This window comes from Pleurodeles waltl, chromosome 7 (genome assembly GCF_031143425.1).
Source record: "Pleurodeles waltl isolate 20211129_DDA chromosome 7, aPleWal1.hap1.20221129, whole genome shotgun sequence".
NCBI classification, from domain to species: domain Eukaryota; kingdom Metazoa; phylum Chordata; class Amphibia; order Caudata; family Salamandridae; genus Pleurodeles; species Pleurodeles waltl.
In genome coordinates this window covers 1405189339-1405333517 of record NC_090446.1, presented here as the reverse complement: position 1 = coordinate 1405333517, position 144179 = coordinate 1405189339, and the positions used below count along the sequence as shown (strand labels likewise).

Below are 144179 nucleotides of genomic sequence, written 5' to 3'. Positions count from 1 at the left end.
TGTGAAGAACTATCAAACCAGCATGACAAAACATCCGATTGGATTGCGGGGGCGATAAATGATAAATGTTTTCTAGACCACTATTTTCTAGATCCTGATAACATTGGGGTTAACTTGTTGTTGTGGAACAATGTGGGTTTGAAAAGGAATCATGACTCTTTGCCGGTAGTTAGTATAGCGAGAAATGCTATGGTTATTACATTGCAAAAGACTTGTGAAGTGAATAATGTTGAGATGAGAGATTATAGAGTTTCTAGCATTAAAGCAGATAAGGGGAAATTTGGTCAGCCTGCGGGAGGCCTAGTCGTAATACTAGGTATAAAATATGAAAATGAGGGGCACATCGTATTTCAGGAATTTACACATTTTGGGCTTGTCAGAGAAAAAGCAGGGTGAAGGGTGTACAAAAGGCTACCCAGATGTGATTTCAATCAGTACCTATTTCCCACCGAATAAAAGGCTGGATAATCAGTTAAAGGAGCTGACATTCTTGATGGATAAGGTGAACTTGTGTTTTGCCAAGGTGTCCATTTTGCTGACGGTGCCTTTAATGCTAAGATTCCCTATAACCCAGTGAAGGACAAATTCCAAAGGGGAGATATAGGCCCTCATCACAACCCTGGCGGTCGGTGTTAAAGTGGTGGTAATACCACTAACAGGCCGGCGGTTAAAAAAATGGAATCACGACCATGGCGGAAACCGCCAACACAGACTTTAACACTCCGACCACCCCAGCGATAGCAACAAACACCGTGGCAGTAACCGCCAACAGACAGGCGGAAGACAATGTACCGCCCACACTATTACAAGACACTAATCTGCCAGCTTTCCCGGTGCGGCACCAACACCATCAAAAGCACGGCGGAAACAGTACACAGAAGAGAAACCACTCACTTCTCGACAATCAAGGAAGAACTAGGACGCCATGGAGCCCGCATTGCAGATCCTACCCATGTTGCTGTATCTGTTAATACACCACGAGGTGGAAAGAAGGCGGCGGCGATGACGGTGAGTACTGCACCTAGCACACAGGAGAGAGGAGGGAAAAGAGAGTGACACACACGCGCAAAATGCAACACTGCCACCCCCCACCCACAACAACACACACACACACATATCGAATAACATCACACATACACCCCGTCACCCCTTGGAAGAACGCTAGGACAAAACGAAATGAGTTTAACTAGTGTAATATTTGAACAATCAGGTAGCCCAAAAGAACAGCAAATAATCAGTATACACAAATATTCACAGCAAGTACACAAGTCCGTACACTGTCCCATGAAATGTCCGTGGACCAGTGGTCCCAAAAAGCATGGGCGAAGCCCACACATGACACCTGCCTCAAAACGGAGAGAACACTGCAGGGGCATCAGGTCGAAAAAAAAACAGGCACCTCAGGGGGAAGGGGAGGGGGGGCACCTCAGCCGGATGATGGTACGGCGCCACTGCTCCTCAAGGGGGCTCTATGCCCACTGCTTGGTCCTGGGGAGTGCAAAGCCACAGTCTCTCAGTATCTCAAGTGGGTGGGCTGCCCACTGCTTGCTCCTGGGGACTGCAAAGCCACAGTCTCTCAAGTCTCTCAAGTGGGGGTTTGCCCACTGCTTGCTCCTGGGGAGTGCAAAGCCACAGTCTCTCTAGTGGATGGCTTCTCCGCTGGTTCTGGAGGGGGCTTTGTGCCCAGTCTGCTTCATCCTGCCAAGGACTGGGTTAGTGGATGCTTTTCTCCACTGGTTCTGGAGGGGGCTTTGTGCCCAGAGTGCTTTATCCTGCCACGGACTGGGTTAGTGGATGCCTTTCTCCACTGGTTCTGGAGGGGCCTTTGTGCCCAGTGATGCTGCACCTGGGGTGTGGCAGTTGACTTCGTCTCACCTGGGTGTCTCAGCCACGCGATGTACCTGGAACAGGTAGCATGATAGTCCATGGAGGCAGACCCACACTCCATCCTGTGGCCACTTAGGCTGCCAATTGCTGGTTCATGTCAGTGCTGGAGGAGGTGTCTCAAGTGGCGTGTCCAGGGTCCAGGACGTCACCTGCATACTCTGATAGCTGCACACTGGGGATGGGGCTGACGTCCGACAGAGTGGCATCAGCTGTGCACATGGCGGTGCTGATGGTAGTGCAGGTGCCGGTGACTGCGGCGGAGATGGTGCCAGTGCTGGCCGTGGTGCAAGTGACTGTTGCGGTGGATGGAGTCATCATACCGTCGGATGGCTGATCCTTGGGGAGGATGCTGCAGACTGACGTTGTGGCAGCGGCGGTGCAGGTGGCGGTCGGAGCGGCGGTGGTGACTGTGGTGCATGTGGCTGCCATTCCTGATGATTTTGTGGTCACCAGCCCCTCACCAGGAGACATCGTGCCCAGAGGTGATGTGCCCTTTGGCTTGTGGTCCTTCCCCATCTTGACAGTCACTGCAGGGACCTTGGCACTGTCCACTCGGTGTTTGGGCGAGGCCTTGCTGGGTGGGGGGTGTGACTGTCCCTATTGGAAGCCGGCCCCTTTTTGAGCTTTGCAGGTGGTGGAATAGGGTGGTCCTTCTTTTCTGTCGGTGGCACACTTGCAGCTCTGACTGGTGCCCCCTTAGACCGTACTGGAGTAGCAGGGACCACAATGGATGCAGATTTTGGTGGCTGAGGTGCTGAGCTGGGATCTAGACATCCTGGCCTTAGGGGAAGGACAGGTGGGGGGAGGTGTAGGGAAAAGGTCAAAGTTAGCTAGGAAAACTTTTTTTGACACACTGGGACGGGAAGTTGTAGGGGGGTGTGGGAGTGGAGGAAGAGGTAGTGGTTGTAGGAGGTGTACGTCTGCTGAGTTTGGGTGAAGGTGCATGGGTTGGAGGCTGTTGTGAGGTGGATGGCTGTTGGGTGGGTGTGTGCCTGGGTTTGTGTACTTTGGGAGGAGGGCTCACAGACACATTGGGAGAGGACACAGGGGACGTGTGAATGGTAGTGGGGGTGGTGATTGCACGTGAGCGGTGTGTAGTGATGGGCGTGCTGGTGATGGAGGTAGTGGCTGAGGATGTAGTGCATGCAGGTGTGAGTGGATTCGAGACTGGGAGAGAGGTGGAGGACGCGGAGGATGGGGACACAGTGGAGGCAGTGGATGTTGGTGTGTCTGCATGGGTATGGTGCTTGTGTGAGTGCCTGTAGAATGTGTGGTGCTTATGTTTGCCTGAACCACTTTTGTGTGTTGATGTGTGTGCGTGCTGCTCTGATGGTGTGCTTGGGATAGGCTGAGTTAGAGGCGATTGGGTCTGGGTAGTGGAAGTTGGAGGGGGGAGGCTGCACACAGGGACAACGGTTGCCATCAGTGCTAAGACCAGAGCCTGAAATGCTCTCTGTTGGGCCGCCACGCCAGAATGAATGCCCTCCAGGAATGCATTTGTTTGCTGCAAATTCCTCACAACACCCTGGATAGCATTCAGAATGGTTGACTGCCCAACAGTGAGGGATCTCAGGAGGTCAATAGCCTCTTCACTGAGGGCAACAGGGCTGACTGGGGCAGGGCCTGAGGTGCTTGGGGCGAAGGAGATGCCCACTCTCCTGGGTGAGCGGGCACGGGAAACACGCTGAGGGGCTGCTGGGAGGGCGGTGCTGGTAGGGGGGTGGTGGCTGTACCTGTTGTTGCGGTGGGCACAGAGGTGACCGCCACCCCTAAGGGAGATTCCATCAGAGGAGGAGTCGCTGTCACTGGTGTCCCCTCCTGTCCGCATCGCGGAGCTCCCCTCGCCCTCCGTCCCACTGGTGCCTTCCGCAGATTCACCCTCCAGGGCCATGTGGGATGCAGCTCCGTCCATCGCCGGTGCATCTGCTCCCCCGCCAGATGATGCTAATGCACACAAGGACAGGGTGACAAAACAAGAAGGGGGGGGAAGACAGATGACACACATGGTCAATGCCAGCAACACCACTACCGTTGGCAGACACAACACACAGGGAGCAGCCCTATGCAGTAGGCCATGCACTAGCAGTTAGTAGGAAAATCACCTGCCCATGGGGTACTATGCCTAACACCATTTGCTGCACACCTGGAACCCACAGGAGCCTGCCCAGTTGTAGATGCCCACTAACACTATTGAGGTTGGAGTGCCTCAGAGTCTGCCCAACAAGGGACCTACCCTACCAAGTTCGCCCTGGCCTATGGGAACCCACAGCCCACATCCCCCACCCAGACACTTCATAAAGCGCGCAGTCAGCCTAATGACACTGTACTCACCCCCTTGTGGCTGCTGTGATGGCCTCAAGCGCCCATCCAACTCTGGATATGCCACTGCCAGGATGCGGAACATCAGGGGGGCCATGGTGCGACGGGCACCCCTTCCACGTTGGGAGGCCAGCCCCAGCTGGGCCTCTGCTGTCTTCTTGCTCCAGCAGCGCAGGTCTTCCCATCTCTTGCGGCAGTGGGTGCTCCGTCTATGATAGACCCCCAGGGTCCGCACTTCCTTGGCGATAGCACGCCAAATACCCTTCTTCTGGTGGGCGCTGACCTAGAGAAAAGGTACAGGATGAAAGGAAATGACTCTCCCGTCCGGACAGTCATACTCATTGCCCACCAGTTCCCACCCATGCCCTGACGCACATACACCCACCATCCTCACATGCAGGCCTCAGCCCCCCCACCACATGTATCTTCCATCCACACCACTCAAAACTGGCATTTCCCACGCATCATACTCACAGTGTACTCACCTGTTTGTCTGGAGGACCGTAGAGTAGCGTGTACTGGGGGAGGACCCCATCCACCAGTTTGTCCAACTCCTCCGCGGTGAAGGCAGGGGCCCTTTCCCCAGACACTGTAGCCATTGTCACTTCCAGGCTGAGGTCACAGCAGCACTTGCAGTGTAGGTCCTCTCCTGTTGAAGGTCAAGTATCAAGTGAGTGAACAGATAGAAAATGGCGGTCACGTCTGCGGCGGTGCGTACCGTCACCGCCAGCGTACATCGTCATTGGCTCCTGGAACCCATAGGGCCCAATGATAACCAATGCTAAATTGCGCCGCGGTCTACGACTGCCTACCGCGACGCTGCACAACGCCAGCGCAGTTACCTCATTTCCCCTTGTCCCTCCTTACAGGTCAGGCTGCCGCCATTTCAGGGGGGCACATGGCATGGCACCTAACTGCGTCACAGCACAATTTGGCAGATATACGGACAAACTACGCCACAAACGGATTTACTCACATTCATGAAAACATACTTGTGCAAACTATGTGGTACATGACTCTCTGCTCACCATTCTCCTCTATAGGGCACATCCGCTGGGGCAGATGATGAGATGGCGTCATCCTCCGGTGTACAGACCCCTGGTGGACCGGTCGACAATGGAAGACAGACACATCATTATCACCTACAGACTTGATCGTTCCACAATCCAAGACCTGTGTGCCCAATTGGAGCCAGACCTGATGTCCGCTATCAGCCATCCCACAGGAATACCCCCTCTAGTGCAGGTCCTGTCAGTGCTCCATTTCCTGGCAAGTGGCGACTTTGAAACTACAGTGGCCATGGCATCTGGGATGTCTCAGTCAATGTTTTCTAACGTGTTGACCAGAGTGTTGTCAGCGCTCCTGAAACACATGCGCAGCTACATCGTGTTCCCCCAGGTGGAGGATTTGCCCACAGTGAAAGCTGACTTTTATGCCCTGGGACATATCCCCAACATCATTGGTGCCATTGATGGTATACATGTGGAATTTGTCCCTCCCCCCGCAGAAATGAACAAGTGTACAGAAATCGAAAAAGCTACCATTCTATGAATGTGCAGATGGTGTGTTTGGCGGACCAGTACATCTCTCATGTGAATGCCAAGTATCCAGGCGCTGTGCATGACGCTTACATTTTGAGGAATAGCAGTATCCCTTATGTGATGGGCCAACTCCAGAGGCACTGAGTGTGGCTAATAGGTGAGCCCAAGGTCCCCACACAGTATGAATAGGTGTCTGGGTATGGGGTTGTCCCTAAGGGTTAGTGTGTGTCTAACAGATATCCCTCGACATTTGCAGGTGACTCTGGTTACCCCAACCTCTCATGGCTACTGACCCCAGTTAGGAATGCCAGGACAAGGGCAGAGGAATGCTACAATGAGGCACATGGGTGAACTAGGCGTATTATTGAGAGGGCGTTCGGCCTCCTAAAGGCCAGATTCCGGTGCCTCCATCTAACTGGTGGCTCCCTATACTACTCACCGAAGAAGGTGTGCCAGATAATAGTGGCATGCTGCATGTTGCACAACCTGGCATTGCGACGCCAGGTGCCTTTTCTGCAGGATGATGGGCCTGATGATGGTCTTGTGGCAGTGGTGGAGCCTGTGGACAGTGAGGAAGAGGAGGCAGAGGAAGAAGCTATTGACAACCGAACTAACATCATCATGCAGTACTTCCAGTGAGACACAGGTAAGAGACTGGCACTGCTCCTCTCATATCTGACTACTGTAGGACATTGTAGAAGTCAGCCTCTTAACCTCTATCTATGGAAACTGACAGTTCACTTTGGCTTTCCATTTCACAGATCTGGATACTTCATGCTGCCTTCTGCTATATTTACTGCTGCCCAACAACTGTCATACATTGGTTTGAGCAAATTAACATTTACATAGATATTTGTGGATGATGTTGTAATTATAAATTTGTGAAAGAACAGACTGACTCCAGATTGGTTTGTGATTCAAGGGTGTTTATTTATGGGCTAATGTGTATAGGGGTATGTGGAAGGGCCTGGGGTGATGGTGGAGGAAGGTCTATAGAAGAGTCCAGTCTCTTGGTATCACAGGTGCATTTTCCAAGGGGGCATAGGAAGTGGAGCAATGGCAGTTCAGGGTGGACAGGGTGACAGAGTGGGACACAAGGGTGACATTCAGGAGAGTCTTATTTCCTGGCAGGGGTCTTGGCAGTGTTGTCTGGCTTCTGCCTGGATCGCAGGGACCGTTTGCGGGGTGGTTCTCCTTCTGCAGGGGGTGGGGTGCTGGTGGCCTTTTGTTCCTGTGGCGGGGCCTCCTGTCACTAGCGCCGGCGGAGGTGGAAGGCTGTTCATCGGTTGGGCTAGTGGCATGGGCCCGGTGGTATGCCACTGTCTCCCTAATGGTGTTGGCCATGTCTGCCAGCACCCCTGCAATGGTGACCAGGGTGGTGTTAATGGACTTCAAGTCCTCCCGGATCCCCAGGTACTGTCCCCCCCCTGCAGCCACTGGGTCTCCTGAAACTTGGGCAGTACCGTGCCCATGGTTTCCTGGGAATGGTGGTATGCTCCCATGATGTTTGAGAGTGCCTTGTGGAGAGTGGGTTCCCTTGGCCTGTCCTCCCCCTGTCACACAGCAGTCCTCCCAGCTTCCCTGTTGTCCTGTGCCTCCGTCCCCTGAACCGTGTGCCCACTGCCACTGACCCCAGGTCCCTGATTTTGTTGGGTTAGTGGGTTTGCCTGGGGTCCCTGTAGTGGTGGACACACTGCTGATTGAAGTGTCCTGGGGACAGTGTCCTGGGCCCGCTGGGTGGGTGCTGTGGTGGTGTTTCCTGAGGGGGGAGGTTCTGTGGTGGGTTGGGACTGTGGCAGGGGAACCAACTGTCCAGAGGTCCCTGATGGGCCGGGCTGGTCACCTTGATCCAGGCGTGCAGATCTGCTGTTATCACTGTGGGCCTCTTCTGTGGGGGGACTGGATATGGCCGGCACCTCCTGTCCGGTGACGTTGGGTAGGGGTCCTGCTGGGGTGTAAATGCATTGTTATTTTATCTGTGTGTGCCATCTTGTGCAATGGGTGTGTTTCCCTCTATTACTGTGCTTGCAATATCGCCTTGGCCCTTGTGTGAGTGGTGACTGTGTGCCCTGGGTGAGTCTCTCTCTTGGACATGCTTTGGTGATGGGTGTCCATGCATGTCTGTGATGGGTGTCCATGCATTGTTGTTGCATGCAGGGCTTGGTTTTGGGATGGGTGGGTTGTGATAGTGGGGTATATGTGAGGTGGTGGAGTGATGGGGGTGAGGGTAGGAGTTTGTGATGGCATGCAGGTAGGGTGGGTGATATATTAGTAAAGATTAAACTTACCAGAGTCCAGTCCTCCTGCGAGGCGCTCAGGATGCATAATTGCCAAGACTTGCTCCTCCCATGTTGTTAGTTGTGGAGGAGGAGGTGGGAGTCCACCACCAGTCCTCTGTACGGCTACCTGGTGTCTGGATACCATGGAAGGTACCACCCCCGTAGGTCGTTCCACCTCTTCCTGATGTCATCCTGTGTTCTTGGATGCTGTCCCACTGCGTTGACTCTGTCGACAATTCTTAGCCATAGCTCCATCTTCCTAGCAATGGATGTCTGCTGCACCTGTGATCCGAATAGCTGTGGCTCTACCTGGATGATTTCCTCCACCATGACCCTGAGCTCCTCTTCAGAAAACCTGGGGTGTCTTTGAGGTGCCATGATGTGGTGTGAGTGATGTGTGAGGTGATGTTAGATGTGATGTGTTGGGGTGTGTGGTGTTTTGTGCATGGATGGTGTATGAGTGATGGTGTTCTGTGCCTCTGGATGCTGGTGTGGTCTTTGCTTTTCTCTCTCTCTCTCTGCTTCTTCAAAAATTTTCTTTGTAAGGGGTTGTGGGTAATGTGGGTGTGTGTTTTATATTGGAGTGAGTGTGTGGGTGTAGTGTGTGTATGTGTGTCAGGTGTGTGTATTTTGAATTGTCCAATGTGGTTGTGTTTTGTAAGTGTGTGTGTATTTTGAGCGCGGCGGTGTGTACCGCCAATGGTTTACCACGGCTGAAAGCCTGCCGCGTTGATTCATGGGTCGTGATAGTGTGGGCGTATTCCTGTTGACGTGACGGTGTGGTTTTTGCTATCGCCAGTTTATCACTGACCTTTGGTGTGGTGGACTTGTGTGGGTGTCTGTATTGTGGAGGATTTCTCAATGTGGGTCATAATACCCGTTGCGGATTTCTGCCGTGGACACGGTATGTTGGCGGCCGTCGGCACGGCGGTCAGTGGGATTTAGCACCAGGGTTGTAATGAGGGCGGAATGTTTTGGGTATTCCGTGACAGCTTCTGGAGTGCCATCGGGGGAATTTGAAAGGAACACAACTGGCTTTGTTGCTTGAACTTGACTATTATTAACGGTAGATGCGTAGGGGATAAGCTTGCTCAGTATACCTTTGATAATGGAAGGGTGTCTACATTGATAGATTATGTAATGATCTCTACAGAACATTTTGGCATAGTTAGGGATTTAGCAGTGGGAGATCTAGTAGGCAGTGATCACAAGCCCCTAACTCTCATGCTGCATAAGGTTGCACATTTAAGAGATCTATGGAAAAATAGTTTGCCCATCCACTGCTTGAATGAGCGTCAACTGGTATGGACCGGTAAATTAAACCTTTATACCCAAAATAAAATTATGGAATTATTGATAGATCAGTCTACCTTACCAATTCAGCGCATTGTGCGTGAGTATGAAAATGTAATTGCCTCCATAAGTAATACGGCGACTACAGGCTTAAAGTGTGGGTGGGGCAGGAGGTTACATCTGGCTTTGCTAAAGCACAGGCCAAGGCTGCGCTAAAAAAGAACATAAAGGAGGCCTATAAAAGTGGTGGGGATAATAAGGAACGCCTAATTAAATGTCATAGGAAAAACTATAGGAAAGAGCTCAGAAGAATAGCTTGGGAAGATAGGGAGGGCATATAGGCAAAAACAATTGTTTCTTTGAGATGGGGCAATATTAGGGTTTTTTGGAATAAAGTAAATAGAGTGCTGGGGGTGGTCAAAAATACTGATGCAGTGCCGTTTCCAGAGGAAACATGGGTGAGTTATATATCGAATCGTATATTGGGTTGCGATTGATGTTTTTTATGGAATAGGTGTCAAGAATTTGTGTTCAAGCTGGAATTATGAGTGGGGCGGTCCCTCCATGATTTCTTTTTTTAAGTTTATTAAAATTGGGACTACGCCGAAATGCAAAGTGATTCTTTGGCTTCCCTCTAGTTACAATTGCACTGGTTGCACAAATATAATTATATGTTGCACTGTTACAGTTCTATCCTATACAACTGGTATGGTATTTTGCAAAATATCATTGTCTATCTAGCCCAGTTCCATTTTGCACAAATAAAATTGCATTTTGCACTACTGTGGCTCTATTGTGTACAAAAGGAACAGTATTTTGTACAATGACATTGTTTATCTTATTTTAATATATGATTAATTATATATTAATGTGAAATTGGTTTTAGGATGACTGTGTTCCAGCTTGAATTGGGAGCTGGATGTACCCTATTGTTTTTCTCTTACTGGTTTATTGTTGAGGCTTTATTTTGAATCAAAGGTATTGTAATGTGAGTGACAGTAACTATAGCCTGTTGAAATGTGTGATTTATTACATTTTTAGGTAAGAAATAGGTGATACTGTAGAGAAAAATTAGGGGCATATTTAAAAGCCCCTTGCGCCACAGGGCGGTTACTTTTTGTGACGCTCGTGGCGCCGTGCCCTACTCCATATTTACACTTTTTGTGGCTTAACACTGCCTTGTAAATATGGGCCGCCCCAACACAGTTTTCTGCGGCAAAGGGGTGTGCAATGGGTGTTGCTGTGGGGGTAAGCATGCAATACCCATTGCTTTTTGACACTTCCTCAGATTTACAAGGAAACGTAAATCTGAGGCAGCACCAAAAACTAACACCACACCAGGAGTGGCCTTAGAGTGGTGCAACCAGGAGAAATACTTTCTTTTCTCCTCGTTTTTTGCTCTTTCTATGTGTGCTGCATTCTGTAGCACACAGAGAATGAGCAAATCACCATTACTAATTGTTTTTAACCAGGAAGGGACACCTTCCTGCACAAAAACAATCACCACCACAACGCAGGCACCTTTGTGCCATGGCACAAGGGTGCCTGCATTGGCGCTATGCAGCTGATTTAGTGCCAGCGCAGGGGAGAACACAGGGATGCTCCGTATTCTTATTAATACAGCACATCCCTGCGTTCTGGAAATGACGCAGCTTGGCACAGCAAGATTGCTTGCGGCACCACGCGGCGCCATTTCCTTGTAAATAGGAGCCTTAGTTTCTTGGAGTTTAAAATATCTTTTTATGAGTAGTGGGTGGTGTTCAGATGATGAAACAGTTATTTAATGTAAAAATGCATATGCTTAAAGGATGATTGGATGTTTTTTTTGTTTTTCTTTTTTTAAGCAGCATGCTGTATTATAATCCTATGATCTGTATGTATATGAAATGTTTGTATTGCCTTATTGGCAAGCTATCAAACTGTAAATAAAGTCACTGAAGAAGGTTGGGTTTTTACCAGTAATACCATCTCCAGTCACAAACTAAGCAACAGTATACACAGGTCAAAAAAATTCCAAAAGGTGTGTGCTCAGCTTAAAGACCAGCCTATCCTGCCAATTTTCTGCAAGGAAGGTGTTTTCCGTATTGTAGCTGAAATCTTTATGAGTAATCCAGTAGAATTTGATAATCTGTATCCAATGATGGGCATTTTCCCATGACAAAAGTTGTGTTGCGGTGTGCAGGATGTTATCTCAGTGGATGTGGCATAGATGATGCACTAACTGAGGCTGAAATCTTTGGAAGCAAAACTGTCCAGTCAGTATTGAGAAGAACTCATTATGTTAGTTTGCTACAAGGTATGCTCATCGTATCAAAGGGTACAAAAACATTACATTGGGATGCTTTCTGGAAGAAGCATGACCAATCTGCCTTTGCATATCTTATCTCAGAAGTGAACAAGGCACAGGGTGTACTTTATTCAAAAGCCAGGCAATGTTCAATACACTCAGTTCAAAATCAGAAAACCTGAAAACCAAGTCTGTAAAGTTTGTCAAAGAATGTGAATTAAAATCAGAACTTTGCAAGTACCGGTGAAATGTTTTACACATGATAGCTCTAATGAAAAACTTGACACATGCTGATTAGGAAGGTGATTGGGAGCTGCAAGTGAACACTGTGGAGTCACTGATTACTATGTTTCACGAATTTCAGTGCATAAACTATCTGGGTTACGGGTCCTCATATTTAGAAAGAGTGAAGAAGCTGGAGGTGGAAAAACCATGGCTCTATAGAAAATTCACCCAAAGATGTTTTGTAGTGAAAGACAGAGAGGGAAGGTTCACTGATATGGCTCTAGATGTGAAACTGGAACAGAAAATCCAAAGATCACAGAAAAGCTCCAAGGAAATTGTTGGTCAGACATGTACAGGCAGAGATTTGTATTGAAAGAGAAAAAGCTGTTTGACATAATCACTAAAGCTAAACTTCCACACTTTTAATGCCATAGTAAGCATCATTTCATCCAACCAGTCACTACAAAACAGGTTAAAAAAAAAAAAAACTTTCGCAAGCACATAGAGAAATGGATGTAGCAAAAGAAAGGGGTGAATTTATCAAGGACATTCTGTTGTATGATCTTCTTCCAACAAACGCATTATTTGATGGAGATGCTGCAACCAAACCAGTGAAGCACAAACTCGTACAAGAGCTTGAAAAAAACATTCACCTGAAGAATTTCAATTTGAAAAGGTGTCCTCATTGAAAGCTGCTGTTGTTGTGGGCTATATGTCATATTTGAAAATGGTCAAGATTTCATCCATACAAATCTTCGGAGATGTCGCTCAGACTGTTCTACAGATATCAAAATAAGTGTGCACCTTGCAAGAACTGCACATTGTCTTTGACAGTTATCCTGAACTATCTGTCAAAGAATGTGAGCGAATCAGATGAATGTCTACAATGGACCTTGCCTGCATCAAAAATTTTACACCTTTACCAGAATTTCCAATTATTGCAAGTGTAATGATTGTAAATAAGGAGTTGGTGCCTGCAGAGATATATTCAAAAGGTACAGGCCATATTGTTCAAGAACTTAATGGCAAACTGTAGGAATCTGACTTTTGTGTTGTGCCACATGCTGGGTGAGCTGTTCTAAATGGTTCCAATCGAGTCATTGTACTGTCAAATCACACAGATGTTATTATCGTGCTATTTAGATTTGTTGCAAAGTTAATAAGTCAAGGATTATCAGAGTTACGAATACGTTATAGAACAGGTGAGAAAAAACACTTAATCCTGCTTCATATTCTGTACAAGAAACTTGACCCAGAGATGCTCAGTGTTCTTATCCAGGCCCATATTTTTGAGGGTGATGACAATATGAGCAAAATTGGGAGCTTTAACTCCTGAAGCTGTGAAGTTTCTAATATAATTTGCTGAGACAGAAGAAGAATGTGACTTTAAAGATATAGAAAAATATGTTGTGTGTGTGTGGAAAACATGTTCTGACTGTCGCACATTTGACCATCTTCAGTACACGAGTGCATGAGACCAGTTTAGCTAAGTGACCTTCCCCCGATGTCATATTCTGTGTGTGGACACATTAAAGGGTGTTCCACTTGATCAGAAGATGTGTAAATGTTTTGAATAATCCATATGGAGAGAAAGATCCATATGAATTTGGTTGGGAAGATATTGATGAGGTGCTAAAACCTATGAACATTTCTAAAGCCTCTACCCACAGAACTACACATACATGTACTTGCAAGACCTATGCTACAAAAAGATGCTGTTGTTGATATGCTCTTCTCAAATGTTAACCTTTCTGCAAATGTGCCACAAGCGATTGCTGACACAAATAAATAAAGTGAACTAAGAAAATGTGTCTAAAACAGGAGTGATAAACATTATTTATTTTCATATTCAGACCATAACATTGTTTGGTGTATACATACAAAGATTAAAAACATTATTATTTGTTTCATTTCTATATATGTCTCTTCTTCCTCTATTATAACCACCATTTTGGAAAAAGGAGGAAGGGTTGCTCTGAGGAGTTATTTTCTGCCTCTATAAGACGACTTGACCCTCAAAACATATGTTTGGACACCAAACTGAAGTATATAGTTCTCATGGTTTCTGAAATATTACATCACTGCAATACATCCACCATTTTTAGAAATGTCGTCCAGAAAAACTCGGCCCGGATCAGCAGTGTCTACCTCAGCTAAATTACTTCTCTAATGATCCAAAAACATAAATCAAAAATGAAAATCTATGGACAACAATTTATTTATAGACCTATATCGGGGGCCGGGAGTAATACATGGTTCATAACGAATTATGCTTTTCTAAAAGAGAGTATATCAGATAACGGCAATTCATCAATTAAGAATTGAAGAGTTTATGTTAGGAATTTCTCAGTTATTGAGTTTAATTTTGCTTAAATGGATTCAGCCTTCGGGCTCATCTGAAACAGTGCATTCTGGGTCTGGCTAGCAGATTTCTGCTATCAGTATAGATACAGTCACAGTTCAAGCAAAATACTACAAATACTAGCCACAGGGTGATGAATAACTGTAATATCCCAACACTCCTTCCCCAAATTGCATGATCAGCCTTTGTACAGCAATGCGTTGACCCTATCATCTGGAGCTTCTGTAGCAAATAGTTGTCATCACCATGGAGATTAGTTATACAAACAAAAATGACTGCTATATTAATTCAAGTGTGTTAACACAATTACGCTAAATCCAGGTCACAAGAAGCAAAGACGTACAAGTGCCTTTATTTGCCTGTGAGTCACAGAGTGCACAGGCTGAATGACACCCTCACACAACCAGGCATCGCTCTGCCAGCAATGGTGAGTTCTGCATGCACCACTCTGATATTGTTCTAACTGATAAGATTGAGCCAGGCAAACTGTTACCTTGGTCTACTCACAGCTTTGCCTCAATGCAACCACGCTGTGCAATCCTGAAAAAATACACAGCCACCACTCCCACTATTTCTGTAGATCAACATCATCAGAGAAAAAGGGGAGATTAACGGCCCAAACACATTGTAGCTCTGAACTATAGCAATGTTGGTGGTCCCTCAATTTCTCAATCCTATCCTCGTTGCTATAGTACATTGCAGTTGCTCCAATAATCAGGATAAGGCACTTCATTGATGGTTCACAGATAAGAGTTACATTTTATTGGATAAAACACGCCCATGACATCACTTCACAGACTGGTGATCCTGATTGAGACCAAATAACCAAAAACTACATTTTTTGTTGGAATCTGATCAAATTGGCCAAAGGGAGCTTTGAGTTTAGGTGAAGTATGGGCAAAATTTCAATTTTTGTTTTGTTTATGCCTTGAATGTGTAAACTCAGGTATGATGAGGAAAACCTTTGTCAAAGGAAGTCAGTGGGCATGCCCTGACCGCCATACAACTGAGTGTCTATGACTAAGGGCCTGATTAAGATCTTGGTGGATAGGGTTACTCTGCTACAAATGTGACGAATATCCCGTCCTCCGTTTTACAATTCCTTTATATCACATGGAAATTATAATACGGCGGATGAAATAACTGTCACGTTTGTGACAGAGTAACCCATCCTTCAAGATAAATCAGGCCCTAAATGTCTTGCGTGCATAAATGTTGAATGGTTTCATTGTGAGCATTGGTGGTAGGGCCTCATGTTCGAGGAGTTCACATCTCATGCTTGTCTTGGACCGTTGTGCAATGGTTGCAACAACCTAGTTGTCTTGTTTCTTTAGCTGTTATGAGGTGTGGGAAGCCTCCTATTTTGACTTGATGCAGAGCATGGGTCAAGAGAGAAGTGCTGGTGCTTGCTGGGTTATTACTAAGATATTAAAAGATGAGGATTCAATAAAATTAATTACCATGGGTATGTGTAAGAAAATGCCTCCTTGGCATGGTTACCCCCTGACCTTTTGCTTTTTGTGGATGCCAGTTATGATTGAAAGTGTGCTGGGACCCTGCTAACCAGGCCCCAGCACCAGTGTTCTTTCAGTAACTGTACCTTTGTTCCCACAATTGGCACAGCCGTGGCACACAGATAAGTCCCTTGTAAATGGTACTCCTGGTACCAAGGCCCCTGTTGCCAGGGAAGGTATCTAAGGGCTGCAGCATATCTTATGCCACCCTGGGGACCGCTCACTCAGCACATGCACACTGCCTCACAGCTTGTGTGTGCTGGTGGGGAGAAAATGACTAAGTCGACATGGCACTCCCCTCAGAGTGCCAAGCCCAACTCACACTGCCTGTGGCATAGGTAAGTCACCCCTCTAGCAGGCCTTACAGCCTTAAGGCAGGGTGCACTATACCACAGGTGAGGGCATATGTGCATGAGCACTATGCCCCTGCAGTGTCTAAGCAAAACCTTAGACATCGTACGTGCAGGGTAGCCATAAAGAGTATATGGTCTGGGAGTTTGTCAAACACAAACTCCACAGTTCCATAATGGCTACACTGAAATCTGGGAAGTTTGGTATCAAACTTCTCAGAACAATAAATGCACACTTATGCCAGTGTGGAATTTATTGTAAAATGCACCCAGAGGGCATCTTAGAGATGCCCCCTGAATACCAATCCGACTTCTAGTGTTAGGCTTACCAGTTCTTGCCAGCCTGCCACAAACAGACAGGTAAGTAAGGAACTTTGAATTAAAGCAGTAGTACACACAGTATAGGTTAAAATGGCAATAAGCTATTTTAAAAGTGGACACAGTGCAATAATAAACAGTTCCTGGGGGAGGTAAGTAAGGTTAAATTTCTGAGGTAAGTAAGGCACTCACAAGTTCAGTTTCCTGGGCATAGACAGCCCACCGTTGGGGGTTCAAGGCAACCCCAAAGTCACTGCACCATCAACACAGGGCCGGTCAGGTGCAGAGGTCAAAGAAGGGCCCAAAACACATAGGCGCCTGTGGAGAACAGGGGTGCTCCGGTTCCAGTCTGCCAACAGGTAAGTACCTGCGGCTTCGGAGGGCAGACCGGGGGGGGGTTTGTAGAGCACTGGGGGGGACACAAACAGGCACACAAAACACACCCTCAGCGGCACAGGGGCGGCGGGTGCAGTGTGCTTAGTAGGTGTCGGGTTTTCTGTAGAGATCAATGGAGGGACCCGGGGGTCACTCTAGCTGTGCAGGCAGGGCACAGGGGGGCTTCTCGGGCCAGCCACCAACTGGGCTAGGCAGAGGGTCGCCTGATGGTCACTCCTGCACTGGAGTTCGGTTCCTGTCGGTCCTGGGGGCTGCGGGTGCAGTGCTTGGTCCAGGCATCGGGTTCTTTGTTCCAGGCAGACGCGGTCAGGGGAGCCTCTGGATCCTCTCTGCATGCGTTGCTGTGGGGGTGCAGGGGGTCGTCTCAGGTTACTCACGAGGTCGCAGTCACCTGGGAGTCCTCTCTGCAACGTTGGTTCTCTGGAGCTTGAGCCGGGGGCGTCGGGTGCAGAGTGTGAAGTCTCATGCTTCCGGCGGAAAGAGTGAGTTCTTTAACAGTTGCTTCAAAGTTGCAAAAATGTTGCTGTAGGTAAACAGTGCCGCAGTTCTCAGGAGTTTGTTGGTCCTGCAGTTCAGGGCAGTCCTCTGAGGCTTCAGAGGTCGCTGGTCCCTGTCGGATGCGTCGCTGTGCAGGTTCTTTGAGTCTGGAGACTGTCCGGTAGGGCTGGGGCCAAGTCAATTGTCGTCTCCGTCGTCACTGCAGGGCTTTCAGGTCAGCAGTCCTTCTTTGTGTAGGTTGCAGGAATCTGATTTCCTGGGTTCTGGGTCGCCCCTAAATACTGAATTTAGGGGTGTGTTTAGGTCAGGAGGGCAGTAGCCAATGCCTATTGTCCTGGAGGGTGGCTACACCCTCTTTGTGTCTCCTACCCTGAGGGGAGGGGGGCACATCCCTAATCCTATTGGGGGAATCCTCCAATCTCAAGGTAGAGGATTTCTAAAGGCAGGGGTCACCTCAGCACACTTTGGGGTCTGTCCTGACTGGTGGGTGACTCCTCCTTGTGTCCTTGTTTTTCTCATCATTCTCATCATTTCCTCCAGCCTTGCCGCCAAAATCTCCACTAGCTGGGATGCCCTGGGGTGCTGTAACAAAAGGCATGAGCCTTTGAGGAGTGTGTGGAGTACCGTGCATTCTATGTATTTACTTCAAATCCTGAATCTTGTGGTTCTAAAATAAATTAAGATAAGATATTTTCTATTTATTGGCCTGGAGTTAGTCTTTGAGTGTGTGTTCCTCATTTATTGCCTGTGTGTGTACAACAAATGCTTAACACTAACTTCTGATAAGCCTACTGCTCGACCACACTACCACAAAATAAAGCATTAGAATTATCTAATTTTGCCACTATCAACCTCTAAGGGCAACCCTTGGACTCTGTGCACACTATCTCTCACTTTGAGATAGTATATACGGAGCCAACTTCCTACAGTATGAGTAAGGAGAAAATGACTATTCAGAAGTGAGTGGGTAAATGATTAACAATCAGTAAATATAAGGGTGATATGAAATCCAAGACAGTGTGAAGGTCACAAGGAAAAGACTCTGATTGGATGGTAGATAGTCACAATGTGAACTTCAAAGAAATTCAACTTGGCTATGACCTAGATGCAGATTCACTTCAGTGCAAAAGTTTACTCTGGTTCACATCCAGCATACTTGTTATTGAGTCGACTGTGAGCGTATTTTTTATATATGTATACCTAGCTGTCAGTAATAACACTTGAATTTGTTCTTACACCTACTTACAAGACTGTTCTAGCCTTGGCATTATTGTACCTGTCCTGAGCACCACAAGTCATCCTTCAATCGTGGTGCCTTCCTGCCTCGAACACTCCATGATTCCCCTCTCAAGAGGCTTGAACCATTAACCCTCCTGTTCTGTTGCTAAGCAATTGCAGTCTGTTTTGCACATGCAGGTTATCACATCTTTTAGGATATGTTACGCTATCCACTGTGACCCACTGACTTGTACCATCATGCACTTAGGGTTCCATTATACTTGTTTCAAATCACTGTTTGCACTTGCCACCTGCAAGGCCTCATATCTGTTGTATGTAACATGCAGGGTCCACTGGAACATTCCTTACTTCCATGCGGATCATCTGCCTTCTGGAACACTCTTTTCTTCCAGCATAAATACCCCCTCAGAACCTGCATCAGGGCTTAGCCTTGTTCCAGTCCTGCGCTAGCATCTTTCCTTCAGGTACCTCCTGAATCGCCTGGAAACTTCCACCGCTTTAGTTTTCAACAGATAAAGTTCCTCAGGTGATTCCCTTGGCTTCAACTCCATCAATGCCTTTTTCATCTCCTCCTCCTGCACAGCTTCTTGTTCCCCAGTGACTTCACTAGTTAAATCCTAGAGACCTTCTTCGAACTTCGGACAATTTGTAGAACTTGGCTAAGTACTAAATATCATGTTAGTGCGCACTTATCCTCTTATAGTAGTAAGCAGGCCTGAGTATGAGCATCTTCAAGACTATAGACTTGTCTCCAGTCCCTTCTTCTGGGTTTTTCTTCAGTGCTCCCTGCTTGTTCGTACCGCGGACCCTCTCAGCAACTTCGGAGCTTGAACAGCTAGTACACAAGGACTAGAGACTTAATTCTGTGTTTCTCTTATGAACAGAAGTGCCAAGAAGAATGTTTTTTAAGAACGACTGATATTTGTATGAACCTTGTAAACTACAACTTGTGTTTGTAGCATACCTTGAAAGTGTCCCCAACGCCTACCTATGTTCCGAGTGTAACCTTTGAAGTGCCAGTAACTCCAACCTATGTTCCGAGTGTAATTTTGAAAGTGCCAGTAAGTCCAACCTATGTTCAGAGTGCAACCTTGGGATTGCCAGTAACTCCAACTTATGTTCCAGGTATAACCTTGAGTGTGCCTATAACTCCTACCCATGTTCTGAGTGTCAGCTTGGGAATGTCCTTAACTCCAACCCATGTTTTGAGTGTAACCTTGGGAGTGCAAGTAACTCCAACCTATGTTCCGAGTATAACCTTGGGAGTGCCAGTAACTCCATCTTATGTTCTGAGTATTACGTTCGGGGTGCTGGTAACTCCAACCCATCTTCTGAGTATAACCTTGGGAGTGTCCTTAACTCCAACCTATGTTCCAAGTGTAACCTGGGGAGTGCCAGTAACTTCAACCTATGTTCCGAGTGTACACTGGGATTGTCAGAAGCTCCAATCAGTATTTTGAGTTTTCCCTCAAGAGTCTCAAAGATTCAAGAAATTGGTTATCCTACTCTCATACCGTGAATCTGAAGAAATCTCTAAGTGTTTGTCACTGACGTTAATGCATTGTTATTGTATGTAGAGGCTCGCTAGTGTATTGATGGTAATTGTCTCTTCCTCTTGTTCCCAGTGTATTAGGTCTTCAAGAAATCAGAGGTTCTGGTCCAGTAAATGTCCACCTTCACAAACACAGAAGGTCTCAGAGCAACACAACCCGTTATGCAGTGTTGTGCCATTGCTGACCAGATCCAGTACCGCTAGCCTCTCTTTTTTTATTTTGCCCCAACCTCCTTTCCCTACCCAGACAGTGCATGATCTAGGAGTTCCGTCCCTGGATCTTGCACCATCATGAGACGGATAGGAGGTCCAGCATTGGCTCCAGTGTTGTCTTCATGGTTGGGACCAGGTGAGTGTGTGACACAGAGTATATTTGTCCGGACCACTGAGATGCATTTTAAATTGCACCTGGTTAAGTATGGCAGCATATAGTAGATGCATACAGCTTTCCCAATAAGTGAAAATGTATTCCTTCAATTCATATGGTTGGGACGGATGGGACCCAAAGACTGAAGTGAAGAGGCTGAGGCAGGGCTACCAGATAGGGTTACCCTTAGAAATTCAATGAGGACCTTTTAGCAATGGATTGCTGATATGAGCACTTCCATTTGGTGGATGGTAGGGTAGAGGGGGTTGATACAGTAGTTTCAGTTGTTAAAGGCAAAGATGTTTCTAGGCTGCCCCTTTATCTGACTGCAACTGGCAATCAGCAGCCTTCCAGAAGCAGCAGTCTTCACACTTCATATTGCGTCCCTGTTTTAGATACTCATTCCTGGAGCCAGCATCATCACTACCTGCTGTGTGAACCACTGCTTTGCAAAATAGCAGGTGTCTCCACTACAGCTAGAAAATTACATTTGAAAGGGAACAGTTCCAAACCTGCTCCAGGACATTAGACGGTAGGACATTAGACAGTGGATCAACATGTTCAAAAAATTAATATTAAAGTGGGAGCTAACAACCCCACTTTGCTCCAACTCCAAGGTCTTTTTGACCAAAGAAAGGAGAACTCTACAGAATACTAGGACTGCTTTGATACCAGGACTGATGGGTGCATTATAGCCAGTCTCTCTGAGATGAGGGTACATGACCTGATGCTTGCGCAACTTGCTGAAGCCTGCCTAATGCCCAGAAGCCTGCCTGCCCGATCCGAGAGGGCAAGAAAGTAACTGAACCAGCAGGAGGACAGACTGCCTAGGAGAAAAAGCCTGGACACCCAGAAGAAGCTGAATGTATGCCAGGATCGACCTGCGTCATGAAAGGGTCAACTAGGTCTTGTGATCAACTGCATACAGAAACCTTTAACCAAGCAATATGCCATTCAGCACCTTAGAAACCCAAGGCACTGGTACTGCCACTGCTGATGTGTGGCGTAATCTCTGATTAAAGCAGGAGTGCTGCCCCAGAGTGGAGGCCACAACTGCTGAAGATGAGCAACCACCAGAATGGCTTGGAGGCTGCTACTGCTGAAGATGAGCGTCCACCAGTCAGGCTTAATATTTGATGATACCTACAGGCCTGTGTGACACGAAAGGGCGAAACACGTTTCAGCTGTCCGTTTAAGCAATAAAGATTCTCAGAACACAAAAAGAGTTGTGAAGTTTATAAAGAAGAAGGCACATGTGCTAATTAGGAAGAAAACAAAAATCATATTCTATAGATTGATACCATATGGACTACCTATATTATCTATGGGATCTGTGTGGCCTATTAAAAGCAGAATAAGCAGGCAGTAGAGGGTGTGGGTTTACTCACCACAAAAGACCCTCGTACAAACTCTCATGAAGGCCTTGATAGAAGGCTGCTCCCACAGACTCATATGTCCAGGTTATCCCAGGGATAAGCTGTTAGAATCAGCTAATATATAACAAAAGGTCCTCCTCCCCTTGCTGAAGAGAAAGAAAGGCAGCATTGGCAGCTACCTTTGTTTGCCTCCAACCAAAAAGCGACAACGACCACTGGCAGACAGTGGTATCGCACTACTGATACGGATGTGTGCCTGGTTGTGCTGGTTCTTTAATGGCTGCATTATGTATGTGAGTCTGGGAAATATGATATTTCAAGCTTGAATTAATATTCTCTATTGTCCACTGTGCCATCTTCTTCAAGTTACCTGTCTCTTGTGACCACATGTGTCTTGCGACCAGACAACACATTCAGGAATGGAGCACAAAATGCATAGGCTCACTAATATCCATTTTTGTTGTTCTCATCAGCATTAACCCCTTCTGTACAAACTAAGCTTACTTATGAGATCTCTTGTTGGAAATCTCCAGACTTTTTGCCTCCCTCTTCCCCTTTTTTTGCTGAATTCAATTTTGTTGGCCTTAGGGCTCTGTGCACCTTACCACTGCTAACCAGTGCTAAAGTGCTTGTGCTCTCTCCTTAAAACATGGTACCATCAGCATATACCCAATTGACATATTTAATTTACTTATAAGTCCCTATTGAAGTGCACTACTTGTGCCCCAGGCCTGTAAATTAAATGCTAGCGGGCTTGCTGTACTGATTGTCCCACCCACCTGCGTAGCCCTTTAAGTATCTCAGGCCTGCTATTGTAGAGACTCTGTGCAGTTTTGAACTGCCATTTCAACCTGGCAAAAAAACCTTTTGCCAGGCCAAGGTCATCCTTTTTAATACGTAAAAGGCACCCAAGAGGGTAGGCCCTGGACATCCCAGAGTCAGGTGACTCTGGAATATAAAATCCTAACTTATGATTAAGTCGGATTTTAAACTGCAATGCTGAAAATGCCACTCTTTTAAAGTTGACATTGTCTTGTCTTAACCATTTAGTGCCTGCATCCTGTCTCTGGTCACATAAGTAGATGTAGTTGGCAGCTGGGCTTTGTGTATTCCTCCTAGCCTCCTAGACAGACACAGACAACAGGAGCTTAGGTGTGATTGAAGAGAGGAGCTGGGTACAGCCTCATTTACACCGGAATAGACTTTGTCCTGTCCACACATAAAGGGCTTAACAGCTCTATATTGTCACTGCAGCCAGCTTGGCGACAGGGTCAGGGATGCAGGCATTCCCTTGCACTTCCTGCCTTCCAGAGTCAGAATACCAAAGTATAAATACTGCACCTCAGACACCACCACTTCAGTACATTTCTGGACCAGTGAAAACTCTTGACAGGAAGAAGGACTGCAATGCTGCTACAAGGACTGCCACTGTGCTGGACTGCTGCTCTACATGGAACTGCTGTGCTCACCTGCTGCCCTCTTGTCTGGAGAAGATGAACTGGACCTGCACCTCTATCTTGAACCCAGGACCCCAGAGTGACTAGTTTGCTGGCCTCCTGATCTGAGCCTCAGAACATAATAGGCTCCCTACAGCTCCTGAACCCGTCTTCAATTAGCTCCTGACCCCCAAGAGGCACCTTTTAAGCTCTTAAAGTCAAGCTTTTGTGCTCCTCACAAAGGCGAATGGGCCTGTTCACTCTCTAACTTCATTGCTCATCCAGAAAGCCAGTGCGGGCAGCCGCAAGTTTGTCTTTTTGCACAGCAAGCATCACCGCTCGCATGGATTGCTTCTGCAAGGCTCCTGGCGGCGCGCCAACAATTACCAGTAACACAGTCTCCTTGATTCTGGTGAACATCTTCCTCTCAAACTGGACTCTCGGCACAATTCTTGAGAAGGTAAAAATTCAGCAGGACTAATCAGGGGCTGTATCAGATCCGCAATCCATCGTGGTCCGCTTGAACTTTTGACTTTGACCCGGTCCAGCATGACTAGATAGCCACTTTATGCTTTTAGGAGCTGTATTGCAATTTATTCTTTAAAAATCCATAACTTTGGTTCTACTGATTAGAGTTTTGTTGTTTTGGTCTTGTTTTATTTATTAAATTAAGTTCTATTCCTAATCTGGTGTGAAATCCTTTTTGTGAGGTGTAGTCTGACTGCTCTATGCCAAGCTACCAGAAAGTGGGCTCAAATTAATTTGGGGACTGCTTGTGCCTTACCCTGACAAGAACTGTGGTTGCTGCTTGACTAGGACTCACACTTCAGTCAACTATCAACCCAATGTCTCACACCTCTACACTGCAATTCAGTTGAAGCACAATTTGTGTATCATCGGCACACAAAGAGAATAAGATACACAAAGAGCAAACATGTTACAGAGAAGTAGTGAGGCACTAAACATGTTAATGGAAGTGTTTCTGATGTGAAATAACAATATTCCAAGAACACGCTCAGAGAGTTAAGAATTTAGCCAGTGAGAAAGCCCAGTCCTAGACAGCAAGTGATTAAGCAGCTGCCTGTTTTTATGTTAATTACCTTCACTTCCCAGGACTTTTCCATCTTTACTGTCCTACCTTTACAACTCCTGCATGTTCATAACAGTGAAAAAAACCTGATGTTCCCCCCTCTAAATTATTCTACTTTCACTTCCTACCACCCCAAGACCTTACCTTAATGATAACCATAACTCTACAGTATTCTTATTTTCAATGTATCTAATTACATTAACATTGATTAAAAGATCCCCTAAATTGCACTTTTGATAAATTAAGTTACGTTTTTCTAAATCAATCTATTCTATTGAAAAGAAACATTACTGCAATTATTGTGCTTACACAACGCAAATTAATGTAACCTTGATTGTATTACATTAATTCTTTACATCACACTAAAACTGAAATTCCTATGAGCCAAATTCTAAATTGCATGACAACCTTGACTATATAATTTATTAAATATATTGGTCTTCCTCTTCCATGCAGTAGAAATCTTGTCTCATATTTTTGTAGAAATCTCGCAAAGAAACCGTATTTGCCCTGGAGGATTTGTTCTGGGGAGAATGATTCTACCATATATCTATACGTTTTCTGGCACAACTGCCTACTAAGATGGAAACCACAATCAATAACATAGCAATGTCAACAGATTATATCATGCCAAAATAATGAACTCTTAAACAAAAGTATTTTGGATGAATATTTTTGTCATGTAGACAAAAAAGTGATAGTGGAGGCCACATCACATGGTAAATTGTGGCATAGTTAAAACACAGAATAAGATGTGGCCTAAGACAGCTTTAAAGCATAGCTGAGGACTGCCTCCCAACCAAGCCAAAAGTCTTAGGGCCAGATGTAGGTAGGCAAATAATTGGGACTCGGAAATAGCGACTCCGTGCGAATCGCTATTTCCGACTCGCAAAACCAAATGCCAGAAAGACTCGCCATTCCAAATAGTGAGTCGCAGAGGTGTTGAACCGCATTTTGCGACTTCTGTTTTTAGCAAGGTCGCAATTTGCGATCACGCTAAAAGCGAGGTCGCAAATTGCACGGAGGGTGTGGTCCGGTGTCGCAAATTGCGACTGACTCGCTAATTGCCTGCAGGTGGAACAAAACAGTAGGAATACTCCCTTTCTGGCTCTCGGTGATGACATCAGAACCAGGAAGTAACCAAATAGAACTGAAAGGAGGGAGGAGCCCACCCAGCCCAAACTGCAGAGCCACACCCAGGTGAGAGAAACTGCAGCAACAATGGAGAAGGAGACACCCAGTGCTGGCAGGAAGAGAAAAATCAAGTTCTCTGACAAGGAGTTGGAGGTGCTAACTTTGGAGTGCTGCCTGCACCATGAACAACTTGTTGGCAAGGCAGCAATGAGTGTCCCTGACACACACAAAAAAAAAAAAGATATGGCAAGACATCCAGGACAAAATCAATGCCATTGGGGTAAGCCACTGCACCCTGGATGAAATAAGGAAAAGGTGATCTGACCTTCTCTCCAGGACCAAGGAGAGGGTTGCGAGCGCATGAGGGAGATGCAGGGCACTGGAGGAGACCCATCCACTGTTCTACCACCTGCAGCAATTGAAACCATGGTGGAGACAACACTGGAGCCGGAGGCTGTACTGGGCATTGGAGATGTGGACAGTTCGGCACCTGGAACATCAAAAAGTAAGTACCAAAATATATGCTTTCACACCCACAAATGCACTATACACACAATCCCAGTACACAGCAGCAGGCACCTCCAGACTAGCTCCATTCCATTCTAGCAACCTCTAGAACAATGCATTATGGGCAATGTAGTACAGTAGTCCAAATATAGGCAAATGTTTATTGTGAGGCAAAAAACATATGTGCGACACTGACAGTGTATCCCCTATGTCCCACAAGTCTCCCACAAGGCCCCCCCATCAGCGCCAACTTGCAGGGAGAGGAACACGGCACAGACCCACAGGAGGAGGCTGCCACTGACACAGCAGGGGAGTGCAGGACAACACAACCCATGGAATTGGCACCGAGTCCATGGACGATTCTGCGCTGGATATGGAGGCAGCAGTGGTAACACCAGGGCCAATGCCTACGGAAAGGCCCACACAGCCATCATCAGGTGCAGTGTGTAGACGCCGCCGCAGATTGCAGTCTGTGCACAGTGAGGATGTTGCAGATGTCGAGTTTGCGGGACTTGAGGCATCCTTATGGCAGGGTCGGCGCCTGCATAATAGACAGTTGAGGTTATTGAACCGGAACCTCACAAGACTGCAGACCACTGTGACCCATGGGCTGGCTAATGTGGACAGTCAGTTCACAACAATGAACACGCATCTGGGGAACCTGACACACTCCATTGTCTTTTTGGTCAGGGAACTGGTGCCGGACAGGGCACAGGCACGGCACAGGGAGCGCAACACTGCAGTCCGTTTAGACAGACTTGCTGCATCCATGGGGCGCCTGGCAACTAACATTACCTGCCTGTCAAGGCGCACTGTCAGCCTCCAAATAGAACTGGGGCATTTTGCTGGAGATGTGGCACGGGGACTTGGCCGCATCAGCCATGTGGTTGATATCCTGATGTCAACACCAGAGCAGTACGCGCTCTATTGGTGACAAAAATCCAGCACTCTCAAAACAACGTAATTTATGCATTGTGCTGCTATGTTGTGGTTTAACCTTTTGCATTGCAGAGTTCAATCCTGAAAACTTATTTTTAATATGCTTACAAATACTGTTCCTTTGCAATGTATTGCTGCAGGTTTTCAGAGTGTGTTAGGGTGTGGCCCCTTTCCAGGGCCTTCCAGAGACTTTCCCTGCAACATGCCTGGGCGTATTTCTGGGCTGGGCCAAGACCCTATAAAAGAGAGCCAGCCCAACTCCCAGTGCTCACTATTCAGAGGTCCCGGTGCAGAGCAGCAGCTTCTTCCTGAGCTCCTGTCCCGGCGGCCTATTTGGATCTTCTAGTCTTCTGCCCTTCATCCTTCATTGGTGATCATTGTTCCAGGCAGTAAGACGGTGGTTGGACTGTCCCGACACCGTTATTGAGAATTTTCATATTCTTGGTTTCATTCTTAAATGAGTAACAGATTACTTGCACTACCATTTCTTGACATTTATATGGTAGTTTACAAATAGGCAAGACGCGCAATTTGTTTCATAAAGGTTTGACTTTGTTATTCATTGCGTGCTACCATTTTTTGACATTGGCATGGTGGCTTAAGAATCTGCAAGACGCGCGATTCGTTTTATGGTGTTTAAACATTGTTGTCCATTGCGCGCTACTATTTCTTGACATTTACATGATGTTTTACGAATTGGCAAGACGCGCAACTCGTTTCATGAGGATTTAACTTTGTTGTTCATTACGCGCTACCATTTCTTGACATTTACATGGTGGCTTAAGAATCGGCAAAAGAAGCGCGATTCGTTTCATTGTACTTTGATCTTGTTATTTATTGTGAGCTGTTATTTCTTGACATTTATATCGTGTTTTACGAATCGGCAAGACGCGCAATTCGATTAATGATGATTTGACTTTGATATTCATTGCGTGCTACCATTTCTTGGTATTTTACATGGTGACACTCGAATCGGCAAGACGCACGATTCTCTCCTCGAGTTTAATTCATGTTGTTTATTGTATGCCACTATTCTAAAATATTTATTATGTAATATTCGAGTTGACAAGTTATGCGATTTGTTTCCTGAATCCATATTGTGTTATTCATGGTGCACAATCCTTTTATGGTGTTTACTATATATATATATATATATATATATATATATATATATATATATATCTGCAATATGCGCAATTTATGTTGAAATATTTTAAGAGTACACAGAAGGCCAGAGTTTCTAGATGCAATATTGTATGGTCCTAGTATATTTTCTCAAAACATGATTTATATGACTGGTTTAAAATTTAGTCAGAATGTTTTTCTGATTCTCATCTAAAGGAAAGTACTTGAATAAGAAAGTTTTCATTTAATTCATCTTGATTCCCCTACAGGTATCCTGCCATCTTGAAACTCAGTCATTTTAAACTTAACTCTTATATTGTTCATGTTTTCAGAGTGACTAGGCTTAGAATCATAGTCTAGTATTGATTTCAGGAGATATAATTTTCATATTGAGTGTTCTAACCTTTTTCTTACTACAGGTCTCCTTCCCAGCTGTTCCCTTCCTAATCCCCTCTTCCCCTCTTGAACTCTCTCAGTCTCTGTGATTTATCTATCAGAGTCTTGGAGCTGTTCAGTGGTGGACGTGTTGGGTACGTGCACAGACCCCGAGGATCTGGTGACTCTGACACCTGGAGACCAGACAGGCTGCAAGGGGCACAGGGGATACCCTGCAGGACAGTGAGGAGGGCTCAACAGTCAGCTGTGTGTCTGCCACTGATGCTCGTGTGCTGCGGAGTAGCAGTGGACGGCAGGGCTCAGGGGACCAAGCTGGAGTGAGCCATGGTGGCCGCAGTCGTAGGAGGCTGTGAGCCACTGACATGTACTGGTACTGAGGCACATGAAAATAATGTGTCTGATTTGACTGTTTCCATACCAGACTGTTGCATACTGCACATTTATATCAACATTATAGTTTAGCAATAAAAAGGTTTTGTTTGTTTGACTACACAACTGGGCTATGTGTGTCTGACATTAGTGAGTGTGGTCACGGTTGCCACATACCTGCCAAAGTATTGGGTTGCAATGTGGTTCCGTCTCTGTCTGCCCTCATTTGCGATGCTTCTATCCCCAGGCTGTCGGTGTGGTAGCTCTTGCTCCTCACCCTCCGTGTCTGTATCTTCAGGGATGAGATGTAGCCCACGTCTGGTGGCAATGTTGTGTAGGATGGCACAGGTGGCAACTATCTTGCATGCTGTTTCTGGGGCATACTGGAGTGCTCCTCCACTTTTGTGGAGGCATCAGAATCTTGCCTTTAACAAGCCAAAGGTCCTCTCCACTACAGTTCCGGTCTGCCGATGTACAATGTTGTATCGCCTCTCGTCCTGATTGCCAGGTGTTAGGTATGGGGTGAGTATCCATGGTCTCGGGGCATATGCACTGTCACCTGTTTGACAAAAGAGGCAAATTTAGCAGGGCATCACAGGGTTACACAGTGACCTGTATGTAAGGCTTCAGAGTGTAGTCACCAATACCTAATAAATATCCTTCTCCAAACTCCCCACGTGCTAGGCGTTGGTGTATCCCACTGTGCCTGAATATGTATGAGTCATGTGTACTCCCTGGATATTTAGCTACAATGTCAGTAATGACACTATGGGCGTCACATACCACCTGGATGTTTAGTGAGTGGGTACATTTCCTATTGCGGAACACATATTCCAGATTTGCAGGTGGGCAAATGTGTACATGTGTCCTGTCCACACACACTATTACATGGGGGAAGTTGGCAATTCTGTAGAAGTCCAACTTGGTGCTGTTCATTTCTGCCTCGTTTCTGGGTAGGTATATATATATATATCTGGACATGTGTGAGTATGGCATCTAGGAAACATCTGAAGAATCGTGAGAGTACACTTTGAGATACCCCACCTGCCACTGCAATCACCCCTTGATAGCTACCCGAAGCCAAGAGGTGCAGTGAGCATAGCACTTGCACATGTGTGGGGATGGCGCTGCCGTGCATTGTCTGTCGTTCAAGCCGAGGTTTCAGCAGTTCAATAATCTCTAAGATTACAGCACTGGTCAGTCTGTATTTGTCATAAATCTCCTCCTCAGTTTGTTGAAATAGTGTCTGCCTGGTTCGGTATATCCTCTCCTGTCTCTGCCTCCTCCTCCTCTGCTGGGCAGCCTGGACTCTCCTCCTCCATGCAATCACGTACAGTGCAGCCATTTTGAGTAGCCCAGATGCCCTCTGGGTCTCCTTTTATACATTGGTACTGGTTACCACCTGCTCTGAATCAGTGGTAATCTGGGTGTGCAAAACGGGCTTTTTGCAACTAGTCGCAATTTGCGAATGGCTTTTGCATATGGTTTGCGACTCGCAATTTGCGGCTTCCTGTTTGCTGGTCGCAAAATCAGGTCGCAATTTTTACAAATCGGTGATGGGTCGCATCGCTATTTGGTGATCGGAAATGGGATTTTTACATCCCATTTCGGATTTTGCGGGGTCACAAATAGAGATGCGAGCCATTTGCGACTCGCAAAACTATCCTACATCTGGCCCTTAATGAGTATCCTCACTGCAGATAGGATACAAGAATGCACAATGTTCATGTCAGTGGTCCAGTCTTATAGTACCTCCAGAGAGAAAACCTAATAACCAAAATTTGTTTCAACCAGAAGAATTTGGCTAAGCCATCATAGCAAGCAAGACAATACCACTTCAGACGTAGTTGTTGGAGGCAGGACACTCATAATTAGCACCCTGGCAAAATCCTGTCCAGGCAGTACACATCAAATACCCTGCACCTGCAATCTTCCCTAACTCCAACATCTTGCTACATTGTCACCTCCAGTATGCTGCTGCTTCTTCCTTTCATTCAGTGACTCACCAACTGACAAGCATTTTCTGCAGCAGTGTTCCCTGCCCTTTTTTAGGCCTGAAAACTGTGTGTGGAACACACAGTGAAGTAGGAGATAGCCGACTAAGAGTGAGACCCACAACAGAGTGAAACGAGGCTCAGGGACCATTCTAGACTGTGGGAATGATCCCCAACCTCAAGTCTGTTAAGTTTAAATATATGGCAAACTGAGGAAAAGCAGAATGAAATGGTTACCTACCAGTACATTTTTGGCTTGAAAATTGTTTTCGCTGTGGGTGTCGTTCATCATTTGGTGTTATTTTCCTCCTTGCAAAACATCAGGCACAGACCCCAAACCCTTTGGTATGGTCTGAATCTTCAGATTCCTTTTTTCCCTTTGGAAGACACCCTTAATTTTCATGGCTTCCTCTGCTCCTATTTATTTTCATTTTACCTTACTCCTTTGCAACATTTTACCTGTGAGTTGTGAGGTTAATGTGTATACAGAAAATTCTTCAAGCTGAAAAGATACTACAGATAAGTAACCATTTTGTTTTGCTGCATGACTGTTTTTTGGATTTGCATGCTGAGCATTGGTTGTGTTGCAGTATCCTCCTCGGGAGGCTCGATTGAGAGCATATATTTGCAAATAGGTGTTTTAGTACCCATTGTCCAACCTGTGCCTCCTTATTAGTTGAAATGCCCAAGCAGTCTTGTGAAGATGTGCACAGAAGACCAGGTGGACGCGATTCACATTTGTTAGACCTATCAGCTTTTGGGTGGTCTTCCCCAAACTTTTTTCCTTCTCCACTTCTATTCTGCTGAATTAGTTTCTGTTGGCCTTAGATCTGTGTGCACTTTCACACTGGTTAGCAGTGGTAAAGTTCTTGTGCTAACTCCCTAAACACATGGATGGTAAAATTGTCTTACACCCGAGAGACCTATTTAATATACTTATAAGTCCCCAGAAAAGTGATATACTATATTCCCAGGGCCAATAGGTTAAAGGCTACTAATGGGACTGCAGCACTTATTGTGCCACCCACTTAAGTAGCCCTTTAAAACATGTCTCAGGGCTGCCATTACTTCCTGTGTGCAATTTTAAACTGCCAATTCGATTTGGTAAACTAAACCCTTGTCAAGCCTAGAACTCCTTTTGTAATACATATAATTCACCCCCACAGCAGGCCCTAAATATCTCTTAGGGCAGGGTGCATTTTATTTAAAACATTGGACTTGTACTTTTAAGGTTTTTGTCAACACCAGGACAGTGCGCGCTCTACGGGCATCTAGAATCCAAAAACCCAACACTCGCAAGATAATGTAATTTATGCATTGTGATGATATGTTATTGTTTAACCTTTTGCATTGCAGAATTCCATCCAAAAGATTCATTTTTAAGGTGCTTGTAAATACTGTACATTTGCAATGTATTGCTGCAGACATTCAGAGTGTGTTAGGGTGTGGTCCCTTTCCAGGGCCTTCTAGAGACTTTCTCTGCAACATGCCTGGGCGTGGTTCTAGGCTGGGCCAAGACTCTATAAAAGAGAGTCAGCCCAACTTCCAGTGCTCACTATTCAGAGGTCCCGGTGCAGAGCAGCAGCTTCTTCCTAAGCTCCTGTCCTGGCGGCCTATTTGGATTTTACAGTCTTCTGCACTCATCTCTCATTGGTGATCACTGTTTCCGAGCGGTAAGACAGTGTTTGGACATTTCCCAACACCGTAATTGAGAATTTTCATATTCTTGATTTTAATTCTTAAACGAATAACAGATTACTTGTGCGCTGCCATTTTTTGACATTTGTATGGTGGTTTGCAAATAGGGAGGACGCGCAATTTATTCCAAAAAGATTTGACTTCGTTATTACATGGTTGTTCATTGCGCGCTGATATTTCTTGACATTTACATGATGTTTTACGAATTGGCAAGACGTGCAACTCGTTTCATGAGCATTTAACTTTGTTGTTCATTGCGCGATACCTTTTCTTGACATTTACATGGTGGCATTCGAATCGGCGAAACGCGCGATTCACTTCTCGTGTGCAATTCATGCTGTTCATTGTGCGCTACCATTTTCTGGCATTTACATGGTGGCATTCGAATCGGCGACACATGCGATTCTTTCCTTGAGTGTTTTTTCATGTTATTCATTGTGCGCTACCATTTCTTGGCATTTGCATGGTGGCATTTGAATCGACAAGACGCGCGATTCTTTCCCTGAGTGCTTTTCATGTTGTTCGTTGTGCGCTACCATTTCTTGATATTTGTATGGTGGCATTTGAATCGGCAAGACGCGCAATTCTTTCCTCGTGTATAAATAATGTAAATTACTGTGCGCTACTATTCTAAGACATTTTCTTGGTAGCATTTCAAGTTGACACGTTGCGTGATTTATTCCTTGAATCTACGTTGTGTGATTTCATGGTGCACAATCCTTTATGGTGTTTAATACTCATATAAAAATCTGCAATGTGCGCAATTCACTTTCCAATGTTTTTTCTGAGATGAACACAACAATACCAGAGTTCTAGATGTAATGCTGTGTGTTCCTGATATGTATTCTTAAAAGGAGATTCATATGGTTGTTTAGAAATTGCTCTGAGTGTTTCCTGATTCTCATGCTAAAGAAAGTACTCGAATCTGAAAGTCCTATTTAACTTTTCCTGTTTCCTCCTCAGGTATTCGGTCATCTAAAGCCTAGTCAGTTTTAGGACTATTCTAGGGTTGTACATGTTTTTCGGAAAAGACGAAGCTTAGAGTTGTAGCATGGTACTGAATTCATGAGATGTAATTTTGATGTTGTGTTTTAACCTTTTGCTTCCTACAGGTCTCCTTCCCAGCTGTTCCCGTCCTAATCCCCTTTTCCCCACTTGGACTCTCTTAGACTCTGTGATAAATCTAATCAGAGTATTGGAGCTGTCTTGTGGTGGAAGTGTTGGGAACGTGCACGGACCCCGAGGATCTGGTGACTCTGACAGTTTTGATGTCCTAGTAGTGAAAAACTCACAGTCTTTTTTCACTACTATGAGGCCTACCTCTCCCATACAATAACATTGGGTTACCTTATTATATGTAAGAAGTGATAACGTTTGTTTGGGAACGGGGGAAATGTCATATTTGGGGTCTAAAGAATTGTAATTTAAAATCCTCTTTAATGGTGAAGTTGGATTTTAAGTTACAATTTTGAAAATGTCACTTTAGAAAGTTGCCATTTTCTTGTCTTAAATATCTGGTGCCCTGGTCACATGACTACATGCCACTGGCCTTTGTGTATTCTTCCCCAGACAGTAACATAAAGGGGGACTAGGTGTTTGCAGGATGGGAGGGGCAGAGCTGTGCACAGCCCCACTTACATTTCAAAGGTGCTGCCTCAGCACACACAAAGAATTTCACGCCATCCTTTTGTCAGCCCAGACAAGGAGGAAGGGAATTCCAAAACCTTCTGTGCGGGGGGACAAATCCAGACGTTTGTACTACTTCAAAGTTGGCCCCAGGGATAAAAATAGGACCCTCAAACCCACACTTCAGTTCACTGTGGAGGGCTTTCAGAGGACTGCTCTGCTGTCTGAGGCTTGATGTGTACTTCAGAGGACTCCTTAGTACCAAACCACCTAAATTCCAAAATTTGTGACTTAAAACTTTTTCTGCCAAAAAGTGCTTTGAGACCCGAGAGGAGACCGGGACCTACCTGCTCACCAATCCACCCAAGGTGCATCACTGGAGCCCTGACTTTGCAGGAGCTCCTGCTATGTTCTTCTTTGCAGCAGCAATCCCTATTCAGCAACTCCTCTCTGGAAGGGCATCCAGCCTCCTGAAGCCCTTGTCGGATATAGCCTAAAGCTTCTTCCCGCTGGAGAGTTTTGGCTTCCAAAAAGAGACTAAGGGGCATTTTTACAAGGAACTAGCACATCTCCTCTGATGCGCCTTTGCGGCCCCCTAGCGACACCATGGTAGCGCTTTATTTACAATACAGTGCACCATGGCGAATGTTAGCACAGCAGCGTCAGCATTTATTTTGCTATTGTGGCGCTTTGCTGGACTAGCGCCCAAAATTCTGACGCTAGTCCAGCAAAGCTCGGGGAAAATAGCCTAGCTACACTTTAACACCTGCCCTGGGCAGGCGTTAAAAAATTATGCTAGAATAGCGCAGTGAAATGTTGTAAATTTCACCACGCCATTTCTTTGGGCCTCCCTGCGGGGGAACGCCCCCTTGCACGCCTTGCGCAGGTATAATGTGGTAGAAGGGTGTACAAAGTGGCACAATGCTGGCATTGTGCCACTTTGTAAATATGGCAGAGGGTGAGGGCCTGTTTAGCGCTGCTGTAGCAAAAAAAATGACGCTAAGAGGCACAAAGGGCTTGTAAATATGCCCCTAAGTCTGAACAAGGAAATCTTCACCACAACATCATCTAGATGCTTCTTGACGCTGCCTAGTCCTCCTGGACACTGTTGGCTGCCTTGTCTTGCTGAACTTTACCTTCTCAGACATTTTTCTTTGAATTTTCTTTTAAGTCCAAACGTAAGCAGAGCCAGGGATCAATCCACTTCTTGTATCTGACCAGCACTCCATCGCTGTTGACCATAACTTTTGACTTTGCCCCAATTTTGCACGACTAGATGGCCATGGTTTGGAGCTTTGATCTTTTATGACCTAAAAAGTTTAAAATTAATCATTCTGATTGTACTGAAGTTTTGGTGTCAAATGATGTTTTAAATTTTACTCTATGTTTCTAAATTAGTGTGAGGTTTTTCGTGTTGAGTTTACACTTTATTACTGTTTGAGTGCTAGTAAATACTTTACACATTTCCTCTAAGTTAAGCTTCTCTGCTGTTGTGCTAAGCTACCAAAGGGTTAAGCACAAGTTAATTTAGTGACTTTTGTGATTTACCCTGACACAGAATGTAGTTGTTGCTTGAGAAGGCCTCACCCCCCCCCCTCAACCAACAACCATCACAACATGTCATTTAAGGACATGTCAGCAATGGAAGTAAATGTTGCTCCCTTTATGCTGGCAGTGTGCCCTTAGGCTTTCTCACAGTAGTACACCTGCTGTCTTGGAGCACGTCTGGATTGTCTGGACTATTCATTTATCAATAGCTTATTTAGTCACTGGAGAACCCCTGCTTGTTGTGGCAAAACAAATTAAGAATTTGTTGCCTTTCTTGATTGGCTTTGTTTTCTGTAAATAGCACATAACTGTCAAACTGAGATCCAATGAATGCACAGCACTTTCACCTGTAATTTAGGCTGTTGGCAGAATGCATGTAAGTGTATGGCTTGGTTGACATGATAGTGTGGTATCGCTTTTGGGAGAAACACTAGGTTGTTCTCATTACCACTCTGTTATTGTGTATTAGTAAGTAAGGTTCCTGTGTAGAGAGGGCCTGCAATTCAATTCTCTGTAGTGATGAAACAGCAAAAGGAAAGCTTTTTCATTACGCATTGGCTTGAAGGGTGGTTTTATGAGTTGATTTGGCACTAGGTACAGGTTCCACGTAGGTGTTGGAGCTGCCTTGGGGGTACTATTCTCTTTTCTTCCTCCAGAGAATCTCTTGATGACTAGTGTGTTTTGAAAACCTTTTTCCTTTTACAGTCCTTGTATATGCCAGTATAGCTGACAGATATACCTTACATAAGGCATAGCAAAGACTCTCATCGAGCAAGTGTATGACGTACTGGACTACTGCAATGTCCTGTGTCCAGCTTTTAGTAAGCCAATTCCTGTTACACCAGTGAATTAATCTGTTCCAACTGCTATGTAGGACTCCTTGTGGTGGGTTTTTTGGCTTCTTTGAGCACCAACCTGGTCCTTAAAGGTAGGCGCAGGTGTCCAAACTCTATGTCCTTAGGAACCAGAGGCTGAGTAGTTGGCTCCAGATGGTACACCTGACTCCCTTGTATTATCAACAAGTTTAGAAGAACTAGCAGTCTCATAACACATAAGACTGCCAGCTGATGAGCTGGGAGTCTCATAAACCATATTTGCCTGGCCACTGGGGTGCTATCAAGACTAAAGCCATTCGTGCTTGCTTGCTTTTCTCTAGCACGAGCGTTATCAAAGGAAAAAGGGAGAAAGCATAATAAAATGTATTTCCCTATTCTATAGACAAGGCATTCCCTTACCACTGGTGTGGATACCTGGATGCAAAGCTTTGGCATTTTGCATTCTCTTGAGTTGTGAATAGGTTTGTGTGCAGTATGCCCTACCTCCCAAGGGTTTCCTCCAACAGTAGTTGCTTTAGCTCCCACCCATGTGAGGCGTTTGCCTGTCTGCTATGTTCTGTGCCCATGTTAGGCGTATCATCACTAGTGTTTTCTTACTTTGAACAGCCCACTTGCAAATGTACTGTGCTAGTCTGAAGAGCATATGTGGCCTTGTCCATGCCAGCCGTTTGCTGCAGTAGAACATGGTGGTCATGTTGTTTGTCTGGATCTGAACCATTCTTTCCCCGACATTTGTCTAGAAGGCTTAGAGGGCTAACATGACAGGTTATAGTTCTTACACATTTATGCTTTTCACCACCACCTCGGTGCTCCACAAGCTCCTGATGTTCAGCTTGCCCATGTGAGATCCCCACCCAATGAGGCATGCGTCCTTTGTGATGATTATAGAAAGAGTGGGCTATTTGAATAGTTTATGTAATGCTGTATATAGTCCACCAATGTATGTCCTTGTGTACTCTGTGGCAACCACTATATCCTCCCATCTACTAGTAGCTGCAACCGATGCTGTTCTAGCCAGTCTTAAAGAGGTCTCATGTGGAGTATGGCATGGGGCAGTAGGAGGTATGCAAGATGCCTTCATGCCCATCATTTCCCACACCGGTCTCACTGTCAAACTTTTCTGGTAGATGGTGGGAGTCTCTGTCAGTGTCTGGGCTGTCTTTGCTATATGAATGAACTGGTTTTCAAGGAATTTTGTCTCACTCCTAGGAATATCTTCTCCCTTTCTGGAATTGGTAATGATTTGTCTAAGCTGAGGGAAGAGGTGACTTGTGGAGTGTCCTTATCACAGTCTGTATGTTGTCCCGGCCCTGCTTCAGCAATTTTGTCTTTACCAGCAAATCATCCAAGTACAGGTATACATGCATTAACTGCCTCTGCAGGTGTGCCACTACTAGTCCAAGGCATCCTTGAGGTCTACAGTGGCCATATAGTCCACTATTCCAAGTGAAGAACAGCCTCCTACAGTGTTGTCGTTTTGAATCTTTAAGTCTTTACAAGCATATTCAGCTCCCTTCGGTCTAGTATGGATCCAAGTGCCTTCCTTCATTTTGGCGTGAGAAACTAAACACCGTAAACTCCATGGCTCTTTTCCTTTGATGGTACCTGCTCCATTGCCTTCTTGAGAAAGAAGTTGTTCACTTCTTGCCATAGAAAAAGCTGTTCTTTGCTGCACCTATTTGGCCTTGGTTTCACTTCTGGAGCTTTGCTTATTGGTTCTCTGCAGTAACCACAGAGGATTACATTCAATATCCATTTGTCAGAGGAAATTTTCTTCCACTCCTGGGTGAAACCTCAGGTACTGCCTATAGGAGGGTTTCTGTAGGAGGGTTCTGTTTTTACATCACTTGCTAGAGGTCATGACCCTTGCAGGGCAGTTTCTCTTCCCCTGGGCTGCCCTGCAAGGAAACGTATAGTGCCACTGTGATGGTGCACCTGGTGTGCTCCTTGGTGGTGTGAAGGCAGAGTGCAATGTGGAAGGTTGTGGTCCTCCCCTTGTGGGCATTCTCTTCCTGCGTTTAACTACCCCTAAAAAGCATCTATGAACTACAATGCAGTCTTGTTATCTTTCTTCTTGCATTGTAACACATCATTGAATGCATTATTGAAGAGGCTCTTTCCAGTGAAAATCATATTTATGATTGAGACATGAACCTCCTGAGTGAACCCTCTTAGTCAGGTGTGTCTTCTCAGAATGGTGGCTAAACAAAGCTAACTGCTGGCTGTGTCCGCCTAATTGAATGAGTTCTTTTAGGCAGGTGTTCACAAAGTTGTTGGCTTCTTCAGTGACAGTGTTAGTCCTCTAACTATATTTCTGAGGAAGATGCTGCATCAGGACCTCAGTTCTATCCTATTGTTCATGGGTATACCTGGTCAGCATCAGCAGCACGTAAGAGCCTGCACGGTGCCACCGCTGATCTTTCCATCTTGCAGCCCATGTCCACTTACTTGTTCTTTGTAAGGAGGAGGGCCTGTGGTGATTGGTGCCTGTGATATTTTCCGTGCCGTTTTGGCTATGAGGGAGTCCGCAATCGCCTCGTCCTTCATATAAGGAGTGTCCTAGGTAGAGTGCTTGTATTTCTTTTCTACCTCCGTGCCACCACCTTTGCTGCAGCTGGGACTCTGATGGCCTCTCATCCTTCGTCCAGGATGCTGGGGGCATGGGGAGACAGCTTTTTCTTCAGTAAGGGCAAAAGTGTTTCTAGAAGTAAGCATGAATCAGTCTGTTCTTCCTCTAGTTGCACCCAATAAGTGTTTGCTGCCCTCTTTATTAAGGCAACATATACCACAATGCCATCTTCTGGTTAAGACTTGGATTCCTACTCAGTTTTGGCCATCCTGTTTCATATTTGCACTCAAAGAATTCCTGCTTAGCCTCCTCACAGGGCTTTGGCATGGTGGAGGGCTCCAGCTCAGTGGGGTTTTCTTCACTGGCCTTTTCCATCCATGACTTTAGAGGGATATGGAATGTTTTCAAAGAAGTGTAGGGCTGACTGATTTCGCAGGTATAAGGTTGGGAGTTCAGTGGATTGCCTAGTGGATGAACAAATGCAGTTGTTGCCAAGTTGCAAAGAAGGGATGGGAGAGAGAAGGGTGGGTCAGGTATGGATGCACTCTCTATTTAGGTTATACTTTTTGGACTGGACCTAAACAACCTGGCACGCCTGACTGCGGGTAGCTTAATGACAATTCTGCAACTAAATAGATGACATGTTTCACATTGCTCTCTCCATTTGGGAGAGATGAGGCCACCAGTTTCTTTGGGGGATCTGGGAGGTCATGGGACCGTAGTGTCTCAGGCTTTTATTGAGTGGGTGACAGCATGATGACTGGGGTGTGAAAACTGTACCCTGATGGAAACAAAATATTTCTTGTGTGGAGACAGTGGAGCCTCTTGTAGCTGATGTTCGCCTTACAGAAGATGAAATACGGAGTCTCATTTTTACCTCTTAATCCCAGAGAAGAAGGACAGCCCTGGAGATGGTAAAAAACAAACAAAAAAACAGTGCGTTACTACCATGTGCAGAACACATACAAGTTATCAGTCATGAACATCTCATCAGTAAGACCCTTAATTACTCCTCTAGTCCTCTTCTCCGAGGAGATAAATGTATTCTGTAGGCAATATCTAGTAAGACTGGGCCCAGTCTGAACAACCCACAGGGGTATAGCCTTAACTTCAAGTATAACTTTAGTATCTTCAGACATCTTTTCCCATACATGTTGCAAAAACTGAAGTGGCTACTGGTGTTGATATCTACTTGTGGCCCTCCCCAATGACCTATATGAACCCTGAGCTGGCAGCACCCCCTGCTATACGTACAGGAGTGGTTGGATGTGACGTACAACAATATGGGTTGCAATACACAATGGCTGGGGAAAGAGCGCAGCAAAAGAAAAATGTTTTTATAACTTTTTATCCGCCTCCTGAATAGAAACCAGTTGCAATTGTTTTCCTGCACTCAGTTGCAGCATATGTGTTTTAGGGCAGTGCGATTAGTATGCTAAAAGAGAAAAAAAAGGAACATGTATTAAAAAATAAACAACGGAATACAATAAAAACATTAAAAACCGATAATCTATCCAAGACCCAACAGTGACCAACTCCAATTTTCTACTCTTTTCTCTACTTCTGTGGATGTCAAAAGCCTAAATGCCAGTAACAACCATCAGCAAATGGTTACTAGAAGTTTGATTCAGGAAAGAATGCTAAATGTGCGACCTTAATGGGAAACCTGTTTGTGAAAATAAGCTAACAATTTTCTTTTGTGAGATTTGTCTTCAATAGACAAGGCGGCTGTGGTAAAAAGGAGAAACTATCCTAAACCAGGCTTAGAAGCAAAATAAAATACATGTAGTTACTAAAGTGTCCAAACACTACAAGTAGAAAAAAAGAAAAAAAAAAACTTTTTCAGTGCAATGCTCTGTGGCAACAAAGTACTTCAACTAGAACTAGAAGATAAAAGTAACACATCTTTAGGAGAACGTTCCAAAGTCCAGTTCTAAACGCTTTAAAAACAGTGAAAGGAAAGAAGGCATTTGGTTGCTAGAGGCCATCTGGTAAGGCTTCCAATAATTCAACATTAGACGTACATATGAAGAATATGATGAATGAAAAGTTTCTGTTTGCCTGCCATGATGATCTGGAATTTCTTCTTTATACTTTGTTAAACAAACCTGTGGCAACCTTAGTGGTCAACATATTACAATCATGTTTCCAGTCAGCAAGAAGGACCAGAAATGTATGTTAAATGCAGTGGACAGCAACCAGTTAAAGAAATATGCTATACAAATGGTGATCACAGTGCATTTCTAATCTTCTGATTAATCTCCTGGCACTTGATTGTCCTGTGCTATCATATGAATGAATGAAGTGAAAGGGTGCAAAGTTACTTCCTAGGAGTGTCACAATGCTAAGAACTGACAGAAAAAAATCATCATAATTTCAGATGTAAATAACCAGGTTTTCAACTTATTTCTAGAAGATGACAGAACTGCAACTGAGCAAGCAAGTGTGGAAAGGAAAAACCTCTTGAAAGTAAGGTGAGCCGAAGAGGGACCATGTGTCAGATGTCTGGGTTAAATTTATTACCTTAAAATGGCCACTCATCTGCTTCTTATGTTACATGCTGAAGTAATATATACTTTTAAGCACATGCTAAAATTGTTTTTATAATATTTATAAAAAAAACACATGATTCCAAATGTATGGATGCAAGCATCTGTTACTGAATGTCTCTTTTGAGTGACTTTAGCTGTGCTAAGTGTAAAATGTTGATATTCAAGTGTGTATCACTGATGGCAGGCAACATATCCTTTTTCGTTGATGTGCTATCATGTTGAACGATTGGGTAAATCTTTGACCACAAATGCTACAAGCATATTTTTTCTCACGGTCTGTGTGTCTCAGTTGGTGTCTTGTCAGCTGGGATGGCCGCTTAAAACTCTTTCCACACTGACTGCATACATGAGGTTTAGCATCAGAGTGTACTTGCTGATGTCTGACCAAATTAGACGCTTGGTTGAAAGTTTTTCCACATTCACAACATGTGAAGGGTTTCTCTCCAGTGTGTTTTCGGTGATGAATTGACAAGTGTAGCCGCCGATTAAAGCCCTTCCCACATTCACCGCATACAAAGAGGTTGTTCCCCTTTTTAATTTCCTGCTGTAAGATTTGCTCCGACGAGGAAATAGGAGACAGAGACAACTTTTTCTCACATTCATTACATGTATATTTTTTTTCTCCTGAGCAGTTTTTCAAGCGGTCAAGTTCACTCGCATTTGCTCTGTAAACATTTCCACAATGTGAACACAAACACGTCCTTCCTTCTGGTTGCATTTTCTTGTCATTGGAGTACATTGCTTTGTTGTCCACCACTGTAGATGGTTGATGTCCTTTAACGCGGATCTGCTTTTTCTGAGTCATTTTTTGTTTTGTGAATATTACTGTTTGCTCAGAACACTGGAGAAATATGTCTGTTGCTTGATCCAAAATAGTTTTTTGGTGTTCCATTTTCTCGGTATATCCTCCACGCACCCTCTCCACAGGAATGTTATGTGATTCCAACTCTGCTGGGTAGGAAAGAAGTTAAATTGTTAATAGGTTTAATGACGGAAACCCTCATTAGCTCTGAAGCTCAAATGGTATCTTAATGTACTTCTCTACAGTATTACATAGGTCTTTGGTCATTTCAGCACAATGTACAGCAGAGCCTGTGACTCACATTAAAAAGCAAGTGTCTAAAAGACTATGGTTGAAACATTATCAGGCATGTCTCTAGCATTACTGGAACAAGAACAAGTGATTGAAAGAAGGACTTAAGCCACCACTTTGTAAGTAATAATAGTCCCACCAGCAGAATTCATTTGATTAGCTCCTGAGTGGCCCGCACAGGAAGGCCAGATTCATCCATAATTTTCATGTTATCACATAAAATAAATTAACACACAATGAATCTAAACGAAAACCATTTACATTGGCACTGATTTACACGGAAACTGGCATGGATCCTCCCCTCTTGGGCTTGCACCGGACACCTGGGTTAAGTAAGCCTTCTTCATTAATGAAAGGTGACTAGTTATATGAAAATAAGTCTTGGTGCTTCCATAGATGGGCAATTCAGTCAAAACCTTTCTACCACACTGGAATACAATATAAGGAACCTCTTGTATGTTTACAGCCATTTTGAATGCTTTCGGCCATTCAGGCCCTTGCAGTAATGTGTCTTGAAATCTTAGGTACACTGAGTTTAAGCAACAGGTCTGATCCTATCAATCGTGTTTAGTAAGAGTAACAAAACAACAAACAAAAGGTGATGCATAGATAGTTTTAGTTAATGCTTCTTGACCATTGAGATTTTTTCTGAGTGACATTCCTGCACAGTTTTGCAGCTAATTTGTGCTGTTAGAGACGTGTAACAAAGTTAGCGTACACCAAGCACAAACTACTAGGCCTGTCCTAGGCAGCACTTAGTTCCACGTGTACAAAGCATTTTTCTCGTCACAATGGGGCCGATTCGCAGGGACCCCTCCCCCTTTGTGAATGCACCCAAAAACATTTTTTAAGAGCAGGCAGTGGTTCCAGGGACCACTGCCTACTCTTAAAAAATGAAACTGAAACGTTTCATTTTTTTTCTTTTTAAACGCAGCCTGTTTTCCTTTAAGCAAAATAGGCTGCATTTAAAAAAAAAAAAAAAGATTGCTTTATTTAAAAGCAATCACAGACATGGTGGTCTGCTGACACAAGCAGGCCAGCATCCCTGTGATTTTTGCGATTCACAGTTGGTCGCAAATTGCAACCTACCTCATTAATATTAATGAAGTGGGTCTATTTGCGACCAACCGGGAATCGCAAAAGAAACTCAATGGAGTTTCTTACATTTGGAATTGTGATTTCCTAATGGGGATTCGCATGAAATCGCAATTACAAAATCGCAATTCCAAATATTCATACATGTGGCCCTTAGTATCTACAGATTTAAGCACAAAAGTTTGTAGTATAAAACTGAACACATGCAATCATTAGTTTTAAGTGAAAGAGGTGATTATATGAGCTACAGTGTTGCGCAAACAGTGCAACCCCATGAGTATGTAAGAATAGTTTCATAATTTGTATGGGTAATTGTTTCGTTTGCAAGCACGTTTTTGTGCTACCTGTACTGCTAAGAAAAAAGTTCCTCATCCACGACTAGCTTGGGCTCTTTTGTGACAACATCTTTATTGATCAAATCTTCTAATGTATGCCATTAGTGAAAATGCTGGATTTGAAATCCAGTTATTCACTGGTTGGACATCGCAGCAGTGAAAAACATTTGAAAGCTTGAATCAGGTTTTCTGATTTTTGGTGAACTGGCACTTCTATTGCGTTTCCAGAGGTTGTGGAATGGCAATGGATGGTCTGCTCGGTCACCTGCTGTCTCCTACCCCTATAGGCTCGCAGCAGATCCAAAGAATGGTGGAGAAATGCAGGGGGCGTGGTGGGGAACAAGTTATAGAGGTTTGTGGTTAAAGGGTTGCAGGACACCAGATATTTTATTATGTGAATATTAGCTCGGATGTTAAATATATTTCTGTGTAACTGTGGGAATAGAGAGCACTGAACAGGCTAGTGTGACCCAGGGTGCCAGACATTTAAAAAAAATATATATTTGGGCATGGCAGGGTAGAAGGTGGTGTTATTGCAGGGCTTCAAGGAGATAATACTTTTAGAAAGAGCTAAATGTGAGGGTGAAGGAGGGGAGGCCATGTTGTGCATGCAAATTACCTTTGCAATAACTCCAATACATTGGGGCAGCTGATCTGATGAATCAGCTTGGGAGCTGGGGGGCTAGGAATTGGAGGGTCCATACACAACATAAAATTACAGATGGAAGGAACAAAAGGGGGTTATCTTTCAAATGGATGTCTTCAAAAATCAATGTGGTAATCAATAATACAAAATTGCAGTAAATAATGTTGAGGAGAGTACTCTCACTTATTTAAACCTTTTATAGCCTGGAAATCACCAGCGTGCTGGAGCTGTCTTTTTTGAGCTATTGCACCAATATCTAAATCATGTTCTAATCAACTGTTTTTCACCATCTACATTCTGCCTCTGCTACAGTGCTACGGCTTACAAGACTTTGCTGCTCTAACACCTTCTAAGCTGATGACACTCACTTCATTGTTCACCCTGACCAGTTAACCCCCAATATTGTTCATAATGTGAACTGTCTTTCGGAGGTTAAGAACTGATCACCTGCCACTTTCTCCAGCTGCACACTATTAAAACATAAATCTTAATGGCAGGACTTCTTTTGGCCAATGTCTTTAGGAGGCCCGCTGCCCTCTGAACCCAAGTCAAATCAATAGAGATAATTTTAAACTTGGATCTATCTTTGGATTCCAATATAGCCTTAGAACCCGCCGTAGCGGGCTCTACCGGCTATTAAAGGCCCGCTCCCCGCGTTAAATGCCCGAGCCGAAGGCGAGGGCATTTAACAAGGGAGAGGGACTTTAATAGCCGGTAGAGCCCGCTACGGCGGGTTCTAAGGCTATTAGAACATTCTGCCATTCAGGGCAGAATGTTCTATTAAAAAAATAATAAAATCCCGGAGCCCGAGGGGATTAAAATCCCCTCGGGCTCCGTGAGGCTTTGTTCACAGCTGTTGCTGTGAACAAAGCGAACATTGGAATGTTGGCACTGCGGGCTTTTACCGGCCAGTAAAAACCCGCAGCACTCCATTGTTTTCAATGGAGCCTCCAGCATTCCAATGTTCTAAAACAAATTGTTTCATCTCACTGCTTTTTCAATCTTCGAATGTTATGAATATATTGCAAGTTCTGCGCAACATCACACACTGATTGTATCAGCCTGCATACTTTCCAAAGTAGATTACTGTAACATTATTTATTTCAGGCAACCTGCGTTATCTCTGATGAACTGCAGAGAATCCAAAACCTTGCCATCTAAGAAGCCTGTGGTTCAAAGAGATTTTACATTGTTACCTAGGCCCGAATCTCCCAACATTAGCTGCCAGTCATACATAAGGTGATTTTCAAGACCTAGGGGGTTATTCTAACTTTGGAGGAGGTGTTAATCCGTCCCAAAAGTGACGGAAAAGTGACGGATTTACCACCAGCCGTATTACAAGTCCATTATATCCTATGGAACTCGTAATACGGCTGGTGGTATATCCGTCACTTTACCGTCACTTTTGGGACGGATTAACACTCCTCCAAAGTTAGAATAACCCCCCATATCTCTTCGGCAAAAAGTTTATTATGGTTTTGAAAAATCCCCACTTGTGCTAAGCTTTAAGCAACATGAGCCAAACAGGATGCTTTGTTCCAATACGGTTATTCTTTGAAACGCTAGGAGTTAAGAAATTTCGAGCTCCTGGTAGGTCTCTCTCCCTGCTTGGTCCAAAGCTTTAGAATAATCATCCCATTGGTACTGAATTCATTATTTGCAATTACTTGCTTAGAAAATCCTTGAAAACCCACTTGTTCTGTTTGTGAAATCTGTCAACTTGCTGTAAATCACATTCTGGTATTGTTGTAGCACCAAAATGCCTTATTAGTGAACATGTGCACAATATATTTTCTTCATTCACTCATAAATACATTCATAATTCCAGCCAAAAAACACTGCAGTCTCTTGCACAGGATTACAGAATTAATTGAACTTTCTGTGCTGATGAATTTAGCATAGTGGAACACAGCTTTGATGTACTTATTGAGGTTGCCTCCCTTACAATCTAAATCATCCCCAGTAACTGTAGAACAATCTGCATATCCAATGGGAGGGGGTCTATCTCCTGTCCACTATTACATATAATATAGCCTAACCAAGTAACCCTCTCACTCAACCATTCACACCCCACTTCTTAGAAACTGGGTTTCTGTTTGGCAGAGGTATGCACCCTATCCAAACAGGAACCACAACACTGGTCAGGGTAAGTCAGATACACACCGTAAATTAAACTGTGCTCACCCTATGGTAGCTTGGCACAGAGCAGGCAGGCTTAAGTTAGGAGCAATGTGTAACGTACATGTGCAACACTTAAAAACTGTAAAATAGCAAAACAGTGAAAACCCCACACAAACAAATAATCACACCAGGTTAGACAAACAGAGCTTAATTGAATAAAACAAGACCAAAAGGACAAAAAAAACAATACCTCAAAGTCGAGATATGAATTTTTAAAGAATATCTGCAAATATAATGCTAAAAAGCATTAGGTGCCAACCAAGGCAATCTGGTTGCACTAGACCAGGTGAAATCTGAAAAGCCATGCTGACAGTGATGGAGCGTGGGTCGGATACTGGGACAACCTTGTCCCACTGAGACCACTACCTTGGTTCAAGGCCACATCGAGGTCCAAGAGCGATGTGAGGAGCAGCGGTGTCGATGCCTCGTCATCAATCCTGGAAGTGTAGGCAATGCATTGGTTCCAAGCTGCGCAATTGGAGATGCATCGATATTGAACGCCCTTAGATGGAGGTAATGCTTTGCAGTCGAGACGCGCAGCCGGTGATGCGATGTCTCCTGCGGTTGAGATGCGAAGGGGGTGTATTGCTTCCGACTGGTGCGGCGACGGCAAAACAGCTAGAAAGCCCACTTCCAAGGGCCCATGATTGGATTGGCATCACTTGGCATGGCAGGACTCACAGATGATAGAGTCCAGAAGCTGCAGCAGGGTTGTTGGAAGTCTCTGATGTCCCAGAGACGTCAGAACAGGAGGCAAGCCAGCAAGTTCTTGGAGTCACTTTGGTTGTGGGGATGTAGAGATGCAGGTCCAGTCCTTCTCACTGTGAGAAAGTAGCCTCTTTCTAGCCTTGTTACCCCCACTTTCGGCCTGTTTGTGAGTATATGTCAGGTTGTTTTCACTGTCTCACTGGGACCCTGCTAGCCAGGGCCCAGTGCTCATAGTGAAAACCCTATGTTGTCAGTGTGTTTGTTATGTGTCACTGGGACCCTGCTAGCCAGGACCCCAGTGCTCATAAGGTTGTGGCCTATATGTATGTGTTCCCTGTGTGATGCCTAACTGTCTCACTGAGGCTCTGCTAACCAGAACCTCAGTGGTTATGCTCTCTCTGCTTTCCAAATTGTCACTAACAGGCTAGTGACCAATTTCACCAATTCACATTGGCATACTGGAACACCCTTATAATTCCCTAGTATATGGTACTGATGTACCCAGGGTATTGGGGTTCCAGGAGATCCCTATGGGCTGCAGCATTTCTTTTGCCACCCATAGGGAGCTCTGACAATTCTTACACAGGCCTGCCACTGCAGCCTGAGTGAAATAACGTCCACGTTATTTCACAGCCATTTACCACTGCACTTAAGTAACTTATAAGTCACCTATATGTCTAATCTTCACCTGGTGAAGGTTGGGTGCAAAGTTACTTAGTGTGTGGGCACCCTGGCACTAGCCAAGGTGCCCCCACATCGTTCAGGGCAAATTCCCCGGACTTTGTGAGTGCGGGGACACCATTTCACCCGTGCACTATACATAGGTCACTACCTATGTATAGCGTCACAATGGTAACTCCGAACATGGCCATGTAACATGTCTAAGATCATGGAATTGTCACCCCAATGCCATTCTGGCATTGGGGAGACAATTCCATGATCCCCCGAGTCTCTAGCACAGACCCGGGTACTGCCAAACTGCCTTTCCCGGGGTTTCACTGCAGCTGCTGCTGCTGCCAACCCCTCAGACAGGTTTCTGCCCTCCTGGGGTCCAGCCAGGCCTGGCCCAGGAAGGCAGAACAAAGGACTTCCTCAGAGAGAGGGTGTTACACCCTCTCCCTTTGGAAAAAGGTGTCAGGGCTGGGGAGTAGTAGCCTCCCCCAGCCTCAGGAAATGCTTTGATGGGCACAGATGGTGCCCATCTCTGCATAAGCCGGTCTGCACCGGTTCAGGGATCCCCCAGCCCTGCTCTGGCGCGAAACTGGACAAAGGAAAGGGGAGTGACCACTCCCCTGACCTGCACCTCCCAGGGGAGGTGCCCAGAGCTCCTCCAGCGTGCCCCAGACCTCTGCGATCTTGGATTCAGAGGTGTGCTGGCACACTGGACTGCTCTGAGTGCCCAGGGCCAGCAGGTGACGTCAGAGACTCCTTCTGATAGGCTCTTACCTGTGTTACTAGCCTATCCTCCTTCCTAGGTAGCCAAACCTCCTTTTCTGGCTATTTAGGGTCTCTGCTTTGGGGAATTCTTCAGATACCGAATGCAAGAGCTCACCAGAGTTCCTCTGCACTTCTCTCTTCACCTTCTGCCAAAGGATCGACCGCTGACTGCTCAGGACGCCTGCAAAACCGCAACAAAGTAGCAAAGACGACTACTGCAACCTTGTATCAATTCATCCTGCCGGCTTTCTCAACTGTTTCCTGGTGGTGCATGCTCTGGGGGTAGCCTGCCTCCTTCTTGCACCAGGAGCTCTGAAGAAATCTCCCGTGGGTCAAAGGAATCTTCCCCCTGCAACCGCAGGCAACAAAAGACTGCATCACCGGTCCTCTGGGTCCCCTCTCAGCACGACAAGCGTGGTCCCTGGGACTCAGCAACTCTGTCCAAATGACTCCCACAGTCCAGTGACTCTTCAGTCCAAGTTTGGTGGAGGTAAGTCCTTGCCTCCCCACGCTAGACTTCATTGCTGGGTACCGCATGATTTGCAGCTGCTCTGACTCCTGTGCACTCTTCCAGGATTTCCTTCGTGCACAGCCAAGCCTGGGTCCCCGACACTCTAACCTGCAGTGCACAACCTTCTGAGTTGTCCTCCGGCGTCGTGGGACTCCCTTTTCTGACTTCGGGTGGACTCCGGGTCACTTCTCTTCCAAGTGCCTGTTCCGGTACTTCTGCGGGTGCTGCCTGCTTCTGTGAGGGCTCCCTAACTTGCTGGGCGCCCCCTCTGTCTCCTCATCCAAGTGGCGACATCCTGGTCCCTCCCGGGCCACAGCAGCATCCAAAAACCTTAACCGCGACCCTTGCAGCTAGCAAGGCTTGTTTGCGGTCTTTCTGCATGGGAACACCTCTGCAAGCTTCTTCACGACGTGGGACATCCATCCTCCAAAGGGGAAGTTTCTAGCCCTCTTCGTTCTTGCAGAATCCACAGCTTCTACCATCTGGTGGCAGCTTCTTTGCACCCTCAGCTGGCATTTCCTGGGCATCTGCCCACTCTCGACATTGTCGCGACTCTTGGACTTGGTCCCCTTGTCTTACAGGTACTCAGGTCTGGAAATCCACTGTTGTTGCATTGCTGGTGTTGGTTTTCCTTGCAGAATCCCCCTATCACGACTTAGGTGCTCTCTGGGGGTTGTAGGTGCACTTTACACCTACCTTACAGGGTCTTGGGGTGGGCTATTTTTCTAACCCTCACTGTTTTCTTACAGTCCCAGCGACCCTCTACAAGCTCACATAGGTTTGGGGTCCATTCGTGGTTCGCATTCCACTTTTGGAGTATATGGTTTGTGTTGCCCCTATACCTATGTGCTCCTATTGCAATCTATTGTAACTTTACACTGCTTGCATTACTTCCTTTTGCTATTACTGCATAATTTTGGTATTGTGTACATATATCTTGTGTATATTTGGCATCCTCATACTGAGGGTACTCACTGAGATACTTTTGGCATATTGTCATAAAAATAAAGTACCTTTATTTTTAGTATATCTGTGTATTGTGTTTTCTTATGATATTGTGCATATGACACCAGTGGTATAGTAGGAGCTTTGCATGTCTCCTAGTTCAGCCTAAGCTGCTCTGCTATAGCTACCTTCTATCAGCCTAAGCTGCTAGAAACACCTCTTCTACACTATTAAGGGATAACTGGACCTGGTACAGAGTGTAAGTACCCCTTGGTACCCACTGCAAGCCAGGCCAGCCTCCTACACTCACTCACAGGCAAGGAGGGTTGGCACAGCAAAGCAGGAGTCCATCAAAGTGACAATCCTTTCAGCAGCACAGAAGTCCTTCTTCCTGGCAGAACATCCTGAGGTCCAAAAGTGTTCTGATATGGTGGGGTGTCTGAGGTTCAGTACCTATACCCAGTTGTGCCTCTGAATTGGGGAGATTTCAAAGAGAGGCATTTGAAGTGCACAGAGTGCCTGTCATTTTTACCCTGGCTCCAAACACACTACAGGGGGTCATGCAGCCCTCTGTGTGGGCTCAGGAGAAAGCCCATTCAGGTGTGTCAGCTCCTCCCGCCTATCCTACCCAGGATGGCCCATCAATATGTAGATGACTACTCAGTCACAATGAAACTCTCTATGTGTGTGGCTCTCTGAAGGGAATGCACAAGAGTCCAGCTGTCACTGACTCAGATATGTATTCAGAGACAGGCAGAAGGCACTAGATGATTTAAAGTAAAAACAAATGCCAGCTTTCTAAAAGTGGCATTTTCAGAACTACAATTTAAAATCCGACTTTACCATAAGTTGAGTTTTTAAAGTGTGATTCGAGAGACGCCAAACTTGGAGATCCCATCTCTTCCCAATTTGAAATTACATTTATAAAATGTAATAAGAAAATCCTAACGTTAACCTACGGGAGAGATGGGAAAAGCAGTAGTGAAAAATGAATTTAAGTGTTTTCCACTACCTGGACAGGTAAAGCTCAAAAGTATATGTCCAACCTTTTCAAATACTCTGCACCCTGCCACTGGGGCTGTCCCGGGCCTATCTTAGGTGTGATATATATGTATTAAAAAGGAAGGTTTGGGCCTGGCAAAGGGTTAACTTACAAGGTCGACATGGCAGTTTAAAACTGCACACAAAGGCTCTGCAATGGCTAAAGTGCTGCAAGCCAGCTAGTAACATTTAATATACAGGCCCTGGGCACAAGTAGTGCACGTTAAGAGGGACTTATACGTTTATTAAATAAATATGCCAATTGTGGATAAGCCAATGTTATCATGTTTTAGGGAAAGAGCACATGCACTTTAGCACTGATCAGCAGTGGAAAAGTACCCAAAGTTCTAAAGCCAGCAAACAGAGGTCAGAAAAACAGGAGGTCAGAAAACAAAAAGATAGGGGAAATAACGCCAAGGATGACAGGTCTAACACCACTCATTTACCAGAAGTAACATACTCCCTGCAGCCAACAAGAGAATACTTCAGAGTCAGAAAACAGGATCTTAGTGTCACCATATGCTGTGTAAATTCTCTATTACCACCATACGATAGAACTAGCACTAAGAAGTGGTTTCAAGCAGCATGAAATTACAATATTATCAAAATAAACAGAGATTATTATGACCAACAGTGGTCATAAGCACTGTCAAAAGAGAACTAGAATTAAACAGTGGAAAATCAATTGTGTAAGTCCTTGCACATTAATCCAGTCCTTAACCCCTTCTGTGCCGAGGACGTAGTGGTTACGTCCTTCGGCACAGTGCTGCTGTGCCGAGGACGTAACCACTACGTCCTCGGCACACAGCCCAGAGGGAGCGCTCTCGCTCCCTCTGTGTGCTTCCCCCCACCCCCCCAAAGTCAGGGATGGAAGGGGAAGCCCTTCCCCTTCCACCCCGACCCCCCCACCCCCCCTGTGACAGCGCACGAGCGCGCACTGATTAGTCACAGGGTCTTCCCCATCGCGCTGGAAGCTCTGCTTCCAGCGCGATTGAAAGAGAAATGCTCAGCATTTCTCTTTCAATCACTGGGGGAGGCCCGGAGAGGCTTCAAAGGGAAGGAAATGTATTTCCTTCCCTTTGAAGTCTCTCCCAGGGTTTCAAAAGCCGGATTGCTTGCAATCCGGCTTTTGAAACCCCACTAGACACCAGGGATTATTTTTTTTTGTGTGAAATTGACATAAGGGAGCGACCCCTTGGGCAAGGGTCGCTCCAGGGGGGGCATTTTATTGGGAAGGCCTTTTCTGCCCCCAGGGGGGGCAGAAACCTCTAGGCACCAGGGATCATTTTTTATTTGTTTTTATTTTTGTTTTGTTTTGGTTCTGTTTTAGGTGGGGAGCGACCCCTTAGGCAAGGGTCGCTCCCATAGGGGGCAAATTATATTTAGGCCATTTCTGCCCCCCTTGGGCAGATTGGCCTATTTTGATGAGGGGGCAGAAACCACTAGACACCAGGGAGATTTTTTTTTTTACGTGAATTTCACGCAAGGGGAGCGACCCCTTAGGCAAGGGTCGCTCCCGGGAGGGGGGGGGGGGGGGGTTGGGGGGGGGGAATTATTTTAGGCCATTTCTGCCCCCCTGGGGGGTAGATCAGCCTATTTTGATTAGGCTGATCTGCCCCCAAGGGGGGCAGAAACCACTAGGCACCAGGGATTTTTTGTTTTTTTTTGTTTTACAGATGGGAAGCGACCCCTTGGACAAGGGTCGCTCCCCTGGAGGGGCAAATTGTATTTAGGCTATTTCTGCCCGCTTTGGGGCAGATTGGCCAATTTTAGGTCAATCTGCCCCCAAGGGGGGAGAAACCACTAGGCACCGGGAATTTTTTTTTTGGCGCCAATGTCATGCAGGGGGAGCGACCCCGTAGGCAAGGGTCGCTCCCTGGGGGGGTAAATTAATTTTAGGCCATTTCTGCCCCCCCGGGGGCAGATCGGCCTATTGTTATTAGGCCGATCTGCCCCCAGGAGGGGCAGAAACCTCTAGGCGCCAGGGCAAATTGTTTTTTTGTGTTTTTTTTTTTTGTTTGTTTTTTTAGAGATGGGGAGCGACCCATTAGGCAAGGGTCGCTCCCCTGGGGGCAAATTGTATTTAGACCATTTCTGCCCCCCTGGGGGCAGATTGGCCGACTGTAGGTCAATCTGCCTCCAAGGGAGCAGAAACCACTAGGCACCAGGGATTTTTTTTTGGCGCCAATGTCACGCAGGGGGAGCGACCCCGTAGGCAAGGGTCGCTCCCAGGGGGGGGGGGTGGGGGAGGCAAATTTATTTTAGGCCATTTCTACCCCCCCCGGGGACAGAGTGGCCTATCGTTATTAGGCCGATCTGCCCCCAGGGGGGGCAGAAACCTCTAGGCGCCAGGGCAAATTTTTTTTTGTGTTTTTTTTTTGTTTGTTTGTTTTTTTAGAAATGGGGAGCGACCCATTAGGCAAGGGTCACTCCCCTGGGGGGCAAATTGTATTTAGACCATTTCTGCCCCCCTTGGGGGCAAATTGGCCGATTGTAGGTCAATCTGCCCCCAAGGGGGCAGAAACCACTAGGCACCAGGGATTTTTTTTTTGGCACCAATGTCACGCAGGGGGAGCGACCCCGTAGGCAAGGGTCGCTCCCAGGGGGGGTTGGGGGGACAAATTTATTTTAGGCCATTTCTGCACTGTTTTCTATGAAAAAATGTGATGTGTCCACGTTGTGTTTTGGGGCATTTCCTGTCACGGGCGCTAGGCCTACCCACACAAGTGAGGTATCATTTTTAATCGGAGACTTGGGGGAACGCTGGGTGGAAGGAAATGTGTGGCTCCTCTCAGATTCCAGAACTTTCTGTCACCGAAATGTGAGGAAAACGTGTTTTTTTTAGCCAAATTTTGAGGTTTGCAAAGGATTCTGGGTAACAGAACCTGGTCAGAGCCCCACAAGTCACCCCATCTTGGATTCCCCTAGGTCTCTAGTTTAAAAAAATGCACAGGTTTGGTAGGTTTCCCTAGGTGCCGGCTGAGCTAGAGGCCAAAATCTACAGGTAGGCACTTTGCAAAAAACATCTCCGTTTTCTTTAAAAAAATGTGATGTGTCCACGTTGTGTTTTGGGGCATTTCCTGTCACGGGCGCTAGGCCTACCCACACAAGTGAGGTATCATTTTTAATCGGAGACTTGGGGAAACGCTGGGTGGAAGGAAATGTGTGGCTCCTCTCAGATTCCAGAACTTTCTGTCACCGAAATGTGAGGAAAACGTGTTTTTTTAGCCAGATTTTGAGGTTTGCAAAGGATTCTGGGTAACAGAACCTGGTCAGAGCCCAACAAGTCACCCCATCTTGGATTCCCCTAGGTCTCTAGTTTTCAAAAATGCACAGGTCTGGTAGGTTTCCCTAGGTGCCGGCTGAGCTAGAGGCCAAAATCTACAGGTAGGCACTTTGCAAAAAACACCTCTGTTTTCTTTCAAAAAATGTGATGTGTCCACGTTGTGTTTTGGGGCATTTCCTGTCACGGGCGCTAGGCCTACCCACACAAGTGAGGTATCAGTTTTATCGGGAGACTTGGGGGAATGCTGGGTGGAAGGTAATTTGTGGCTCCTCTCAGATTCCAGAACTTTCTGTCACCGAAATGTGAGGAAAACGTGTTTTTTTAGCCAAATTGTGAGGTTTGCAAAGGATTTGGGGTAACAGAACCTGCTCAGAGCCCCACAAGTCACCCCATCTTGGATTCCCCTGGGTTTCTAGTTTTCAAAAATGCGCTGGTTTGCTAGGTTTCCCCAGGTGCCGGCTGAGCTAGAGGCCAAAATCCACAGGTAGGCACTGTTTTCTATGAAAAAATGTGATGTGTCCACATTGTGTTTTGGGGCATTTCCTGTCACGGGCGCTAGGCCTACCCACACAAGTGAGGTATCATTTTTATCGGGATACTTGGGGGAACGCTGGGTGGGAGGTAATTTGTGGCTCCTCTCAGATTCCAGAACTTTCTGTCACCGAAATGTGAGGAAAACGTGTTTTTTTAGCCAGATTTTGAGGTTTGCAAAGGATTCTGGGTAACAGAACCTGGTCAGAGCCGCACAAGTCAGCCCATCTTGGATTCCCCTAGGTCTCTAGTTTTAAAAAATGCACAGGTTTGGTAGGTTTCCCTAGGTGCCGGCTGAGCTAGAGGCCAAAATCTACAGGTAGGCACTTTGCAAAAAACACCTCCGTTTTCTTTCAAAAAATGTGATGTGTCCACGTTGTGTTTTGGGGCATTTCCTGTCACGGGCGCTAGGCCTACCCACACAAGTGATTTATCATTTTTATCGGGAGACTTGGGGGAACGCTGCGTGGAAGGAAATGTGTGGCCCCTCTCAGATTCCAGAACTTTCTGTCACCGAAATGTGAGGAAAACGTGTTTCTTTAGCCAAATTTTGAGGTTTGCAAAGGATTCTGGGTAACGGAACCTGGTCAGAGCCCCACAAGTCACCCCATCTTGGATTCCCCTAGGTCTCTAGTTTTCAAAAATGCACAGGTTTGGTAGGTTTCCCTAGGTGCCGGCTGAGCTAGAGGCCAAAATCTACAGGTAGGCACTTTGCAAAAAACACCTCTGTTTTCTTTAAAAAAATGTGATGTGTCCACATTGCGTTCTGGGGTGTTTCCTGTCGCGGGCGCTAGGCCTACCCACACAAGTGAGGTATCATTTTTATCGGGAGACTTGGGGGAACATAGATTAGCAAAACAAGTGTTATTGCCCCTTGTCTTTCTCTACATTTTTTCCTTCCAAATATAAGAGAGTGTGTAAAAAGACATCTATTTGAGAAATGCCCTGTAATTCACATGCTAGTATGGTCACCCCGGAATTCAGAGATGTGCAAATAACCACTGCTCCTCAACACGTTATCTTGTGCCCTTTTTGGAAATACAAAGGTTTTCTTGATAGCTATTTTTCACTCTTTATATGTCAGCAAATGAATTGCTGTATACCAGGTATAGAATGAAAACACACTGCAGGGTGCAGCTCATTTATTGGCTCTGGGTACCTAGGGTTCTTGATGAACAAGCCCTATATATCCCCGCAACCAGAGGAGTCCAGCAGACGTAACGGTATATTGCCTTCGAAAATCTGACATTGCAGGAAAAAGTTACAGAGTAAAACGTAGAGAAAAATTGATGTTTTTTTCACCTCAATTTCAATATTTTTCTTTTTCAGTTGTTATTTTCTGTAGGAAACCCTTGTAGGATCTACACAAATTACCCCTTGCTGAATTCAGAATTTTGTCTACTTTTCAGAAATGTTGCGGTTTCTGCGATCCAGCATTGGTTTCATGCCCGTTTCTGTCACTGACTGGAAGGAGGCTGAAAGCACACAAAATCGTAAAAATGGGGTATGTCCCAGTAAAATGCCAAAATTGTTTTGAAAAATTGGGTTTTCTGATTCAAGTCTGCCTGTTCCTGAAAGCTGGTGATTTTAGCACCGCAAACCCTTTGTTGATGCCATTTTCAGGGAAAAAAACACAAGCCTTCTTCTGCAGCCCCTTTTTCCCATTTAAAAAAAAAAACCGAAATTTTCACTGTATTTTGGCTAATTTCTTGGCCTCCTTCTGGGGAACCCACAAAGTCTGGGTACCTCTAAAATCCCAAGGATGTTGGAAAAAAAGGACGCAAATTTGGCTTGGCTAGCTTATGTGGACAAAAAGTTATGAGGGCCTAAGCGCGAACTGCCCCAAATAACCAAAAAAAGGCTCGGCACAGGAGGGGGAAAAGGCCTGGCAGCGAAGGGGTTAAAGCATGCCACTGTATCCAGTTCCGTGCAAGTATTTATGTCAAGATGCTCTGTAAACGACAAACGCTTACTGAGAAACAAGGCATTGAAGCTGCCGAAATTGACCCCTCACTGCACAACACAAAGCAATCTTTTCTCTTCAACTGCCAACATTATCATTCAACAAATTGTTAAGCAACTAAAGCATGGGAGTAGTTCACTTAAAGCTCAAAGGCACAGGCTGTAGAACAGCTTGAACACAAGCGAAAGGTATGAAACTAATCTATAACGATGTCAGAAAATGTGTGACATAGGCTTGTCTGTACACACATTCTAATCTTCCCCAACACTCACAGATTGTGACAAAGCCATGAGCTCTCAGGATGGGCCAAAAACCTGCCAAGAAATATATGTGAAAAATAACTCCAGAATTTTCTCTGACTGCACTCATACTCACACATTCCAAGATCCTGCCATAGATGTAAAGAATACAATCTGAAACTCGAAGGCCAGCTGTCCACCCATCACGACTGAACACGTTTGGCTTGACTTGCTTAGGACTCAGAGAGGCCACCAAAGCGGTAGTGCTCTTTTTTGTTATCAGGAGGCTAGATTTAGAGCTTGCTTATGAGAACAAACAAAAAATGTCTTCACACGTCAATCAATCATCCCAGGAGAGTTTATTTGCTGTACTACCAATATAGGAATTATTATGTTACTACATAGGAATCAGACGTTCAAAGCTAAATGCCACCAAAACAGAGACACTGCTTTTAGGCACTGTGCATTTTAAAATCCAGAAGTCCACCCATCTGTATAAATCAATCTGGATTTAACTCCAGTTATGCAAAAAATGGAAAAGAAACTTCAGCCTTCACATCCAGAGCTATGGTTTGAAAGTCATTTTAAGGTTCATGGACCTTATCTGCATTCTTCCACTATGCCACCAAGCAATACCTGATAATAGTTGGGGAGGGGAGAGGGTGGGGGGGGCATTACCCAATCAAAGCTTGTGGTATCTCTGCATACCAGTTGCAAATACTTTGAGCTATGCAGGCTGCATGAATGATCTAGTCTATGGGTTATCTATAAAGGGTCCACTGCCCATTTGATGAGGTCTTTGCAATGCTTGCCATTTCATTAGGCTGTAGATTTAAAATACAATACCTGATCTATAAATATGGCTACAGTTTAATGTAAAGCCCTCTAGACCTCTGCAATACAGCAACAGAAACAGGCGTGTATGATCCCATTTACCTCCCTGACTCCACAAAAGGAAGAACTGAAGTGATTAGAGGTTTGCTACCCAATAGGAGTGACTTGCTCAAACATTTTTACAGTCAGGCTCTGCTTGTGTTCCTAAGGGCCCTGACAGCCTGCTTTTTTTTCTTCATGATTTGCATTATTCTATCCTTTATATTAAGTATGTGATTATTTGAAGGTATTCAAAATGTATTTACCTGAAACATATTTAATTCCCAATCCTGCTGACGTGACGATTAGCCCAGCTGGTGATGTACGTTCAATCTTCACTCCATCATCAGATTCAGGAAACTCTTCCTCTTCTTCCACCATCTGGTTCTCAGGGCACTCCTGAAAGTCTTTACTCCGTTCATCAAACCCTCTTAAATGTTCATGGCCCATTACCACAAATTCTGTAATGGTATTTTTGTCTTCCACTTTTTCTTCACCACACTGTGTCACGCTGTCCGGCTGTACATCTTCTAACTGCAGTATAATCACAGGTTCTTCTGCTGCACTTCCTGACCAAGAAAAATAAACGCACTTTATTACAGCTATTCAGAATGAAAAGCATTCATGGACTGATATGTAAAAAGAGTCTGCTGCCTTTGTACCCTATTGTACACCTCACTGGTATTCACACACTGCTAAGATGCTTTAGATTCTATTACTAGTAATGCACTGAAATATGAAGGTTAATTATTTTTATTGAAACTTTTTCCCCACAATAAAATTCTTAATCAACGGGTATAGCTTTTCGAGTACAACTCAAATTGAATAAATTACACTGTCACTCATTTTTAAACAAGTGATAAAATAAATACTCATAAAAAGTAGCAATTCAACTTCACACCATTAATAGAAATTACTGACCCAGGTAAACATGCAAACAGCCTTGTACTCCAACCCATTCTTTGTTAATAAAAAGAAAATATTGGTAGGGTTTGACAACACTAAAACCTCTCAGGAAGAGACTATTTCTCACTCTGAAACCACTTACAGTCTTCCAATGCTCACTCTCTTAATGGGATTATGCTGTGCCCACCAATGGTGTATTACAGGGAGCTCAGTGTACTATTAAAACCTAGATATGTCAGCCCTTGTTACTACCACAAGATGAGTGGCAGTCAGTTAGAGATTACCATGACCACACTACACTCCCTCATCAGCATTTACACAGGAACCATACACTTCCGTTACAACCAGAAATAGTTATTTTAGTAAATTACAACAGATCTTCTACTGGAATTCATTCACTATTGTGCATTCCAATAATAAATGTAGCAATTGTTCCTTTTTCACCTCAAATCTGTCGGTGTCGCACATGGGTAGGAAGGCAGCCTTGGATAAAACAACAGTAATATAATTTACAGCATAACTGACATGCGTATTTTGAGATGTATACAAAGGTATGATGTGGTGGGCCCTTCCATCACTGACCACTAGTCAGACAACTTAGGCTCCTGTCTCAAATTGTCATTCTTTTAGCTACATTTTCAACATTGAAGAACATATATTGTTAGAAGTGTATAACATAATTAGAAAGCTGTGTGGAGTAGTAAAGTATTTAATACAACCAACAAGGTAATACTTCTTAACTGGAACTAACATTTATTCTTCTTGTTTGGTGTAAGAAAATCTATTGACACACACTCCATTAGATCACATAGAGACAACAAAACATAATATACAACTTGTTACAATGGTTCACAAAGTCTCAGGCTCCATGTTATCTTTTAACAGCATAAATTTTTGTTAGACATAGTTCAAAAGAACACAGAGCTTGCACAGCCAACACGTGTTTCACAGTAAAAACACTGCTTCTTCTGGGCTGTAAAATAAGTTATCAGCTTCAATTATATAACAAAAATATACAACATTTCAAAACACTAATCATAGTCAAATTAAACATCATATGTAAGTGTTAGAATTGGACCTTTCTGCAGGGTCATCCCCAGACATTTTGTCTTCACTCCTTCATTTTTTGCTGAGTTTGTTTTTAGGACTTTGTACAATTTACCACTGCTAACTAGTGCTAAAGTGCTTGTGCTCTCTGCTTAAAACATGGCTGCACTGGCTTATTACCAATTGGAATATTTCATTTACCTATAAGTCGCTAATAAAGTGGTACTACCTGTGCCCAGGGCCTGTAAATTAAATGCTACTAGTGGGGCTGCAGCACTGACTGTGCAACCCACTTAAGTAGCACTTTAAACATGTCTCAGGCCTGCCACTGCACGGCATGTGAGCGCAGTTTTAAACTGCCATTTCGACCTGTCAAAGTAAAACCTTTGTCAAGTCCAAACCTTACTTTTTAATACATAGACATCACCACTAGGGTAGGCCCGCAACAGCTCAAAGGACAGGGTGCAATGTATTAAAAAGGTAAGACATGTACTTTTCAAATTTTTTTCACTACTGCAAGGCCTATCTCTACCGTGGGGTAACACCTGAAAGGGTATTTTCCAAATGGGAATAGATAACCAATTCATGTTTGCTGTCTTCAGAATCAGAATTTAAAATCCTAGTCTATGGTGAAGTTGGATTTTAAGTTACAGTTTTGAAAATGCCACTATTAGAAAGTTTATTACAAAGCACAGAGGGTAACCCAGAAAAGACCCAAAGGGGCTGGGCTGAAACTTATTACAAAACTACATTGCCCTTTTGGGAGACAAACTTAACAACAAAAACATCCAATATTATTTACATGCAGCATAGGTCCATGATTATTTGGAAAACATACTTTATTTTATATACAAAAATATATTCTCTACTCATATAAAAATTAATACAAAAGAGTCCCCTATCGTAACACCAAAAAAGGACAAAGAAAAGTGCAAGAAGATCAAGTGCTTGTGATTAGAAAAAGAAGAAAGATAGCATAAATCTCACACCTATCCATTCAAAAACATAAACTTAGAAGAACAGCCTTCCCTTTAAACTGCCAATGTCTTCGCTTTTAATTGACATTGGAGGTCTCGAGAGACAGACTAGCGAGACACTGGGAAGAAGTTAAATTTGAAGAAATGATACATGGAATGCAATTGGTGAAAATATAATCGAAGGAGGAAGTTCCTATATACTTCGGATTTGGGTTGAGTTGAAGCGATATTGGAGAAGATTGTCGCTTCATGAGATGTGTTGAAATGAGGAGGTCCCCTATCGACTAGTCCTGAAGAAGACCCGTTGTGGAGCCCGGAATTAGCCCGAGAGCTAGAGGGGGTTGAAATGTCGACGATGATGTTTGAGCCTGGATGTGGTTTCTTTCCGTAGAGTTAAGGAAGGACCGAAATGGGGATCCAATGCTGTTAAAATCAAATATTGATTCAGTGCAGAAAAAGGATTAACCAACAGGCTGTTCTTCTAGGTTTATGTTTTTGAATGGATAGGTGTGAGATTTATGCTCTCTTTCTTCTTTTTCTAATCACGAGCACTTGATATTCTTGCACTTTTCTTTGTCCTTCTTTTTTGGTGTTTTGATAGGGGACTCTTTTGTATTAATTTTTATAAGAGTAGAGAATATATTTTTGTATATAAAATAAAGGATGCTTTCCAAATAATCATGGACCTATGCTGCATGCAAATAATATTGGATGTTTTTGTTGTTAAGTTTGTCTCCCAAAAGGGCAATGTCGTTTTGTAATAACTATTACAAAGTTGGCATGTTCTTGCCTGGGCCATTTGGTTCCTGCAGCCTGTCTCTGGGTGACATGACTGGGTGTAGCTAACAGTTGGGCTTTGTGTATTCCTCCTAGAAAACTAGACACAATGGGAAGCTTAGGCGTGACTGTATGGGCCAACACTGGTAAGCTGGGAGTGAGGAGCTGGGCACAGACCTACCTATGCTGGAACAGGCTGTGTCCTGTCTTCACACAACAGGCTGTGTACAGAACCTGTAGTTAGTCTGAAGCCAGGACCAGGAAGACAGGGCATCTGTGCACTGCAACGGGCCTGCCACTAGAAGCGTCTTTCCACTTCAAAGACACAGCTGTGTATAAATACTGGACCTCAGACACCACCACCACCACCACCTTAGTACACTTCTAGACCTGTGGATACTCTGAAATAAAGAATGACTGCTGTACTGCTACAAGGACTGCCTGTCATGAATCTCAAAACTGTCAAGCCATCTCTCGGTCTTAGATAATACAATCCCTTTGAACTGTTTCTGGGGTGTCGTGGGGATATGTGAGCATGAGTCAAGCTGAGTAACTAAAATGGGAGCACGCTATTTGTAAGAGTCAGCATGAACCAAACTGAGACACTACAATGTGAACATGTGTAAAGACTGAGACACTATTTCTCAATAGGAGCATGTGTACATGTGTAAACCTGAGACACTACTAACTCAGAGACACTACTCAATGGGTAATCTGAGACATTAGCTGTATGTAGTATTGTCATGCCGCTCCAAAGTCCAGTTAGAGGTGAAACCTTGTAATAGTAAGTTAAACATGCTTATATAGTGTGAACAGCTACCCACTTGGGGATTCCTGATGCTTTTTGAAAACAGATAACGTTTCTCCCGGCTCAGGTGATTCAAAACAGCTATGTCCTTAGTAGTCTGAAAAAAGGTGGGCAGCGTAGTGCAAGATCTCAGGTGTTCCGCATTAGTAATAGCACTCTTTTGCATGTATGTTAACTGCTTTTATTTCCTCTGCAAGGTCTATGTGCGGCTCTTTGCACTCGCTCGCTGATAGTATGTGGCAGTGTTTCCTCATTCCTCAGCACAGGATGACGAGATCTTGCAAGGATTTCGATCTCATGCACCATCTTGGGTCTTCCATTATAAATAAGGACCATGCCCTACTCCAGCCACTCGTAATCAGTGCATCTGGCTAGACAGCGGTCCTGCGCAGCACCCTACGCTTCAATCAAGTAGGTGTTGGAAATCATATCTCCTAGATAAAATATCCGCTTTACAGTTTAAAATATTGTTTAGAAGTGGTACAGAACTTGTATATGGGTAAAGGAAACACGCAGTGTAATTAAAATCATGAGCATTGGAGATAAACGCTAAGGATAACTAGAATTGGGTAATGAAACTTTGCTGACATTATGAAGCTTGAGAATTTACTGCTACAATTTCAGTTGGAGTGAAAGAAACTAATGAACTTTGGATTTGCTACATCTAGCATTGTATGGATCTGTAACACTCTGGATTTGCTACAGCTAGCATTGTATGGAACTGCAATCCTTTGGATGAATTACAGCTAGCATTTGTATGGAACAGTAAACTGGCAACTAAGTCAAGGCCTGGAAAGACAACAATGCCTGGTCATTGATTTGAACTATACAATCAATTATAATCCGATACCTATTCACAATCTTGAGTATAATCCACAGTTCCCAGTTACAGTTACTAACACAGGTAAGACTGAAATCATACCCATAGATATATGTTAATAAAACTGTTCAATTGGGGAAGTAATTATTCATTTCAGCCTGCGTCTTGTTCCAGATCGCTGTCTCCGCAGTACCCTCCCAAAAAACATTCCCCTCATCCGGTCAATCCGAACCTCTGATATTATATTACAAAGTTGGTGCTGCCAGAAAGGGGGCATTGAAGGGTACTGCTCCTGAGGAACCGGATCCTGTCACTCTGCTGGACTGCGACTCTAAAGGAACTGCTGTCTTCCTGTGCTGACCTGCCACCTGCTGCCCTCTTGCCTGGGGAAGAAGTCGACCTGCAATTTCGTCTTGAACCAAGGACCACAGAGTGACTCTGAGGGCTAGTCTACTGCACTCCTGTTCTAAACCTCAGGGACATAAAAGGCTCCCCAACATCCTGAACCATCCCCTGGACCCAGCTGCTGCGGGTTCCTGGCCTCCATGCCAACAGCATCCCGCAACACTCTACCTGCTCCTCCAGGCCCTCTGCAATGAGAACTGGACCCTCGGCACCAACTTGAGAAGGTAAACCTTCAACAGGACTAACCTGGGACTGTATCAGACCTGCTCTCCATCACGGTCGGCCTTTCACTTTGACACAGTCCTGTGCAACCAGATGCCCGCGGTTGACGCTCTGTGCTTTTAGGCACTACTTTGCACTTTAGTGTATAAAAATTCAGATCTCTAGTTCTACTGTTTGGATTTTTTTAATTTTGGCTTTGTATAAATTACATTTATTGTATTTTCTTTTTGTGTGTTTTTTTCACTGTTTTAAAGTTTGAAGTGTTGCACAAATACTTCATACATAGCCTCCAAGTTAAACCTGGCTATTATGTACCAAGATACCACGGTTTGAGCACAGGTTAATTTGAGGTCTGTCTTACACTTGCAAGGATTGTGGTTGCTGCTTGACTAGGGCTCACACACATTCAACCAGTAACGCAATTTCTCACAGTAAGGAACAAGTCCAGACATACAAAGAGTGATGGGGAAGGGCGGGATTATGCAGGTGAGATCCAGGTACAATGGGGAGGTATAAGGTCACAATTATGGTCAATGTGGTTCCAACGTATAGCTGAATTTGCAAGGTGAGGTGATACTGCAGGGTATTTTAGTGAAGTCATTGACCCTGGGATTGACAGCATGCAAGAATCCAGCATTCTCAACTAAGCCTCCCACATCCTTACTGCAGCAGATACATAATCTATCATTAGGGGAAAGCTGGAGTCACACCAGCCACACAGAGGGACTTTATCCATCACTCTCGCATCCATATAAATAACGCTAGGATAGATTATATTTCCCTCACCTCGAGGCTAGCACAAAATGCATCTCAGGATTTCCATGAACTCTAATCTCTTTACTGTTTAGCAATACACCTGTATTGGTAATTTCAAAGACAATCAATTTAGGGTGAATATCCTAAAGGGGAGTACCCAATATGTCAAAACCAATGTTACACTGGATGTTTAATGGAAAAAATATGGGATGTGGCCACCGTGGTTAGGAAGTAGAAGATCAATCAGCTGTAGTTACCAGAAGAGCTACAAGGCTGAAAGACCAGGGTAGGATGCCAAATTACCTGTCCTAATATAAAATCACACAAGTTATTTGATCGAACAAGACTTTGCAGCAACTCGTTAGGGACCAGTTGGAGGAGGAAGAACATCATATCACTGTTGAGCATCTTGATGTTAGCTATAAAAAGTCGAAGATAGGTTGAAGTAAAATATTTTCCAATTATTTTATAACTTCAGAACGGCTGTCAAAACAACAGCAGCATTCTAAGCCATTCTTTTGACCAAAATCAAAGAAAGATCCATCTCAATGTTATACACTTAATAGCAACGTGAAGACTTAAAGTCAGTTAACGTCCCCAAAGTAAACGCTCACAACAAAGAATAAAGCACAATCACTGTTGTGCATTTTGAAATAGCATTGGGATTATTCAATAAGAAACTGTCTGCAGTACCGATGGACTCACTACTCAATTTAACAAGAAGAAATTAAGCAGTTATTTGCTTACTTCAGAATAAACTATCAAAACCACAGAGATGCAAGTCATCCTTTTGATTAAGGACAGAAAACTGGCGGTGATACAGCCACATTAACCCTGGCGGTCAAAAGACCGCCAGGGTGATAATGACACCCATAATTTGGTGATGCACAAATAAATATACATCTGACTATCACACATTATCATTTGTGAGCAATATAATTTTAGCAGTGTATATTTGTGTCTGTGCCAAGCAAGTGACCATTTCAATAGCAAATGTGCTGTCTGTAAATGACAATGAGGGTCATTATGACCCTGGCGATCTTTTGACTGCCAGGGTTAATGTGGCAGTATCACCGATATGAGTGTGGTGGGTTGCCCACTGCCAACCCACCACATCAGCACTCATACCGCCATGGCGGTATGAACCAATGGGCCGGAGATAGTCGTCTCCGACCCAGAGGCCCACAGAGTACTGCCGGCGGCATTATGAGCCAGCCTACTGCCATGGTTTCTGCGGCGTTAGCAACGGTAGGCGACTCCCACACCCCCCCCTAGCAAGCACCTAAATCCCCCCACCCACCACCATCTAAACTCACCCTGATTCAAACACACACACACACACACACACCCCGATTCATTCACAAACACCCCCATACACACACCCACCACACAACTGTCCCCAACCCCCACAGCCATACACGCACACAGCCAAACACACTCACATCACCCCCCCACTCACCTACAGTCACAGCGCCCCTCACACCACACCCCCCCACATACATGCACACAGACACCCACCTGCAGCAGGCATACACCCATTCACCTACACTTCCATGCACGCATTCACTCATACATACAAACAAGCATTCAGGCACGCATTCACACAGACATCCAAACACCCATTGAGCCACACATACACACTGACATGCACACACCTACTCAATTCAACTTACATACACGCATTCACTCACACGCATACAACCACGCATACACAACACTCAAATTCACACACACATGCATATACACAGGCAGACACCACACACTCACACAAAACACCCCCGCCCTCCTCTGTCAGATGCCCGACTTACCTTGTCCAGCAATGAGGTTGTACAGCAAGGAACGGGAAGGGGCGCTGCCACCGCCAGCAGGACACCGCTAGGCAGTACTAATGGCCTTAATGCGGATGGTGGCATCCTACTGGCCGGGCGGTGCTGGTGGAAGCAGCGCCAGGGCACCACCGTCCGCCAGCATGGCTACTGCAGGATTTCCGCTCTTAATGTGGCGGAAATCCTGCAGTGTCCATAATATGGTGGGCAGAAGGTCTTCTGGCGCCCTTGGCATCGGCGGTATTCTAAGAATACCGCCAATGTCATTATGAGGGCCTATGTGCTACCACAAGATGCTTTAGTTGCATTAAAAAAAACATCACCTGTCTCATGTCTACCAAAGTTAGATGAGTCTCGAAAGTTTGCCATCATAAAAATGGGTTGTGGTTCTAAAAAGCTTGTGAAACTCTGAAATAGGCCATGAGCATAGCATATGCAATCTTTTCTTCATAGTAGCTTTGCCTGCTGAAAAGGCTTTTGACCATATACACTGCCAATATGTCAAATGCACATTACAAACTTTGGATTTGAATAACATTTTACAAATGATATTACGACTATGTGGCCACTAAAAATAATTCTAAAGAAGGGACAGGCTGAAATGCACTCTGCCTGCCTGGCCACAGTCTTATCAGTCAATCCACTAACTCAAATGATTCAGGAAAGCCAGTGAAGAGAAACGGATTAACTTTATTGGAAAGAATGTTCATTACATGATGCAAAACACTAAACAGTAGTCCTTAAGAGTAATTAAGTATGTCACAACTGTCAAGAAATATGAGGCCACGAGAGTTACTATACAAATCAATAAAAAAGAATAACACTGCCAGCGTTAACTATCAACTTCTTACAAAAAAGATTAGGTACTTTATTGGGACAAACAAAACCCCTCTCATATGAAAGTACTCACTGACTCAGCAAAGGGCAGCCCTAGCATCATGGTTCATCACCAAGATAAAAACACAAGCCGATTTGAGCAGGCACCTAAACAGATTCCATTGAGCAAATGTTCGTGGATCCAGCCTGGTATAAGTACAGAAACCAAGCACTACCTCCACATTTAGAGTTTGGCACTCTGCTGGAGTCACATTTCCCGATATATGAAAATGTGAATCGAAAAAAAAAATAGGCGAGGCCATTTAAGTTGAAAACTAAAAGCATGAAGTCAAAGCATCCTAAAAACCTACTTTACCTTGATTTGAATTTTCACCCCAAAACGTTTCAGGTTATCATTTCGGCCATGACTGCTTTGACATTGAGATCTTGTGTAATTGGGCCAGAGGCAGTCGGGCGTCAACCGGTGATCTCAGCCCATCTAGGTGATTCACTCACTTACGATGCATTAACAGATGGAATTTTTGCCATTCTCCACTTCTTTGAGCCTGGGAAAAATTCACTGGTCTGCTTCTCGTGCCTTGGACAGTGGCAGATCATCTCTTTAAGCACTCCCCCTGCTGGCTGCACGATTCAGTCCGCAATACTCGCTCATTCTCGAGTGGCTACTAACAGCAACAGATTCACGGCTCAAAAGATGAGAAACTGAAAGAAAGTGAAAACAATCCTTTCTTTCATTCTTTCTAAAAGCAACTTTAGAACTGCTCTTGAATCCCCTGTACTCTCCCATCAGGTAGGTGGTGCTCCACGTTAAGGTCCATCCTACACGCCGCAGCACACTTCCTCAAGGCCCCTGAAGAAATAGGACTACATTACCCCTACACTGGTTGAACTCCACTGATTCCCCTTGCCAGCTAGCACATCTTCAAAAGCAGATGCTTCATCAATAAAGCCACCACAACCGACAGCCCCAACCATCTGGCTTACAAGCTCACCACTTCCAGTGGCTCTCGGTAAACCTACAGCCAGTACACCGTCATACTGGATTGAAAAATTGCAAAAAGTAAAGACAAGGCAACAGCCTTCTCTTTTTATGCAACCCGAAACTGGGACCAATATCTCTGCTTCCATCAGGCCTGCTTCATCCCAGCTCCAATTGAGGAAAAAGATGAAGACACCTCTTTAAAAACCTCTACATCACAATAAACAGTTGCTCTTCACTCTCAGAACCCTGCTGCACTCCAGGCACTGACTTTATCTTTGTCCTACAAAAGACCAATGCAGGTAACTCACCATTAGTGAGACAATTTACAATGAACCAGACCCACAGGCTCAGAAATAAGGAGCAGCGATTAGGTCACTTTCTGTGCAGAAATTAGGTTCTGTCTTGGTAAAGGTCCCTGCCAAGCAGTATAAAACAGGTGAAAACACTTTCAAAAGCAATTATCCTGTAATGCCGCCCTGAATGGAACCTCAAATGCTGTTAATGGGATGTTTCAGTGAGCTGTTATAGAGGAAAGGCAATGGAGCCTACAATGGTACTCCACTTTCCCACCCCTTTCCTCAGGGGTCTTGTGGAAGTGAGGCAATGGAGCCTACTTTTGTGCCCCATTTGCCCACTCCTTTCCTCAGGGGTCAGCACTGACTCTCACTCTTTTCAATCTTTACACTGAACCCCCAAACATAGCTTAATAAATCATTTGAGATAAACTGAATGAACTACACCAATCACATCCAGCTGAATATCACTGAAGATAAGATGTCTAATGACTCGTTTGAGATCTTCCAACACTGCATAGCAGCAGCTACCATTGTGCTAAAGCACGACAGAGCCTGTGTAGACCATCCATTTTAGACTGCACATTTAGCTTAGTATTTCTTTTCAATGGTGACTTTTTACATGATTTTCCACTTATGTGCTTATGCACTGAGAATTCACTGTACATGCAGCCTATTCATTTTTAGGGTCGAGCCTGCGTTGCATGTGTATCGCAGCGAGACGCTTTAGGGTTTAGAAAAGGGCTCGGAACCCTGTCGACGTCACGTCAGTGTTTTTCATTGGTTAGTGGGCTTGCCTATTAAAATCTGCTTGCTTTAATTAGTCGAAGCATGCATACGTCATGCCTTTTCCGGTGGCTAGCCCTCCTCGAGCGCAGCGACCAAGTACAGAAAACATGCGAGGCTCGCTGTTTCCTGTCCGGCTCGTGGACTACTTTTTCTCTAATTTACTAGCGCGATTTCGCTTGGCAGAAGTCGAGCGCTTTACATAGTTAAATGCACTTTTTCGGCTTACGTACATAAATGCACTTTTGCCGATAGGTGAAAAGTCGGGTTAGGAGTTTACAACGCTATCAGCTCTAACATGAGCAAACGCGAGACCCGTTGCATTGCAAATGCTTGCTAGTGTTGCTGCCATGCAATCTGTTTACTCTGTCCAAGGCTAGGTAAGATGACCTTGTATCACGATTGTCCATTCGAGACAGCTCTGTACTTACAGACACATCATCGCATCAGCTCTGCACCTCTGACAAAGTGCAATATGCACAGTGTTTTTATTATAAAAACTTCCTCCGTACCACATTCGGAAGAAGAGCACCTCTGCTGGTGTTATCCTGGAACGTTGTTCACTGTGACCAAGATGCAGCCTAGCTGACTCTGACCTACATCCTGCAGGGGACGATAGTCTGCACTACATCAGAATGGCTCCCTTGCTTTCTGATACATCTTACCCAGGTAATGGGGGGGGGGGGGGGGGGGGATAAGGCTATCCAAACTGATCTGGTAGAGGGTATGCCTACTATGCTCTCATAGTAGGTAGTAACAGATAGGCGTGAACCAACACAGTAACATGATTATGGTTGAACTGTTTATCTTTTTCACCCTTTTCAGGCCTCAAAAAATCCTATAATTGTAACTAGACCTGCAGGTCGAATAACCTGAATAATCTACGCAACCTAACTGTAATGTACTTGACCCGTAAATGAGTCTCAAATTGTGTGACCCTAGGCAAATATATATTTTTTTTACAGTGTCACCTTTTCCTTCATTCTCACATATAAGTGCACCTTCAGGTGTGTGATTTCAGCATTGCTGCTGTACAAAAAAACTAATTTGTTTGATTAAATAGACTAAACATTTGTTCCATGTATAATAAGAATCTAGCAACAAAGTATTGGTAAGCCCATGTAACAGTTAATTATTCTGCATCTTCACATCAAGATTCTCTTTTGAGTTAACATATCCAACCAATTCCTTTCACGCAGCCAAGGTTTCGCTCATAAGAATCACGCTAGGGATTACCAATTTTTCAATTTGGGATTTAAGAGACTATGCTAAATATGGCTCATATCGTTAGTGATTTGTTCCCTAAACATTACGACATGCCAATGAAGCCATACAATAATTTACCTTAAGAATACTGGAATAGCCTTGAGAAAGCCCCAGGTTTCTGTACCATTAGGGGGTTAAACACGTGTCGGCTCCATCCCTGTACGCCATACGGCTTAATCTCTGTACACCTACTGGCGTTGTGTGTTCCATTCATGCATCCTATAATAAATTCCATTGGATTTACTGGTTTGGCTGGATATGTTAACTCAAAAGAGAATCTTGATGTGAAGATACAGATTAATTAACTGTTATATGGGCTTACCAATACTTTGTTGCTGATACACATCCTCAGAGGTTAATATAAGGGGTTCACAACTCTTTGGTAACCCAAAACACCTTTTAAAAGCAATATATGGGCATTTAGAAAGAGAGTACTGGACCCGTCTGGAGCGTATTTATAATAAGAATCTAGCCCACATATAGGGTACACATGATCCATGACTTGCCTCCTAGTTTACTAATAGCATTGACATAAGGGCAGGGGTGTTTCTCAGTTTACGTTTAAACACTCACTTTTGTTAAATTTATTACTAAATCATGATGTGGTAGCGCACTGTCATTTACAGACAGTACATTTCCAAGAAATGTCCAAAAACCTTCCTACTAATTTGCAGCTTTACTGATAAAACTATATAGAGCATTAACAATAATCTGTGAAAAATGGGTTTCAGAAAACATATTTATCATTTGCATGTCACCAAATAAAGTGTTCTGATTTGTTTTCATACTATTAAAATATTTTTTATCAAACAAAAGAACAAAAAATGGGCTTTCTTAACTACTAAAATATATTTTGAAATGTCTGTACAGTTGACCTAGTTATTTAAATGCTGTGTGTGAGGAAAAACCTGATACCCTACGGCTTTTCATTTGACACACTTTGTACAGCTGGTCAGCCATTTCATCTTACAAAATCCTGGAACTCTGCAATCAGAAGGAAAAATAAGTCTAAGAGGACAAACTGACTCTGTCTCTAAACACAGAGCAAATGTGACAAGATAATAAGATTTAAAGGAGTCTTTATTGCTCCTGCACTTTCTGAGTGGACAGGGCACCGGTTCTTTGTCAACTCGCCAAAAGGGGCAGTAGGTCCTAAAAATAGCTTGACCTAATAAAATAAACTTGCCATAGCGAGTAGACTTTTTTGAGGCCTGATTTTCACTGTGCTTGTTTCCATGTTTGTTTCATCTAATAATTGCAACTCATGCTTTCTATGCAAGAATGCAATTGCTGCAATAAAAGTTTGAAAATAAATTTTTGTATCTTTGTCTTGTTTTACCTTGGGCAAGCACTGTAACAGTGAAAAGGAAGATTTGTTCCCACAATTTCCTTGGGAATCTGTGTAGCCATGTTCAAGGTTGCAGATACCATCTGGTACCCTGTTACATTTAGGGGTTAAGATGGGGCACTGTCAGCTGATTATAAATTGTGTCAACATTTCCTAATATAGATGTAATGAGATCCTATTTCCTGACATTTATGTTGACCTCCTACACAGTTCTACTTAATTTTTAGGAACCGTACAACAGCATAAGGTTGAAAGAGAACACACTTAAGTTCAATGCAGATAAAATTGAGTTGTTTGGGGGTAAAAGACAAGCTTTCCTTCAGCATCCCTGCTGCCCTCAACTGCTGCCCCCATCCTGGGTCAATTCTCTCAATTTGGTGGAATCAGCTAAGAACCTTGGCTTTTACCTCAATGATGGGCTGACCCTGGAAAAGCAGATTAATCACTCTCCTCAACCTGTTTTTTCCTGCCTTGGGTGCTGAGAAAAATCCTCCCTCAGCATTAGGCGCTGGGGTGTTGAACTACTGGGATGTTTGTTTTGTAAATTTCAGACATTGTTTTTTCCTTCAAATGCCCAGGTTTCAGCTTTGGTGAACTGATACAGATTGTACATGTAGGTTTGGATGTCTTGCAGATGTGGGTAGAAGGAGGCATATATATCTTTAGTACTTGGTCTCGCCAGCAGTGTAAACTTAGTTAATAGTACCCTTTGATAGAAATCAGACTGATTTTGATTTGCTTAGTGAGCGATCAATAGAAAATCTGCTTAAATTACAGTGTGATACCACATCATTCTTTAGCATTATATTTACTAAAAGAGAGTTTTTAAACTTCCTGCCTTCACCCTGATGACAATACTATTAGTGAACTGAGACACGTCAGAGGTCATGTATGCTCTATATGGGCTAGATCAGTTTAGTTTATTAAATCAAAGTAAAGAGTTTTTTGTACAGCAGAAATGCTGAACTCACATATTTGAAGATTCTCACCGAAACCTCATGGATTGTAACTGAAAAAAAGCCTCCATAACAAAAACTAATATATCTACTGTTGAGTCTGTTCCTGCAGAGCAACTTGTAATGCCCGCAGCCATACATAATATATTGCTTGATAAGCTAATACCTCAAATATTAACAACCCTTGAGACAGATTTTGACCGTCTGCAGCAAAGGTTCAAAAACATTTAAGCTTACGTTGCTAGTTTGGCCAACCTTTATAATGGGATAGGATCATCTATGAATGCATTCCACAGCTCATGTCTATACTGACCCCATAAGTAGGTGCAGTTCAAACTTTTGACAACCAAGAAGTCTGATGATAAAAATGGCTGCAGTAGTGAATTTGCCTCTATCTAACCTTACATCAGTCATTTAAGATCTGCTGCACCCAGTCATGTAGTACTGACTATCTGACCTACTGCCCCTTCTGCAGCCAACAAAGATAGTAACCAGGGGCCTTGCACTGGGAATTTATGCCCGACCCAACCCCTAGCAGCAATCACTTATGTCATGGTATTAACCAATGTTCCTGGTCTTGCTGCTGGGAAAAAAAATAATTTCAACAACTTATAAAACTCTTTACTGGTTACACAAACAGGCGAGGGGAGGAAGGGGTCATCATCTAGTGGATGACATTGTTTATGTCAGATGTGTCCATGTGATAGAGGATACCATCACGTCCTTCAGTGGTGACTGCTTGATCATTAATTCCCTCAATCCTGCTTTTGTATATGGGTATATCGTCTGATTAAGGCTTTTGGACATGGCTGAACAATTCTGTAGTGTTATTAAAGTAGTTCCTCCTGGGTCTTTTTACAATCCCACTTATTTCCCCAGGCTACCTCAGCCAAGGGTGGCCTCTGTGGTAACTAGTTATTCTTCAGAAATCCCAACCTTTAATCATTTTACTTCCTTGGAAGGTTTGGACACAATTAACTGCCTGGGCAATCAATGAAGTACCAAATTAAGTAATGCCCTATAACTTTGGAGTTCTGGGGATTCCCTTCGTCTTGACATCCCTCTAAAGAAGGATTCCTCAAACACAATTAAAATATCTGATCTCTCTACCTTTACTATGAACACTGATGGTAATCTCAACGCAATCACACTGATTTAGATATTTTAGCTTTTTTTCCAAGTAATTTTAAGATGGTGTCTTGGAACATCTCTGTGTTAAACTCCATGTCTTACACCCGCTGAGGTTAGATTTAGATTTTACCAAAGTGCTTCAGGTCCCTTAGCTGCATGGGGCCTGGTCCATTACTCCACACTATGCAGAGGGATATATTACTATTTTCACTCCTTAAGACCCTCAACATCTGGTAGGGAGAAAATGTGGTCTGATTATCTGAGCTGCAATCTCTTTAAATTGTAAAGTCAGTAGTATGCCATTTGATCACAATATACAAGGGATTACTCTACAAAGAAGGCAATGTCTTAATGCTACCATCTTTAATTTTTATAACAACTTTGACAAGAATAACATGCCCAATTTATCTAACCTGTTTAACCTGATAGATGCCACAAACAATACACCTAGATCTATATTCTTGGAAGGGGGTGGTACATTTTTAGAGGATATAGGATACTTCCTCCCATTCTGTAGTTAACACCTTCAAGGTATCCTACAACCAAATTGTTAAATCACTGACCAAATAGAGCAGAAAGTCAACATGGAACAGATCCTGAGTAGGGTGGAGGAAAAAAGGAGTTTTTTCTGACTCACAATATGGTTTAAGATCTGGATTGGGCAGTGTAGAACAATGTATCAATTTGCACATTTAAATGGCAAGCACATTGTAAATAAAGGCTCATTGTATTTGGTCTTTATGGACCTCGTTCGGCCTTTGACAGTGTTGACAGGCTGAAACTGTTGTCCATTCATTCTATTATGGGTGTTACCTCAGATATTTTGACCCTTCAGCAACATTTTCAGTGACCTAAATGCCAAGGTGTGCTAAAGTACTGAGGGAGACTGCATTGAGACTTTTAAATTGGCCAGGAAAGTTAGACAATGATGTTTCTTACCTCTGTTTTTATTTATTTTATATATTGAAGTGGAGTTTTTTTATGGAGCAGGGTACAAGGACATTCCACATATTGCATTTACAGATTGTACTATGCCCTTATGATGTGGTTTTAGTGGTGCGTAGGGCTAATGCTTTAAACGGTTAACTGATGGCTTTGTAGCTTACATGAAGGACAGAGACCTCAGCAGCAATTTTACTAAGACATTTGTTATGGTTATTGGTTCAAAATCTTTAAAATCTCAAAATTTCTCTCTAAAAGGTAATCATTTAGAAAGTATCAAAGCCTTTACTTATTTACGTGTTGGTTTCAATAACACACCCTCATGTAAGGAGCAGGAAGGATTAAAACAAAGGTCCTTTATGCACGTTTTCATGCTTATTTAATTTTACACACTAACTGGGCAAGCAGTACAACCCACCTATATTGAGCCTTTATCAATATAAATCAGATGTCTTTAGGGGGGACGTGGACTCGTGTGCAGGGGGTCGCACAGTGCCCCAGTCTCACTTCATCCATCTGATCATTAAAATGCAACCTTGAATGTAGAAAGGTCAAGATCTGTAGAAAAACCATTAAGCAACTTTTTTCCATCACGTACCTTTTAGATGTGAGATGCATCGTGATAAAGGAACAATGCGGTTGCTGTTTCTTGGAAGTCGATTATGTGCACTCGGCGCATAATGCAGTCCAATTCGTTCTACACACATATTTATTAGCTTCATAAAGAGGATAATTTGCTAGTGTTATAACATAGAATAAAAATTACCCTCAGAAGCACGGTGAGTATCAGGCACATAACATATCTACCTCTGAAGATGTTAAGTAGCCACACAGGAACTTTGCAGGCACACATTTTGAAATAATTATCATAATGTGACTTACGTTCAAAGCATAACTTTATGACCATGCTGTATCTACAAGAGGTGTGTTGCAGTTCTCACAAAGAATAAAACTGATGTTAACAACAGAACATTAGCAATTTCCTATGCAAAATAGTTCTCTTTGGACAATGAAAAATAAGCAAATATTCGTATTTTTCACAATGTACTCAAATTGTTATTAGAATTAGATTTGTGTATATATGCCCCTGGGCCGGATTCACTGATATTTTGTGCGCCAAAAACATATTAGATGTAATAGAAATCCATGTATGGAGATTCTGTTATTCTGGTTCACAAATTCAGCTCTGCAGAAATTAACACCAAGAAATTGAATTTAGTAATATCACAAATCCACAAGTATGGCGGTTTTTCCCTACAAGTCCAAGTTTAGGGATTAGGGACAAGCATTTGGGGTGCCATGGGGTGCAGTCATGAACATGTACTAAACAGCCACAAGAACATACTTTTGTAAGTATTTATTAATATTGTGCTTCGCCTTTAAACAAGCACATTTAAAGCACCCCCTGAAAAAAGCAGGAATACCTGTGTCACCACAGGAGGCTCTGTGGGGTCACAAAGGCGTTTTAGACCACTGCACAAACAAAGATTTAATTCTGTTGCTCTCCGGTTACACACAGACCTCCGCAGTGTATTAACTAATAGAGGTTTTTATAATGCACTACAGTGCATTTCCCAATGAGTAACAACTTTCTAATTTTATTTTTCATTTAAGCTCGCTGTTATTTTATATGTAGCTACATGACGGTGAAAGGCTTTTAAAAACTTACAGAATATTTTGGGGCTTATTTATTAGAGGCCTGCACCCCCCTCCCCCCCTCCCCCCCCAACATCACTCATTTTGACGCTTCGGTGGCACAAGCCTCTCAATCATACCTGTGAGGTGACGCAAAGCCACCCTGCATGGCTTTGCATGGCCTCATAGATATGGAGCAAGCCGCTGTGTTGCCTTACTTTGCATCAAGGAGGCGTTCCATGGGCGCTGTGATGGGTGTTCCCACGCCCCAGACTGACAAAATCACGTAAACTGGAGCAGTGCCAACACGTTACGCCTCCCAAGAGCAGGCATAATTGGGAAAAATGTTTTAATTTCTCCTAGTTTTTTCCTCTTTCCATGTGTGTTGCATTCGGCCGCACATGTAGGAAGAGAAAAATGCCTCTCTGGATTGTTTTTGTGCACGAAGGTACACCTTCCTGCACAAAAACAATCCAGCCTTCGTTGGCGTTAGGCAGAAATTTGTGCACCAGCGTGGGGGAAAGGACAGTAATGCACTGTATTTCACAAATACGGTCCACTCCTGCCCTTTTATATTGGCTTAGGGCAGTGTAGCAAGAAGACTTGTGGCACTGCCCTATGCCAATTCCTCATACATTAGGACCTTTTTTTTTTAGCCACACCTTTGACCACACCCCCACACTCACTGACCTTTGGCTTGCTAAACACTGTTTAATATTATTTCCTCACCATAAAAATGATTTGCTGTGGGAATTGGGGATGTTTATGATTGCCGATGATGAGTACCAGGTTCTAGAAATTTTTGTCAGGAGGGGGTCCTTACACCTAAAGGTTTTTTAGAGGGGGTCCTGGCATCAAAAAGTTTGAAGACCTCTGATCTAAATGTATCTTGGTTGCCTTGTACGATGCAGGTTTTTGGGGATAGATTAATCCTGGTCCCCCAAAAATCAAAGAAAAACATTTTGTTGACAACTTTTGTCTGTCCCAGAGCTGTCCACACTTTTCCTTGTCTTGAAGGGCTTGTGATTTCTTATTGTTCAGCCAGAACTCAACTCTTGCCTCTCTTGCTATAAAGATCCATTTGGTCAAACCTGTGTAGTACCATGAATATACTGATCATTAAAGATGTTTTACTAATGAAGGATCATGGCAAGTCAAGATGGTTTACTTACAGTAAGTCACTCTTCTCAAATGGGTGGACCAGAGATGTTTGACTTTCCAGCTAACATCACAAAGAAGGATAGGCCGTGGGCTAAAACTATCCTTTATCAGCGTAGAACTTATACTAGAGAAGCTTTTGAGTTGTCTAAGCTGTCGGTTAAGTCATACATTACGGTGAAGATTACTTTTATGATAGAACCTTATCTTGCAGATGCGCATGAATCTTGGTACTGTCATTTGTTAACTTTGGGCTTATTCAATTTTATTTATCACTTTGTATGGATAGATGAATGCAAGGCACTATTTGCCTTTTCCCCTGCAACAATGAATCCTTGCAATGCACCATCCAATTTATGTTTTTCTGCAAAGTTTACACATTCCCTTACTGGAAATTCCTTGTACCAATTCTTAAAAATGATATTCTTGCACAACGCTGGCTAATGTTTGAAATCTCGTATTAGGTTTCGGCTTTTGCAACTCGTTTACTTCAAAGATTGAGATGCGGTATCGAAAATTACTTATGATCACATAGCTAAAGCCACAATACATCAGCTAAAAAACTTTACCTTAGATTATTAAATTTGTAGGTATGGAAGACTGTACTTGTGTAGTATAAAATGCAACAATCTCTATCCTTTCCGGAGGGACGGTGCATGTGCATATATGTCTATAACATGAAAAGCTTCAAACAGTTGGTTACATGTAAGTAATGCTTTGCATTGGCTGCACATGTAGATCACATGCTTTGGTTTGTTGCCTTACAAATATCCAGTGGTATGCTGCTTAGAAAGGCATTGTTTTTGCTTGTGGAATTTTGTCAAACTGTTTGCTTGTGCACAGCATAATTGAATGCATAAAACAATCTATTTTTCTACACTACCTTTTAAAATCATCTTACACAGTTGTAATTGTAAATGGTATTTACATAGAACTTACTACCCAACAATATGTTGAAGCACTTTGCTACAAGTAGCATGCTGCCTCAGAACCACAATTAGAGTTTAACAACAGATTAGCAATAATTGTGTTTCTTTTCTGCATTAATTGTGTTAGGTTGGTGCTCTTGCTTGTTTTCTTGTGTGCTTAATAGAGTTTGGAGTAGGGATACAATGATTGGGAATTTATTTAAAAGGGGACGTAGTAAGTTATTTTAGTAAGAAGTGGTTGTGTGTGACTGCTAGTTGGGTGAAGTTGTTAAAAAAGGGGGGGAAGTTTGAGAAGGAGGTGTGGGGTTTATACTAATCAGAAAGATTTGGGATGAGTCAGGGAGAGAAGGACAACAGTTGAAAGGAAGATTCGTTTTTATAGCACATGGCAACTTGGTAAGCTTAACTGGCTGGAGGAAACTCCACTACATAAATACCATTTGTGCATAGAAGCAGCAATATTTATATTGTCAGATGTGCACATTTATCTTGTAATGAAATATGCACATTTCTCAGGACAATTCCCCAAATTTTGGTAGCAAACATAAGCTTCTCTATTTGTGCACCTATACGTAAACTGGAGCAGCAATTGTGGCATTGTCCTATATACACATGTATCCTGTGGTGTATTATAATTTTTACCTATCATATAGATGTATCTGCTTATAACAGGAAGCAAAATTCAATGTACAATGACACATGGCTACAGTTGCGCCTGCTACGCAGTAAAGGGGCAGGGAGGGATGAGAACAAAATAAACAAACATAAGATTACAAAAAAAAACAATAACAAAAACTTACCTGCCTCACCGCCACTCCTCTTTACTTTGTCACTACAGGCACAGGCTCCCAGCCTGCCCTGCAGCCACTCCTAACACTGCATGAAAGCTGCATTAGGATTGGCTGAAGCACCCTGGCTTGTCGCTCCCAGGCAAACTGGAAGCCTATGTCTGCTCTCTCCACCCCGCAACACAGTGCCGGGTTGGACAGAGCACAGTGCGCATGTGTTTTCGGCCATCCCGAGACAACCGGCCAAACAAACACGTGCACTGAGAAGAGTGCACACCACTCCCCACCATGGCTGTCATCCCACCATGGCTGCTGCGGCTGCCAGGGGGCACCGCTGCCTGTATAATGACAACATTATCTCTATGTCATCAAAAGCATAGTTGACCGTGAATACTGTTGCGGTACACTGTTGTGTTGATGGTATAGTTGTCATGTGGGGAAGAGCTAGCTCTTGACTAATTTTCTGAAATTAAGATGGTTGTCAGTGGATCATATGTGTGTGGGTAATGAATTCCAAAGTCTAGATGCTTGAACAGAGAAATATGTTCCACCCTTGTTCTTTTTCTTCTATGTAGGAATGTTGAGATGGGGAGTCATTCTCAAGTATAGGTTCCTTGGCAGTATGTATTTGTTGATCTTCTTCTTGATGAAGAATGGTCCGTTGCAATGTATTGCTTTGTGTGTGATACAAAGCAGTTTGAAAGTGGAACTTCTGGCAACTGCTAACCATGTAGGGCCCTCAAGGCAGGGGAGATGTGTGCTTGGGGCTTAACTTGGCTTATCAGTTGTGCTGGTGCAAAGCAAACAACTGTTTTATTTTGAAAAATGTTTGGCTCTGTAAATATTGTGCATGTTTGATATCAAGATAGTGTACTACTTTTTCTGATAGAACTTCTTTTTATGAATGACCGAAGTTCAATACTTTCAGTTAAAGATGTAATGCTCCCTTTGGGAAAAAAAATGGGTATGTACTCAAGACTTCTAGTCTTTGTGAACTTCAATGAAGCTATATCTACTGACAGCGCTTGCTGTTGACTAACTCAGTGCTTGGAGGGGGTTGAGGGAGGATTGGGCTTGTGCCCCCATTTTCTGCATCCCCAGGGCACTGTAGCATTACAGAATGTGCCACAGATGTTAGTGCATACCATTCTGCAATATATAGACCGCTGGCACTCATATAGCACTATCACTTTCTTAAGGGGGCATTTCCTCATTTTGACGGGACGTGGCCACATCCAAATGAGGAACATGCTTTGCCTCAAAGCCCACACCATATAATGGATCAGAGTACAAGGCAAAGAATTCATCAGAAGGTACACTGACTGGGCGGCACAAAGAGGTCGATGCATTCCCTTCCCTTGATCCCCCAACAGGGGGAAAAGAGTGTCATATCTCCTTGCAGGCGGGTGTAATGACTCATCGTTACTATCAACAGCGCCTCCGCCTTTTACTTATGCCCTGCCCCCAGGACAGCCACTAATTTGAAGCTGCTGTGAGGGCAGTGCATTATATATAACAATATGGAGCAGTGTACCTAGTTGCACCTTATTAAAGGTGCGCTGCAGTGCAAACAGCCACTGTGCGCACCAAGTATAATACATTCCTAGAAAAGCAAATGTCCAAGTTTAAAATTATTTTAAGAATCTAAATGGGCAAACGGGGAGCTTTTGGGGTGATATCTCTCTTTAGCCTTTCCACCAATACTTTAACATTTTGGATTATTTATTTTCCAAGTAGGAAGCTACTACGATGTGTAAGTGTAAAATAGGCCTGAGAGAATACATCTAACAATGTGGGAAGAATAAAATGTTTCCACTTTCCTGCATAGCACAAGCATTTAGTGGGATGGCATGCTTCCTTAAGAAGTCTGATAGTACATTTGGGTACCTAGATTCTATGACTTCAAGAGTGAAAAATTGTGAAATGGGATTGTAAATCTGGCCACTGTACATCATTATCAAGGCTAAGAATACCCTGAGCTAGAAATAAAGCTCTACAAACATTTCAAGCTACCACAACATAATTGGCTGGCCCATTATGCAGCAACTATGATCATTCTCATTAACTCACCACATATTTTTCACACCACTGCAGGTATGAGTGACAGAGGTGAGAGAGAAATGTAGATTTATATAGTGCAGCTTATCACCCGTGACGGTCTCAAGGCGCTGTCCATGGGCACAGGAAGATGAAGTGATTTGCCCAGAATCAAAGGACATTGCGCCGAGGCACGAACCCGGGACTCCAGCTCTCGAGGCGGTCACTCTGACCACTGCACTAAAATCCTCTCCCATAGAGAGCATAGACAAGCATGCACATATGGCCCTGACCAGTTTATCTACAAGGCATTCTCCTGGGATTGGGTGTTTGGAAACTTGGTAGACAAAGCTTGAGCATTTTTTGGCTTAATGTGTGGCAAAGAAATGGATGTCTGATGTGTGTCATAACTCAAATTATGGCTTGAGAATTCTGGGGTATATTTACCAAGTGTGTCTGCTTTTATTGTGCCTTTTGAACAAGTCCACCAAATTGCGGTCTATGCCTGGAAGGTGTTCTGCAAGGGACTGAATTTAGTGCTTGTGTCACCAGTGTCATATTTGTTGAGAAATCTGACATAGACCTGTTCTTCCTGGCTTCCGAATGCAATATATTGTTGGCATGTTTTTGGTGCAAATAAGGGTTGTCTTGTACTGCAGATGTTTCTCAAAAATCTGCAGTGCAAAAATACTACTTTTGACTCAAACACATTGATGTGTAGCAATTTTGCACTGCTTCATTTCCCTTGAAATTAAAAAGGGGAACTCTGCTAGGCCGGGATCAGTAAAATCACTCTCACAAATTAGTTTGTGCTTTATCAGAGGAGACAACACATGCTCTTCTGAGTCGCCAGCCACTTTTTCCCCAGTGGGGATTCAGACACTCTTCAAACTGGTAAAGTAGTGGATGTACATTGAGTTCTAGCACTATGCTACAAAGCCATCGTGTGCAATAGCTCTATTACCATCCTCACTGTTCGAGATTGTGACATTGGGAAACCGGATTCAGTCACTTAAATGCTTGTATGCTCGCCATTGTTGTGTAACCCTACACACCAGGGTTTGTAGAGTCTCCCCAATTATGGTTCTACACAGGATGTGACTAGGACTTGGTGGTGTTTATAATGAATTCTATCTGATGAGGTTGGGACACCTTTTTCCTTTTATGAGACAGGTATACCGCAGCCGCACTTTTATCAGTCAATCCAACAGATACATGTAAAGATGAATTCATTGATAAGACATGGGTGCCACTATTGTCTACAGCAGGACATTTGGGAAACACTGTAGGTGGAGGTAGTATTTGGAAAGATTAAACCATGAACTTGTATGATTTTGTATTTATCAAATGGAAGGTTCTTGCGATTACGGGATATGCTAATTGGCACCCTTCTCATGCTCTTTTCAAGTGACATCAGGAAATCACCTTCTTGAAGGAGGGAAATCAACGTATCTAAAGTTGTCACTTTGAAGCATATTGTCTGCATAAAAGAAATTAAGAACCATAAATTTAGGACATGACACAGTGTGTTGTGCACAGAGTAAACTCCTTATTCTTGATGATTTAATAGTACGTCCTCCATTTCTCACTTTTTTTTAATAGTGAGCAAACTGTTTATAGAAAGCAACATACGTTCTTTGCTGTTCTTGTGCATGCATTGAGGAATATTTTTTTATGGATAGGCGCACTTATTGTTTATCTTCACTTACTCCTGAAGGTGGATCCCTCAGCCTTACCCAGACAGGTGCTAAGTATGCATTTTAGGGAATCAAGATTAGGGGGGAAATTAAGGTAGTTACTGATAGCAGCAGAGTCTCCTGTGTAACTGGAGACTTTACCAAGATCTTAACTGGCACCACAAATTCCACCTCAGTGAAAGGGCTGGTTTTGGATACCCTGTGGCTTTGTTGGAGAAAAGGCTGTTCTGGCTAGAAAGGTTGCAGACTGGATGTGTTTCCTTACCGAGGTAACTGACAGCATTGAGGAGTCATTGGATGCTGCAGAGCCCCCATTATCTTTGCAGTGCTTGGGACTGACAAGGTTAAGCCAATCAAATGATAAATCCCCAAAACATTCTTCAAGACAGAGCCTAAAAATATGTAACTGTCAGACCTGTTAGCGTTAGGGTAGCCTTCCCCCAATAGTTTTACCTTCTCCTAACACTGTTTTGCTGATTATGTTGTTGTAGGCATTAGGACTCTGAACTTTACCACTACCCACCAGTGAGTGCTTCTGCTCACTCCCTAAGACATGGTAAAACTGGCTTACACTGGATTGGTACATTTATTTTACTTGCAAGTCCCTAGAAAAGTGGTATGTCATACACCCAGAGCCGGTAAATTAAATGCTACAAGTGAGCCTGCAGCACTTATTGTGCCACCCACTTAAATAACCCCTTAAAACATCTCACGTCTACCACTGTATCCTGTATGCAGTTTTTAATTGCCAATTTATTATATACAAGTCACCATTAAGGTAGGCTGTGAACAGCCAGTAAGGCAGGGTGCATTGTGTTTAAAAGGTTGGACATGTATTTAAGTTTTAACTGTCTTGTGTAAAAATTTAAAAAAAAATTTCACTGTTATGAGGCTTACCTCGCCCATAGGTTACCTTATTACATTTAATAACCAATTACTTTTGTTGGGGAGCAGGTAGGAATATCCTGTTTGGTGTCTTAGGAGTTTAATCTGATTTTATGTCACAATTGTGAAAATGCTACTTTCAGAAATGTTGGACATGGCTCTTCTTAGGCGATTTCCCTGAAACTTTTCTTTTTTTCTCCCAGTCTTTAGCTGACTCTCTGTGTGTGGCTCTAGGACTCTGGTTACTTTTCCACTGCACTGCAGGGGGAAAGTGCATGTGCCCTTCCTACTCATGCCAGGAAGAGGCACCTACGTGATTGTTTGAGGCATCATACCAATGAGTACCCTGTAAAAAGGTACCCTACATACCTGGGGTGGGTATGGCCCTGGCCACTAGTGGGATGCTCCATTGAGTGTGTCATCCACCAGAGTAGCCTGATCAACATGTATTAGGCCTGGTACTGCAGGCGGTGGAGGCACAGGTGCACCTACACCCAGGGTGGCATCTTCCCCGCTGGGGTCAGCCCTGAGTAGGCCTTCTGCTACCCCTAGAGCACCCCCAGAGGGTAGGCAGAAGGCAGAGCAGGGGCACAATGTTGTCCCCTGCCCTAGTAGGGGAGAAACTCCATGTGGGTTCCCCTACTGAGGAGACTGCCTCTTCCTTGAGGTTTTGATGATCCTCTCTGAGTGGCCTTAGGACCTTGGGCACTTTCGTACTGTAAGTACAGTGTGAAAGTGCATGGGCACCCTCCTTAAATAAGTTAGGAAGGGGTACCTACCAGTATGAGCACACATGAACATTGGTGTTTTAAGGCATCCACTGAGCCCGGCATGGCTTGCCTATATGATCACACTTGAACCATTTACTGAGTCTGGCATGGCTTGCCTATATGTGCACACCTGCACATTAGAGTTTCCATATATACACTGAGCCTGGCATGGCTTGCCAGTATGTGCACACTTGCATGTTGGTGTTTTCACAGCATGGCTGCATAGCTGTGCACATTGTTTACTATTGTGGTTGGCACTGACGTTTACTAGTGCAGCCTTGGCCGCTGAGCTATTTCAAAAGTGCTATAGTTCTCTGGTTTTATACATTGCTTTTATCATTGGATACCTAGATGCATCCTACGATGGTTTTAAACTGAACTGGGGTGATCGTTGGGGTGGGTCTTGTGCTGCTAAAGCAGTAGCACTGCATGTGGGTGTGGGGAGGGAAAGTACTAATGTTCTCATGTGTACATACTGTTGATTTTAGCACTGTTGGGCCTCAAACTATTAGTGATATTTTTTAATGTAATTTATGCCCAGATTTACATGATGTTCATCTAGTAATGTAATTCATATGTGTGGTGAATATAAACATTATTTACATACACCTCGTGTGAAGTCTCATTTGTGCCGCTCAGAGTACTTATTGTGTGGAGGTGCTGTGCTAGTGCTTCACACATTGCCTCTGTGATAAACCTGACTGCTCTGTGCCAAGCTAACCAATGATGAGCGCAGGTTATATGGTGAGTGTAATCACCTACCCATCGGGAGTGGTCTGCCTGGCTAGGGCCTCGCCTCAGCCAACCAGAACGTGCCTCCTCCAACAAAAAAAGTAGTAATTTTCTTGTCCTAATCATCTAGTGCCTACAGCCTGTTCCTGCGTCACATGACTGGGTGTAGTTGACAGTTGACCTTTGTGTATTCCTACCAGACAGCCACACAATAGCAGGATAGGCCATCCAAGCAGGATTAGTTGGGGGGTTGGACTCTCCAAGTGGAGCCCCTCCTGTCCGGGACCTTTGGAAGTGGTGCTAGACTTGCCCAGATAGCCCAAATACAAAACATGGGACTAAGAAAATGTTCAGCCAAAAAGTGACAAGAGGAGACCAGGACAATCCTGCTCACATATCTGCCCAAGGTGCATCGCTGGTCAGCCTGATTTTGCGGTAGCTCCTGCTACATTCTTCTCTGCAGCAGTAAATCCTGTTCAGCAGCTCCTTGCCGAGGGGTATCAGGCCTCGTGGAGCCCTCATCGGCTACTGCCTACAACTTCATCCAGCTGGAGATTTGCGACTTCCATAAAAGAGAATAATTACAAATGTAGAAATCTGCACGACAACTTTGTCAAACACCTTCTCCTTGGACCACCTGCTGCCTTGCTACACTGAACTTTACCTCCTCTGACATTTTTCTTCAAAAATTCTTTTAAGTCCGAAGGTAAGTGGATACTGGCCCAATTCACTTTGTGAATTTGACCCAGGCTCCAACGAGGTCGGCCATAACGTTCGACTTTGCTCCAGTCTCGCTCAACTAGGTATTCGTATTTGGTGCCCTGATCTTTTAAGCACTATTTTTCACTTCAAACTTTTAAAATTAATGTTTCTACTGATTGTATTGTTGTCATTTTGGTGTCTAATAATTTATTAAAATGTACTCTAAAAGTCTGTTTTTGTCTGATGCAGGTGTCTCCGCAATGTGTTCTTCAGACTGAGGTATGTTCAGTGTCGAGGTACAGGTTGGTCTACATTTGGCTCAAAAGGTGGTCTGCTTTTAGAAATGGCCTTTTGAAGAGAGCTGTGCTCTTTTGCCTCTCAAATCTGCAATTACACCACATCACTCGAATTGCGATCAAACTACACTGGCTTCCCATCAAAGCTAGAATCAAATTTAAGGTTGATGCCTGGACTACAAAGGGGGAGGAAAGGTAGACATTCTTATCTGAGAGACATGATTTGTTGGTTTATCGGTTGCGACACAATTCGAAGACAGAGCACAAAACATTAGCTCTGAAACTGATGATGGCAGGGAATAAAAACATAATCGAAGGTGGAGGCTGTACTGGTGCACAGTGGGTGTCGGCTATGTGACTTCTAGTCATTCTAGAAATCAACTTTTTGAACAAAGTTGTAATGCCAGTAGCGTAACACTAGATGGTAGCAGTGTGCAAAGCATGTGAGCAACAACAAAGCAAACGTATGTGTTTTGGTCCTTCTGTCACGTTACATTCACAAATTGCTGTCTATTGTCGGTCTTTAATACCTTCTTACAAACAGCGTTGCCTAGACTCATGATCGTTTCTGCTGATGTTTTGTTTCATATATTGTGAATTCAAAGACATACGCCCCTTGTACAGCGTACATTATTCTGTGCGGTTTTAAAGGGAAATGCTTTCCCACCAATAAACAGCAAAGACAAATAAGTTAGTAAACCGAACCATTTAGGCGACATAAAATACAAACTCCACACCCTCAATTAGGACACGAATGTTGTCAAATGCAGACACAATAGCGCTAGAAAAAGCAGGTGGCCATGCTTCGCATAAATCCCCTCCTACCTGTAGCCAAGCGTTCCTTGCCGCGGGCCGAGGTCTGGACAAACGAGTGACCACTTCTGTAAGCAGGTCGGGGGTGTTCACCAGTCAGGAAACGTTCCATCAGCTGGACGGCGCTGTCGAGGGACTGCACTTTGTGATGACTTAGCCATTCCCCTGCACTCTCTGGCAGGATGCGGATGAACTGTTCCACTAAAATGAGCTCCATCATTTCTGCGGCGCTGCGCGTCTCTGGTTTCAGCCACCTTCTGCCCCAGTCTCGCAGCTGCTGTGCCACTGTCTGCAGGCTGGCTCCTGCTGTGAAAGCCAAGCCGCGGAACTTTTTCCGGTAACTTTCCCCGCTCACGTGTGTGAGAATGGCATTCTTTACATCATCATAGTTATTAGCATTGTACAGTGGCAACGCCTGATACACCTCCCTGGCATTCCCGGTGAGCAGCGGGGCCAGCTGCATTGGCCAATCCTCTTTAGGCAGCATGGCGTCCTCAGCTGCGCACTGAAACATCATCAGGAAGGTTTCCGGGTCATCGTCGCACTCCATGTCGAGAATCTGGATGCGCTGGACTGGAGACTGGCACGGTTCATAAATATGCATCTGAGCATCCGCCTCACTGGATGCCATCTGTAGATCAACCTGGTCCAGCGGCTGCTCCACGATGACGTACAGTGTTTCTGCTCTTTCTTCTGTGGCCATAATGGCGCCTTTGAAGTCTCTCTTCTTATAAATAGTTTAAAACCTCTCCCACTTTATTATAATGGAACAGCTGTATCGCAAACAATTATTATCCCATCAAATGAATCCAGATCAGTCATAATATTAGCAACTATCTAATTTCATCTAGTTCTACGTCAAACCGAATTAGATGTCCTCTTCGGTGACTGAAACAAAGCAACACCTAAGGAGATAAACAAATAAAACAGATTTATTAGAAATGCACGTATTAAAGCTTTTAACCACCGTAAAAGACGGAGGACTGAGATGTAAAACCATTATAATATCGACTAACATGAAGAAACAGTACAAACATTTCCCGCATCCTACAGTAGGCAAGATCTGGTGGATATATGGTATAGTCCACAAACATGGCGTTGCACTGGATAATATCCATTCGCCTAAGTCTATTAAGATGAATACAGTAACTACGTGTGGTTCTTAACAATTGATCACGGATATCGTATGAATCATAGAACGGGATTTATTTATTTTATTACTTCGGTAACCTTCAACCTAGATACAGGACCACCAGATCCGTGCTAGATTTTCATAATACAAACACAAGAAAAAACTTTAAAAAACGCATGTAACTGAACACACCATATATAGTCAGTGATTAGTTTCGCAATCCGGCTTGGATCTAGGGCCGAGTCCTACAGAGATCAGCCATGCTCTACCTGATGTCACATGCTGGTTCAGACAAGTCAAACATTAGAATTTAAACTCATCTCTAACTAAAAAAGGCACAAATCTATTTCGAAAACGAGAATGTCATTCCACAAAGCTCTGAAACTATAGATTTATGTCGAAATTTGAGTAACTATCTATTTTCAATATAACACGGTGGGTGTGTTTTTTTCTGTGAAATCTCCCTCATGATACTGGCGCCAGAGGCTACAGCCAACACTGCTAAAGTAGCCCGAACCCAAGTCCCATGCATTGGCAGACAGTCCAATGGTGTGCTGTCATTTAGGCGTTTTGGAACATTGCTTTACGATTCCTGCAAGCACCAATAAGGAACACAGACATGTATTTTTGGTTTTGCTAGCACTAATGCATTTTGAAATTAGATGTGTAAAACTGCAAGTTGAGCTTACCTATCCTGATTCAAGCTCCGACCTGTATTTTAAACTCTCATACCTCAAGTACCCTTTGTTGACATGCCTAGAAAATAAATGCTCCACTAATGTAGATGCTCTAACTAGCTAACATACTCGGTACTAAGTAACAGCCCCCAACAGATCAGGTTAAGTTTCATCCCTATACTTCAAGAGTAAACAGATTGCGCACTAAAATGGACATTGTGCTGAACACCTGATGCAATCACAGACATCTTTAACTTACTTGATTGACTCAGCAGAGAAATCATCCTGCAGCAATAAACACATTACAATCGCCATCCTCTGTTTCTCTCGGATTGATGAATTTCTGTCGCGGTGTGGTTCTCACTTTCCTTCCCTCAGGAGTGACTTCATCTTCACACGATGACCTCTAAAGTGGCACATAGCACCTCACAACCTGCAGTAATAACAATCTTTAGTAAGGGTCAATTAACGGCTTGAACACTCAGTTTTCGCAATAACTTTCTTTGAAGACAGGTTTCCATGTCACAATGCATATGTACAGGCCACTACGTGACAGGACCAAGTGAAAGAGTAACTGGTTACTGTGCAACCACATCTAGAAACAAGTAGGCAACCACAGGGTATAGCAAAGGCCTATATCGCCCTGCCTCTCCTGTCTAGAGTAGGAAGGGTCGTCTATATGCCTGGATGCCACGAAAAAAGCTCCCACAGAAAAGCCAGCGTGGGCTGCACAAAAGGTATGCGGGGAAAGCCTTAGATCGCTTTGCAGAGCTTTGAACAAATGCAATAATAAGGCTTAATATCTTATACTTCTCTCCACAATTTTGTTGGCATGTCCCACGGTTTGCTTCATAATCAAGACAATTCTGATACGTATTTTCTACAATGCACTAGGGTATAATGAACGCCCTCTAACTGACCTTTATGTGAACGGATCTGAGGGGTATCAAACAGTGGTCCAAGTGTGTATAGCCCACATGGAGCTGTGTACGATACCTGTTCATTTTCATTTCCCCTGCAGAGAGCTGGCTGTAGCCCTAACTGCAGGACCTAAGAAGCCTAACCACGCACACCAGTAATAAACGAGCACTAGGTAACTGGGACCTTGTCTTATAATAAATCCAAGATTTATTGAAGAGATAAAGAAATTCCATCCGCTAGACTCCACTCCAATCTCAGGAATCTCTGCTAACAATTGAAAGCATGAGGTAGGTTACCAAGGATACCTAACACAAGCTAAGCTTACAGATAGGTAAAGGAACTATGTGTAATGCATCCCTGGGAAGGAAGAGGCAGGCTATCACACCTACACTGTGGCAGGATAGTCTGCAGGCACAATGAAACACACAGATATGAGTTTGAAATACAAATGACCTTATTCTTAAGGAACCTCACTGAACCAAAGAAGTGTCATTATTGAATTACCGTTAGCCACCGCATCACATGCCTGGTTTCAGAAAGAACCAGAAAACACTTCTTGCTGCAGAAATTCATTACTCCACGAATACAACGGAGGACATGGTCACCAAATACATTTGCAATGCTCTTGGGAATCGCAGATGCATTAAGAAAACATCAACCCGAGGAGTGTTAGTTCTGAACAAGATCAAAGGGTTAATTAACAACAAAACAGTCCCTTTCAGGGTCTTATGTCTTTCTTCTGTAGAAAGTGAGGAACGATTGTCACAGGAAGAGAGATGAAGCAAATCCCACATCCCAGAGATTTAGGAGTGTTCTGCCTCTGCAGAGGAATGGTATTCAATGGACTCCTTTCCAATAAGCTTGCATTCACAATGAAAGCTATCACAGTTCTCGTTCTTGGCCTGTCTTGTTCTAGAGAAGCCTAGGTGATGTGAAGCCTCTCTGCATTTCATACACCTTCTCAACGGGGCACCTCGTGATTTTGGTGGCATCAATAGATACATCCAATCCAGTTGCAAGCCATTAAGAGGTTAGCTTTGTGGAATCTGTTTCAAAAACGCATTGAGAAAAGTCTCTGGAATCATAGAACCCCTTTGCTATATGGCTGACTGAGGACATATATATCCTGTCTAAGTAAGTGCTTTACTTAAAAGATATCACTAACAGTACATAAGACTCTTTTGCTGTAGTTCAGTGTTCTTTTTCTAGAGTCTAAGTCCACCGATGAATGGAGGAGGCAGCTACTCACTGTTTCCACGAATGGCAGCCAGAACACCAGGACAGCCTGGGTCCAAGGTAAAGCCTATGAGTATTCAATACGTAGTTGCAAAACTGAGAGTGTTATGGTACAGGACACCAGACTCCAATGAAAACTCCTTACCAATGGAACACAAATATACTACTGAACTGTTTCTTTGCCATGACAAGTGGCACATCTCCCCCACAGGGACTTTTTCTTCTTTAACAGCATTTTACAAGCCCTCACTGCTGTCACTATATCAGAATACACAAAAACGTCTAAAACGATCTACAACCTTGCAAAAAACACTTGCACTTCTGAGTCTTAGCACAAAAGAGAATCGCGTATTAAGGAGCCTGCCGCCTCTTAGTTTCAATACTCAAGGGAATCCCAGTGGTATACAGTCAGGTCAGTGTGCTAACAAACAATATACTCGCTAAATCAAATCGTTACCTACTAAGCATTGCTGAGAACAGACAGATGAGCACAGTCTGATATGAATGTTTAACATGGCACCTTAGGAACAGACAATGGTCAGCGGCTGATATAGCTGGTGCTGGTTTGAGTGTCTTTGTAGAGAAATGCCTTTCTCATCTCTACTAGGTGCCAAATTTAACATTTCTAAATGATAAACAGACAACAAATCGGTTTACTGTAAGCTGCTTAAACCTACTAGATAGCCAAGCAAGGAGGAACAGTAGTCCTCGGTAGAGGGAAGTCCTCAGCGTTCACACTTTCAGACCTGTCATATTGTCATAACCTTCCACTGTTAACAATGCCAGTGCTCCAGTTTGTGAGGTCCAAGCACAGATGTTGTGACTAATTTATTGGATTTTAGCTCCTCATTAGACAGTTTTCAGTCTTCAGTCTTCAGGGATGTGGAATTCCTATGCAACAAGTTTTCATGTTTGTTTTGTCCTTGGGACAAGTAGGCCCAACCCCCTGAAGCACAAACCCTTTTGCTGCAAGTTTACAGCAAAGGGAACTGTCTGTAGTTGAGGTAATATGAGTGTACATAACCTAATGCTGTTTGAGCTTGTATTTATGGTTCATTAATGAAAATCCTTCATTATTAGGGTGAGCACTGAAAAACACATTTTAAGGTCACACTGCACTACTGATAATGTTTCCAGTAAAAAAAAAAGTGTACACACGTTTTGAAAAGGTTAACAATATGAGGCTAAGTATAATGCTCCCAGAATACTCTCTGATTAGATGTAAATGTTTGCAGAAGCTTGTAAGCAAGAGTGATGATTTTTTGCTTTCAAAATAAAAAGTTTAAAAAAATTCAAGTAGGGGAAAAATGTTTCACTACTATGCAAGTTTTGGTGGGATTTCTTGAATCGTCATTTAGTAAAATGTATTGATGCATGTTAGAGTTTCACAAAAATATTGCTAAAGGAAAATCAGTGTAGCCATTTTCAACAAGGTTATGGGAAGCATGAAAATAAACAAGCACTGGCAAAGCCAACCGATCCGACATTTTTTTTGTGAGACTTTTGGTTTCATCAATTAGTGTCCTGTTTTGACATGGCCCACTTCACTGTAACAAATACTGGCAAGAAGAAAAAAAGAAAAAAAATATATATATTTTGGTCTACAAAAGCACACATTGCTACCAGTGGCGTAAGAAAAGGCCCCGCAGCCACCCACTAGGGGCTGCCCTCAGCACAGTACCTGCCCTGTGTGAGTCTGGAGGGGGGCCTCCATGTTCTTGGCAGGGGAGCCCCTTCCAGTTTTCTTATGCCACTGATTGCCACAGTAGTTCCTGGCACTGAACAAAACTACTTTGTGTGCCAATATGCTCCTTGTGGGAGAGCAGAATGCGATCACTCACAGTAAAGCCAGGCGATAGATAGAGAGAGAAACAGAAGTTTAATAAAAACAAAATGTCTTTGTTAACGCCAGACCTAATTAGGGATCCAATTCTTGAAGAAAGTCACAAAAGTGCACCCATAGTATATGTCTTTGAGTTAGTAGCCTTCGTGAATTCACAAGAATTTACAGAAGTAGTCCAGGAAATTGTACTCTCTGGAAATATCTGTGAACTGTATTTTAGTACGAGCAAAAATGCATGTGTAGATTTGCTCATGTGAAAATATATTGAGCATTTACAAGTTCACTTTCCCTCCAACCACTTTTTTTTCCAACCCTGGAAGAACTTATACTTTTGCCATTATCAGGAGTAATTTTCCAACCTTTCTCATTATGGGAAAAGACTAAAGAAGAGCTGGTGAAAATCCTTAAAACATGCAAGTTAGTAGATTTGAAGACTCAAAGGCATTCCAGCCCTGGAACTATTGCTTACTGATTCCCCCAGTCCCAGTATATAGACCTGTGGAAATGTGGCAAAATGTGGCAAAATAAGGATATTGCTATAGTAGGGACTGAAATTGCAAGTATTCAGGCCCTATTATAGAAGTAGCCATGGCATAATCAGAGAGGCTATTATCAGACGTCTTACATAACAAGATTGCTGCCATAATTTGTCTCCGCACTACATGACTCCAAAGGGACTAGTAGATTTGCTTTTTACAGGACAACTAGATTTCAGAAGCAACCTGTCCCATGGACAAGTGGATATTTTAATAAATTCCACACCCCTGTCTTGTAAGTAGAGGTATAATACAGTCTCTGGTTCCAGATCAATACTACCAACAGGACAACATGTTTATCATAGTTAACTAAAGTGAAAAAAGCAAGGTGAAAAAAAACCCTGAAATATATGACTATCAATATTTGGAGATAATTACTTTCATTTGTCATGGAACTCAATTTCTCTTCAGCATAATGGGTACTCACTAATACAGTCAATGTTTAGTTCCTGTTTTTATGGTCTGGTTTGAAAGCACAGTGGGTGCCAGGCAATTAATCATCATCAGGAGGGGCTTTGGCTCCTTTCACATGTTGGGAGCCATGTTTACACGATTTGATTGGGCAGACGTGTACTTCCTCTGAAACAGTGCTGGTTCTGTGCCTTTCATAGCAATGCCTCGGATCTGTTTACTGCGCCACACCTATTTTTCAGACCACTCACTTCCTACACCTATTTTACACCTCCACAGCTGCCTTTTGCCTCACCCTGTCTCTAATACACCGGTGTTTGTTCCATTCATCTACTGCACAGTCGCAACAGCCCCAGTATGGTGCCAGATGTGATGATGTCACAATTCACAACACAAGAGTCAAGAGTCTTGTGTTCGCTTTCAGTTCCTTTACTGAACGTTTGTGTATATAGTTTCACAGGTGCTCACTCTGGCTATATAGGCAGATGATGCTTCTCCTGGTTGAGTGTGACTGTCAGGCTGCTGGCTCTTGGTTACTTGTAGGGATGCTAGGGCACCCGCTGGAAGCCTTGGTATGGGAGAATCAACACATCAGAGCCTCCTCCTCCTCACTTCTTGAGTTCTGCAAGAAACTGAACCACTGGCTCTTCGGATAAGCACCTTCGGGACCACAAACCTACACAGCTTCCCAAGTGTTTGGATACACACTTAAGAGATTAGTGCAAATCAATATAACATAGCAACAGACAGGAATGACCTGCAGCCCTAAGTGAGGTTTGGAGAAGACATACTCTTTGTCTGCAGGTCACGGAAATCAAATAATTTGAGGTTCACTGTTATAATGTGGGTTTTTTCCATTCTAGCTTCTCGTGTACAGTACAGAATGTTATACATGTCATCAGGTGATTTAATGGGGTTCTAGAGGTGAGGTAATCGTGTTGGGTGGCAGGACGGGAAACCGGTAAATGTGCCTAGCGTGTCAGGCACAGGCTGTTTATCTGTCATTAAACTGAAAAAGACAATCCTAAAGTGATGTGTAGTAATTACAAAAAAATTTATGGCAACAAGAATGGGATGCCTCCAGGCACTTAAGTGACATGAAGGTAATTTTGGTAGAGAATACGCACAATATGATGACCTGTATGTCTTGTTACTTTCATTCTTGAAGTAAGAGATGCTGCCCGCTAAAACGGAGACAACTTATTATGGAGGACTGAACTACTTGACTTTATTTTACTGCTTAAAAAAATGATTGAGCGTGTTCTCCTCAGCGCTGTCAGAGCAGGTTGGTGCCTGCTTTACTCCTAAGGCTCAGTCGCGCAGCTTGAAGATACATCATGCTATTGTTTGTACTGAGTGCGTGCACCCTGCATTCTCAGCTGCCAGTGCAAGTCACAGCAAGCATTTGCAATGCAATGGGTCTCGCATTTGCTCGAGTTAGAGCTTTTAGCGTTGTAAATTCCTAACTGGACTTTTCTTACCACATAAATTGAAATATGAAAAGTAAAGCAGATGATATAAGCGAGCTGATTCAAAGCACCATGGCTGCCATGAGAACGAAGGAGAGATACAAAAAGAAAAAGAAGTTCGTTCGCAGTGAAACGTATTGGCAAACATGCAATTATCCATGTAACAGGGTTGATGGCCAAGGAGGTAACAAAACTGCCCCAAGGAGGGACAAACGTAAAGCATTTACCAATGATAACATAGGATTTTTTAAAGGCAAGCCCACAAACGAGTGATAGTGATGGGCATGAGGTGGGCGTAGTTAAAAGCTCACAGATAGATTGCAACACATCAGAGCACTTGCGCGCTCGACCTACAAATGACAATATAAGGAACTATCTCTATCACAAAATGTACTGCATTGGTCCGCAATATTTGTTGTTTCTAGCTTCATAAGTTATTCTACACTGCTGCATCATTTGGTTTCCCCCACAGCCAAATTCCAGTGGCACTACTTGTGCACGATGAGTGTAGAAAACAATAACACAAAAGGCTTGTATTACATTTCTTCAAACGGCCTTGCCCTTTACAGAAGTGAAATCTGAGACAGGACCCGTTTGAAACATCTGCAGTGAGGGATTTGGGTTTGCCTTTGAGGGACGGTACGCCTCTGCAAAACACAACTGCTTAGGGAAAATTATCACTTGAAGACCATGGTTTTCAGTTTATATTTATTCCTGCAAATGCATTCATATCCCGGACCAAAACATGCAAGACCTCGCCAGTTTAGCATCAACACACATGTATCTGCCGGATTCACCTTCCTCATCCGAGCAGCAGAATTTAATACAGTCACTCCATTTCGGTGCAATCCATAGATGTACTCTGTGGCTGTCAGGAACCGTCATCGATCTTGGTGGCAAATCTGCAGGACAGCAGGTTAATATCACCCTAGTACCATTTTCGAACAGAGACAAAGTGAGAGGAAGTGACCTTTCCATGCTGACACCACAAAGTGATGGCTGTAATAACCTGATTGATGGTCAGCAAAAGTGACCTACTACAGCAAGTACTGCAGAAAAAAACACAGATTCCTACTAAAATGTTTCTTCAGAACGGAGGAATCAGTAATCAACATATTAGCTTCTCAAAATATTTTAGCCACACAAGTCAGACAAGGCGATCAGTGTTACAGAGAAATACAGACTTGTACAAGTTACAAAATGCAATGTGCAGCTGTCTATAAAGCCAGGGAGTGTAAGATCATGGCACTGAACATGTGTGCTTATGAACACTGAGATCCAGCGCCCAGCCGATGTTCCGCTGTTCCCAATCCCAAAAAACCCCCAAAAATCCCTTAACTTTGGTTAGTTATCCATTCTGCCCTCGCTAGCTGTGTCCAGAGTACATGCCATGCGCGCTGTTTACGCCTCTCGCTGAAATTGATGGCCATGTCCTGACCGGGGGCGGATCAGCTTATCATCCTCCTGGGCCACCATGGTAGAAGGCAGTATGTACGGACAGCCATAATAGCAGCTGAGCGCGCCACGCCCCCACCATCTCTGCAAAAGGGCGTGTCCTTGCAAACTGTCTACCAAGGAGTTGCGCAACCTGATCCAAGATGACCGTGAGCGAAAGTACAACGTACTTTGGGCCATCTTTGTTCGGGCTGCAGAAACATGGGAGGAACTCGACGGGCAGTAATTTGCACACATGCGTCACAAGACTCTTTCACTGAGAAAAAACGACACTGCACAATAATAATTAAACTATAGTAAAACGAGCTGCAACATGATCCTTACTCACTGTGCTTTCCTTGGACAAGCCACTCAATGTAGAAGCCACATAAACAAGACAAAGAGAGCGAGGGCGAGCTGGCCCTCGAAACAACCCCCTCAACTGTTGTTTTATGTTTGCAGAGGGAGGTGGGGGAAAGGGAGACCTGCTGGAGAACTTCTCCAAGGAAGCGTGGCTGCTCTGAAGCACACACCCACACTGTAAGACAAGCAGACAATAAGCATTTGGAATGCAATAGTCTTGTGTTTGCTCGAATTAGAGCTCATAGCGTTGTAAATTACTGACTGGACTTTTATTGTCACACAGACTGAAAATAACAAGAGGAAGAGAGAGAGAGCGAGCTGGCCCTGGAAAAGCCCCCCTCTGATGTTGGTTTATGTTTACAGATGGAGCTGGTGGGGAGGAGGGACTGAACACACACCCACAGTGCAAAGCAAACAGGCCAATACTGAAAGAAAAAGTCCCCTTCAGAAGAGATAAACAGGACATAGCATAATGACACAATACTTTGTGCTGCTCCCAAAGTGAAAAAAGGCAGGACAAAGAGGCAGAACTGACCACCAGCACGCAAGGATTTTTGAAAGACACTGCAGCTAACATATCAAAATGCTGGAACTCACTCTATTGTATACTTTAGTATACAGCAGGCCGAACGCTAACGTTCGACCTAAAAACAGAACAGCTGAGCGTGCAGCATGTAATTATCACATTGAAAGGTGACAGGCTTGTCATAGGGACAGCGTTTATTGTGTGTCAAGACTTCGGGAACGCAACGGACGCAGCTGATAATTAAGAGTGCGCTGAACACCATGTCAGAAAAAAAAATTAAACGGAGTAAAAGCAGTGCTGGCACCAGATAACCGGGTAAAGTATATGTAGATTCATGTCTAGGTTGCTACATCTCCCACAGTTTAGTGTTCTAAATAAAGAAAGTATTAATGAAGCTACACAAGGTCTGGCTAAATAAATGAGTGCAGTCATAATCTCAAGATATCACTGCCATTCCTCACAGTTTTTCTGTAGTTGCAGCCAGATCCCGGCATTTCTTGGGTGTCACAAGCAGTTTTTTCTTCCTTCAAGTGTATGAATTTGCATTCTGAGGGTAAGCAGTTTCAATAGTTTTTTTTTATTGGAATCTTTCAACTCTCTATGGTATGAATACAGTGAAAATCCATCACACTGTCATCTAGTGGTTATCATATATTATTCAATATCTTTGATTTGTTAGTAATTTTGGTACCCTATCCAACATGAAAATAAGTCAGTCGATATCTGTACCACCGCCTTTCCTTATGCAACAAGGTGATCCTCCTATTGACAGAAATATTTAAAAATTATATATTGGCATTCGGAGGCACACATTTTCCAACCATTCGGAAAAAAAGCTATTGAGATGTATAGGCACTGAAGGACAACATGTATTCAAATACTTGCCAGAGGTGAGTGAGGAGAATGGCAAGGCAATAGAGAATGTTTACAAGGAGGCCAAATTGAGGTTACAAAATCATTTTGCAAAGACAATCAATTAATGTTGTAAAGACACAACAAGTTTTACACACAATCACAAAAACTATTTGAATCAATTGACAACTCTGTAGCTAGGTTGCAGGAACTAGCTGCAAAATCAAGTTTAGACTGATGACTGAAGAGATGATCAGAGACCAACTGATTGTTCTGTGTTGTAGTGAAAAAATTCAAGAGAGACTTTGGGCTGCAAGTGATCCTATTAAGATTGCCAAGATTGTGGCAGAGTTAGAGCAATGCATGAAGGAAATGCGAAGCTAAGAAACTAAATCCTATCAGCCAGTAGCAAACATTGATAGTGAATCAGAATTGATAAATGCGGTAAAAAAAATGATATATACCAAACATCAATCAGAATAAAAATACAGAGAAAAGTTCCAATGAAAAAGCAAGTTCACTGCCTAATACGTGGAAAACTCAAGGTGCCCGTACTTGTTACAGTTGTGGAAGTTATTCGCACACGGGTGACTCAAGAAATTGGTTTTCAATTGCCAGAGATTGCCGTCTCTGTGGGAAAAAAGGTCACTTTGCTCGTGTATGCAGAGGCTCTAATGAAAGAATTTCATTTTTTGAAGAAGGCGAAGATGGTGTAGAATCAAATCAAATCAAATCAAATCATTAACATTTATAAAGCGCGCTACTCACCCGTGCGGGTCTCAAGGCGCTAGGGGGGAAAGGGAGGGTTATCGCTGCTCGAACAGCCAAGTCTTTAGGAGTCTCCGGAAAGCGGAGTGGTCCTGGGTGGTCCTGAGGCTGGTGGGGAGGGAGTTCCAGGTCTTGGCCGCCAGGAAGGAGAAAGATCTCCCACCCGCCGTGGAGCGGCGGGTGCGAGGGACGGCAGCAAGTGCGAGGCCAGCGGAGCGGAGGGGGCGGGTGGGGACGTAGAAGCTGAGGCGTCTGTTGAGGTATTCCGGTCCCTTGTTGTGGAGGGCTTTGTGTGCGTGGGTGAGAAGACGGAAGGTGATCCTTTTGCTGACTGGGAGCCAATGCAGGTGTCTCAGGTGTGCGGAGATGTGGCTGTTGCGGGGTACGTCGAGGATGAGGCGGGCCGAGGCGTTTTGGATGCGTTGCAGGCGGTTTTGGAGTTTGGCTGTGGTCCCGGCGTAGAGGGTGTTGCCGTAGTCCAGGCGGCTCGTGACGAGGGCGTGGGTCACGGTTTTTCTGGTGTCGGCGGGGATCCAGCGGAAGATCTTACGGAGCATGCGGAGAGTGAGGAAGCAGGCGGAGGACACGGCGTTGACTTGCTTGGTCATGGTGAGAAGAGGGTCCAAGATGAAGCCGAGGTTGCGGGCGTGGTCTGCGGGGGTCGGTGCGGTGCCGAGGGCCGTGGGCCACCAGGAGTCGTCCCAGGCGGACGGGGTGTTGCCGAGGATGAGGACTTCCGTTTTTTCAGAGTTCAGCTTTAGGCGGCTGAGCCTCATCCAATCTGCGACGTCCTTCATACCCTTTTGTAGGTTGGTCTTGGCGCTGGCGGGGTCCTTGGTGAGGGAGAGTACAAGTTGGGTGTCGTCGGCGTAGGAGGTGATGATGATGTCGTGCTTGCGTACGATGTCGGCGAGGGGGCTCATGTAGACATTGAAGAGTGTCGGGCTGAGCGATGAGCCTTGAGGTACGCCGCAGATGATCTTGGTGGGTTCTGAGCGAAACGGAGGGAGGTAAACTCTTTGGGAGCGGTTAGCGAGGAAGGAGGCGATCCAGTCCAGGGCCTGGCCTTGGATCCCGGTGGAGCGTAGGCGGGTGATTAGGGTGCGGTGACAGACGGTGTCAAAGGCAGCCGAGAGGTCGAGGAGAATGAGGGCGACTGTTTCACCGTTGTCCATCAGGGTTCTGATGTCGTCTGTGACTGAGATGAGGGCGGTTTCCGTGCTGTGGTTGGTTCGGAATCCGGTTTGTGAAGGGTCGAGCAGGTTGTTGTCTTCCAGGAAGGTGGTCAGCTGTTTGTTGACGGTCTTTTCTATTACCTTGGCTGGGAAAGGTAGAAGAGAGATGGGGCGGAAGTTTTTCAGGTCGCTTGGGTCAGCCGTAGGTTTCTTTAGTAGGGCGTTGACTTCAGCGTGCTTCCAGCATTCGGGGAAGGTAGCAGAAGAAAAAGAAGAGTTGATGACGGTCTGGAGGTGCGGGGCGATGATGTCGTCGGCTTTGTTAAAGATGAAGTGCGGGCAGGGGTCCGAAGGGGCGCCGGAGTGGATAGAGTTCATGATGGATTTGGTTTCTTCCGTGTTGATGTGGGTCCAGTTGTTGAGGGTGATGTCCGGGGAAGCGGGTTCAGTGGTGTATGGTTGGGTCTGGTGTCCGAAGCTGTCGTGGAGGTCGCTGATCTTGCGATGGAAGAAAGTGGCGAGGGATTCGCACAAATCCTGTGAGGGCGTGACGGCGTTGGCGCTGGCGCTGGGGTTGGAGAACTCTTTGACGATGCTGAACAGTTCTCTGCTGTTGTGGCTGTTTTTGTCTAGTCTGTCGGTGAAAAAGTTCCTTTTGGCAGTGCGGATCAGGTGGTGGTGTTCGCGTGTAGCGTTCTTGAGGGCGGTCATGTTGTCAGCGGTGTGGTCCTTGCGCCAGGCCTTCTCAAGGGCACGACAAGTTTTCTTTGATTCTTTGAGGGTGTCAGAGAACCAGAGAGGTTTTTTGGTGTTGGTCTGTCGATGCGTGCGTTTGAGGGGAGCAAGGTTGTCAGCGCAGTTGGAGATCCAGTTTGTGAGGTTGAGAGCTGCGTCGTTGGGGTCGGTGGTGAGGGTGGGTTGGTTGGCGGCGAGAGCGGAGAAGAGTTGCTCTTCAGGGATCTTGTTCCACTGTCGATGAGGGATGGGTTGAGTGCGGAGGTGGGAGGTCTCGCGTCGGAATGTGAAGTGGACGCAGCTGTGGTCGGTCCAGTGTAGGGCAGAGGTGTGGCTGAAGAAGACGTGTTTGCTGGCGGAGAAGATAGGGTTGAGCGTGTGTCCGGCGATGTGGGTGGCGGTGTTCACCAGTTGTTTGAGGCCGAGGTTGGCGAGGTTGTCGAGCAGGGTGGTGGTGTTGGGGTCGTTGTTTTGTTCCAGATGGAAGTTGAGGTCGCCTAGGAGGATGTAGTCCGGTGAGGCGAGGGCGTGCGGGGAGATGAAGTCGGCGATGGCGTCGCTGAAAGAGGCGCGAGGTCCTGGAGGACGGTAGACGAGGGATCCTCTGAGGGTGGTCCTTGGGTCGGTGCGAATCTGAAAATGCAGGTGTTCAGCGGCGAGGGGGGGGTCTTCGGTGGAGGTGGTGACGCTGATGGAGTCTTTGAAGATGATGGCGACACCTCCTCCTACTTGGTTGGTGCGGTCTTTTCTGGAGATCTTGTAGCCTTCGGGGATGGCGGTAGCGATGTCTGGAGCAGAGGAGGCGTTCATCCATGTCTCCGTGATGAAGGCGACGTCCGGGGCTGTGGAGTCCAGGAGGTCCCAAAGTTCAACGGCGTGCTTGTGGACGGAACGAGCGTTGATCAGGATGCACTTGAGGTGGTTGATGGCGCGTGGGCTTGTGGTCGTGGTAGTTGCGTGGTGGAAGATGCGTTTGCAGGAGTTGCAGGCGAAGGGTCCATGGGTGCGTTTGGGGTGAGCTAGGAAGCAGGTTTTGGAGCGCCCTGGGTTGAGGGCGTGGAGGGTGGTGGGGTCGTAGCGGATCAGCGGGGCTTGGGGGAGCTGGGGACCAGGGGTCGTGGCGGGAAAGCGCGAGGGAGGGGGGGGACAGGTAGAGTGAGAGGAGCTGGGGGAGGGGGTTTAGGGTGGAGGAGGGTGAGTGTTAGGAGGTTTGGAGATTAGGGAGAGAGATAGGAGTAGGGTTGTGAAGATAGGGGAGGGGGGGTTGTAGAGGTGGGTGAGGGAGAGAGGTAGAGTGAGAGGATAGGGAGATAGGTAGTAGAGGGGGTGGCGGGAGGGGGGGAGAGATAGAGAAATAGATAGAGAAAATAGATAGAGAAGTCGATAGATAGGGAAATAGATAGATAGACAGATAGGTAGGTAGGAGGAGGTGGAGAGTGGGGGAGTTAGATAGTGAGATAGGGAGCTAGAGAGATAGGAAGATAGGAGGAGTGAGGGAGGTAGATAGCGAACGGGTTAGCTAGGGGTGAGAGAGGGGGAGGCGAGTGAGGGAGGGGGATGAGGAAGGAGCAGGAGGGCAGGCTCGGGGGAAGAAGACGGAGGAGGTAGAAGAGCCGAAGACAGGAGAACAGAAGACAGAAGAACAGAAGACCGGAAGAGCAGAAGACAGAAGAACAGAAGAACAGAAGAACAGAAGAACAGAAGAACAGAAGACAGAAGCACAGAAGATCGGAAGAGCAGAAGAACAGAGAAGAACAGAGAAGAACACAGAAGAACCGAGAAGAAGAACACAGAAGCACCGAGAAGAACAGAGAAGAAGAACACAGAAGACCGGAAGAACACAGAAGAACAGAAGGGAAGAACAGAAGAACAGAAGAGAAGAACAGAAGAACACAGAAGAAGATTGCAGAGGGGGGGCGAGGAGGAAGAGACAGAGAGGAGGAAAAGAAGCAGGAGCAGGAGAGAAGGTGAGTGGCGCGGGGCAGGGCGAGGGGCTGGGAGGAGGGGGGTACTTACAGTTAGGTGGGTCTCAGGAACACAGGAACTCGGGAACTTGGAGGAGCTGCAGCGGCAGGGGGAGCGACCTACCCTTGGTCTACATAAGGTGTTAACAGTTGACGATGAAGAACATCACAATGATAACAGAAAACTACAACCAAAAGCAGAAGTCAGAATTAATGATAAGGTGGTTGTTTTGGTGGTAGACCCAGGCTACCATAACGAAACAGATGTTTGATGCTGTATGTTCAGGAGAGGAATTGAAAGCCTCTGATGTAATTTTGAAAGGGTGTCAGGGAGCTGATATTGGTGTAGTGGGGTATTTCACAGCAAAAACTGAACTTAAGACATACCACAAAAGGAAAGGTCTATGTGGCAGCCAAGCGTCCTCCAATATTAGGTTGGTCTCACCAGTATGACTTGCACATAACTGTAAATCCTCGAGCAACAGAACACGTTTTAGTGGTTGTTGATGAAGAATCGGATGGTTTACTTAAAGATGCTGAAAACGTTCTCGAGGACACAGGAGGTGAGGCTAAAACAATTACCAACACAAAATCATTTTAGAGAAATATTCAGTCCCAGTGAAGCATAAAATAAGGAAAGTACCTTTGATGGCTCAAACTGAAGTGAAGCCTATTCTTGACCAAATGATCAAAGAGTAAATTATTGAGCTAGTGGATGCGGCCCAATGGTTGTCTCTGGTTGTAGTGACAAAGAAAGCTGATGGCGCTCTTTGTTTCTGTGTGGATCTACGAATTTTAAACCAAGCTGTTGTAATGAACTGTTTTCCCCTGCCAAACATTAATGAATTAATTTTTCAACTGTCCAATTGCACGTTTGTTTCTAAATTAGATGTCAGGAGTGTAAACCACTAGGTAAAATTACATCAGGATTTAAAACACCTAACAGCGTTTGTTACCACCAACGGTATTTACCAGTTTAACAGGATACCATTTGGGCTCTCTTCAGTGGCCAGTGTTTTTCAAAGACTGATAAATAAGATATTTGCAGGAACAGGTAACATGGTCTTCTTCTAAGAAGACATATTAGTCTTTGGAGAAAATGTTGAAGATCACAATAAAACATCACAAGAAGTTTTGAATCGGATCACTGGGGCAGGCATGACTCTACGAAAAGACAAATTCAAGTTTCTGGTGAAATAAGTCAAGCACCTGGGTCACCTGACTACTGTTGGAGGAATAAAGCATAAAATGCATTTAGTCAGTGTGATAGTAAATTCACATATTCCGTATGATAAAGAACAATTTAGATAATTCATGGGACTTTTGGAGTATTATGCAAAGATTGTTAGAGGCTCTGCACATAATCATCTCCGCTAAGGGATCTATTAAAAAAAGGAAAAAAAATGAATGGGGAGAGTCACAGAAAAAAGCTTTTGAGCAGTCAAAAAATGAACAATTCACAAGCTGGAATTCTGGTTCCTTTCCAATTTGGCTTAAAGTTAATTTTTATATTTGATCTAAGTGCCATTAGCATAGGAGCTGTACTCTCACAAATACATGGAAGAACGGAGAAAACTGTAGCTTTCATTTCTTGTCGTTGTCTGAAGCAGAAAATAACTATATGGTCATACAGCAAGAAGCATTAGCAGGTGCATAGGCCACTGACTATTTTCCTGTTTTCATTTGGGGTGGAAGGTTTACTTTAAGAACTGTCCATAAGCCACTACTGCAAGTACTGAGGTCTAATGACACAACCAATTGTTTAGGCTGTTTTTCTAGGTTAGCTGTAAAGATTCACGATTGTGATTGTGAAATAAAGTACCTGCCAGGGTGGAAAAACAAAGTAGCAGACTGTTTGCCAAGAATATCTGACAAGGCTGCACATGATTGTATGTTTGAATATGAAGAAGTATTGGCTAATATAGAAATTGCAATTGAAGGGTTGCAAGGCCGTTTATCTATGAATGAGTGGAGGACAGCGATGGATGAGGATCTTACTCTTGAGGCTGTGAAGAAAATGCTCAGGGGCGAGATTAGAAGGGAGAGTACTTCACCTGATGCCATTAGGTCACTGTAATAAGTTCAAGTAGAATGATTCCTGGTTAGAAATGTACTTGTCATGAGAAGGGAAAAATCTGTGCTATGGACAACTGTTAAGGAGAAACATATAAAGTTAGCTCATGAAGGCCATCTAGAGCACACTCACCATCAAAAGGCTCAAAGAGAAATTCTGGTGACCTAAAATGGTTGGGCAAATTAAAGAGTGGGTTGAAAAGAGTGAAGTATGAAAATACTCTGAGAAAAGCTACAAGTTGTTGTGGGGTGATGGATCATAATGAGTATATTATTGATGCAGAAGTGGTGTGGGAAAAGCTATATTTAGATTTCCTAGGTCCGTTTCTTTTTTGCCTTGAACAGGAGAGATATGCAGCAGTGTTAGTTGATGTTAAGTCCACATGGTTAGGGGTTGTTTTTTCTGAGAAACATCAATACTAAGGTCACCATTGCTCTGGTGGGGGAGATTTTCAGAAGGGAAGGCACACCACCCAGGTTAATTGCTGACAATAGTACACTACTTACTTCTTTTGAGATGAAAAAAATCCTGTCTGAGTTAGGAGTAAAACATGTTTGTACTTCACATTACAACCCCCCAGAGTAATGGTCAAGTCGACAGACTGAATCGTTTGATTAAGCACACCATGGAACTAGCACATAAAGCTGGATTAGATGTGCAGAGAGCAGTCAAAGTTATGCTATGGGCACACTGTACTACTGTGAACTCTGTTACAGAAAAAACTCAATTCGAACTGATGTGTGGTAGGCAGCCAGGAACAAAACTAGTTGCTTCGTGGTTTCAGGGCACGTGAGATGAAACTGGTTGAGAATGCAAAGAACACCTCAAGGACTAAACAGTCAATTGAAGTGGGTGGTTAGGTGGAATTGAAGCCTGGTGGTGTGAGTGGAGGTCTGTGTAAGTTTCGAGGACCCTTTGAGGTGAACAAAGTGGGTGGAAGTTGGATTAAGATAGAAAATGGTCAGACATGGAATTTTAGGAGAGTGGCTTTATTTCAGAAAAAAGGGAGAGGTGTGGTTAAATTGAGTGTGACGGTTGCCGGCTGCACTGGGTGACTGTTGATAAATGAAAGTGATTTGATAAACCTCTGGTGGGTGATAGAGGTGATACAGCTAGTTCAGGTCACAACAGTGAAGAGTTCTGGTTTACGTTCTGCTTGTGTGAGCAGACTTCCAGCGTGGTGGGTGAGACTAAGTGTGGGGTTAAGTACTTTTAATTCACACGTAAAAGGAGTTTAAAAGAGATATATATATTCTTGATGATCCTATTCAAATGTGCATGAAATAGTTTTGTGTTATTTTATTTTTGTTGTTATTTGTATTGTGTTATAATGCATTTTTTTCCATTGTAGCTTTTCATGTACAGAATGTTATACATGTAATCTGGTGATCTAATAAGGTTCTGGAGGTGAGGTAATCGTGTTGGGTGACAGAACAGGAAAGGGGAAAAGCTGCATGGCTTGACAGGCACAGGCTATTTATCTGCGATTAAACTGAAGAAAACAATCCTAAAGTGCTGTATAGTAATTACAACAGTCACCTTTACTATTTTGTTAAAGCAGAGACAGGATTCATTCCAATGAAATCTGCTGAAAGGCCAGTGTATAAATGCTGGCTGGCCATCCCAGCAGCTTCTGCTAATCGAAACAGAGGCGTATTGTGAATTTATCACTTTTGCCTGCACTGTGGCGTTTGTCATCTATAATGCATTCCGCATGTCCAAGTTTTTAAGCGGAAAACATGTTTTTTAATACATGGAGGATACATGGCAACCATGCATTGACCACAGCTTTTAGATCCTGTCATCATCAAGCATGTGTGTGCACTTGTTGTTAGAATGTATGCGTCTCTCTGTACAGCTTCAGAATGGTTTAATTCATGCACTGTTCTCTCACTGCGGAATTCTGTCACTGTGTGTTTTACTAGTTGGAACATAGTGTCATACTGTCTAGCATAGGTTTCTATAGAGCTGTACTGCTGTTATTATAGTCTTGCAATACAGTTGGCTTTGTGTACCATCACACATTATATTGATCAGGGAGGTGATCTTGTTCCAGCAGCCTCTGGCCTGTGACCTGCTTACCTGGGTCATGGTGCTCAGATATTATGTGGGTTGAACACCACTCAGTGTGACTTGGCATCATCATACCCCTTCAGCCTCCTCACGTCTAATAGCACTTCATTAATTGAGTCATAGAGGACGCCAATATTTCTGTGCACGTGTGATCGTCACATAGATACCATCAGCTGCTAGTGTGTTAATGAGTGGCAACAACGGCATAGTTGTTGTATTTGTGTGTGTGTTTTAAGTGTTCCTAAGAGTAAGCATGCGTTCACACCTTTGTGAACCTCTGAGTGTGATGCACTCTCGGCACCCTGATTTCACTGGCCTATAGCTGGAATCATAGAGCCTCATTCGCATAATGGTGGCTATGCCTTCCATAATGGCCCTGGAATATTGTTTTTATCTTTGGCATATTGCAGGCATACTGGACATATTGTGCCCCATTGGCATTATAGTGGCCACCTCTAGTACAAAGGTGGCCATAACATATTATGCCACATTAGTATGTTAGTTGTTACCTCTGACAAAGTGAGGGCATCTCTGGCATAGTTTGGCTACTCCTAGCATAACTGTGAGTACACTATCCCAAGTTTCTATGGATTTATATCTTAATATAATTTTGACCTTCTACTGCTCATCATATCATAACAGTAGATAAATGTAAGCTCATCTGAAATAACACAAACAGGTTTCACTTTGTCATTATTATAGATAAAAAATAGCCAATGTTCATAAGCCTTAAATGACAAATTCAGGGCACTCTTATAGTTTCAATAGCAGTCAGGAAGGTGACTAGAATCCAGTGTTGTACACCCGTATTTAGGATAAGAAATGTTGGCAGTTTGGTCCGAAGATTCAGATTTGTGGTAGCATTTGGTCAAAAAATATCTTCAATGGACTCAGTGAAAGAATTGTTGCTGCTTATCAGGTAGAAAGCCATTTCCAAATAACATGAAGTCCATCATTCTACAGCAAGAAAGATAACTTACAAATAGAGGACGTTCACGGTGGCTGCCAATCTACAACAGAATGGGCGTCCAGCAAAATCACCCCAATTTGCAGATCCATAACTTGCTTCTAGAATAACAAAAAAAATGTAATTTATGGCATTTACAGCTCCCTTTCTCTGCTACAAAAGCCTCGGCATACCTTCAATGGCTCTCCCAAAAGAATGTTTGTAAGAAACACTTTCTCACTCTCCCGTTACTCCACAGCTCACCAAAATTCTGTAAGTTATTTTAAAACATAAGCAGGCTTTCCAGCATTTTTCTTCCACTGTACTTATGAGGAGGCAGACATAGAGGGATATTAGTGCACAGGAGATTTTTGCTGACCCTGCTGTCATTGGCCTCTGATAAGGGCAGTGCTTAACACTGAGTTACTCCCTAGCCCACACCGGATGACCCCAGTCCACATGCATGAGGACCTGGCACCATAGAACACTGAGTCTCCCCATCCATACCCTTTGACTAGCCCATACATGAGAGCTCCACAGCGACTATCGCAGTTAGCTGCAGTCTGGTACCATTACACAACACTAAAGCTTAAACATCTCACTTTGCTGAGACCACTGAAGACTCTGTTAAACAAAGCTGTCTTGCACTTAGTTTCTTAAGGAGACAGGAGTAGCACTTTTTAATTAGGCAAAACTTTGTTCTAAACACAACAATTGAGCAACACAAATACTCTAACATGTATACTCATGTACAAGGGATGCATGCATGCACAATGCAAGGATTTTTAGCATTCTGGGCCAAACTGCATTTTGACATGGGAGCTCTCCCTGCAGTCTTACCCCAGCACTGGCAAAGTCATCAGGGATGGCTTTCATGTTATAGACATCTGTGTGAGCAAGGCATGTGAATGCCTGTGTTCACATGCTTCACCACATTAAATCAACAATTATTGCCTTTGCCAATGCTTGTTTTAATGATTAGACTCAATTACTATCCCCAATCACAAGCTGATCAGCTTTAACCTGAAGGAGAAGCCTTTAAGATAGACCATGGCTAGTTTAACAGAGCCCATTATTTTCATTTATCAAGGAAGCTTTCAGTGAATTCCACTGTTCGAACATTGGCTTATCTGAACTTAAAATTACCTGGGGTGCATTCAAAGCTCACATGTGAGGCCACATCATGTGCTTTTCAACATGCAAGTGGAAAGATGAAAGTGACAAGATGGTGGCTCTCCATGAGACGCTCAGAGGTTTCAGGGTATGGATACTTTCTAATGGATCAGGCAAACAGCTGAAGGGTCGACAGTGAGTAACAGTTTAAAATAAATGTAAAGAATACGTTCAGAGACTACAGGAGCAGGAGATAAGAAGGTACTGAATGGGTGTCATTTCTAGTGGGCCACTAAGTTTGGTAAACATAAAGAAAGAAAGCTATATCCACCTTGCATATAAAAGATGAAGCAACCAGATGGTTATATGTAATATAATTGCGCTCATTTCAACACCATTTGTCATCTTGTTTTGAAGGTTTAATTTAAATACCCCTTCCCCTGCCACCACCCACAAAGTTAAACAATGAACAAGGGATAGAAGTTAAGGAGTCATTTTACAATCACTCAGCATGTCCTGATGGGCTCGATTAGGCAAAAATGCACCCTGTAGGACTTTTATCCAGGGTACAACCTGTTCGCTAAAATGCTTAAGCTAATTTTCATAATTAAAACCGTGTCACTCTCAGTAGTTCGTCCAGATGTGAAGGTGTCTTGACCAAATGGAGAGAGAATTTTTCTTGACTGCCTTATAGTGATTTCGGCTTGGGATGCTTTCCCTTAAGACTTCACAACATTTATACAGTTTCTACAGTGTACTAGTTTCCTACAGGTAATATTTTATAATATTTTTCAAAACACTAGTCAGGCTCCTCCCACCCCACATCCTCTTCATGTTTTCTACTTTTAAATAGAGGAAAGAAAGTCAGCAAATTCTAAGAGTGCAGAGCCAGAGCTGAACTATGGATTGCACAACCTAATTGATTGGGGGTGATGAGGGGTAAATGGCGCTCTATATCACAATATTTAGATCATATGATATTCTTCGGTGCTGCTATACTAGAGCTACACCCCCAGTAAAGCCCTACATGATAACCATTGTTATCTAACAAATTCAAAATGTAGCAGCACACGCTAAAATCTCTAATCAACACAAGTATAGCAGTAAGTACAACAAAACAAAGCAGAATATTGAGATTATATACAGGGAGTCCTCATCCAATCGGTTCCATACACAAATTCTTGATTCATTCTTTTTGTGCTTGTTCCCAAATTCCCAAAAATATTTTTCATAATGTTCCAAATTTCATCAAAGGATCATCACAATGTCGTGTTCCAAATTTCCATTGATTAAAGACCACATGTAGCAAACTCCGATATTGCGACTCGGAAATTGCGAGTCTGTCTGGGGCGATTTATTTACTATTTCCATGATTTGCCTAGCACATAACGTCGAAGGAAACATGTAAAGATGAGTCCCGTTTTCTATAGGGCGGGGTAGTCCATTGTCTATTTCCATGCTTCTGCCGAACACATAAACGCAGAGGGAAACAATGCCGTTTCCTCAGTAGTGTCGGGCGTACTCGCGGCAACACATTGTTTAAAAGTAAGGTAAGACTTAAATTTGCGGGATGATGTATGACACATCACTTTATTTGTGCAGTTTCTCGGACCTTTTATTAACTTATGTGCACTAAAAGTTATGATTTATTGACAGAATACTCCGTGTTCCGGCATTCAATAATGAAACTAAAACCACTGATCGGTCTGTCTGAGATTTAGCAGGCAGTAGTGTAAGTTTGGATATTGAGTACAGGTATGCCTTTAGACGTTGTGGTTTGCGCACGGGTGTACTTAGGGATTCTCATTACACTTTAGCACTGGTGCTAATTAGGTTAGTACTATCTTGCTAACACTATTTATTTGGGCACTTAAAATGAGAACATGATTTATGGGACTAATACTGGAGACTTTAGTCAACAACTAATGATCATGGGCTACAATAATGCAAATTCACAATTTTTATCATTTGAGGCACATTTATTAAGAATGTTTTCACTTAAATTTCACAGCTTCCACATGAAAAGCATGCAAAACATGAAACATTCATCAAAGGGATTGTGGGAAGACAATGTAGCTATTAATAACGAAAATTATTTTACATTTAATGGAAATGTTATTATAGGAAGTCCTGAAGAAGTCAATTGGTACTCCCTAGACGAAACACGTGTTGACAAGTATCAAGTGGGACAAGTGACAAGTGGTTGTGATAAGTGATAAGTGATGATATAATGGATTGAACTTTTAAATACTGACTAAATCAATGGAAATTTGGAATACGACATTGTGATGATCCTTTGATGAAATTTGGAACATTATGAAAAATATGTGATGGAATTTGGGAACAAGCACAAGAAGAATTAAACAAGAATTTGTGTATGGAACCGATTGGATGAGGACTCTCTATATATAATCTCAATATTCTGCTTTGTTTTGTTGTACTTACTGCTATACTTGTGTTGATTAGAGATTTTAGCGTGTGCTGCTACATTTTGAATATGCTTTTGTACAAGCCTTCAAGCGATTCAGCATTCAAATGACAATGAATGTCACGAAAGTACAAGTGAGCTTTAAAATGGAAAAGTAAATATCTTTTTCAACATATGAAGATCTCAGTAAAACACCTATAAGCATATCACTGCACTGGTGAACTTCTAAAGTATTTTTTTTAACAACACATTCAAGAACACTCCATAATGCTGCAGAGTTACCATGTCAGTTTGTCATGTTCACGGACTATGCGGCCTTTATTGTTATTTAATGTGAAGCAAGATAATTTTATTTTAACCACATAGGAATGAGGTTTTTATTCAGAGCAGATCCTGAAATCAATTATTTCTATGCGCTCTCAAACTGGTTGGTTAAGGAAAATGATAAATAGTGAAGTTAAGCAATTTGCCTTGGATCACACAATTCGACCAAGCAGGGAAGCCAGGTTTGAGTCAAGATTTCCTATTTGCAAATCGTTCATTTCAGCCACTTTCTTTTCTGTTTTAACGCCAAAAGTCAATGCTTTGCATTCAATTATTTCATGAAAGAGTATTAGTACACGGAGATCAAGAACGTAACGTTTAACACCTTAAATCAAACTGTCATAATATGCACATATGTATGTGGGTTGCACTCACTTATGTGATGGAACAGTGTGACCTGGGCTTGGGTAGGGGTGTATATGCATCGCACCCCTCCCCCACACCCCACCCTCAAAAGTCATGGAACAGTGTGACTTGATTTTAGGAAAGGGCCTTTTGAGGATTATTTTTTTCTTTGGACTGTTTTGGCAGGAACTACATCTCTTCCCTTCTTCCTGAGTCTCCCTTTTCTATATCCATTTTCACTTTCTTTCTGCTTACCTAATCATACCTTTAGCATTCACTCCACCCATTTATATACAGAAACTTTATAACTGATTAGGTTTACAGGTGCAGTCTCAAACTGAAATATCTATTTGTTTCTTGTTGATACCTCCAACCTGGATTACTGTTGGGAAATGTTCAAGAAATAACAAGCATTTGCAATGCAATAGGTCTTGCATTTGCTTGAGTTAGATCTATTAGTGTTGTAAATTGATAACTACATAAATAGGTCAACCCTGCCTCATAATTTGGTATTTTCCTGCCACATAATTCCAGTGGCCTGCATATAACTAAAGCACTTCCATTTACCTTCTTCCTCTATCTGCAGCAAAAATTGAAAACGTTTCCATTTAGTATCCCAACTTAAACCTGCCATGCTAATTCCAACAGAATGCCACTTTCACCACCACACTATCAGAGTTGCTGGCTGGGTAACACAAAGCACTATGATTGCTCCCTGCAAGTAGTCACGGTGCTGTTTAATGGAACACTGTGATTTATATGAACCTCTGCAAAACTAAGTATTAACTTTTTTTAGCCTGGCCTTCTGGTGATAACAGTGTTACACTCGAAATGTGGCCCTTACACACATCAATATTCAAAGGACTCTTGGCTGTACATTTCTACTCTACAGCTGAGAATATGGGTGATGGTTAAAATGTTTAGGAAAATATCACTCAAACGTTACCCATCACGTCTGTATGAATTTTGGGCCATTCCTAAAAGAACATAGTGGGCTGTGCCATGTATTCTCAAGCATCTGCGTATTTCACTGGCACCGGGCACAGTTTTCCCCTGGAGAATACAGATACCACTGGTGCAGTGTACAGCGATCCCCATGGACAACATGGATTCCATTTGTCATGTAGTCAACATGCGAACTGTGGGGAGGCAGCAAGTGTTGCATTTTGCATGGGTTTCTATTGTCAGCAAGAGATCTGTTGCCATTTAGCATTGAAGCAGCACAACTGAAACAAAACAACTTGTCACAGGCCTTTTTATTGAGTTTGGGTGCTATGAGATCTTACACATGGCAGGAGAGCGCTACACAAGTGCTTATAACATGATATAACATATCCACAAATCGACATGCTGTAGATTAGAGACACACAATGCATAAACTTAAAAAGATTGTCTTCCCAACTTATCACAGTTCTACGTCCTTAGTTGTATAACTCCTGGCAGTTGTCAAAAGCAACTCAAGTTCATTATTTTATGTAATATTTTTTGGAATAAATACCTTCCCCCCCGGTGAAAGGATGAAAAGATTATAGGGCTAGCATAAAAGCGATGGCATAAGCCTGTGGCTTTTGTTTCCATGCAAGCAATGGATTACCTAGGCCCCTTCCTTTAGCACCCTGCCAATAAACAGTGTCAGTTTTAAAGGAACGGAGACAAAAAGCAACCCACCTTTTACATGGAAACAGCCCATGTTGTATATTTGCTTTCAATTTCGTTTTGAAGAAAAATAACCCATAAAATTGCAAAAAAAACTGAAAGAAGACGGTGGTGGAAGAAACGTCTGACTTCATGAATAAATGTGGTCACCTTTACTTCTGCGTATAATGTTCAGACGCTTGACAGCCTAATGGCACTCACCCAGCACGTCTTGGAGCAGTGACTTGTTCTGGCTGGAAAGAAAAACCAAAAAAACATGTTCTACACGCTTCAAGATAATTCCCAAAATACCACTGAAAACTAGCAACTGAGTTTGAGCTCTCTGGAGCTAAGAAACGAGAGAACAGGCTGCACCCATGCCATGACCCCGCGCTGTCTCCTCCCCGCAAACTAACACTAAAAAGACAGGACAATCATTCCGTCAAGGAGGGAACAATGTTGACCCTTCACTTGGAGAGGATCTTCCAAATTATTTGTTTGGAGGGGGTGAGGGTCTCAGCCAATTTCCTCCAAGGAAAGAGGCCAGGTGAAGGAAGTAGTGCAAGAAGGACTGCTGTGCGAGCACTTAGTTTTAATCACAAGACCATTTTTCTGGCATTTAACGTCATACTTCTTCACATCAGTTGCCACCATCAGCACCACTGTGACTGTATATGCACAATTTTGCTAACACACCCAGGCATTGAACTGAAAAAAAAAGGATTCAGTGAAAATACCTAGTGCAATGCAGGTAAAAGTGGAGATTGTGAGGGAGAGAATTAGGGTAATAAAACAAGCTGAAGCATTTTGGCTCTCCCGCCGCCACGAAGCGCGAAGAGGAGAAACAAAGGAAGCAATGCGATGTAACAGGTGCTCATGCAAAGCGCTCCAATACCACTGATTGAGTTTGCGCTATATGAAACTTCAAACCGCCATGGAATGCAAATTGGAGAGACAAAAGAAAAAAGTAGTTCACCCACGCTGACGTATTTCAGTAATCGTGCAATTATCCATGTAACAGGGTCAGTCTGTAAGGCGTAACAAAACAGCCTCAAGGAAGGACAAACGTAAAGCTTTTACCAATTATATCAAGGGATTTTTGCAAGGCAAGCCCAGGAATGAATGAAAGTGATGGGTGTGGTTAAACCCCACAAATACATCACAACAGGTCGGAAAAGCAGCGCTTACATGCTGCTATGCTCGACCTAAAAAATGTGATTGTCAAGGTGAGATGTGTGTTACTCATTTAAAAAAAAAAGCAGCAAACCTCTTTGTGGAGTTCAAGATGCTCAGCCTCTCCTAAAATTGTTCAGTGTATCAATTTAGGTGAGTCGTCAGTAACATTAACATAGAAATATCATCTCCTGCTTTCCTTTTCACTGGATTTGCATTTGAAAAAACATTCTCACGACAACTAACTCACTTCAATGAAATGTTGGATAACTAATACCCTGAATACAATTACTTGGTGTATCTATATATATTTTTTCATACAAAGCAAACTCCATTATTGGTACCCCAACACTGATGGGGTGGCATGAGTGCGTGGAAATGCGAACCCGCTATAAATCACAACACTCCTCATAGACAAAAAATAATAATAATAATAAAAATAATAATAAATTATTACCAAGGGCCAGATGCTGTTAAAACGTTGTCTAGTATCACAAAAATGGAGGTACGCGGACTCAATCCATTTCAGCTCATCCTCGCGAGCTTTGTTCATGGATGGGCACCATTTTAGAAAACAGTGATTTTCAAGTCAAGTCAAGTCAAAGAAGTCTTTATTCGATATTTCATCATAAAAGACATGCTACACGTCATAATACTTATAAAATTGACAATACTAATGATTATAACAATAAATACAATATTTCATAAAAGCTACTAAGAACGTATTAAATCTATCTAATGCATAATTTGTTAGATATTTTAACATATTAATAAAAAGGAGTACATTACTTTAAAAAAGCTCAGTTCTAAAGTTCAGGATAATTTACTTATCTAAAACATGTAGCTGTTTTAGTGATTCTAAACGAATTATCCATGCCCATCCCAGGAATTTGGCCACCCCTATTGCTATAGTAGGTGAAAGATCAGTTTTAAGGATCCTACAAGCAGTCTCGGCCGATTGTGTGCCCAGACTTTTGCATAGGGGTACCAACCACTTCTTCCTTGGGGCAGCATATAATGGACAAACAAAAAACAAATGGCTCACATTTTCCCGCATTTCAATACACAATGGGCATTTATCTGGGCCACCAGTGCCCCAGGTTGAGGTTAAACACCTTAATGGTAATGAGCCCACTCTAACTTGGTGATATAATTTACGGTCCATAGGTTTTGTTATAACATCCCAGTACTTTTCAATTGCAGAGGCATCTTTCACGTGTAAAAATGTTGTTGTAAGGGAACTACCTATAAGGGATGAGTGTCTAATGCCTACCACCCAATCCCAATATAGTTGTTTCAGCACTTTTTTTGAAGGAAAGGTAGCTGAGTCAGGGTTGTGCCAAAGGGCACCTAGACCCATGGCACAAAGAGTGGTTCTAACACCCTTAAACCAGCCAATCTTATCGGATCCTAGGGTGTCCCTTACCTCGAGACATGCTTTCGCATATAATAACAGCTCTGGGGTAGACCACAACCTCCGCCAGAAGGCCAGGGGCCGAAATCTGGCTTGATCTTCCACCGGTTGGAGCCCAAGGTCATAAAGGAGCGGGATACGTGGGGATGACCTCGGAAGACCAACCGCCCCTCTTGTAAATCTGTTTTGGGCCAGCATCAGTCGGTCCAGATTGCTATAACCCCAAAGCTCTGCCCCATACAAGACTGAGGGAAGAATTTTTGACCCATAGATTTCCATAAGTGGGGACATCGGGTGGGTAAATGATCTTTTATATTCCTTAAGAAGGGCTCCGCCTAATTGAGCATGTTTGAGTGCTTGGATATCAATCTGGGGTTTCCAACTAAAATTATCACTAAAATGCACACCCAGATATGTAAATTCATTAGTTTGCTCAAGAATAGCACCACCCATTTTGACCCTTGCCACAGTTTGAGTTCGACCTCTTAGTACCATAAATTTTGTTTTAGAAACATTTACTTCTAGCTCATGCTCGTCACAAAATAACTCAAATCTGAGTAGGGCCTGCTGGAGCCCTTGCCTAGTCTTTGATAATAACAAGGTATCATCCGCGAACATGAGCAATGGTACTTTCATTCCCGCTATCTGCGGAGCATCCGTGGGATGTGTTGCAAAATATTTGGTAACCCCGTTAATAAACAGGGAAAACAAAGTGGGAGCCAGGACACATCCTTGTCTAACACCTTTCAAAACATGGAACCTGTCCGTAACCTCGCCAGGCTTACCCCAGCGGACTTGGGCATAGGTGTGTGCATGAAGATTCATTAAGAGTCGCACTAGAGCCCTGGGCATTCCCTGTTCCAGTATGCAATCCCATAATTTAGGCCTAGGAACCAAGTCGAATGCAGATCTTAGATCCACAAAAGCTGCATACAACTTGCCCTTACCCAAAAAAACTGTTTTCCAATATAAAAGGGCAAAACGAAAGGCTTGATCAAGGGTGCTTACATGAGGTCTAAAGCCCGCCTGCAACGGAGTCAAAATATCTGAGTCTGTTATCCATTCCTGTATCCTCCCTAAAATGAGGCGCGCTATGATTTTTTGGATCACATCAATAAGGCTGATAGGCCGGTAATTTGAGGGTACTGAGCGATCGCCTTTCTTGTATATAGGAAGGATTTCTGCCCCATACCATGAGTCAGGAATTTTAGCGCCTGCAGCAACTGCATTCACCAGGTGGAGTATATAAGGTACCCACAGGTCCTGGTCTTCCAAAAAAATGTCCGCTGGAATACCATCTGGGCCAGGGGCCCTCCCTTTGGGAATATTTTGCAGGCAATTGATAACTTCAGTGGCTGAGAATATTAACAGCTCGGCAGGCTCAAGACGGTAGGGTATTGTCACTTCTACTGTATGACACTTAAACTGATCCTCAAAATTTTTTACCCACTGATGATTAGAGACAGATGCTGGGCTATAGTGGGCGTCCTGCGAGATACCCCATCTCATGCGGTACCAAAACTGTTGCATATTGCGTTTACCACAGGCTTCTGACAGCATAAGCCAGCGTTCCTCGTCCCACTTTTGTTTTGCTTTGCGTTTTGCCTCATTATAGAGTTTTCTACAAGATCTAATCTGGCTATGATTTTTGTTTTTAATAGCCTCAAAGAGTACTCTTTTAGTCATACTACACTCTTTATCAAACCAGGTAGGGGATGAGTATTTCTTGGTCCTAGGTTGTTTAGGGATAAATTTGATGAACAACTTTTTAAGTTCCTGAAACAAGTCAGAGTGGGTACGTATAAGTTCGCTGTTAATCTCGTCCTGTGAGCCACAATTGTTTAAAAGCTCCACAGAGCTAGACACTAAGGTTCTAATCGCCCTACGGGCCCCAGCGTCCACAGCTATTTTGGGCCAACGTACCCTGCGCATGTCATTGCTCACAGTGACCTCTTTTCCTGTTATATTAGGACCACTACCCTCTGACCTCTGACAGCTGGAATCCCTTAAGGTCAAAACCAGCGGGTCATAATCGCTCTCTGGGCGTTCCGTAACTAGCATATCAACAACTGCAAACCACTGCCTCACATCGACCAAAATATAGTCGATACGACTACTGTGTCTGCCGTTGTTGAACGTATGCCTGCCCTTCCTATCTGACTTGACCCTTCCATTAACAGCTCTTAGACCCATATCCAGGCATAGCCCCTTGATATAGGTGGCTGAGCTCGACCACTTAGCAATCGGGGGTATCTCAAGTTGGGGAATACCCCAGGATAGATCCTCATCCTCAGTGAGCGGGCCGTCCTCAATACCCAAAGGCTCAAAACAAGTATTAAAATCCCCCATCACAATCTTGTGGCCATCGGGCGTTGATCCTGATAAAATGTCATCCAACAGGAGGAGGGTCGGAGAAACCCTTCCTCCCTGGGGGCCCCTGACATAAATATTAACCAACAGGATGTTTGTACCTTGGTTGGACTTTATCTTTAAGGCAATTATGTCTGGACTATCGATTGACACTTCTTCAACTCTTACACCCGCACTTTGGCGGACCCAAATTGTAAGACCTCCAACAGGACGCCCTTTCTGGCCTCTAATTGCTGGCTTGCTAAAGTTCAGATACCCCACCCGAAATATCGGTGTGATAGCCCATGTTTCCTGGAATGCAATTATATCGCCCTGATCTATGAAGTCCCTCCAATCAGGAATACACTGGCTGGACTCCAGACCGGCTATGTTCCAGGATATATACCTTGATAACATGTCAACAGGCTCAGCTAAAGCAGTGGGTGAGTCAGTACTAAAATTGGGTAATGCAGACAATGTACCAACAGGGGAAATGTCAGGATTATTACTTGGATCTGTGGCAATAGCCTTCCAACTTATATCTTCTATGTGGGGGGATTTCAATAAAGTTAAATTAACTATTTCTTCTCTACCAATCAGTCAATCATTCTCATCTAGACAGGATAACGGCCCATATCTCCCGGCAGTAATCAAGGGTTCAATGCTTTCTGGTGCGAACCAACCCCTGGGAGGGTTAATGACATTTTTATTAATCTGGGAAGGCACCTTCACCTCGGGATACACCGTAGGATAAAAATCTGGGAGTTCCCAAGTGACTATTGGTCCATCTGCAAGTTGCGGGCACCAGCCTCGCAAAAATGGGACCACATTTGTACTCCTGAAGTTAACTATTACCAGATCACCTGGAATATCTTTAATCATGTGGCCAAGCCAACCCACCCTTCTCACATTTAAGATTTTACCATCAATGGTAGGGGGGAGGGGTCTATTCTTAGTAAGCCAGAAGGCTACTTTATTTTTTAAGTCATTGTAACCTTCTTTTTTACCTGAACTAAGTTCTGGGACTCCTGACAATATACATACAAATGGAGCGGCCTCCGGTGGGAGATCAATCCTAACATTATAATTATTGTTGTGCTCTCTTACTTCCTTATGGACTCGAGTTGGTTGTGGCCTACCCTTTAGGGACCATCGAATCACTTCGGGTTCCCTAGGTATAGTGGGCTCCGCCTCCAAACTTGTTTCGTTACATGGGGCTTTATGTCTTAAACTGCTGCCCGTGAGTATTGCCTGCTCAACACAATTTCCAGATGGTAAATCAAGAGGTACCGTTAGTACATCTGCTGGTGTCGATGTGACTTGTACCCTCAGACTATGGACCTCTTGGGTAAGTACTTCAATTTTCAACAATAATGTGCTAAAAATTTCAGCCATTTTTGTCGCTAGCTTATCCTCTACTGTTGCCAGTATATTTTCTATATACTGCCTGCTGTGACAGCAACCCGCTGGCTTATCAGATCCCCCGTCTAATCCCTTTGTTTTAATAGTATGGGTTTTTGCTTCGAGGGACTATCGAGAATTGCTGACCTTCCCCGCTCCTCTTTTGCCCAACGACTTTCTACAAGCCCTAACTGCTCTTGCTGGTTGGGGGGGAGTATCTGTCATAACCACGGGGCTAAATGGGCTCTCCCCGGTTATACCCATTGAGTCTAAGGGATTAGAATATATCTGTGCCTCAGTTAGTGTCATATCCTTATCAGTGATGGCGCCCAGATCCTCAAAGGTAGACACTGTATGTGGGGAGGAACTAGAGTGTGTCTGAACGGGGGAACCTCCTTTTCCTAGGGAGACTCTGCGATCGCTATTAATCTTTTTAACCACTTTAACCAGGTAGTTATCAAGCATAGTAGCCCCTAGATTTTTGGCGGAGTTATTACAGTTAGCCATCATAGGTTGGTTGGTTGCAGTAAGTGCCACCAGCTATAATTCAGCAATACAAAACACAAAACCGCGTAATCAAGATGTAATACAAATAATTTACAGTTTAGGCAGAGACCCGTGCCCAGTCCCGTCTCTTCAGGCCTCTGGGGGCCACAGAGGGCCCGCCCCTGCCCGGTGCGGTGTACCTTGTTGTAATTTAAGGGCCCGGGGGGCGTGGCAGCACTTTCACGCCACTTAGCGCACAGGAAACCCAGAGAATTCTGAGTATTGTAGATCTCCCTGCGTATTTTAGCAGGCAGCCTACTACGGCGGCGGCGATCCGAAACGGCAACTCGGCGTCCTGCAAGAATGTGCGGCTGGTTGTCTCCGGTGCCCGGGGTCTGCCTCTTGTGCCCGGGGTGTGGTGCCCGGGGTCAGTCTCTGATGAGGGTCCTGTCTCAGGTGCTCGGGGTCAGTCTCTAGTACCCAAGTTGTGATGCCTGGAGGTCAGTCACTTTGTGGTGCCTGTGGCCAGGATCAGGCTCTAGCGCCCAGGGCCAGTCTGTGGTGACCAGGACCTCTCTCTGATGCCACAGTCAGTCTCCGGTGCTTGGGTCGCTGGCTCCTCGGGTCCCTCCTCGGGTCCCTCTAGGTGAAGGAGTGTGTAATGGGGTCTACTACGGCACCCTTGGGGCTCCGTGGAAGTCTCGGAAAGTCTCTGTGGAAGTCTCTGTGGAGGGTGCAGGTCACCGGCTACCCCTGCACACAACGGGTCTGCGGGTCAGCGGTCTCTCCGGGGGCGCAGTCAATCACCTCCAAGGGTCTCAGCCCTGCCCGGGAGTCAACAGGGCGTCAGAGGGCCTAGCGAGGGTCCCCCGAGGGTCCCCCGAGGTTTTCTGCGTCGTCCCTCGGCCTGTCTTGGCCTGTCTCTGTCTCTGGGTCCTGAGGGGCCTCTGCCACTCCCTGGGCTCGGCTGCTCTCAGTCACCGGGCCCCCAGGTCGTCCCTCGGCGCTCTCTGGTGCAGCAGAGGCGTGCAGGAGATCTCGCCGCGCTGGGGGGCGCGAGCCGGTAAGGAGCCGCTCAATCCAGCTCCAAGCTCCTCGCCTCGAGCCAACCGAGATTATCCTCGGAGAGGTTTTCCCCCCCACGGGCCCTCGCGCCCCCCCCCAAATGCAGCAGTAGCGGTGGTGGAGGCGGCGGCAGCTGCAGCGTCCGTACTCCGCGCCGCGCCGCTCTGCACTCCGACGTGAGCCACCCGCCACCTGCGGCACCTGTGTGAGTTTTCGCCCGTGAGTTCAGTCTTCCGGGTGATTTTCAATATGTGAAGGTGTAGACGTAGAAAACACAAAATTACCTTACAGTCGGATTTCTTATGACGGAATATCAAAGTTTTTATCACTCAAATTTATTCTACTGATACTCAACTCAATATTAGTGCCCCAAAAAGGAGGAAATGTGCACAATAACCATAAAACATTTCATATCCCTTACCATTCCTTATATTATTATTAATGCTATGATATTATTCGAGCGCCATATCAAAGTAAATAACTCCCACTTGGGCTTATATCCAATTCATTCTATATCCTTTCACTCATTTATACGTCAAAATATTTCTTTGGATTCATGTTAATGTCCAACATCTACCGATGTACAAACATATCCTCTAAGGGTAAATAGTCAGATCATGCCGAATGGGCTTCAAATGTAAATGATGGGAAAGGAACATATCTTGCAAATAAAATTAGATAATATTATCAAAACATATTAAACTAACCCTTGGGGTCAATTCTTGTCATAAATAAAATCTTATTAAAAAGAGAATTTCATCCTAGGTACTAGAGAACATAGCAGCAGGCATATATAACAGACAATTCATACCGGTAAATCAGTGGCTAGTTCTCCTTGCTCATATTGAACCCTTGGTTACCAGGTTTCCAAATGTATAATGTACTCATACTCAAGTTTACATACACTGTGACATCTATTTAGCTCCCTCTGATGTAGGGCATGGATACTCACAAACATTTTCAGAAGGGGCCAAAGAGTATGGTTTTTAGAGTGCCAAAGGACCACGCTTAAGCCAGCATGGTGGGAGTGGAGCTTGGGGGGTGTAAGGTGGGCTTAGGGGAAGCGAAGCACGTAAATGATGAGGACAGTGAGTCATGGAGTTATTTTGAAGGTTTCATTCTATAATCCCATCTAAATTGAGCCCTTACTCCCTAGAAGAGTCATAGTTTTGACAATACTGCATTATCTGAATCGCCATTCTTCTACCTCATGATGGAGTAATCCTTCTCTGCTTGCTATCATATTGGGAGAATCAAGTGTATGAAGGAAACAACTTGCCTACTGAACTGGAACGAAATAGGATTTCACAATGTGAACTCAGAAAAACTGGGATCAATCCCGGCTTCCCCACTTTACACAATTGTCTGATCCGAGGCAATTGTTTTATTTCACTTTGCTTCCTCTTTATTCTTCATCACGTATTAGAACAATGTTGTGAGCCCCACTGAAGACAACGGAGTGCTCTGGGGTTCTAATGTCTGGAAGAAGCCGGAGCTCCAATATTCTAATATGTGACTTTCACAGCAACAGCTGGAACAAAGGCCTCATGAAGCCCAAGGGGATTCAAATCCTCTTGCTCTTCATGAGGCCCTTGTTTTATTTATTAGAACATTATGCCTTCCAGTGGCGGAACATTCTAATAACCCTATAGCCCTTCATAGCTGGACTATGCCGGCCATTAAAGTCCAGCTCCCTTGCTAAAGGCCCTTGCCATCAGTCAGGTCTTTAATGGTCAGTATAGCCAGCTACAGCAGGCTACAAGGCTATATTAGATTCCCTTGAAGTACATTAGTGCAGCATGTGCACTGTACAAAACCTTCTGTTTGAGTTAATAAATTATGTTGTCCATGTATAATAACAACCCAGGCCACCTACAGAGACAACTGACTTGCATCTTAGCTCACTGTTAGAATGGTTGTCAGGGTGGGAGGAGGCATGAACATTTCTATGTTCATTTTCGAAAACTATCAATTTTAAAAATTAATTTTCAATGCACTGATATAATCTGAAGTACTGGGTTGAAACACTTCTGTATGTTAAAGAAATACACTTTTTTTGGATTTTTGTAGAGACAGTATTCCATTTTTACACGTTTTTGCAAGACATATTTAAAAATGAATATTTCTAAAGTTAAGTGGTGCAAGACCCTTATTAGCTAATTTTCTTTTACTTCAGTTAACCTGTAAATAAATGCTTTCCCATATATTTACTATCTTTCTGAATGTTAATGCTTTCCAGTAAACAGCAGCCCAGTACAGCTATTCACCAGGGGCTGCAAGCAGCTCATAGAATGTACTTTGAGTATCAATGAGTTAGGGTGGCTTGAGTCTAAAAAAATTGCACCTTACGCCAATCACTTGCGTGTTTCTTCTCAAAATGTTGTGCAATAGGGTATTTTGGAGCATTACCATTTGTAGCAGATGTGTTCTAGTGAGGTGGTGTTAGCTATGTATTTGCATTGACAGAGGCACTCAATGCAATAGATTACATAATCAGATTTCCTTGTGATGTATTTCTTGATTTTGTGCTGTTTATTACTAAAGGGGAAGGATAATCTGTCCTAGAAGAGCTATATTTGCATGCCTTACTATCTCCACATGGTTAGAAACCCAATGGTTCTTCTGCCACCCATGTACCTGCTTTGAAATTTGCAAGTGGCTTCCAACAATCATAACTCTCATATTTTTGCATTGTCTATACACAGCACTGGGGGTATGGCCAGCCAGATCATTAATAGTTTTCTCATTTTCCAGAATCGATGAGTTCTTAGATTTGTCACTAACCTGTTTTGACTGGTTAATATATGCAGTAATTATTCCGTTATTCTTTTATCCCTTTTAGCCGCCTTTAAGGCAGTGTCAAGGGTCTCCGTCTATTTATACAACTATCCCTACCTATTGATTTGATCCTTTCTACTCACTTTCGTACACACACACACGCACACAGTCTCTGGTTGAAAATCTATTGTGAATAACACCAATAGTTACTGTGGGCTGAGGGACAGCCCACTGGTTGGCTTTCTTGTAAATCACATTTACTTGTATGTTATTCTAAGCCTTTCATTCCTTCTAGCATCATGATGCATAATAATGCATGCTCTCATATACATCATCATAATCATGCTTTTTCTGTCAGCAATACGTATATCTATTTTTGCAAATGCTAAACATCATCTGCAAAAAGCATCTGCAAAGGCAGTAGGTCTACATTTTCAAGGCCAAAAGGCAAAATTCTTGTCTTTGCAAATGCAATATATTTTTTATGTTACTCCTGATTTTCCTGGCTCGATAAAGAGAACAGTTTTCTAAGAGGCTCAACATCACAGTGGCCACATTTAAACAATTATCAAAACAATTAATAAAATAGGTCTTCGTGTTCCCACAGAGTTTGCCCCTCGCGTAACAGCTCTTTAAGGAGTCACATGCAAAGTGCAGCATGACTGCAGGCAGACACGTTCTGTCACTGTGTTTGATTTCTGTAGAAACATTCTAACTAGAAAAGAACACTTCTATAGCTCACGACTTCACTCAGTTCTGTGTTTTAGCAATTTGTGCTACAAAAACGTCATTAGGGAGCAAAAGGAGCAGTGCCTGCCTCGCGTGGTTCAACTATTTGGGCTCCAATCCTTGAATGTTCGATAACATTTCAAGAGATGGATGGAAGAGATGTGCTTGGGGCAGTGGGATTCACCGTTTGATCCAAGGGGGTTTCCCCCTCCAGGGGAATTGATTTGAGTTGTTTAATCAAAAATGTACCTTTCCTCTCCTGCATTTCTTTTTTTAATGTGCGTTTTCTAAAACTACTTATGATAGAGATAAATGTATAAACTCAGAAGGAATTATGTAATTTGAGAGCCTTTTTTGGACATCGGTAATATAGACACGTCTCGGTAATTTATGCAACATGCAGCCAGATCAATGTGGCTATACAGAGTCTGTGCGTATCTCTCCTTGCGCTAAACTAAAATCTGATTCACGATTTCTTTTTGCAATAGCAATGGCGTCCTTTGAGGTGTCAAAGGGGTCCGCGTGTTGGTATTTGGCTGTTGGAGCACTTATGATAGTAAGATTCACTTTAACCAAAGAAATGATTGAGATTGTAAAACCTGTGATTATTAAACAGCTTTAATATTTGAACTAGAAAAATACTACCCTTCAATTTTTTGGAAATGGTGCGACTCAGGTGCAGCATTTAATAACTACTGAGAAAGCAATGTTACATTTGAACATTAAATCTTGCATTTTTGACAAATTAAACGGCATTTCCTATACACTTAGGTCTAATTAATACCTACATTTTTTAAACAAATATATGTATTGTAATTAGTATGTTTTACCCTGAGTACTTATGCATTCTGGCACATGGCCACAGAAATTAACAAATAGGGAAAATTGAATCCTGGGCCAACAATACAACATGCGACGTAATGCTAGGTTGCCTTCTAGCAAATATTATCTTTCCGCTATATTCAGCTGATCTTTATGAGGACGTATCTGAAGGCATTAAGGGCATCTTGCTACGGAGGACTTCATCTTCATGTCACCCTGCTATTCCATGTGGCTGACCCCATTGCAGATATACACTGAACGCTCTCAACACTGAGTTGTGACATGCAATCAAATAAGGATCATCAGTTTAGAAGGTAGGTATTTCTAAAGCAGGGAACCTAATAAATACCCGAAGCCTCCTACCTCTAACCCAACTAGTGTTACGACAGAAATTCAATTACAATAGAGAAAAACACACACAGAGTTTCTAGCGAGTGCTACATTTGGTAACTTCCAAACCCTCGTCTATCTAGAGTTCACAGACCGTCACATTAATCACGCTCATTCTTCGCTGAATTAGATTTGACCACCTACAGGCTAGCATCACATACGTATTTAGAGAGGGTACATTAAAATTATAAGATATACATACTATTGGCACTGGGGACCACAGCATGCATATTACATCTAGATCTAACGACAGGTCTACTAACTACACTATCTTCCTGTGGCTTAAACTGACCTCTTATACACTACTTACAAAAACCTCCCGTGAACTCAGTCTACTGTTCATCTTCCATTGTTGATTTTTAACGGATGTCATTTTGCCTTCATCTTACACTTCCAGGTCACATAGCATCCAATCTTGGGGCTCAAAATATTCTGGGCGGCATCTGGGACTAGGAAGTACTGCTAATGTGTAAACTGACACGTGATTGGTGCGTTGGAACACATATGCCAGTAGCAGTGCCGATAAACAGAATTCCAAGGTTCTGATTGGCTGTGGAGTTCATACGTGCCATTGTCATAGCTGTCATGGACAAAGCCGGTGACAGTCTGTTGGGCTGAGCAGACTATGGTTCTGCTGTCTGCTGCCCTGGGCGGGAATGAAGGTGGTATAGTAAAGTAGCAATACGAAGCAGAGCGTGGTGAGAGTGAGGATGGTTGTACCGTTGGATCGTTGTAAATAACGGTCTTTTCATTTATGCAGTTTTGTGCAACCCTACTTTTACCCCAATGTGTCAGAGCGAGACTACGTCATTACGTAAGGCATGTAAATCACATTGCTCTAGAGTGTATGGGCATTTACGATAGACGAGCATTAAAGTAAGGTATACATTCCAGCATTCATACCTGTTGAGTAACAGCATGCGTGTCAACCCGTCCGATTCAGGCGGGAGACTCCCGGTTTCAAGGCTAGTCTTCCGCCTCCGATCCCTCTGCGGGCTTCAGCTGACAGTGTCTGGTTTTGTGTAACTCGAAATATGCAGTTCCATTAACCTGCTGCTGCAGGCCAGCACACAGCACTTGCAACACACTCTCTCTGCCTGCGTAGCGCTTTCCCCGTGCTCCTTACGTGTAAGGAAAAAACTGTACAGTTACTTATCTAATATCCGATCATGCAGCAGCAGACTTGCAAATCCTATACATAACAGTAACCACATTCAGGAGCCCCAATAGAAGTCAGGCGGGGGAAATCCGGATTTTTCTTTACTAGAAATCTCCAGCTGTTCTCTTATTAAATGTTGGCATGTATGTAACAGGATTAGGCAAAATTCATGAAGGTGTCCAGTGAAATCGAGGGAGAGAGGTGATCTTCAAAACTCACAGGGGTAGATTGGCGAATAGATGAACTAGAATGTCTCTCAAAAGGGAGGGCTTTAGATTTAAAGATAGCCAGCAAGGTAGTTGTGCCTATTTTGTGGAGGTAAGGAGTTCCTGAGCCAGGTTACACTTCCCTAAAAAGATTGAGCCGTAAATTGTCCCTTTGGAAAGGTTGGTGTACTAGCAGCAGGCTTTTTGCATTCTGTGAGGGTCTAGCACCAACAGAAAACTTAAGTTTGTCAGCCAAGTAACTTGGAGTGGAAGCGTGTTTGGCCTTCTGTGTTATTTTGCATATAGCCATAGTTTCACTGGGAAGCCAGTGAATTGTTACCAGAATCGATGAATTATTGTAATTTCTTTTACCACCCCCGTCCCCAAAAGAGGAAACGTGCTACCAAATGTAAGACTGCTTTTAGTGGAAAGAGATGAATCTTAAGAAGACAAGTAGGAGAGAGTTGCAGTAGTTTAGTGTACATAGCTGAACCAGAGCTTTGAGATCTTGCTCTATTCAGGTATACATCTATGATATTATGTATTTTTAGCCTTTGCGCTGCTGCCTCAAGGTATCAGGTTGTGCTGCAGCAGAATTCCACATCTTTAAACAATTAATGTTCTTGAAGGGACAGTTGAAAACACTGGCCAGCAAGGGGCGGTTCGCTATGTGTTGTTGCTCAATAAACACGACTTACTTGTCTCCTTAAAGTGTCTCCCGAGTGACCCTTTACAACAATTTGGCGACGAGTGCCTGGCCAGTGTTGTAAGAAGGAGGTGCTGTAGTTACAGAGGTAAAGTGGAGTAAACTGATACGGTGCCTGTAGAGCATGAAGCATTTTACTGGCTGACAGTCACGGCATTGTAGCGGGAGTACAGTGAGGAATGGACGCAGCAGGCGGTAAAAGAAATTATTTGGAAAGTAAGTGAACTATGATAAACTGAAGGCGGAACTGGAAGTAATGCGTCATGTCACTGCCGCAACTGGTGGCCATCTTGGGTTTAGTAACTGACTCAGGAGGAACTGATTGTAACTGATTGAATACACAGACCGTCTGCACATAACATACATCAGACACAAGTTGGATGTGGCAGCCTTCTTAAGCCAAAGGATTTTTGGAGTGCAAATAAAACAATCGTAAATCCTGTCAGGAGCAATAACGGTGATGCGCACACCCGATCACGCATGATTAGACAGTGATAATGCGAAATTTCCTAGCTAACGTGAAGGAAAGTTTCAATTCTATTAAGGACACGGAGGCGAGGATTATGCAGTTCTTTCTTCACTTTTTATAATACAGCATGTTCAAAGTTCAACAAAAAAACATAAACCACAAGTCCCATGAGTCTGTTGGCATAGTAACCATAGTCCAATGAGACTCCGATAGTGCTAACAGTATAAATGCCCACGGACACCTCACTTTCCCTCAACTTCACTGCGAAGGGAGATCTGGTTCAGCAAGTGGCCGCTGCCTTCGATCCTATGAAAAACATACAAAATTAAACCAGGCGAAACCACAAATCATGAAGCAACTGAAAACCTGTAATCTCACATAGTAAAGGTTCTAGACCAGAAGAAAAAACAAAATCTACAGAGTAGTTCAAGTACAAGTAATCACAGCAAATGCAAGATCAATACATATGAGCATATATAGTACAATATAACCTGAGAATACCACCTTTGTACAAATTCCAAACAACAGCTTCTGGGCGGGCAGGACACGTATTACGTGTAGGATGGAATAATCCTCACCTCTGTGTCCTTAAAAGAATTGAAACTTTCCTTCACGTTAGCTAGGAAATTTCGCATTCTATGTCAGGATCGGAGGCGAGGATTATGCAAGTTCAAAGCTTACTCACCACCAATGAGGCCGCCTCGTTGTAGGAAAGTACCATCTTGCCTGGCATGTTACCCCCATTTTTACTGTATGTATGTTTGTTTTAGCCCTTGTGTCACTGGGATCCTGCTAGGCAGGACCCCAGTGCTCATAGTATGTGCCCTGTATGAGTTCCATGTGTGGTGCCTAACTGTATCACTGAGGCTTTGCTAACCAGAACCTCAGTGTTTATGCTCTCTCTGCTTTCAAAATTTGTCATTGCAGGCTAGTGACTAAATTTACCAATTCTCATTGGCACACTGGTACACCTATATAATTCCCTTGTATATGGTACTTAGGTACCCAGGGTATTGGGGTTCCAGGAGATCCCTATGAGCTGCAGCATTTCTTTTGCCACCCATAGGGAGCTCAGGCAATTCTTACACAGGCCTGCCACTACAGCCTGAGTGAAATAACGTCCACGTTATTTCACAGCCATTTTTCACTGCACATAAATAACTTATAAGTCACCTATATGTCTAACCCTCACTTGATGAAGGTTGGGTGCCAAGTTACTTAGTGTGTGGGCACCCTGGCACTAGCCAAAGTTCCCCCACATCATTCAGGGCAATTTCCCCGGACTTTGTGAGTGCGCGGACACGATTACACACGTGCACTATGCATAGGTCACTACCTATGTACAGCGTCACAATGGTAACTCCTAACATGGCCATGTAACATGTCTAAGATCATGGAATTGTCACCCCAATACCATTCTGATATTGGGGTGACAATTCCATGATTTCCCCGGGTCTCTAGCACAGAACCCGGGTACTGCCAAACTGCCTTTCCGGGGTTTCCACTGCAGCTGCTGCTGCCAACCCCTAAGACAGAATTCTGCCCTCCTTGGGGTCTGGGCAGCACCGGCCCAGGAAGGCAGAACAAAGGATTTCCTCTGAGAGAGGGTGTTGCACCCTCTCCCTTTGGAAATAGGTGTGAAGGGCTGGGGAGGAGTAGCCTCCCCCAGCCTCTGGAAATGCTTTGATGGGCACAGATGGTGCCCATCTCTGCATGAGCCAGTCTACACCGGTTCGGGGACCCCCAAGCCCTGCTCTGGCGCGAAACTGGACAAAGGAAAGGGGAGTGACCAATACCCTGACCAGTCCCTTCCAGGGGAGGTGCCCAGAGCTCCTCCAGTGTGTCCCAGACGTCTGCCATCTTGGAAACAGAGGTGTTGGGGGCACACTGGACTGCTCTGAGTGGCCAGTGCCAGCAGGTGATGTCAGAGACACCCTCTGATAGGCTCTGACCTCCCTTGGTATCCAAGCCTCCTTTCTTGGTAGCCAAACCTCCTTTTCAGGCCAATTAGGGTCTCTCCTCTGGGGTATTCTTCAGATAACGAATGCAAGAGCTCCCCAGAGTTCCTCTGCACTTCCGTCTTCGACTTCTGCCAAGTATCGATCACTGACTGCTCCAGGACGCCTGCAAAACCATAACAAAGTAGCAAGACGACTACCAGCAACATTGTAGCACCTAATCCTGCCGGCTTTCTCGACTGCTTCCTGGTGGTGCATGCTCTGAGGGCTGTCTGCCTTCACCCTGCACTGGAAATCCCGAAGAAATCTCCTGTGGGTTGACGGAATCTTCCCCCTGCTAACGCAGGCACCAAAAGACTGCATCACTGGTCCTCTGGGTCCCCTCTCATCTCGACGAGTGTGGTCCCTGGAACACAGGAGCTATATCCAAGTGACCCCCACAGTCCAGTGATCCTTCAGTCCAAGTTTGGTGGAGGTAAGTCCTTGCCTCCCCACGCTAGACTGCAAACCTGTGTACTGCGTGATTTGCAGCTGCTCCGGCTTCTGTGCACTTCTCCAAGGATTCCTTCATGCACAACCTAGCCAGGGTCCCCAGCACTCCGTCCTGCAGTGCTCAACCCTCTGAGTTGGACTCAGACGTCGTGGGACCCTCCTTTGTGACTCTGAGCCAGCTCCGGTTCACAAATCTTCTAAGTGCCTGCTCCGGTACTTCTGTGGGTGCTGCCTGCTTCTGTGGGGCTCTCTGAGTTGCTGAGAGCCCCCTGTGTCTCCTCCTCCAAGGGGCGACATCCTGGTCCTTCCTGGTCCCCAGCAGCACCCAAAAACCTCTACCACGACCCTTGCAGCTAGCAAGGCTTGTTCGCTGTATTTCTGCATGGAAACACTTCTGCAACCTCCAGCACGCCGTGGGACATCTTCCATCCAAAGGAGAAGTTCCTAGCCCTTTTCGTTGTTGCAGAATCCTTGGCTTCTTCCACCCAGAGGCAGCCTTCTTGCACCTTCATCCGGGGTTTCCTGGACTCCTGCTCCCCCCGGACACTATTGCGACTCTTGGACTTGGTCCCTTGTCCTCAGACCCAGGAATCCATCTTCAGTGCTTTGCTGGTGTTTGTGGTTCTTGCAGAATCCCCCTATCACGACTATTGTGTTCTATTGGGGCAGTAGAGGTACTTTACTCCTACTTTTCAGGGTCTTGGGGTGGGGTATCTTGGACACCCTGACTGTTTTCTTACAGTCCCAGCGACCCTCTACAAGCTCCCATGGGTCTGGGGTCCATTCGTGATTCACATTCCACTTTTGGAGTATATGGTTTGTGTTGCCCCTAGACCTATGTTCACCTATTGCATCCTATTGTAATTCTACACTGTTTGCATTACTTTTCTTACTATTGCTTACCTGTTTTGGGTTCGTGTACATATAACTTGAGTATATTACTTACCTTCTAACTGAGGGTACTCACTGAGATACTTTTGGCACATTGTCATAAAAATAAAGTACCTTTATTTTTAGTAACTGAGTATTGTGTTTTCTTATGATATTGTGCTATATGATATAAGTGGTATAGTAGGAGCTTTGCATGTCTCCTAGTTCAGCCTAAGCTGCTTTGCCATAGCTACCTTCTGTCAGCCTAAGCTGCTAGAAACACCCCTATTCTACTAATAAGGGATAACTGGACCTGGCACAGGGTGTAAGTACCACAAGGTACCCACTACAAGCCAGGCCAGCCTCCTACACTTGTGAATCGGTTTAAAATAGAATTTTTTAAAGACCGACTCCGAGGACCAATCCCCTGCATTCATGATGTCCTCCAACCTACTGCCCATGTGAACAGCCTTGGAGGCCATGGCGCCTCTGGTCGAATGAACCCCAAAAACTTGTATGTCAATACCAGCTTCTGCTAGGATTAATCTGATCCACCTTGCAATGGTAGGGGAGGAGACCGCTTTAAAGAGTTTCTTCAGTGATATCAACAGCTGACATTCACCCGGAGGACGAAGATCAGCTGTCACCTCCTCATACGTCTTTAAGCATCGTACCACGCACAGTTTGGGAGAGAGTGGGAATGCCGGGTAAGACACCGGCCTGGTATTACATTTGGTCCTATGGGCAACTGTAAAAGTTACTCCATCCGGAGAAAACACTCTACCTGAAACATCCAAGGCTCTGACGTCCGAAACCCTTTTGCAGGATATGAGGCACAGCAGCATCGCTAGTTTAGCCGATAACTCCTTCCTAGAGAGATATTGATTGTCCTGCCACAAGGATAACAGATGTAGAACTAGATTGACATCCCATAGCTCCGAGTACCTGGGTTCCGGAGGACGGGAAAGTCTGATACCCTTGAGAAGCTTATACACCCGTGGGTGAGCTCCTACTGGCTGATTATCAAGAAGGGGATGACCCGCCAAGATAGCCGACCTAAAGGAATTCACTGTACAATGCGACAAACCAGCAGCCGCAAGTTCTGCTAGGAAATTCAGGATATCAGTAATGTGGGCCCCCATGGGATCTGTATGCCTGTCCATACACCAGCGGGCCCATCGAGGCCATGCAGACCTGTACCAGAGCCCAGGCCTGGGCGATGAAGCCTTGAGCTTCCTGCGAAAGTCGGCAATCTTGCCATCGAGTCCTGAAATCTTCCAGGCCACCAGGGATAGATGGCCCTGAAGGACCAGAGGGTGGAAGTGACCCATTGCATCACAAAGGATCGAAGGAAAAACCGGAAATCGGAGAGGAAAGTCGCACAAGAGCTCCAGAAGAGGTGGAAACCATGCTTGGGAGTGCCACAGGGGGGTCACTAAGATGACTGTCGCTTCCTGGCGACGTACCTGGGCTGATACTCTCGGAATCAGTAGGAAAGGGGGGAAAGCATACCCCTGGAGTGGGCCCCAGTTCTGCAGAAAGGCATCCACTGCCTCTGCTCCCGGATCCGGGTGCCAGCTGAATTATCGAGGAAGATGGGTGTTTCACCTGGAGGCAAAGCGGTCCACCAAACAAGGACCCCACCAAGCCATAATCGCCTCGAAAAAGATCAGGTCCAGCTGCCAATCACTGGAATCCAGCAGGAACCTGGAGTTCCAGTCCGCCAAAGCGTTCTGGGAACCCGGAAGATACTCCGCTGTGACGGATATCTGATGTGCGAGGTAAAAGTGCCAAAAGTCTTTCGCTAGGTCCTCTAGGGCCCTCGACAGAGTGCCCCCAAGACAGTTGAGGTACTGCACCGCAGACACGTTGTCCATCCGAAGTAGGACCACACAAGAGACCCTGTCCCGAGTCAGAGACTTGATCGCAAACGAGCCCGCTAGAAGCTCCAGACAATTGATATGCATGTGGAGTTCCTGAGGGGTCCAACGTCCCCCGAAGGATATGTCCCCGCAGCGGGCTCCCCATCCATGTAGGCTGGCATTCGACTCTATGACTAGGTCGGGGAGGAACCAAAAATTATCCTGCCATTCCATGCCTCCATGTGGTCCAGCCACCATTGCAACTCCGTTCTGGCCTTCGGGTTGAGAGAGACCAGTTCGGAATATGTGAGACCGCGGCAAAGGTGATGGGCTTTGAGCCGTTGGAGAGCCCTGTAGTGAAGGGAGCCTGGAAAAATGGCCTGAATCGACGAGGAGAGTAACCCCACCACTCTGGCAAGTTGTTGAAGCGAGATCTTGTCGCGTCTCAGAACTATCCGCAACTCCTTCTTGATTTTGGAGATCTTCTGCAGCGGGAGACTGAGAGATGATGCCTGGGAGTCTATGAGGAAACCCAGAAAAACAATTGCATGCGAGGGAAGCAGATCGGATTTCTGCTGGTTGATCGCAAACCCCAGGTCCTGCAGTAGAGCAATAGTCATGTTTGCGTTGGATGTGAGTTGCAACCTGGAATGATCCATTAGGAGAATATCGTCCAGGTATATAACGGAAACAGAGGAATTCTACCACCGATTTGAGGAGCTTGGTAAAGCACCAAGGAGCTGACGACAGTCTGAACGGGAGAGAGGTGAATTCGAACTTTGAGGTCCAGACGGACCATCCAATCTCCCCGTAGGAGGATATCCCGGAGCAAGTGTATACCCTCCATTTTGAAATGTCAATATACCATCCAGTCGTTGAAAGACCGAAGGTTGATCACGAGGTGAAACCCTTTGTCCTTCTTCTCCACCAGAAAAAGATTGCTGACAAAACCTCTTGGGTGGAGAGATGAGGTACATATAGCGCCTTTGGGCAGAAGTTCTTGGACCTCTGTATCTATGAGGTTGGAATCTGTTGCTGAAAAAAACAAAGGCCTGGGAAGTTCTTCCTGTATCGGAGTTCCCCAAAACTCTATGTGGAAACCAGACACCGTCTGCAAAACCCACGCATCTCAAGTTATGAGTTCCCAATTTCGTTTGAACAAACGTAACCTCCCCCCCAGAATTTGAGGGGAAGAAGGGGTAATCCTTACCCGAAGTGCCTCCTGGGGCATTGGCTGCTCATCGGACGATCCTACTCGCTCTGCCTTTTACTTTGCCCCTGTTGAGGAAGAAGGTTCCCTGGCGACCATCCCACCATCTGGTCTGTCTGAAGGAACCAGGACCTTGCTAGAACTAGCGGCCGGAAGAGCAACCCTTACCTCGTCCGGCCCCTCCAAAAACCTTGCCGGGAAAAATATTTTTGATTGAAGACTGCGCTTTATCGAGGGGTCCCACGACATCCAGGAGCTTGTCCTGACATGCCCGCCAAGACTGATCTATCCCCTTCTTTGGGTCCCTGACGTTCTTGTTGGGTAAGGTAGGGCGTGGACATTCAGCCTTCAGTCAAGCCCGAACCTCTTTGTCCAGAGGTTGGCGAATCTTGCTCGCCACATACAGGGAGTGCAGAATTATTAGGCAAGTTGTATTTTTGAGGATTAATTTTATTATTGAACAACAACCATGTTCTCAATGAACCCAAAAAACTCATTAATATCAAAGCTGAATATTTTTGGAAGTAGTTTTTAGTTTGTTTTTAGTTTTAGCTATGTTAGGGGGATATCTGTGTGTGCAGGTGACTATCACTGTGCATAATTATTAGGCAACTTAACAAAAAAAAATATATACCCATTTCAATTATTTATTATTACCAGTGAAACCAATATAACATCTCAACATTCACAAATATACATTTCTGACATTCAAAAACAAAACAAAAACAAATCAGTGACCAATATAGCCACCTTTCTTTGCAAGGACACTCAAAAGCCTGCCATCCAGGGATTCTGTCAGTGTTTTGATCTGTTCACCATCAACATTGCGTGCAGCAGCAACCACAGCCTCCCAGACACTGTTCAGAGAGGTGTACTGTTTTCCCTCCTTGTAAATCTCACATTTGATGATGGACCACAGGTTCTCAATGGGGTTCAGATCAGGTGAACAAGGAGGCCATGTCATTAGATTTCCTTCTTTTATACCCTTTCTTGCCAGCCACGCTGTGGAGTACTTGGACGCGTGTGATGGAGCATTGTCCTGCATGAAAATCATGTTTTTCTTGAAGGATGCAGACTTCTTCCTGTACCACTGCTTGAAGAAGGTGTCTTCCAGGAACTGGCAGTAGGACTGGGAGTTGAGCTTGACTCCATCCTCAACCCGAAAAGGCCCCACAAGCTCATCTTTGATGATACCAGCCCAAACCAGTACTCCACCTCCACCTTGCTGGTGTCTGAGTCGGACTGGAGCTCTCTGCCCTTTACCAATCCAGCCACGGGCCCATCCATCTGGCCTATCAAGACTCACTCTCATTTCATCAGTCCATAAAACCTTAGAAAAATCAGTCTTGAGATATTTCTTGGCCCAGTCTTGACGTTTCAGCTTGTGTGTCTTGTTCAGTGGTGGTCGTCTTTCAGCCTTTCTTACCTTGGCCATGTCTCTGAGTATTGCACACCTTGTGCTTTTGGGCACTCCAGTGATGTTGCAGCTCTGAAATATGGCCAAACTGGTGGCAAGTGGCATCGTGGCAGCTGCACGCTTGACTTTTCTCACTTCATGGGCAGTTATTTTGCGCCTTGGTTTTTCCACACGCTTCTTGCGACCCTGTTGACTATTTTGAATGAAACGCTTGATTGTTCGATGATCACGCTTCAGAAGCTTTGCAATTTTAAGAGTGCTGCATCCCTCTGTAAGATATCTCACTATTTTTGACTTTTCGGAGCCTGTCAAGTCCTTCTTTTGACCCATTTTGCCAAAGGAAAGGAAGTTGCCTAATAATTATGCACACCTGATATAGGGTGTTGATGTCATTAGACCACACCCCTTCTCATTACAGAGATGCACATCACCTAATATGCTTAATTGGTAGTAGGCTTTCGAGCCTATACAGCTTGGAGTAAGACAACATGCATAAAGAGGATGATGTGGTCAAAATACTCATTTGCCTAATAATTCTGCACTCCCTGTAGTCTGCCACTTTTTGGTCTGGGCGCCGTTCTGAAGAGCGAGGATGGTAAATTCCTTCCGGCTCAAACATGTCTGAATCCGAATCCCCTGGATCCTGCGTGTCCAGTAGGGAGGCACCCGGACGCCAAGGACGGACAGATTCTACCTCCTCCACCGAGGAAGAGTCCCACTCAGAGTCCCCTGCAATGCCCGAAGGTGACCCCACAAGAAGGTCCAATTTATGGTGAAGCTTTTTACCTATTTTCTGGGTATGGAGCCCTCCCAGCAGGGTAACTGTGTCTGCGCGTGCACACTCTACTGGGAACCTCGGCTAAAAGCTCGATGTCCCACTTGCGTGCTTTCTTGGGTGATGCACTAGGTGCAACCCCCGTCATCCCCAACATGCCTGGCCCTTTGGAGACTTGCTCTGCAAGCTGCGCCATGCTCTCCTTAATAGGAGCCAGAGCCTGGGCGATAGCTTGCGATAGCTTGCGACAGCAGCACGTCCACCCTGGGGAGTAGGACGCGATGCGAAGGGCCCTCACCGGGGCACATGAGGGAAAAAGAATCATGATCTTGAGTGGGCTGCATCACAGGACTCAGAGTAAAAAATTGACAGAACACACCCAGAATAATCAGGGTAGCCCTCATCACACTCTGTCAATAAAAGAGCCAAACGAGGTCCACAAGCCTACAAAATAGAGGAAAAATGCACTTAAAGTGCGTTTAAAGGCTCAGGAGCGCACTTCCCACTCTAAGGTGCAATCAGACCTCAACGCGGTGTAAATTGGGGGGTTGGAGGGGTAGAAGGAGAGCCTAGGCTCTTGCTGGGACCCCTGGTGCGTTAAAAGTCATAGCGCTGAGCGCAAAGTGACTTGTGTGCTACAAAAGTGCTGATTTTGGGACGCGCGCCCTCTAGAGGGCCCGACACGTCACCGCGTTTGAAATGCGATCGGGCTTGAAAACAGCCTACCGCGCTGCGGTAATGCATCGCAGCAACAGCGTTGCTACAATAAAAGTGAAAATAGCAAGAATTTGCAAACGCTAGAAATACCAAAACGTGCAATAACGCGCTCAGAGGCAGAAAGGCACTTATCTGTCACTGGAGCAGTGAAGAAAGAGGGAGAGTGACGTGTCTGTGGGCATTTATACTGTTAGCACTATCGGAGTCTCATTGGACTATGGTTACTATGACAACGGACTCATGGGACTTGTGGTTTGTTATGTTTTTTTGTTGAACTTTGAACCTGCTGTATAATAAAAAGTGAAGAAAGTACTGCATAATCCTCGTCTCCGGTCCTGACATAGGATTCCTGTCTTTCAGTGACCAGTTAGCGCATACTAGAAGCGTTGCGCACACCTTGAACTTCTGATGCACAGTGATTACTGCGGTGATGTGCACACCATACTGGAAGGTAGCATATCATACAATCAAAAGCGCTTATACTTCGGAAGAATATACTTCCTAAATATAAAAATATCCAGAGGAAATAGTGCATGTCAACACCATCACAGATTACAATTGTAGTTTTCCCTTGCCTAGTGACTATATTTATATATATATATATATTGGTACATCACATAGAGTAAACCATAGATGTATCGGAAAACAATGATAGTGGGTCAGTTCAATTCACCAAAACTACACCCACTCACGTAACAGTGGTACCACCGCCATGTTTTTGGTAAAACCTGGTTTGCCATCCATGCCATGGGAAGATTTGATACTTGTGTCTGATAACAATATTGAAGCCATAGATGGAAAGGGTTTTCGACCAGCCAGGAAGAAAGCATTGTTAATAAGCGCATTAGGCAAGGAAGGTAGGCGGGTATTTAGGCATTCACCTACAGCTGTTGATCTTAATGGCAAGCCCATTCAAGACGTGTTTAGAGAAGCTAGACGCAGATTGGAGATTCGCTATGCCAAAGAAGAAAATCTTGTAATGACGAGATATAAGTTTTATACTCAACATCAACAAACTGAGGAAACGATTGACAAAAATCCAACTTTAGGTGATGCTATTAGTCTTGCCAAAGTATTAGAACAATCTGACTTCTGTATGAAAGAGCTGGAAAAAAAACACAGTGGAGAAGTGTCTGAAATAGGGTCTGTAAGCAAATCAAGGGTAGAATCTGAAACAGAAGTAAAAGTTGGCAATACTAATGGGAAGAATTACGGACCACCAAGACAAGCTAATATGACCGGACCAGCCAGACAAGCTAATATGACCTGTAATTGTTATGGTAGTGCGAGTCATATTTCTGAAGCAAAATTTTGCTTTGCAAACAATAAAGAATGCAGAACGTGTGGCTGTATAGGACACTACCAGGATGTGTAGAGTATTGTTGGACCTTTTCCCTTTTGAGGGTCATCCCCAATCTTTTTACCTCCTGCCTCCTATTTTTTCTGACCTGTTTTTCTTGGCTTTAGAACTTTGAACACTTTACCACTGCTAACCAGTGCTAACGTGCATATGCTCTCTGTGTAAATTGTATTGTTGATTGGATTTTCATGACTGGCATATTTGATTTACTGGTAAATAAGTCCCTAGTACGGAGCACTAGAGGTGCTGAGGGCCCGTAAATCAAATGCTACTAGTGAGCCTGCAGCACTGGTTGTGCCACCCACAGTAGTAGCCTTGTAAACATGGCTCAGACCTGCCACTGCAGAGTCTGTGTGTGCAGTTTTAAACTGCCAATTCAACTTGGCAAGTGTACCCACTTTCCAGGCCTAAACCTTCCCTTTTCTTACATGTAAGATACCCCTAAGGTAGGCCCTAGGTAGCCTTATGTGCAGGGTGCAGTGTATGGTTAAGGTAGGACATATACTAATGTGTTTTATATGTCCTAACAGTGAAATACTGCAAAATTTGGTTTTCACTGTTGCAAGGCCTATCCCTCTCATAGGTTAACATGGGGGCTGCCTTTAAATATGATTAAAGCGTAGATTCCCTTTGGGAGCTGATAGACGTGGAGTTTGGGGTCTCTGAGCTCACAATTTAAAAATAAATCTTTTAGTAAAATTGATTTTAAGATTGTGTGTTTGAAAATGCCACTTTTAGAAAGTGAGCATTTTCTTCCTTAAACCATTCTGTGACTCTGCCTGTTTGTGGATTCCCTGTCTGGGTCAATTTGACAGTTGGTCTGTTTGCACCTCTCTCTCTAGACAGTGACACAATGGGAGCTGGGGTGTAGCCTGTATATCCTGATGAGCCATCTGTGCTAGGAGGGTGGGGAGGAGTGATCACTCACACCTGAAAGGGCTGTGCCTGCCCTTACACAATGCAGTCTCCAACCCCCTGGTGTGTGTCTGGGGCCTGGCCTGGGCAAGGCAGGATTCTACAAACAAGAGAGACTTTCCTTTGAAGTAAGCCTACTTCAAAGGCCAAAATGGGTATAAGAAGGGCACCCAAAACCACAGACTTTAGATCACTTCTGGACATCAAAAGGAACCTCTGCCTGGAGAAGAGCTAACGAGAAATGCTGCCCTGTCTGTGACTGTGCTTTGTGGAGCTATCCTGCAGTTGCTGCTTCTGTCTGGTGAAAGGGGACAAAGACTGGACTTTGTTGTGCATTCCTGTTTGTGAAGAAATCTCCAAAGGCTTGTCCTGAGCTTGCCTCCTGTTGTTTAAGTCTGAGGGCCATCAAAGACTTCCCCTGCCAGCACCTGGACTCTCTGCTGAGACTCCTGCCCTACCAAGTGGTGCCCTATCCAGTTCCTGGGGCCTTGACAGGTGAAGCTGGCAGGCCAAGCTTGAAAATCCACGCACAGACCGCTGTGCGGAGAAATTTTTGCCACAACTACCTGAGTGCGGCTGAGAAATAACGCGCCGCCGGCTTCACAGCTGAAATCGATGCTCCGCTTGCAGGGCGGCTGGAAGATGGACAAACTCGGCTGGAGAAACGATGCACAACACCGCTAACGGAGGCTGATAGTTCGCAACTCACACTGCACGTTTTTCGGATACCGTGCGGCTGGATTTTCAACGCAAACCTTGCTGGGCACTGAAAAATGACGCAACGCCTGCCCGGACCTGAGTGCTGCCCGGATATACGCTTCGCTCTCCTGCGGAGAGGAAAAACGGCTCACACCGACCCAACCAGAGAAGGAGAAACGACGCACATTCTCGCTTGCGGGTGAGAAATCGATGCACAGCTTACCTTTTTTGAAGCACATTCGCCCATATGTGTTATTTTGATGCTATCCAGGTACTTTTCAATGCTAACAGTGTTTTACCTGTTTACAAAAGGATTTAAGACTCTTTTGCTTTTAAAATTAATGACTTATGTATGTTTGATTTTTCTCGGTTTGGTCTTGTTTTGTTTAGATAAATAATTCCTATTCTTCTAAACCTGGGTTGTGTCATTCTGGTAGTGTTTTCAATAAGTTATTATGTGCATTGGTACAAATACTTTACATCTGGAAATCTGAAGTTAAGCCTGCCTGCTTGTGCTGAGCTACCAAGGGGGTGAGCTGGGGTTAGCTGAGGGTGATTCTCCTTTACCCTGACTAGAGTGAGGATCCTTGCTTGGACAGGGGGTAACCTGACTGCAAACCAAACACCCCATTTCTAACAGTAGCAATTAGGGCAAGGGCACATGTGTCACCGACGTTCCTCCAAAACCTATTGAAGTTTGTGAGAGTATATTAAGTGTATAGAATAAAAGGGTGGACTTGGAAAATAAGAGAAATAGACCCAAAGCATTGCTTAACATTAATTGGCACGAAGTTCAACTCATGCTGGATACGGGTTCCATGTACACTATCCTACCGAAGTCTCTTTTTGAGGAGTTGTGTGGAGGTCCAACCTTACAACCTAAAGACATATCACCTGCTGGATACCAAGAGCAGGCTATTGATATTGTAGGATACATGGTTGCTGACATAAGTTTTTTGAAAAAGAAATACTCGAGGTAAAATATATGTAGCAGAACAAGGTCCACCAATATTAGGATGGATACATCAATATGATTTTCACATTATTATTGATCTCAGAGCATCTCCACAAGTAATGGTAGTGGAAGAATGTGAGAAAGTAGCCTCTTTCTAGCCTTGTTACCCCCACTTTTGGCCTGTTTGTGAGTATATGTCAGGGTGTTTTCACTGTCTCACTGGGATCCTGCTAGCCAGGGCCCAGTGCTCATAGTGAAAACCCTATGTTGTCAGTATGTTTGTTTTGTGTCACTGGGACCCTGCTAGCCAGGACCCCAGTGCTCATAAGTTTGTGGCCTATATGTGTTCCCTGTGTGATGCCTAACTGAGGCTCTGTTAACCAGAACCTCAGTGGTTATGCTCTCTCTGCTTTCCAAATTTGTCCCTAACAGGCTAGTGACTAAATTTACCAATTCACATTGGCATACTGGTACACCCATATAATTCCCTAGTATATGGTACTGAGGTACCCAGGGTATTGGGGTTCCAGGAGATCCCTATGGGCTGCAGCATTTCTTTTGCCACCTATAGGGAGCTCTGACAATTCTTACACAGGCCTGCCACTGCAGCCTGCGTGAATTAACGTCCACGTTATTTCACAGCCATTTACCACTGCACTTAAGTAACTTATAAGTCACCTATATGTCTAACCTTCACCTGGTGAAGGTTGGGTGCAAAGTTACTTAGTGTGTGGGCACCCTGGCACTAGCCAAGGTGCCCCCACATCGTTCAGGGCAAATTCCCTGGAC

At 44.2% G+C, this 144179-nt stretch overlaps 1 protein-coding gene across 3 annotated transcripts; it reads right to left on the bottom strand.

Annotated features, from left to right (window-relative positions):
• Positions 1 to 41567: 41567 nt before the first annotated feature.
• LOC138246414 (zinc finger and SCAN domain-containing protein 30-like) lies at positions 41568 to 128028 on the bottom strand. 3 transcript variants are annotated; one of them, XM_069201010.1, is made up of 5 exons: positions 127931 to 128028; positions 90102 to 90275; positions 88046 to 88938; positions 58773 to 59075; positions 41568 to 42573 (listed from the first exon to the last, which is right to left on the bottom strand). In XM_069201010.1, the coding sequence occupies exons 3-5, from the start codon at positions 88734 to 88736 to the stop codon at positions 41783 to 41785; spliced, it is 1785 nt and encodes a 594-aa protein (XP_069057111.1). In that variant the 5' UTR covers positions 88737 to 88938; positions 90102 to 90275; positions 127931 to 128028; the 3' UTR covers positions 41568 to 41782. The 3 variants fall into 3 exon arrangements, with proteins under 3 accessions (XP_069057111.1, XP_069057113.1, XP_069057112.1); XM_069201012.1 differs by having other exon boundaries at positions 41568 to 42570; XM_069201011.1 differs by lacking the exon at positions 127931 to 128028 and adding an exon at positions 109203 to 109277.
• Between the last annotated feature and the right edge of the window lie 16151 nt (positions 128029 to 144179).

Excerpts from the sequence above, each read along its gene's own strand:
- LOC138246414 (XM_069201010.1), bottom strand. The coding sequence starts at position 88,736 with ATGGCCACAGAAGAAAGAGCAGAAACACTGTACGTCATCGTGGAGCAG. Across the intron at positions 59,076-88,045 it reads CAAGGAACGCTTGGCTACAG|GAAGTGCAGCAGAAGAACCT; the intron begins GTAGGAGGGGAT and ends TTTCTTGGTCAG. Across the intron at positions 42,574-58,772 it reads GGGAATTAAATATGTTTCAG|CAGAGTTGGAATCACATAAC; the intron begins GTAAATACATTT and ends TTTCCTACCCAG.